Source organism: Gymnoscopelus microlampas (assembly GCF_963454915.1).
Source record: "Gymnoscopelus microlampas genome assembly, chromosome: 9".
NCBI lineage: Eukaryota > Metazoa > Chordata > Actinopteri > Myctophiformes > Myctophidae > Gymnoscopelus > Gymnoscopelus microlampas.
Window position 1 is genome coordinate 3,188,030 of NC_139946.1, and position 117,427 is coordinate 3,305,456.

The 117,427-nt window shown below is 43.1% G+C and overlaps 4 protein-coding genes across 10 annotated transcripts in view; 2 read left to right on the forward strand and 2 right to left on the reverse strand.

Moving 5' to 3' along the window:
- Positions 1-5,591: 5,591 nt before the first annotated feature.
- On the reverse strand, positions 5,592-94,633 carry suco (SUN domain containing ossification factor). 6 transcript variants are annotated; one of them, XM_084067256.1, is made up of 24 exons: positions 94,352-94,633; positions 57,117-57,231; positions 51,249-51,368; positions 50,281-50,678; positions 48,544-48,717; positions 47,843-48,023; positions 42,768-42,879; positions 41,604-41,731; positions 40,335-40,402; positions 39,536-39,643; positions 39,077-39,182; positions 33,288-33,308; positions 32,900-32,955; positions 28,053-28,144; positions 26,181-26,246; positions 25,045-25,128; positions 20,248-20,335; positions 17,090-18,514; positions 16,635-16,722; positions 16,319-16,423; positions 13,896-14,050; positions 13,060-13,148; positions 10,650-10,702; positions 5,592-9,538 (listed from the first exon to the last, which is right to left on the reverse strand). In XM_084067256.1, exons 1-24 carry the CDS (start codon positions 94,402-94,404, stop codon positions 8,930-8,932), a joined length of 4,494 nt encoding a protein of 1,497 aa, XP_083923382.1. In that variant the 5' UTR covers positions 94,405-94,633; the 3' UTR covers positions 5,592-8,929. The 6 variants fall into 6 exon arrangements, with proteins under 6 accessions (XP_083923382.1, XP_083923381.1, XP_083923384.1 ...); XM_084067255.1 differs by having other exon boundaries at positions 10,650-10,705; XM_084067258.1 differs by lacking the exon at positions 48,544-48,717 and having other exon boundaries at positions 10,650-10,705.
- Positions 94,634-96,706: 2,073 nt separating this feature from the next.
- On the forward strand, positions 96,707-103,472 carry tmed5 (transmembrane p24 trafficking protein 5). Its single transcript, XM_084067531.1, has 4 exons — positions 96,707-97,034; positions 98,370-98,467; positions 98,632-98,815; positions 100,118-103,472. Exons 1-4 carry the CDS (start codon positions 96,843-96,845, stop codon positions 100,334-100,336), a joined length of 693 nt encoding a protein of 230 aa, XP_083923657.1. The 5' UTR covers positions 96,707-96,842; the 3' UTR covers positions 100,337-103,472.
- A 1,239-nt stretch (positions 103,473-104,711) lies between these two features.
- Positions 104,712-107,188, forward strand: pigc (phosphatidylinositol glycan anchor biosynthesis, class C). The gene is made up of 2 exons (XM_084066304.1): positions 104,712-104,770; positions 105,654-107,188. Exon 2 carries the CDS (start codon positions 105,658-105,660, stop codon positions 106,543-106,545), a length of 888 nt encoding a protein of 295 aa, XP_083922430.1. The 5' UTR covers positions 104,712-104,770; positions 105,654-105,657; the 3' UTR covers positions 106,546-107,188.
- A 3,569-nt stretch (positions 107,189-110,757) lies between these two features.
- dnm3a (dynamin 3a) overlaps positions 110,758-117,427 on the reverse strand; it is a 41,040-nt gene continuing 34,370 nt past the window's right edge. For both annotated transcript variants that reach the window (XM_084065827.1, XM_084065826.1), the window contains 5 exons: positions 117,301-117,412; positions 115,436-115,600; positions 114,022-114,245; positions 113,136-113,336; positions 110,758-111,143 (listed from right to left, as the gene is read on the reverse strand). In XM_084065827.1, the coding sequence (XP_083921953.1) occupies positions 111,104-111,143; positions 113,136-113,336; positions 114,022-114,245; positions 115,436-115,600; positions 117,301-117,412 (742 nt within the window). In that variant the 3' untranslated portion in view covers positions 110,758-111,103. The remainder of the gene's footprint in view (positions 111,144-113,135; positions 113,337-114,021; positions 114,246-115,435; positions 115,601-117,300; positions 117,413-117,427) is intronic.

Here is a 117,427-nt window from a genome sequence, read left to right on the forward strand (position 1 = left end):
GTGTGTGTGTGTGTGTGTGTGTGTGTGTGTGTGTGTGTGTGTGTGTGTATTACTATACTTGCGAGGACCAAGTATAGTAGAATTTGAAGAAATTTACATTGTGAGGACCGTTTTCCTGGTCCTCACAAGACAAATGGTTGTTTTATAGTTAAAAAAAATTTTTTTAGAGATACGTTTACAATTAGAAAAACATTCAGGTTAGGATTAGACATTTAGGTGTTTTAGAGGTTAGCTTTAGGGATTGCAATTAGAGTTCAACATGATTTATACTTAGTTGCGCGCCAGTGTCATGCACCGAAAAATAGCTGATCTACAAGCTGTTGTGAGCTTGTAGATCTGCTGTTTTTCGGCTTTAGGCTTACGGTTAAAATGGCAATTATTATTTTTAAATGCCATTCATAACATGGCTGTCCTAAAGTGTTGATGTCCTCACAAGTATAGTAATACAAACGGGTGTGTGTGTGAGTGTAGTTTGTTCGAATAGGTAGATTAGACTTTGTCCCAGAGTGAGAGTTGTTTTCACAACTCGTTCTTTACACTGGCTCCCTGAATGACAAATAATTCATTTCAAAATACTACTGCTGTTTTATAAAGCACTGAATGGTTTAAAATACATCTCTGATCTTGTGCGATTTTATGAACCATGCACACATCTCAGGTCATCTGGGCAAGGTCTGCTTTCTGTCCCTAGAATCAGAACTAAATGTGGAGAAGCAGCGTTCCATTTCCATGCTCCACACATCAAGTCTGGAACAAACTCTCAGAAAACTGCAGGTCTGCCTAGATCTGTTTAAATCACAGCCTCAAACCTTTCTGTTTGCCACTACCTTTTATTGAGATGTCTTTGCGTATTCTTTTGCACTGTAACTTTACTGTTTTATTTTTCTATAAAATAACCATTCCCCTGGTGAAGACCAGGAAAATTATCCTCACAATGTCTATTTCTAAAATTCTATTCTATACTTGGACATTTCGCCCTCACAAGTATCTATATATATACACACAATTGGCTTAATTCCACACTTCCGCGTGTCCTGTTATCACTTCCTCTTTAAATTGTAGGTATGTTCTACCACAACACATGACACATTTTCAGACAGCAGGTTGCCACAACTTCCACCATGAATATAGGCTTTGTTGTCTTTGTTGTATGTTTTACCCCCTGTCCGTCCGTCCGTGTATCTGTCATTCTGTCTGTGTACAGCTAATCTCCGGCACCGTTGGCTTCCTCACAGCGAAACTGTGCACACACACTCCCTGGATGCCATAGCAGAACCTCTGCCCCAAATTTCTCACATGGGCCTTTTATAGCGCCACCAGGAGGCCGATTTGTGCAAAACACATTTTTTGACAGTACTCCTACAGATTTTGTCCAAAGATCCCGCAAATCGGTACACAGTATCTCTATAGTCATTAAACGAAACCACTCATTCAGATTTTTCATATTCCATCCTGATTGACTAAAAATGGCTTCCAAAGTTTGCAGGAGTGCTCCGTTTTGAAAAAAATGCCTCAAATCATGAACACAGCATGCAATTTCCTTGAAATTTTGCACACGTATTTCCACTATGCCGAGGAAGAAATGCCACTTGAAAATGTACAAATCAGCCTCATGGTGGCGCTATAACAGGCCGAATCGTGTTTTTACCTATAACTGCACCGATCGGTGTAAAACTTTGTAAGCGCACTCCTAGAGGTCAAAGAAAAACCCTTCCCCTGCATTTTTCACATGTGCCTTTTATAGCGCCACCAGGAGGCCGATTTATGTAAAACATATTTTTCTATATTACTCCTTCCGATTTTATCAAAATTTCACGTAAATCGGTACACATGATCTCTATAGTCATGTGATCAATACGGATGTGTTTGCTTTTTCATATTCCATGCTGATTGGCTAAGATTCACATCTAAAGTTTGCAGTAGTGGCTTGTTTTGAACAAAATGCCGCAAATCATGAACGCAGCATCCGATTGCGGTCAAACTTTGCACGCACATTCACACTATGTTGAGGAGCAAATGCCACCCTTTTAACATTGGCCTGTTATAGCGCCACCAGCAGGTCTAATTTAGCAAAACACATTTTTTGAACGAAATGCCTCAAATCATGAATGCAGCCTCCGATTGCCGTGCAAGACCTAAGAACAAATGGCACCCTTTTCACATTGGCCTATTATAGCGCCACCAGGAGGCCACTATAACCTACCTGACCTGGCGGAGACCTGTGCTCCGAGGAGCACTTTTTCTAGTTTCTTCTACTTTTAATTGTTCACTATACATTTGGCTCTTTGGGACATTTCTTCATATTTATGTTCTTTCAGCAATATTTCGGCTCAGTACGAACCACATTATATTTTTGCCATATTGGCCACCCCTATGAATAGTTATATCAGCATGCCCATATATGGGCAATTGGGCATACTGATGACATCAGGGATTTCCATATGGGAATAAAGGGATAAGGACTCACAGACATACAGATCTCCATATATGGGCATAATGGTCACATCAGCGGTGGCACGTAGGTGTCGAACTCGACGTGAGGGCCGCGTAGGCCCGAACTTCTAGTAGTAATACAAGTACGCACGCACGCATGCACAAGACACCAGGTTGTCCATAACGGAGATAAACCACAAAAATCTTTCCACTGTACATGTGGCCCTCAGCCTGACACAGGTTAATTAAAGTGGACAGTGATGTGTCAAGACCATAAAAATTATAAAAGAACCGACTACGCCACCTTTCTTAGGAGAGGTGTTGGTCCTCTGAACTAAAACTCTACAAAAATAGGCTAAAATATCAAACAGGCAGGCACAGGTTCGTGGGACAATAATAAGAGCACTGGCAAAGATTGAAGCAAGGCAGAGTGGAAGTTCAAAAGGTAAAACCAACTTTTATATTAAAAGACCCGGTAACAGCGGCTTAAAAAATGCCAAGAAAATACAATAAACCATAAAAACTACACTAAATTAAATCTAAAATACAACCGAACAATAAAACAAGCAGCAATGATGGAATGGTGAGTTGGACGGAAAATAGGAGACTCGTGTGTGGAGACACCACACACGCTCCTCTCTCTCTCTCTCTCTCTCTCTCTCTCTCTCTCTCTCTCTCTCTCTCTCTCTCTCTCAGGGGTGTAACGATACGTTTTAACAACGATTCGATACGTATCACGATACTTGGTTGTTGATACGATACATGAACGATACATGAACGATACAGGTTCAGTTCTGTTAGGTAGCCTGATAAGACACCAGCGTGTCCACACTGAAGAAAACCTTTCCACTGTAAACCGTGTGACAAGAGCTTTAAAGACCCAGGTCAACTGAAGACATACCAGCATATCCACACTGGAGAAAAACCCTTTCCACTGTAAATATATTGTGAAAAGAGTTTCAGTCTGCCTGAAGAAACACCAGGATCGACACTGGAGAAAACTCTTGTCACAATGTTAACAGTGCCACAAGAGTTTCAGTCAGTTACGTGCTTTGTAAAGACTCCAGTGACAAAATAAATGACCTCTCTGGGAGGATCAAATTAAACAGCTATATGTTGGCAGGGAGTTGGATGGACAAGCAAAAAATATGGATATTCTTTTTAGGGATCAAAATGATTAAATGAGCAGTTTGAACTCTTGAAGTTGAATCTCCTATCAGTAGTATGGTATGGTTTATTATGCTTAAAATGAATAAGGAATATGTGGCAATATGTGTCATTCACACACCCACGTCACAGGAAGAGCAAGGTTGTAGTTTGTATTAGCTTGAAATCCCCATCAATGTTGTCATTAGGCATGTTTCTGATTCTGATCATGATTGAAAATGGGTGATGTGCTCATTTAACTCCACTTGGTGGCGCTAGCGTGTTATTTACGCTACAGCAAAGAAGAAGCATTCATCTCTTAGTAGCTACAATAATTATGCCTTAGCTGCCAGCTACTCCAAGTCGATATATTATAACTCTAGTCTATGCTCCGGCTCCAAGTTGCCTACTGTTCAGGCCAGGATGCTTTTAAAAAACGCTCAAGTATACCATGGCGCACTAACAGCTTTGCAATGTCACTGTGTGGCATGGCCTCTTACCTGCACTGCTGCACCAGAGCGCCACTCTGTGGGGAAACAAACCTATATATATATATATATATATATATATATATATATATATATATATATATATATATTGTCTATTTAATATATAAATCCTTATATATATATATATATTGTCTATTTAATATATAAATCCTTATATATATATATATATATATATATATATATATATATATATATATATATATATATATATAAACTATAGACCCCTTAACAGACGACGTCATACTGGCTGCGTGCAGCCAGTATGCGCGCAACGAAACCCATTATATCAGGTCTCGTTAGGACGCGTCTCACTAGCCAACACACACAAGAGGGGGTTGAGGTGTGCTGAAACCAGTGCACCCCGAAACAGGTTGGGAATTGATTGCGTGAAACAATCACCTGTGCGTCCAGGCTCAATGTTAGTAAACAAATAATTGGTCTATTGGCAGATTATTAGCTAGCTCCATCAAAAAGAGTTCATGCAGTTGGTAAATGTATTCATCCTTTTGCTATAGGAAAATGTCATGACTTTCAGGGTATTCATTATAAAAATAGCCTAGAAAAAACAGACTTCATGTCAGGTAATGTAGCAGATTGGCAAGCCTACTGCTCACTAAGAAATAAAATAACTAAATTAAATAGACAAAATAAATAATATTTCTATCATTCTAAATTTGAGGAGTGTCATGGAGACAGTAAAACACGTTGGAGAGTACTTAATAGTGCTATGGGTAGAATGGCCAAAACACCTTCATTTATTGAACTGAATGGAGGATTCATTACTAAATCATCTGACATTGCAAACTACTTCAATAATTACTTCTTCAGTTAAGTGAACACACTAAGAAATCAAATGCTGCCATGAAATCAGCTCGAGGGCTTATGGGTGTAGGCACGGCTGGCGTCCCTGCAGATTCCCAGCACAGTACAGATAGTCTTAGGATCAGTCTGCTGTACTAGCAGCTCAATGATGGCTTGGCCGTGGGGTAGGCCTCAATCAGGTCCTGACACTGTGCAGTTGGAGAGGAAGGCAGCAGCTTACACATGCCTTCTCCAAAGTTAAGTCCAATAGCTACAACACTAGAATTATTTTAACAGTAAACAATGGAAAAGGGAAAACACATGGTCTTATGCACACCTGATCAGCTCAGAGACGGGTGCGTAGGCAGGGATCAGACGTCTAGAATACAATAAAATGACGCGCACAATAATTTGGTGCGTTACATGACAGTATTAACATGGGTCTTCAACCGTAACTGTATATAGGGGTCCTCACTATGAGATGACACCATTATTGTCTACTCACATTGTACAGCTATTCCTTAACCACATGAAACCTAGCATCCCTATTCTGGGGGAGAACATTCAGCAAAAACAGAAGATCAAGTACAGAGCCTAATGGGACTTATGTCAACTAAGTACAAAGTAGCTAAAGAGTAATCACAGGTAACATACAGTACTACGAACTGAGCATGCATACAAAATAAATGCAGACGAACAGAGTGAAAGACAACAAAAAGTTTTATTTAGAAATTCACAGTTTCTAATGGCACTACAGTTTTTTTGTAGTTACACTCACTCCTGCTCCAAAATACTGTGCAGCTCTTCCACAAGAGTAATCACAGAAAAGAGATGGAGAGAGAAGAAAGGAAAGGAAAGAAAAGGGAAGCTTGGAAAAGGTAGCACTTGACATACACGGTAAAATAGAAAAACAAAAAAGGCATGAGGAGTTATACAAAGTGCACACTGGGCTCCTAGGATTTCGCACCCAAGGACAGTTCTCCCTCTTCACCATGTTCATGGGAGAGGTCGAGTTTAAAAAGTAGTCTTTCTCTCAACACACAGACGACAACGTAAGAGCAATTAGGAAACACGCTCACATGCATACATGTTTGCACACTCAACGAGTTCATACACATTCAAAATAAAATAAAACAAAACAAAAACAGGTCATCTGCTGCTGGGTGTGGGGAACATACCGAATCACATTAATATATCGTGTTCCGCGATCACATTAAAATATCATGTTCCTCTGCGTTCCCTTTTTCCATAGACGATCGACTCGTGTCCGACTCCTCAGAAACCACAAACCTTCATTCAAGGTGGCGCAAACATGTACCAATAGACAAGCAACAAGCCACTGAAGTGATCCAAGTGAAAGTGAAGATACATTGATGAACAGTAAAATCAGCAAAGTGACTGGTGTGTGGTGGTCCAATAAAGCATGTCAATCTCTCAATGGGAAGTCAAGTGGTCAATGAAATGTGGGTTTTCACAGCCAGAGAACAGCAAGCAGTGGGCTCAGAGGTGACATAAATATGTAGAGAAGAGAAAGGGTGAATATGTAGAGAGGAAGAGGAAGTTAATATGTAAAGAGGAGAAAGAGGGACCTTGGAGGCCAGTCTTTGGGAGGTAATTGGGTTCTAAATGGGAGTGTGATTTATGTAAATTGCAGGTTTAGACCATCTCTTTGTCTCTCTCTAAGAGCCAGTTATTGAAGCCAATCCAACATACAGCCAGTCAGAAAACTAAACGAACGCACAACACTCAACTTTCTCATTAAAATCTGAAATACCCCTTTTCACATTTGCAACTCCTCATGCAGTTGTAAATCTTATTAAAATGACTTTTCTTTGTCAATTTATGTTTGACGAGGTAACGTTTATTATACAACACAGGTACGCCAACAGGCACATGACAAACGAGACAGAAATATTCTAACAAAAACCCAACTTTAGACCTTTATTTTTTTCATTACTTCCAAGTGTCTAAAAGTTGTAACACTTCAAAAGTAGCAGTCTCACAATCCTCCTCATTAGCTTCAGAAGTGTGGCTGGTCGTAAAGTAATATGCTATTATTTTGCCTTTTGTATAGCAGTTGCAGGACAAGTGACTGATACAGCATCCTGCCTGGCTGAAATGTCTGATTAAGATACACACCAAGTGAAGAGGTTAGTGTTCAACGGATTCACAGACTTGACTATCCAACCATTTTCTAGCAAACTGTCAAATAAATTAGAAACACATAAATATATTGACTACTGTGTGTGAACAAGCCACCAGGAGAACCATCCACAAGAACTATGTTGCAGTACTGGTGGTGTACTTTATCACTGGAAAGTACTTTATTGTGCAGTGTAATATGTTATGGACACACGGACACACACGCACACATTCCTGAGACACTGCAGGACTGGGTGACTGGGACACCAGGGTCTGTACTAGACAGCATACCAGAAAGATAAATCTGTATAGGCATTTAAATAAATAAATAGATAAATAAAATGGAATCTCAGGCCCCTCTGTCTGCAGGGTCCCAGATATGTGTGTGTGTGTGTGTGTGTGTGTGTGTGTGTGTGTGTGTGTGTGTGTGTGTGTGTGTGTGTGTGTGTGTGTGTGTGTGTGTGTGAGAGAGAGAGAGAATGTGTAAACATTAAGCAAGGCTGAATCGTGGCCTTTGAAGGCCACATTCTACCAGCAATCGGTTGTGTGCTGCAAATCCTTCCAACCACACAGACAACCATCATCTCAGAGCAAGGCTCATTTACACATATAAATACAATAACAGGAAAAGGTAGGGCTGGATTCAAGTCTGTTTATCCTGTTTTAACCTGACTCACAGTTACAATTTTCACCTTTCATAGCATGTGAAACCTTTCTTTCTTCACTAGGCGTGCATGAATGTGTTGTATCTACAGTATATGCATGAGTGCAAGTCGTTTGGGCCCAGCCCAGACGACTCCATAGAGGTCTGCCTGAAAAAAGGTGAGCATATCTTTGTAAACTAGAAGGATAATAAGACTGCTTCCATTTGACGTGCGAGGTGGGCTAAATGAACAAGAGACGCTAAACTGGACGCACACACACAAACACAATCATACTCCTTAAAACCCCCACAATTTCTTCATTCAGCTCTGCTGGCTGGCCTAGAGTAGACTGGCTGACAGAGAGATTGAAAGAGATCAAGTCTGGCGTATAGGAGAAGTTATCACTCTGGTCCCATACAAACGAAAACTGTAGTCGGGTTAGGGTTGTGACAGAATGAGTAAACGTGAAGAAATGAAGGACAGAAGAGAGGTTGGAGTAGAGACGCAATGTGTTCTGCTCCATTATAGCTCTGTCATATTGAAACAAGTCATCCATCGGAGCAGCTTCATACTGTACTTGTCCGGGTCCCTGAAGAAGCGAAAGGGACGAGAGATGGAGCTCTCCTCACCGTGCTCTGAACGGGACACGAGTCACTGTTTCGCCCCCCCCCCCCCCCCCCCCCGCCCCAAGCGGTGATGGAACGATGTGCTTGTCCAGTAGAAAACAGCTCATCCACACTACAGTGGGGTCATGTGATTTGTCTTGAGGTTCCACTCCCCACCATAGTGTCTGTGTGTCTCTCTCTCCAAATAAAAAAAGAAAAAAAAAGGGAGGGGGGGGGGGCAACAATCTTTCCAAAGTCTTGTTTTCATCACTAAAAGCTCTAGAACTCATAAAAAGGCACATGACCGTAAGGGACCTCTCATAGGAGAGGGTGTGTGTGTGAGTGTGTTCGTGTAAAGTTTTTCCAAGGATAAGTTTAGAAGGATGCTGAGCTAATGTCGCCGTGGCAACCGCTTCAGTTCTACGGCACACCTGGGTGCTCATGGGAAACGCGGTTCATGGAGATGCATCGGGGCCTCATCTCTTAACCGCTGCCCGAGAAAGTCTGCTTAGTCCGCGTTTAGGGGCGAGCATAAGCCTGTGTACATTAAGTGCCTGAATGGTGTTTAGAGTGGAAACACACGCCAGTGGTGTGTCACAGACACTGTGCGCGTGTGTGTGTGTGTGTGCACACGTGTGTGCGCACGTATTCAGACAGGTCCATTGACAGCCGTCACTCCTATGGTCGCGACACCGATCTCCTTGTTTCCCTTCATCAGCTGCTGCAGGCTGGGCAGGGAGCCCATGCCGTCCCCCCCTGCAGGCATGGAGGGGAACTGCAGCTCCACCTGCCGAGACTTCCGCCTCTTCACCGAGCGCTTCTCCTGGCGGGACTTGGCGGGCTGGGGGGAGGGGGCCGGGGGGAGGGGCAGGGGCAGGGCGTGGCCGTTGCAGAGGCCCGAGGAGGGGAAGACGGGGGAGGGAGGGGGCAGGCGGCTGGCGTACGAGGACTCCTCGGAGTGGGTGGACGAGGAGCAGCAGCTGCTGGTCTCCGACGGGAACTCCTTGGAGGAGCAGGAGGAGACCGACGACGACGACACCACCTCCACGGAGGCCTGGGGAGGCGGCGGGAGAGGCATGGGAAGCAGAGGGAGAGAAGGAGGAGGAGGGGGAGGGGGGGGAGGGGGCAACAGCAGGGGAGGACAGGGGTGGAAGCCGTTGCACTTGGGAGCGCCGTTGGCGAGCGGAGCGGAGGGGTCCGACGACTTCAGAAGCTCAACCTTGTTAATGTCCACCGACTTCGACTTGCCGCGTTTTTTCTACAGGAGGGGGGGGGGGGGACAGAGAGAGAACTGATCAATACAAAGGTGCAGAGAAGACTTTCACAAATATACAATATATATATATATGGTTTTGAGTGCTATTAACCACCTTTGTGCAAAACACTTAGTCATTACAATAAGTATAGTAGTACTGCACTATACAGTCAAATCAGTCAAATCCTGAGTGATAAATTAACCGTCAGGATTTTAGACAATACCATTAGATCGTTTCAGTGAAGATTAATAAGTCATTTTGTCTAAGATGAGGTCACACAAATGGGTCAGAGAAGGGTGGGAGAGAGTACAGTACAGAGGGAAATGATGGTAAAAGGAACACGCTGATATATATATATACATATTGCTAACGAGATGAACACGTGACCAATTTCATTACCAACCCTTCTCCTTCCCTGTGCTGTGCCGTGTGCCGTTTCAACACCACAGTATCAGCAAATAAGTGGTTCACAGGCTGTAACTGAATGTAGTGGGGCTGAGTCTCAACGCTAATAAGCAGCATCCTCTCCCTTGTGCACAACTGCTTAGATTAGTGGTTGTGGGTCCCAAGCTGACTGATAGTTAGGAACCAAAAGGACCCTTATGGGCTTTTAACTCAGAGTGTACAGTGTAATGGAACCAAATTCCCAAATGGGTCCATTTGGTTCCATTTGTACGTACACTCCCAGAGTTAAATTAACAATGATTATTACAGCGTATGTAGATTGGGGTCCCAGAGATGAGAAGGTGGCCTAATGCACATTAACCCATTAAAACCGGGAAAGGATCGATGTCATTTTAGATTTTTGCTTTGGCTATTCAAAAATAGAAGATATACAAGCCCACAGCGCTGATATAGAATTTTTTTTACCGATTTAGAATTTGTAGAATCGGCCTCAGGTCTTAAAGGTTTAACCTGTGGTTTGAACCACTGGCTTAGAGACACTGTATAGCTCACATAACTAAAGGGAGGAGATTCAGCCCACAGCATTGAGATACCTCCCTGCAGCCACTGACTGACTGACTGACTGACAGACGGACACCAGAACACACAGCACCTAAACGTCCATCGTGAGATGGGCCTAACAGCAGCAGGCTGGAATGGTCACTGTACCTTTTTCTCTGGAGAAAACCTTAGAGGTTCTACAATGTACAAGTCATCCGGACCTACTGAACAAGGGGAGAGAGGGGCCAGGTTATTGATGGAATGGTCAACAGGAACACATACATGTCACAAAGCATGAAACGACCTTGCAAGTAGTAGTAGTAGTATACATGTTCCTCCTGATTTATAGTTACGCACCGGTGTCTTGCAACGAAAATAGATAAGCTATTTTTTGGTGCGATACACAATGTGCAGTCAAGTATAAATCAAGCCTTAGTGTTTCCATAGCCTAATCTCAATATAATATAATGTAAAGTATAACAAGTCCCCGGATAAAGAACAACTGTGGAATTGTCTATGTTGGAATAGCTGATCTACAAGCATCGCGACAGGTCGTGAGCTTGTAGAGCTGCTATTTTTTTTTGTTTACAAATACAATATTTATTTTAAAAGAGGTAATTGCAACTGGTAACACCCTGGATTCAAAGCCTTGTGGGGAAACCAAATATTTCTGGCCAATCCCCCAAATGTTAATGGCCAGCATTAACATACTCTACCATACCGATTGGTTTTATTCATTAAAATACGCAGCTTTAAGTCTATACGCTTTTCACTGAACTTGAAAATGCAGTGGCTGTGTGCCTTGTTATTACTACTTGCAAATGTCTACCATTGGCCAGCCCGAAGCATTATTCTGTATTAATTCACTCCTCTAGCCTGCACACGGACACAAGCTGGCAATGACAAGCGTCTCAGCCAGTGTTGCCAGATTCTGCGAGAGAAACAAGCAAACAGGTCTAGGAAAACCAGCCCAAAAGAAGCGACCATGAGCCAAATGAGCACTTTAACATATGCATCAGCTATTTGAAAATAGCAGATCTACAAGCTCACAACGCGTTGCGATGCGACGCGTTGTGAGCTTGTAGATCGGCTATTTTCAAGTAAAATCTTGCGGGGAAATTATAATAAGCAGATCTGGCAACCCCGGGTCTCAGCCTCAAGGGCAAACACCCACGGCTTCAGGGAGAGCAAACCATAGGCAGAGTTTTAGGTTTCATGAGCGAAATGCTTCTATTATTTTTTTCAGAGTTTTGCAGCAGCCACTCCCCACTCCACACATGAGTCTCAAATATCACTTTCTGCAATGCCCACACCTTCAGCCACCGGGGATGGAACCATGAGTGGGAGGAGCAGCAGAGATAGAACCAGAGAGAGAGAGTGTGAGTGAGTGAGTGAGTGAGGGTGTGGGTGAGATAGTGGGTTAGAGGGTGGGTGAGTGAGTGAGTGAGTGGGTGAGTGAGAGAGGGGTATAGAGCAAGGGGTCTTCAACTGGGGGTCCGGGACCCCTAGGGGGTCCTCAAGAGTTACTACAGGGGGTCCGCCAAATCTTTGTGATATGATTTTTTTTTCTTTACATTAACCACTTGAACCCTAGCATCCCATTTCTGGAGGAGAACATCAGCCAAAAATAGCAGATCTACAAGCTCACAACGCCTCGCGCTGCGAGGCGTTGTGAGCTTGTAGTTCGGCTATTTTTGTTTCAAATCTTTTTTATTGTGAATCACAGGTTATGTTTATACATTTCTGTTCAGACATGGATAGCTTCCTTTTTTTAAACAAAAAACAAACAGACATAAACACAAAACAGACAGGTAACATGAAAAAAAAAATGAAAAAACTCAAACTTAAGCAAAAAACAACGGGACCCTCCCGCCTCCCTTCCCCCTCCCCAGAAGTGCTGCCCCAGATTACGTGCGAATAGTTCGGCTATTTTTGGCAAAGAGTTATAGGTGTAGAGGGGAAAAAAGCAGAAAACGTTTATCTGAAACACAATTTTATACAATATAGAGGGGGGTCCCTGCTTCTCTCAGCTAGGGGGTCCTTGGCCTGAAAACGTTGAAGACCCCTGGTATAGAGCAAAGAGAAAGGCTGAAGCCTAATCTATGCTTTATAATTGGTTGAAGGCCAGTGTCGTGTGCCAAAAAGAACAGATCTACAAGCCAACGCGCTGCATCGTAACACAAGTTGAGAGCTTGTAGATCTGCTATAAATCAGACATTATACTCCAATGCACGGCGGTATCACTCGCAGAAAAGAACTGATTTTCGAGCTCAAAATGCGATCGTGTCGTGTTATTTTCAGCAAATGACACCTTTGTGTAGTAGTATAAATTAGCCACCCGAGTGCCAGGCCAGCGTTGCAGTAGTGTGATGGAGGGGGGGGGGGGGGGGGGGTGGTGTTAAAATGTACTATGTCATTTATCTCAACTCTTTATGTGGCTTTGGCTCAATTGATAGTAGATGAGGGGGATAAACACAATAGACAGGAACTATATTCAGAAGGGGAGACAAGGGTGTGTGTGATTGTGTGTGTGTGTGTGTGTGTGTGTGTGGGCTACGCAATGCGGTAACATTCTTACCGTCTGTAGTGAAGTGAAAAGACTTGGAGCGAACAATGGGACAGAACTCCCTGCGCTTTAGACTCATATCGTCATAAGAAGAGAAGCACCTGAGAAAAAAAGACAAGAAGAGACGAAACACACACCCATTCATTAAGTGTCTTTAAAAAATAAAATAAAGTGTCAAGGTATTGTTTTCTATAAAAGCAAATGACAATATCAGCATTGACGGGCTCCATCACCGGGGGCAGGGTATTAAAAAACTGGGCGGAGCGGGTCATTACTCATGATAGAGGGGAACGGAGAGAGCAAAACAGCGATCTCCCAAATAACAGTCGACTCAGGGGAATGCCTAACACAGTGTTTCTGATTATAAGCAGCGGTGGGAAAAGTACTCAAATGTTTTACTTAAGTAAAAGTAACAATACTGCAAAAGAAGTACTCCGTTACAAGTAAAAGTCCAGAATTCAAAATGGACTTAATTTAATTAAGTACAAAAGTATTGGTATCAAAATGTACTTAAAGTACCAAAAGTAAAAGTACTAAAATGTTTGAAAATAGCCTAGGTATAAAATAGGGCTAAAGTAGTTGATGTATGTTTTATACTAAAATACTTTATATCTGCAAACTAGTAGGTAAAGTTTTTGAATAATTGTAGTGGAGTAAAAGAACAATATTTGCCTCTGAGATGTAGTGGAGTAGAAGTAAAAGTATAGACAATTGGAAATACTCCAATGAAGTAAAAGTACCTCAAACTTGTACTTAAGTACAGTTACTTTCCACCACTGATTATAAGTATCACACTTTATTTTTGCGTGCATCATCGTTGCATAGGTGTGTCTGCCATACATGCATACCTCTTGGGGCTGGGATAATAGTTGCTCTTGGGCAGGGCAGCAGGGACGGGCTGAGCGCTGGGAGTGGAGCTGCGACAACACTGCAGACACAGCAGCAGACCCAGAGACAGACACAGGACCAGGGACACCACCAGGTAGCTCTGCCGGTCTGACACCTGAATGAAGAAACGCAGAAAACACACACACACACACACACACACACACACACACACACACACACACACACACACACACAGCCAATTGAAACGTTATTATGCACTGTAGGCCTTGCTCACCGACGCCGTACTGGTGCAAAATGAGGTAGTCACAATTTCATACTCCATCAAGAAGCTGGGTGAATGCAACGAAGCCATTGTGATGCTTAACAAAGCCAATGCTCCACTGCGGGGGCGGAGGACATTCTTGGTATAAAAGGACGCCCAGACAGTCAGTGTGCAGAGGATGGATGCTCTGTTGCAGCTCAGCCCCGCCCCCATCACTGAATGGCTCAAATGTGCCCTGTCCGTTTCGCTAAGAAACGTGTTACGCCTCCCCCCTGGTCAGCTGGGGGGGGGGCGTCTGATGGAGGGGAAAGGAACTGGTTGGAATAACGTGTTCCTTTCCACGCGCTACCTACGTCCTACCGGGGAAACTCCCGCCCCCTGTCAGGTGATAAGAAGCGGCTTGCTTACGCTCATGCATTGAAGGAGGCATGAGCTCGGCTCTAGGCTGGCAGAGGGAGTGTAGCACCCAGGATTACTTAGACAATTGGCACTGGGTGAAAAAATGGGTTACAAAATCGTGGGATAAAGATTTTTTGTTTTTAAAGAAACGTGTCACGATATGGAAGTTGGACACTTGCGAAAAGCCATTCATGGATTCATTTTGATTGATTTTATGGAAGACATAATTGCTTGTTTGACCACTTCAAAATGCTCTCATCTTAAAATAATACCCGAAAATAGCCTAGCTACAAGCTCTCAATGAGTCTGGACGCATTGAGAGCTTGTAGATCGGCTATTTCCGCTGCGCAGCGTGATTCCATAGAAGACATGCTGATGGCCTCTATGGAATCCAAACGACTGAAATCAGTCGTGGCGACTGAGCACTTTAATCCATGGCCATTTCACCTGGTCTTGAACCCATTAAGACCTGAAACGCATCTGTGTCACTTTTTGATTTGAGCTAAAAAAGCATTATTTTAGACTTTAGCTACTCAAAAATAGCAGACATACGAGTGCCGCGCTACGAGATTGTAAATCTGCTATTTTTGAAAAATCATGAAAATCTGTGCAAATCTTTGAATATATATTGTTTTAAAGTGAACATTTTTGGGGGGTCCCTGGAACAACATATTGTGAGATTGGGGTCTGCGGCCAAATACATATAAGTTTGGGGGGGGTCCTTGAAATGGAAATGTTTGAGCACCACTGATATAGAATTCTGTTTTTTCAGAATACCGTTGGGATTTAGACGACATTTGTAGAATCGGCTTCAGGTCTTAATGGGTTAAAGCTGTTCAGTTCAGGGCAGGGGATCAGGAGAGCAATGCCTGACTCACACACACACACGCACGCACACACACGCATCACCCCCTCCTTACTCACCAGAACAAACTTGCCTGCAGTGTAAAACCACTCCAACAAGGCTCTCAACACCTTAGTGGCTGGCTGAGAACAGCAGGCTCTCTGAGTAAAAATACATTGTTCTTTTCATGTATCCTATGTATCCAAGGTTATCTATCAGCTTCACAGGTAGCAACGAGAGAGACTGCGGTATAAATATCTCCGGGGCTGAGTCAGAGCAGCTCGCTGTAGCGTATGTCAGTGTTGGGGCTTAACCCATTAAGACCTGAGACCGATTCTACAAAATGTCTTCTAAATTCCGTTTTTTTTTTTGTTGAAAAAACCTATGTTGCCGTCAGCGGTGTTCAAACTTTTTCATGTCAAGGACCCACGGAATGATATGTATTTGGCGGCGGACCCCCATCGCAAAATATTTTGTTCCAGGGACCCCCCAGAAGCAAAGATTTTTGTTACAAATGTTCGCCTTAAAAATACACATTCAAAGATTTGCACAAATTTTCATGGTTTAAAAAAAATAGCAGATCTACAAGCTCATAGCGCGGCACTCGGTGCCGCGCTATGAGCTTGTATATCTGCTATTTTTTGATAGCCAAAGAAATCTAAAAATGACACAGATGCGTTCCCGGTCTTAAAGGCTCAACACAGAAGCAAGGGCGCACAGCGGGATTTGTTTCGCTCCGTCTCAACTTGACATTGACATTCTATTGTTGATTACCAAACCATCATCATTCCCTTCTGAAAAAAAGGTAAATAAATACAGGCCTAAGTAAATAAATTAAAACAAAGTCCCTGCAGCTGGCCCCACTGTGGCGGTGCGGTGAGGTCAATGGCATGTGGTTTGTAGTGTGTGTATTGTACCTCTCTTTGCAGCTGGCTCATTGTTTCGGTGAGGTTGAGCATCAGCTTGGTCACGTTCTCCAGCTGACTCTGCAGAGCGTGAATGGAATCTGTCTGCCTCAGGTCCTGCGCGCGCACACACACACACACACACACACACACACACACACACACACACGCACACACACACGCACGCACGCACGCACGCACGCACGCACGCACGCACGCACGCACGCACACACACACACACCAAAGCATACTCGTTATCCAGCCATCATTCTATAATAAAATCTCCAGCTGATACAACTATGTGTGACTGTGTGTAGCTCTAACAAACCTGCTCCTCAGCTATACGGGAGGTGTTCTGCAGTTTAATGATGGTCTTGTTAAAAGCTCTCTGCATCTCCTCCATCTGCTTGCGGTACCTGAACCATACAAACACACACACACCCCTCCCATGAGATATACTGACTCACAAGCACCTGCACCTTAAAACACAGCTACAGAAGAACTGGTGACGTACTCGTCAGCACTTTAATACATGATTTTGAGTTTGAGATTATAAGATTATTTACATTATTCTTGTGTTCAGTAGTAGTGTATGTACTGTAGTATGACTAGAACATTCTTCAAGGAAAGTCTTTCTTTACTATAATGATGATTTGTTTTATTACTTATTATATCATTAATATAATGATACATTGTACTATTTTTTAAGTGCAAGCCTTAATCCTATGTGATTTGTCAAGTATTGTGCGATTTTCAACATGTGATTCCAGGGCTGTTGTTCACCTCTGGCTGAGTTCCTCCAGGTATCTGCTGGACAGGCTCATGTTCATCTCCAGGGCTTTGATCCTGTTGTTCAGCCTCATGAACACGCTCTCCTTCTGACTGGAGCCGTGCACAGCGCCGCCGTTCAGCAGCCCTCCGCCGTTCCCATTCATCCCCCCGCCGCCGCTATAGTCCCCGGCGTTCTGCAGCTCGGCATAGAAGTCCGTGGCGATCCGGTGGATATTCCCGTGGCCGTTCAGGAGGAGATCGTCCACCGAGTAATCCCCTCGATGATGGGGCTCTCCGGCGTGGGCGAGCTGGTCGCCCTGCTCCCCGTGGGCGTGGGACGCCTGGGGGCTGTGTCTCTGCGCCTCCCCGCCGTCCGAGGCCGACCTGACGGCGTCCGCGTGAGAGTCCGGCTGCGGGACGGCGGCCGCGGGCAGCTCGGTGGGAGGGGGGATCGAGTCCGTGGGCTTGGTGGCCATGGGGAGAGGCTGGACCGGCTGTTCCGTCACGGGAGGAACCGGGAGGTCCGGAGAGGCCGTCTCGGAGGCCGGAGGTTGGAGGGGAGAGCTGGGGCTGGGGGTCGGGGCGGCGGCGCTGCTGGCCTGCTGGGTCTCCGGCACGGGGAGCCCCGTGAAGGTGGGGTAGGGCTCGGGGTCCAGGGCCGCGTCCTTAATGGGAGGCGGGTCCTTCTCCTCCTGGGTGGGAGTGGGCCGAGTGACGGAGGCGTGGGAGAAGCTGTGAGCGGGGATGGAGGTGGTCCTGCTGGGCTCCAGCAGGATGGGGGGCGCGTTGGCGTCGGGGGCGCGGTGGTCGCCCGGGCGCTCGCTCTCGGCGTGCGCCTCCGCGGGGCGCTTGCCCTCGAGCTGACCATGGAGAGGCATCTCCGGCGGCGGGACGCTCTCCGTGAGCGGCAGCGCCTCCTGCTGGGTGGGGGTGGTGGTGGGGGCGGGGACGGGGAGCTGGGGAGGCGTGTGCGTGAGCACGGGGGTGGGCTGAGAGGGAGCGGTGGGGGGAGGGGCCTGAGCGTGCGCGCTCCTCCGCCGGAGGCTGCGCTGCCTCTCCCTGGCCAGCCGCGCCGAGCACCAGCGGTGCAGCAGCTCCGGCAGCGTGGCCATGCAGGACAGCGAGAGAGACGACAGGCCCGAGAGAGGACAGTGCACCTGGCTCTCCCGCCGTCTCCTCCTCGCCTCCCTCCTCACCTGCTCCTCCCGCTCCTCTTCCTCCTCCTGGTCGCCCTCCTCTTCTTCCTCCATCAGGGTGACCGTGGACTGCTTGGGCTCCTCCTCCTCCTCCTCGTCCTCCTCCACCAGGGTGACGATCTGTCTCTCCTCCGGCGAGTCGGATGAGGGCGGGGGTGCCTCAGGGGAGGAGGAGGAGGAGGAGGAGGAGACATCGGAGACCTCCTGGGAGACAGACTGTCCCGCCTCCGCTGTGGCCGATCTGAGGGAAGGAGGAGGGACACGATGGCTTTACATGTCGTCGTGGAGAACATTTTTTAACATTTTTGCTGCATTGGTTTGCTTGTGTCTTCTTTTAACCCATTAAGACCTGGAACTGTGTCATTTTTAGATTTGAGCTAAAAAGCATTATTTTACACTTTTCAAAAGTGCCGCGCTACGAGCTTGTATATCTGCTATTTTTGAAAAATCGTGAAAATGTGTGCAAATCTTGAATATATATATTTTTAAAGCGAACATTTTTTACTCAAATCTTTGCTTCTGGGGGGTCCCTGGAACAACATATTTTGATGGGGGTCCACGGCCAAATACATATCATTTTGGGGGTCCTTGACATGAAAAAGATTGAGCACCACTGATATAGAAACATACGTTTTTCAGAATACTGTTGAGATTTAGGAGACATGTAGAATCGGCTTCAGGTCTCAATGGGTTAAATCACTTTTATCAAAAGGCCTTTCCATAATGACATTTTAGGAAACAAAGTTGTATGCACACCTGATCGTCTCAGAGACGGGTGCGTAGGCAGGGATCAACGTAGAGAATAGAATAAAATGGACACCGTCTGCACTTGCACAATATGAACACTTTTTTTTTGTTCATAATGACGTTTTGAAATTCCCTTATTGGTCTGGTTTCACACTGCATTCTACATTTTTTGTACACGTTATTTCTTCAGTTTCATGTAAAGCACTTTGTTTTGATAAGCGCTCTGTAAATTAAGACTATCATGTTGTGTGCATGCTTGGAAGTGTTATCTTGTTTTGCATGAATGTGTTTCAAAAGCGACCTTGCAATGTTACGGAAGTCATATCACATTCAAAACAGATAACTGCATCAGAGTGTGTGTGTGTGTGTGTGTGTGTGAGAGACTACTTCTCACCCACAACACTAGAGGGAGCAGCCGTGATGTGGTACCACCCAAATGTACGACAAACATGGGAAAATGTACTACTGCTCTGCCACCACAATGTAGAATGCCCTGACACCATCCATTAAAGTATGTGTAACACTGGCTTCTTTCAAAATTGGCCTGAAAAAACATCTATCGGCGACTTTGAGTACTCGGAAAAGTGCTATATAAATTGTATGAATTATTATTATTATTATTATTATTATTATTATTATTATTATTATTATTATTATCATCATCATCATCATCATCATCAGGAGACAACAAGGGGAGTCAATTTTCCCATAAATCTTCCCATCGTACATATAGTGTTTGTATTTGTTGATGCACATTTTTTTTTATGATACGTTGATGAATTGAATGCAATGGACAACAATGTGTTGTGTTATCATTTTAGCCTTAAAGGAGTAGTTCACCCAAAAAATCACTTATTTTCTATCAATTACAAACCCCATGAAGCATTGAATTCATGGAGATTTTTTAGTCATTTGTCGCATTCCTAAGTCAATAATTTGATGACTACCGGTCTCTCCGGTATGAGACACAAAGTGTCTCCTTTGAGTCTCCTACCGGACACTTTAGCATCTTTCCGCCGGTAATCAAATTATTGGCTTAGGAAGCCGACAAAAACTAATAAATCTCCATGAATTCAATGCTTCATGGGGTGTGTAATTGATAGAAAATAAGTTATTTTTGGGGTGAACTACTCCTTTAATGTCTCACTGTACCACATGCTGTTTACATATCTGACTAATAAAGTATTCAATAAAAAAAATAAAAAAATGTGTTTGTGTGTGTCTTACATAGTGTCACCATCCAGTGTTGCTGTGGGTGTGAAAGGGACCTCTGGGCTTCCTGCCGTCTCATTCTGCACCCCTGTTGTCGCGTTGGCTAGAAGAAGTTACAAAAACACCAATTAGAGTCAGAGGAGGGCTGGTGATATAATGTTTAAAATTACACACACACACACACACACACACACACACAGTGGGCGTCTGGGTGGCGCAGCAGCAGGAGTAAAGTTCCTGCCCACCACTCTGGAGAGACTGACGTTCCATTCCTCCAAGGTGCATCAAGGCTTGGCCGTAGTGATGTGTCGTTCATGATCGATTTGATTAAAAGAACTAGTTCATTTGGGCGTGAACGAGCTTGTTCACTTTCTGAAGCTGTTACGTTCACTCGCGACGCAAAAAAAAACCTCCCGCGATGGCGTTTTACACACATTATAAAACATACATTAACCACTTTAGCCCCTATTTTATACCTAGGCTATTTGAAAATAGCACATCTACAAGCTCGCAACGTGTCGCATCGCGACGCGTTGTGAGCTTGTAGATCAGCTATTTTCAAATATGTTAGTACTTTTACTCAAGTAAATTTTGAACACTAGAAAATAGCGCTACTGAACGAGAACGTGAACGAATCATTTGAACGAACTACTTGGCCGGGAGGGTGTTATCTCCTGGGAGTGACAGGGAGTGACTCCTACAGGTGGGTCACCTGTAGGAGTAGTAGAGTAGTAGATAGCCGATCTACTAGCTCAAAACGCGTCGCACTGCGACGCGTTTTGAGCTAGTAGATCTGCTATTTTAGCTATTCTTGAATTGGAATCCTGATTTTTTTTTTGTGCTATTTTTGAATTGGAATCCTGAAAAGTAACATTTTTATTTAATTTCAAAAGCATTTAGTTATACTTATGCTAACTTTTTGAACCTAAATACAAATACAATGGACATAAAGTAATTAAAGCGGGTCATGTTTGCATGTTTGGAATTAGTAACAGCTGAAATCCATAATATATCAGTGTTCCCATATTAACCTGCAGGCCGCATTAAGTGAAGGTGGGGGCCGCATGTGGAACCTGGGCCCGCCAGTTGCCCATGTATGGTTTACACCCTCCCCAAGACCAAAGAGTAGGGGTCAGTAGTGACAGGGACTACTGTTTACATATGGGGGAAATTGGCATTAGGTATAATTTTTTGAGGGGGAGGGGGGTTTAAACAAATTACACACAGCACCACACAACTTGGCAACCAAGTTGTTTTTTATCAAGTCCTATGTGGCTGTTAAGAGTTTAAATAACAGCGAGGAACGCTCAGGGCCAGAGCTTTGTGGTTGCTGAACCATGTTTGGGAAAAGGCAGGAACAACAGTCAACCGGTCTAGTCCAGTTTAAGTCTACTCTCTTCCTCTCTCTCTACAGCTCTTTCTCTCTGTAGATAGAACTAGCTTACAGGGAACCAAGTTTGCACACTTTCATTCAAACGCATGTAAAACTCCCTTTAGTTCACAGGGAGAATAACCTGGGAAATCAATGCCAGTGGTGTTTAATTAAACCATTAAGACCTGGAACGCATCTGTGTCATTTTTTTATTTGAGCTAAAAAAAAACATTATTTTACACTTTAGCTATTCAAAAATAGCAGATATACAAGCTCATAGCGCGGCACCGAGTGCCGCGCTACGAGCTTGTAGATCTGCTATTTTTGAAAAATCGTGAAAATGTGAGCAAATCTTTGAATATATATCATTTTAAAGCGAACATTTAAATCAAATCTTTGGGTCTGGGGGTCCCTGGAATTAAATATTTTGAGATGGAGGTCCGTGGCCAAATTCATATAGTTTTGGGGGTCCTTGACATGAAAAAGTTTGAGCACCACTTATATAGAAATTCGGCTTCAGGTCTTTTTAAACCAACACGGGTGATTTTGCTGTGTAATTCTGAGTTATGGTGGTCTTCCACTACTATCGGGGTCAAGAGCGTCATTTTGACTCGACTCCCTTCGGGGTGAACAGGCAGAGAAGAGCGAGCTTTGCGTCATAAGCCTCCGTCGGTCTACATAACGACCCGGCTCCCGCTCCTCTGCCATGGAGCACAACAAAGAAAGACATTGTTCTGCGGAAATCTGATGGAGACCTCCTGCCGGCACACAAATAAACATCTGGACCCTCTACAAACACACACACAGTCACACATGCACAAGAGCCAACGATAATACTCAAGAATATACGTGTGCACACTGCGCACACACACACACACACACACACACACACACACACACACACACACACACACACACACACACACACACACACACACACACACACACACACACACACACACACACACACACACACACACACGAAGGCATACACACTGTATACATATGCTCACACTTGAGGGGAGAAAAAAAGAAAATGACCCAGTTTTAGAACCAAGCTAATTTAAACAAGATGTGGTTTCAAAACGCAGGGAGAGGAATGAACAAACTGTGGGCAAATGGAGGAGGGGAGTACAGTTACCCACCACGAAAGGGAGGTGGACCTTAATGCCTGATTTATAAAAAACAATTGCCGATCTACAAGCTCACGCACCACGCGACACGACTGCTATTTTCGGTAGCCAAAATCAACAGGGTTCCCAAGGACACATCCAAGGCATACATCTTTACATCATATCTATATATGGCCTGGGATCAAAGCTATCTGACTCAAGCTGACATGCATAAACAAGTGAATCATTGTTCAATGTGGGTGAACCAGTTATTTGCGTTTGACAGTTTCCGATGGTAGGGTGGAGAGCTACTGGCTGACAATGAGACTGAATGCTGTGGCTTGTTTGTCCTTATGAGAAACACCAGGGAGAGTCTCCCTCATACAGTAGCTTCTAGAGTTTCCTATAGGATCACAGACTTATTGTATGTACGGACGGTAAAACAACATTACGTTATTTGGAGCGTGCACAACAGTTTTTTTCCGCAATTGCAGGTTGAACTTCTGAAAACAGTACACTGTAAAGTACCTTCTGTGGTGCATGATGGAGGAGACAAGTAGGAGAGTGTAAAAGTGTGTGTACGTGCGCGTGCACGTTCAATTTCCGGACATGTTCCTGTTCCACATTACACAAAACTTCTCAATACTGGAAATCCGTCAGAGTTAAGAGGAAGCAGTCTTTTGGGTATGAGAAGATGAAGTTGTACCATATGCCAAGAGAACTTAGCCTGAGTTGAACAAAAAATGTACTGGCAATGTTTAACAGGATTTATAGCCAATATTTGCCAAGGCACACGCTCTTCCAAAAAAGCAGCTACTGGTGGTACATCATTAAAACAAGCAACAACACAAATCTGGTGCAGTGATGTTGATAGGTTTTCAATGTAGTGGGTCCTTGTCCCAGGGAAATTGAAAGAGTCCCCAATACAATTTGTGGGGTTCTTTTTTGGGGGGGCAAATTGTGGCGTTTAATTGTGTTTGAGTCACAGTCGAGGTGCTGAAATCAGCCATCAGTGAGCGGAGACAGTGTTTAAAGGGATATTTCACTTTCCAAAAAATAATTGGGTCATTTTATTGTCTACTCAGGCTTTTGGGAGCACCCAGGACAGTTTTTATGTTGCTTGATTCAGTATTTAGATATTTGATTTAATGTTATCAGACACGCCCCCTTCCTATACAAACCCATTGTAACTTCAAACTGATATTGTCCTTCTAATATGTGAGGAGACCGTGTTTTTTTAGCCTGGTTCCAGACAAATCTGCCATTGCAAAAAAAGAATTATTTGCCCTCGGCAGATTAGGTCTGGCCCCTCTCAATAGAGATTTTATTTCTCTCCCTCCAAAGTTGTGAGGGACCAATCAGAGCCCAGTATGGAAATATGCGGCGGGTTATCACCAGCGGCATTTTTTTAATTTGCCCCTCGGAAATGCAGGTTCCACACAGAGATTCCAGACTAATATCTACGCAGTGATATTAGTCTGGCCATGCCAGGCTAGTGTTTTTTCATTACTTCATTACTTTTTTCATTTATTTTTTATATTTTCTTTGGAAAATGAAAATAATTAAATACAATAAAAAAAATCACACCCAGTGTGAAGTGGGCAGTGTGTGGTCATCACAACATGACTCACTTAAAAAAAAGGATAAATGACTTTTTTTTAAGTCCATACTGCTGTTCATAGGGCTGCACATGTGTCATGTGTTTCGCTAGCCAATCACACTCCTAATTTGCAAAGTCAGCCAATCACATTACAGTTAGTGGTGATGACACTAGCTGTAATGTGATTGGCTGACTTTGCAAAAGTATCGATTTGCCTTAACAATGGAAGGGTTAGGGGTGTAGACTGCGTTGTAGACTATTGGCCAATCACGGTGCAGGATTGGTCAGTGTCCAAAACTCACTTATAGGGGGCGGTTACACCGCCCCAAAAAATAGCAATCAAAGAAACACGGCCCCTCACGTATTAGGAGGGCAGGATGAGTCACCAGAACCAAGGACGGGTGTTTTTGATTAATCTAACATGTTAAAAATGGATTTTGAAGTTACAATGGGTTTGTATAGGAAGGGGGCGCGTCTGATAAAATTAATATCAAATATCTAAATACTGAATCAAGCAACTTAAAAACTGTCCGGGGTGCTCACAAAAGCCTGAGTAGACGAATATATATCCCTTTAACTGTTTGACTGTCAACCAAGCAGGTTTAACAGACTATCAGGTGGCAGCTTGGAGCGTTTTGGTCTGGAGAGAGTGAAGTGCAGAAAGAAGAAAGGGTCAGAGGATGGAGCGAGGTAAAGGTAAACGTTTGAAGGAGACAGAGTATGACTACCTTCTCTGTGTTCTCCACCCTCCAGCTCTGGCTTGCCCCCCAGCACATTGGCAGCGATGTTGTTGACCATGTTCAAGATAGCATCTGCAGGAAGACAAAAAAAAACAAAAAACACAAACATTTGTTTCTAAGTATTTTGCAAGACAAGTGGTTCATGGAATGGGGCAGGCATCAGCTTGCATAAGAACAGCATTCTGCAAGCCGCGGTTATCAAGGTGGGGTCTGTGAGGGGCTGCCAGGGGGGTCCCCGGATAAATGGATGATAGTTAGGAACCAAATAGACCCTTGTGGGTTCTGTAACTCTGAAAGTGTACAAATGGATTCCATTTGTACACTCTCAAATCCAGCAACACTGAGGACGTTACAGTCTAGAGAAACATATCAAATGGGGATCCATGGCCTAATCCATATCAAATTGGGAGTCTTTGAAATTAACCAGGTTGAGACTTACCGTTCTGAAATGTCCTCCTCCCTGCCTTCTTTCCCTTACTTTTCATTTATTCTTCTAGGAACTTGCCTTTCCCCTGATTGCAGCTCTCTCCCTGCCCCCCCCCCCTTTCTCCTAGCCATGCTGAAGAAAAACCTGTCTGTCTCTGCAGCTCTGCTTACGTTCTTACAGCAGACCAAAAGTTATGTTTGACCCCTGTGAAGGTATGTGTGTGTGTGTGTGTGTGAGTGTGAGTGTGAGTGTGTGTGTGTGTGTGTGTGCGTGTGTGTACAACTAAATGTGTGGGCAACAAGGTTTCTAAGCCAATCACAGTACAACCTCTTCACCAACATTTGCCTCCCCTCTCCAAATCTGGAGGAGACACAGGGACCCTTGTGTGTGTGTGAGTGTGAGTGTGCGCGCGCGCGTGCGCGCGTGTATGTGTACACGTGTAATGCCATGTGGGAGGGAAAACAAACTGAGGGAACATTAAGCAGTTTTTGCCTCCAAGCAAATAACCGTCCTAACTCTGGCTTATCCACTGAATACATTAAGCAACAGTGTGATGATGCAAGGTGACACACCTGCGTCAGTGAAAACAATATTGCTTTGATGTGGCGTTGTTCACTCACACCCATTTATAAGTCTGTTTACCCGTTAGAAAAGGGGGGGGGGCGGGGTTATGGGGGCGTGTGTACTGTATACGTACTGGTGGCTGAGCCAAGCAGATTCTTAGAGGCCTTGTCCTCAGGTAGTTGGTAACCAGGTGGGTAGTCTACAGGAGGGAAGAAAACAAAGCCGCTAGTTAAGACTGTGGCACTATGTAATGCAGCACAACATGCACATTCAAGACTGGAACTTGGGGGAGATTTTAAGCACTGAAATGCCGTAAGGCCTGTTGTGGATTTAAGGGATTAATAAGCAAGTCAGTCATCATCAGCGAACACTGATCGAGTCATCTACAGCAGTGTTTCCCAAACAGTGGGTCAATTTGTATGGGTCGCGAGTAAATATCTCCTTTTTTCCATTTTTATTATTTCAAAAGATTACAGAAAAAACTTTATCAATTAACACATTGATTGCCAAGACATTAAACATAGTTTTCTATCCCCGTGCCGGCGTATAGGTAATTACCTCAATCCGATGATATTTGAAACGCTGTGTAAAAAAAAAAAACACGAAAAAAGGTTCCTGTGATAGGCGGAAGGATCTGTGTATCCATGGGAACGACAAGTTTCCAACCGCGATCTGCCATTTTGGAGCTTTGGTCCGCTGAAAACGGGTGGTTTTCAATGACAAAAAAAAAGAAACTAAGTTACAGCTGTTTTTCTGAAAATCCCATCATTGGGGCGGGTGGAAGTGACATTTTTCTTCTCTGAGAGACGATCGATCATTCCAAAGCTGTGTTAGGTCGCCCCTTGTGGAATTTTCCCCCAAAAAAGAAAGAACGCATATATTCGATCTAGGCAATCAAGTGATGGAATTGAAAGAACGCATATATTCGATCTAGGCAATGTGTTAAAAACAATTCCAACATTTTTCAAAAGTATTTCATGAAAAAAATCTAATAATTATTTCCATGAATAAATAAAAAAAAGAAACATTTAAGAAGTAGTGAAAATAGCAATGCAATGCTGCGCGAAGCGACGCGCCGTGAGCTTTTAGATTTTCAATTTTCACTAGTTTGGGTCCCGGGCAAACGTCTAATGCAGGGATGTCAAACATACGGCCCGCGGGCCGTATCAGGCCCGCTAACTAGTTTAATCCGGCCCGCGAGATGATTTTGCAAAGCATTAATTTTTTTTTTTGCCAAAAATGTTTTAATTGCTTTTTGGCCAAGTCTACACCTGCAAACACACGTAACTTCCACTTTCCTCGTCTTCTTCCTCGTCTTTTTATTGATATTGTCTGTGTTGGAGCGCCTCAGTGCGGCTGCAGAGTTCATGTGCAACCTCTTCCAGAGAGAGATAGAGACACTAGAAACTCTGCTGGAGACACAAAACAAACTGTGTAGACTTGGCCCTTTGAAATAAAATGTATTTTATAAACACATTTTTTGTCTTAACGTAATCGATTAATTAATCGGTAAGGCCTAACGGTAAACGGTTAATAAAATGTCTCCATTTGGCCATCCCTATTTGTGAAGTTTACATTTTCAGAATGTGCTTGTACTAACTAAGACTAAGTAACGTAAACAAAGAAAACTATTTGAAGTTGTTGTTATTGTTATTATTAGTTATTATGCCATGATTTTACCGATCCGGTAGGCCTACCGGTCCGGTACCGGTCCGGTACTGGTCCGGCCCTCTGGCCCTCTGGCCCTCCTCCATGTGGCCCCTGAGCTAAAATGAGTTTGCCATCCCTGGTCTAATGTCTCTTTTGGGAGTTTGGGAACCACTGATTTACAGAGCTTCCAATACTGGGTGTCTTTGTTGAACAGTGCAAAGAGAATGCTTGACGAATCCAGCACTCTCCTAGCTTGATCGTCAATGTCTGCCCTCATGAAACTATATTTTCATCAGATTATTGTCATTATCATTCCTGAAAATGTATTTTGACGCGGACAAAAACAGGGTCTTACCAAAGTCTTCATCCAGGTACTCCAGTGTCTCTGAGAGGTACTGGGAGTCTGCGATCTCCTCGTACTCCTCCACCATACTGGTGCCAAACACCCTGCACACATTAAAACATGCATTCACCGTTACCTCGTCATGCATACATGAAAGGTTCATGCATGATTCTCTCATCAGACGACATGGTGAGAACATTCAGGCACCATAGTCTACAGAAGAGCCGTACTGTAATAGTCAAAAGAATCCATCATTTTTTCACTGACGAAAACTAAATAAAAACTAAATAAAAACTAAGCTATGATGACTAAAACTAAGACTAAATATATTGACAATTTCGTCAACAAATAATAACTAGACAAAAATGTTAGTGAGAGACTAGTGGAGAAGAGATCCAGTAGAACTAAAAAACATTTTATGTATGGTTGCGCTCGGGTGTTGCGCTCTGAAAATAGCAGATCTACAAACTCGCGTCGCGCTGCGACGCGTTGTGAGCTTCTAGATCGGCTATTTACAGCATGCAACCAAGTGTAAAATCAGCCATTATGACGCCATCAAGGCACCGCCAAAATACATTTTAGTCGACTAAATCAACTGTAGATTTAGTCGACTATAATCTCATATCTACAAGCTTACAACGTATTGCATTGCGACACATTATGAATTTGTAGATTGAGAGTGGCTATTTTTGGTGAAGAAATTTGGTATTAAGGGATAAAAAGAGAGAGCCAAGTATAATACATAGACTGCTGGGAGACCCCTGACCACAAAGTAATTAAGGTTTAAGTCCAATCTGTGTTGTATGTAGACTGCAGAGTATATTAATACAATATAACTAGTACATCTGCGTTTGGTTGGAGGTGGACCCCTAGGAGGGTCCCCAAATGATTTTGGGGGGTCCCCAAAACAACGCAAAGCGTTGTGAGCTTGTAGATCTGCAATTTGCGGCAAATGTTCACATATTTGAACCGAGTCGAACTAAATGTTATGCGCCTCAACTCCTTGACAGGGTGGGGGGTCCCCAGTTCAAATATGATTATTTTGGGGGTCACGGCCTGAAACGGTTGAGAACCGCTGAACTAGTACACCCTGAGGCTCATGCAATATCTCCCTGACAGGGCGAGATGCCTTATTGTAAGAGTCGGTAGAAATCTGGTCTCTAGTGCAGGAGACCTGGGTTCGAATCACAGGGGAAGGACATGGAAGTTATGGATTGCAGCTTTGTAAATTAACACTGGGATTGTACTGTGTAGGAGAGGACATGTTAATGAGGTGAATACACTGTGTACTCCATTGCTATCTAAGGTAAATAAGACCCAGCCCACTGAGATAGAAGCTCAAGGCTCTCCATTCCACATTCCTCTTCATGTGAGCGTTCAGCAGGTCTTATCTATGTGAAAGGAACACCATAGTTCATATGCACATCCACATTCTGAACTATGACCTCCCTTTTACAACATTTAACCTATGCCCACCCCCTCTTTAGTCACAGAGGCACAGATAAGTCAGACTGTCATTGTTTGTCAACTTAATCTATTTCACGCTAACTTTTCTTTTGTTATCCTAATTTATACTGTTTTTTATTTTGTTTGTTTGTTTTTTAAAGGAGAATTCCGGTCATTTTAAGTGTTATGTTTGATGTGTGTCAAATCACTTACCAACGTAGAAATGAAAATCGCGTTACTCGACAGATCCCCCTGTCAACCCCCACCGTTGGCATGATACTCCTATCGTGGATAGCCCAAATTCGCCTATTTTAACAAATGCAAAGTCTGTTTTTTTGCTTCTAGTACTCATTGTTGAGTCCCATGATAATGTAACAGGCGCTAAAACTCCCGACAAGCTAACGGCTAATAACAGAACGAGCTAATGCTGGTTGCTGGTTTCTCTCCCGACCTGGCAACCTGGGGCTGCCATGCAGAGATAAGCAGCCCCAGCGTTAGCTCGTTCTGTTATTAGCCGTTAGCTTGTCGGGAGTTTTAGCGCCTGTTACGTTATCATGGGACTCCACAATGAGTACTAGGAGAAAAAAACAGACTTTACATTTGTTAAAATAGGCGAATTTGGGCTATCCACGATAGGAGTATCATGGCAACGGTGGGGGTTGACAGGGGGATCTGTCGAGTAACGCGATTTTCATTTCTACGTTGGTAAGTGATTTGACACACATCAAACATAACACTTAAAATGACCGGAATTCTCCTTTAACTTTGAATCTCTGTAACTTGTTTCATGTTTTGTCTGCAATCATGTTTTTAATGTGCTGCTGCCTGTCATGGCCAGGACACTCTTGTAAAATAAAGGTTAAATATGTGCAATGTGCACAAAATATCTAGCCCCCTACAGAGCCACGCCGTAAGAACAAATAGCCACCACTGATAGCCAATACAAAGCATTAATTTTCCCATGTATTGCTATCAGCTAACAAAGAACCTCTTCACTCTACGAAGGACCTGTTTACATACTGTGTAGGTACCGCTCAACAAACCACATCATCCATTATGTTTATTTTGTGTTCAAGATTTCTGGACGAGAGCCTAATCTGCAAGTTAGCCCGGAGCCCTGTGTTGCAACAGCGGCAGCAGCTTTAGATGGGGTCTTTTTTGTCTTTGTGTTGACCTAGAAACCCTAAATGCTCTGCGCGCGTATGCTTTCCATATGAGGAGCATTCCAGTCAACGCTGGCTGCGTTCCAGCCCAAAACCGCCAGAGGAATTACCACACAGAGCTGCAGGGGATGAATAGGAGTGACTGTATGTCAAAATGCTCCCTACGTGTGTAATCATGTAAAGTGATATCGTATACTAGTCTGTAGCAGTGCTTAGATAACTCTACTCCAGGCCGGCACAACTCTTAGATGGACAGAAGCATTCTGCAAGGATCACACTGATGCATGTCATCGCTGTCGGGCAGAAACCGCCTATCTCCATATTTTTACTTTTTGTGTTTTTTCGTAAATGAATGCCCTACTTGATCATACGACAGCGTCACACAAAAGAATCAAAAGTAGCAGATCTGCAAGCTGGAAATGCGGCGCGCTGAATCATGCAAAGTAACGGTTTTGGCCATTATGAGGTTTCCACTCGACGATATACAGACAGATAGATAAGAGATGAACAAAGAGACAGGCAGAATATAAAGACATGAACAGATACAGAAAGAGAGTAAAAGAAGGTGAGTTGAGCTAATCTAAAATTTCGCTTTGACATTTCACTAAAAGGGAACGAGAGCAGAGAATTCCCCAGCCAAGTAAAGCATGGCTCCGTTCCAGAGTGAACAAAGGTTTCCTGGAAAACCTATAGGCTATATAAGACTCCTCCCCCAGTGAGAGAGTCACACACACACACACACACACACACACACACACACACACACACACACACACACACACACACACACAGAGAGAGAGAGAGAGAGAGAAGTTCCAAGAATTACTGTACACTACAGTACAGTATGAACTAAGTTTTTTTTTTTAAAGGTCCTGAGACAAAGTACTCTAACAAAGTATTTGGACAAGTGTTTTATTTAAATAAAAGTGGATTCTGCATATGTAGATGAAGGAGTAGTAGTAGTAAAACAAATCTTATTTTCTATCAATTACACACCCCACAAAGCCTTGAATTCATGGAATTGGAATTCATGTTTTCGTTTTTGTTGCATTCCTAAGGCAATAATTTGATACCGGAGACATTAGCATCTTTCCGCCGGTCATCAAATTATTGGCTTAGGAATGCGACAAAAACTACAGAAATTCAAGGCTTCATGGGGTGTGTAATTGATAGAAAATATGATTTTTGGGGGGCTGAACTACTCCTTTAAGCCAGTGTGAAATCAAAGTCAAATGACTCCACGGTGAAAATGTGTTGTGTGACAGAGATATAAGCAGTGTGTTGTTTGGAATGTTTGGGTTCATGGTTCTGCTCTCTATTTTTAGAGCCCAGAATAACTGCCAAACTACCTTGAAAGAAAGATGCCTGTAGAAGACAATTTACCAGACACAAGGCCGGAACAAGTTACACAATGCAGCTCAAGGTCAGACCAAGGCTATTGGCTCTATGCACAGCAGCCATATTGGGAATGAATTGGGCTCCTTCCTTACTTCACAGGTGTTACCAATGATACTAATTAAGGCTCTGTTCCATTTAGTGTGGCATAGTGGTTGTCTTATTTTCAAGGACCCCCATAACTCTGAGAGTGTACAAATGGAACCAAATGGACCCGTAAGGGTCCATTTGGTTCCATTTGTACACTCTCAGAGTTACACACCCACCATAAGGGGCCATTTGGGAACCAAAATGGAGTGTTTCTAGTGAGCCAACATGCACATTATCAGCACCATGACCAGAATGGAACAGAGCCTTCATTAGTATCATTGGTAACACCTGTGAAGGAAGTAAGCAGAGGCCCAATTTCTTTCCAATATGGCTGCTGTGCATAGACCCTATTGCATAGTCCAAGCCAATCTAGATCCTACCAGGGGGTCCCCAGCTAAATTTGTAAATAAAGTATCACAATCATTTTTACCCCTTTAACCATATTTTATACTTTGGCTATTCAAAAATAGCAGATCTACAAGCTCATGGCGCTATGAGCTTGTAGATCTGCTATTTTAGAAAGATCGTGAACATTTTGTGCAAATCTTTGAATGCACATATATTTTTGTAGGGAACATTTGTAACTCAAATCTTTGCTTCATGGGGGGGTCCCTGGAACAAGATATTTTGAGATGGGGGTCGGCGGCCAAATACATGTAATTTTGGGGGTCCTTGACATGAAAAAGTTGAGGAACCACCGTTATAAATGACAGGAGTCAGGCCGAAAGGTGTAAAAATAGAAAATGGGTCCCTTGGCCGTCTTACCTGATGAGACTGAGGGGACAGAAGTGCTCCGATCCAAAGTGAGAGAGAAGCTCAACCTGCAAGGGGAACAAACAGCAACCAGTCAGGCATCATCCCCAGTTGTACAAGACACCAGTCCCAACAATAATAATTATTATTATTACTACTATTATACACCCATTCCAAAAACACAGTCCATCAAACGTGGGTTAAGTAATCGTGAAAATTGCCAAGCGTTTGACAACCTTAGTCTGTACTGTATGTGAGTGTGATAATGGATTACTCTACCACATGCATTACAGTATGTGTGCTGTGCCACCCAAAGCTCAATAAGCACTACATATATGCCCATTAAAGTGAACTTTAAACACACACATCATAACCCCTGACCGAGAGAGAAGGGCGCTACCTTTATGTACTTGATGAACATCTGATGTGAGAAGAGGGCAGGGGAGGGAGAAACAGAGAGGGGGGAAAAGAGAGAGAGAATCAGTAAAAAGGTTGATTCATGCCAACAAGCAAGTAAAGTACGTGCTCACAGTTTGTCAAAATGCTGTCTTTTCTTTTGAACTCATAAGACACTGCTGACTCCGTTCGTACTGTTAAAAGGTAGGGTACGTTTTACTTTGATTAAAATAAGTGTTAAATAGCTCTATATTCTGATAGTACTCATTGCTATAGAGTGTTTGTTCAGTAACAGGAGTCTCCATGTCTCTCCAGCTCTTTATTAAACAGAAAATGCAACAATTTTATCCAATCAGGATAGAGAACTCAGTCAGGATACAGATTAAACAAGTGAAATGTGAAGTGATGACACAAAGGAATAAGCAGACAAACTGTCTGGAACACTAAAAATTAAGCTGATGAATGGGTTCTCTCCCCCGACTGGCTGAAACATACCTGAAAATGTATTTTCTGTTTATTAAAAAGCTGGAGAGACAGGGAGAACACTGTTACTGAACAAACACTCTATAGCAATGATTACTATCAGAATATAGTGCTTTAACCTTTTAACAAAAAAACGTTTTACTTTAACCAAAACATATCACTTACCCTACCTTTAAGACTCTACAGGCAAGACACTACCATCAGTTAAAGGGGAATTTTGGACCACGGTTTTCTTATCTTTTCTAGGATGTTATGATATCCTTGGATGAATGGTACAGTAGAAAAAAATCATAACTCGATTTAGTGCAAGGCCTATTGGCTCGTGTTTTTAGCTGTGGCGGATCCGGGATGGAGTTATGAAAATGTTCTACTGTACCATTCATCCTAAGATATCATAACATCATAGAAACGGTAAGAAAACCGTGGTCCAAAATTCCCCTTTAAAGGTGCTTGGACACTGCATGGTTTAGGCCATCTTACGATACGATCATGACATGTCACACCGTGCCATGTGAAGAGGGTTCAAATCGTGGTTATCCACCTTGTCAGACGGTGCCAATTGAATTAAGGCTGAGATGAAAGTAGGCTACGACCTACATCAGCCGACGTATGCCGGGGCAATGTTTTACCTTGAGTAAATAAAAAAAAGAAAGGAGAGAAATTTGGACCCAGTCTCCACTTGGCAGGAGAGGACAATTTGGTTTCCAAAGGGAGCTGATGATATCAGGCCGTTTCTCTAGATAACTGTCTGCATGCAGACAATCAGATAGTAATTCTCCATGCTTTTTTAACACATGAAATCGATAACATTGCTGCAGTCATCTTTCTGATAAAAGCAGCACTTTCTGTGCAAACTATGAACTTTCCTGTATTTGTATGTGTTGGTAGCTGCTATAACAGACTAGCGTTACAACTATTGTTGTAGCAATGCCTCAACAATGCCAGAACTACATCACAGACTATTGCCAGGTCTAAAACCTTGTTATTTAGGAAGGCCTTTTCGTAAACCCTGCTTTTAACCTTCTATGATTGATTACATGTTTTAACTATACAGTATGTAGGACTGTGGGATTTCCTGTGAATGAAAAGTGCATCACAAATACAATTTATTATCATCATTACACAGAAAACAGCAGATCTACAAGCTCACCACGCATCACAGCGCATTGTGAGCTCACAGCTCGTAGATCTGCTATTTTCAGTGTGTGACCCCGGCATGCAACCAAGTAAAAATCAGGTTTATGACAGCATGGATTGTCTTGTAGACGGCCCATGCCGTCCTTGACCCTGTCATACCGAACAACCCAAAACGTCAAAATACAGCCAACTTCATAGTTTGTACAGAAAGTGCTATTTTATTGGTTTCATGTGTTAAAACCATTATCTGCATGTGCAGACAGTCTATGAAAGATTTTGCCACAATTTTGCTATGGAGATGGAAATCATAATCCGGGATGACACAAAATGGCCAATCTCGTGCAGTGTGTGGTCAGGTTTGAAAGAGGAGCACAAAAGACAGAAACACAGACACAAAGACAGACGGACAGGCAGGGACAGACGGACAAGTCAAGGACAGACATTGAGACATCAGAACAAGACATAACAGGTTTGCGTAGCTTTAGTTCTTTAGAGGCAACTAAAGTACGTGGTTAAACTCCGAGGCTTTAAAGGAGACACAACAGTTTATGTAATCAAGTTGTTTTCATGTTGTAACAGATCACACACTGAACCAAATCAACGGCCACGTACAACATCTAACACAATTACCACATCCAAGGGATTATTAACATTAGACTTTAAACACACAGCGAAGCAACAGCGAAGGGACGAATGAGAGAAGGAGGGGACAGTTGAATACGATTATTATCCTAATATTGTTTTGTTTCGGGGAACATTTCAATGTTCAAAGTGCGAAGATCCACGATTGGGCTGCCGTCCATCCTTAATCCTTACAGAACGCAGCTCTGTCAGAGACACGGCCGTACAAAACAAACACATTTCTGTGTCCAGGCAAAGGGAAATTAGAAAGGCAGCACATTACATGGATAACTTACCATGAAGTCATGAGCGGGCCCCCTGAGCTATGCAGAGACTAGAGTATGTGTGGGTGTGACAATGTGTTGACGGACTAAAATGCATGTGATGTGTAGGCCTTATACCAGGGGTCTTCAATGTTTTCAGGATAAGGACCCCCTAGCTGAGAGAGAGATGAAGCAGGGACCCCCTCTTTATTGTATAAAATTGTGTTTCAGATTTTTTTTTTTACTTGATATGCTCTTTTTTCCCCTCTACACTTATACCTCTTTGCCAAAAATAGCAGATCTACAAGCTCACAACGCCTCGCGCTGTGAGGCGTTGTGAGCTTGTAGATCTGCTATTTTTGGCTAAAGTTCTCCTCAGAAAAGGGATGCTAGGGTTCAAGTGGTTAATGTAAAAAAAAAAACAACATATTATCATACAAAGATTTGGCGGACCCTCTGTAGTAACTCTGAGGACCCCCTTGGGGTCCCGGACCCCCTGTTGAAGACCATTGCCTTATACTATAACACTAGGGGTGCACTGATGCAGGCGACACCCGCCCCCCTTTCTTTACCCCCGCCCCTCTGTACTTATAGTGTTTTGTATTTGTGATGATATTGAATGTTTTGGTGCTATTTTATATGTTGATGAATTGAATACCTAGGACCCCAATGCAAACAAGACCGCAAGGACTTTTTGGGTGTTATCCTTTAAGACTGTACTCGTGCTGTTTTGACATTTCTGTCTAATAAAAAATTCATTCAATCAATCAATGCAGATAATGGTCAATAACAGGCTAAATACTCACCGCTGATACCAATAATACATTCATACACATCTACTTTTTTCTTGAACGTATTCATTTAGCCAGTTATTTGGCCAGCATGTAGGTGATTTTGGAATATTTGAATACATACTGAGAAGCTTTCTGACACTTATTGCCTGTAAAAATAACGTACAACTTGTCAGAGGGATGCGTTGGCTGTTTAGATACCATAACCCGATGACATTGCATTGTAATTGGCAGGTTTGTTGTGAAACAGTATAGATTTAAGACAAAATGCTAAGACTAATATAAGTCTTAGCATTTATAAAAATAATTTATTTTAAATAATTTAATGTATTTATCCTACTATAATTCTAGTAACCTGACGGTGGGTGGGTGGGTGGATGGGGTCCTGGGTCTCCGATCAAACTGCGCATGCGTCGTTGTGTGCCAGGTTTCGCGAGAGAAACAAGCAGCGAGGTCTATGAAAACGAGGCCAAACCAAACGAACCCTATAACACCAACATTGGCCCTAAAGCGCTTACAATCGGCGGACATGGCAACACCGACGCCGACGCTACACCATAGACCCCGCCCACTCTCTGCTGTGGAAAGTAAACACTCCAGATTTGTTTCCCCACACACGATGCACATTAGCTCCATAAAGAACGGTTCTATGTCGTTCTCTTCCAGGATCGGGCGAACGTCCGCCAGGGCTCCGCTGTTTACCCTTTTGTATACATCGTATCCCAAAACTAATGGTAGATTCTAAACCGCACGGATGTTTAAGGTTTGGTCGCCTGCATAATATTTTAGGTCGCCAGCGAAACTACCCGTTTAAATCGCTTATTTAGTCAGCCTGTGGCCATGTTTCCCATTGTAGCCAAACCGGGAGCAGTAGTGGCAGCGGACGTAGGTTTTTTTTCCGGGTTGAATGGGAAACATGGCCACAGGTTTCGCGAGAGAAACAAGCAACGAGGTCTATGAAAACGAGGCCAAACCAAACGAACCTCATACCACCAACATGCAACCTGATAATAATGTCCAAAGCATGTCTGTGTATGTTTACATCCATTACTGTGTTGGCGTTAGTTGGGATTAATGTTTATTAGCCAAACCAAGTTCATATGAGCCGTTAGCGTGATGCTAAGCTAACGGACGTTTGGCGCTAGCATGCGGCTAACGCTAATGCTAACGTCGTCATCGTGACTTAATCAACAATGTAAACGTTTCATCAACACACTTTATGAACCTTACTGTGGTTAATATTATCAGTGCTACACAAGTAGTCCATTGAAAAGTATTATTTTGGTGTATTTTGTGTATTGTAACTTGGACACTGTAACTTAATGGTAGCTGGGGCGACGCGTTGTTGGCTCATGGTTCAGAATGCCTCATGGTAATACAATGTTTATTTTCCTGTATTTCCAGGTTTATGACCTGTGTCATCTATGACCTGTGTGTCATCTGTGTGTCCAGTACTTTGTACTGTGTTGGTTAAAAATAAAACTACAAAAAGACAAAACACGAGTTGTGACAAAAACGTGTGATTCTCTGATTAATGTTGTTAGTGGTGTAAAATGCCATCAAAAAATATACTCAAGCCTGCTGCAGGGCAACAGAAAATAGCAAGCCTATTTTGCTATTTTATATAGCAAATTTTTATATATATATATATATATATATATATATATATATATATATATATATATATATAGAACTATAACAACATAGTATTTATATATCCGTTTTTATATTTATATTTTGCTATATTAAAATAGCAAGCCTATATTGGTGCTATTTAATGTACTTATATACTGTTCTATGTTTGCATATAATTTGCAAATATTAAAGATTTGGAATTGTGTAGATTTCTTTCAGAGACATGTATGGACTGTTATATCTTGAACATTTATTCATTTCCACTTACCAGACACTTTTTTTATGGTAAAAATGAGCATACAAAGCAAAATACAGAATTCAGAAATATTAAAATGGAAAAAACAGAATTTGGGAAAAAAATAAAACGGATTTCATATAGACCCCTTAACAGACGACGTCACACTGGCTGCACGCAGCCAGTATGCGCGCAACGAAACCCATTATATCAGGTCTCGTTAGGACGCGTCTCACTAGCCAACACACACAAGAGGGGGTTGGGGTGTGCTGAAACCAGTGCACCCCGAAACAGGTTGGGAATTGATTGCGTGAAACAATCACCTGTGCGTCCAGGCTCAATGTTAGTAAACAAATAATTGGTCTATGGCTCTTGCCGCGACGGGAGCGACCGGGGGGGGGGGGGGGGGTTGCCACGACGGGACGCGCGCGGGGGAGAAACCGCGCGACAGGACGTGCATTAACCCCACGTTTGCAACGACTTTCGTCTGCGCCCTTCACCGGGTATGGTCTAGTAATTTATAAATAATTGAAATATTATGTATTTTCTTTTTTTTTGTTAGGCAATTAGACAGCCTACATGAATGTAGTGATCAATTACACAGAGGAACAGAGGAACAAGGCGCTACCTTCACATATTTGGCATAGAGCTGTTCGTCCAATGGGAAGCTCTGGACGGTCCGCTCGTCGCGGCCGTGGAATGTACCCAGCTTCACCCACTTATTGGTTGGATATCTGAGGGGAGGAGAAGGATGAAGGAACAATCAGATGTGTGTGGGGTTAGATAACGATGGAGAAGAAGTGACAGAGCCAGACAGAGAGGCCCGGTTGAGGTACAGCACCTGGTTGTGTGGAGTATTATAAGGAGTGAGGAGTGTGTTGCGTGTGTGTGTGTCTGTGTGTGTGTGCGTGTGCGTGTTATGTATCTCTCTCATAGCAGCAAGCACCAGAAAAAAGGTCTAATAGGACAAGCCCTTTGTGTCTTTATAGCGCACTTGTACCACTGTGTGTGTGTGTGTGTGTGTGTGTGTGTGTGTGTGTGTGTGTGTGTGTGTGTGTGTGTGCGCGCATGATGCATGTCAGTATACCTGTCACTGATTGACACCAGGAAGTCTTTAGGTGTGGATGAGAAGAGCTCAAAGTTGGCAATGTCCAGCTGCTTCACTTGAATAGGCTCACAGAGCTCTATGACAAACCTAGAGAGAGACAAAGACAGAGATAGAGAGACATGAATGGGTGGGTGGAAGTGCTCATGTTGGGAGATGGGGGGTGGGGGGTGGGGGGGCTGGGACAGGGCATCCTAGAAACCTACTTAGCTAATGTATATATAACATTAGTATGTTAACAATAGTGGTTCAAGTAATTCAGGTATAACAGGTACATGATGATACTAGCAGGCATGCAATGCTCATTTGGTATGTTCTTGCACTCTATTTCGATGACGTGACGCGCACGTCGCTTAACACCTACACTGCAAGTCACACAATGGACAATTGATATGCATCTAGGCTCATTCGCTAGGTGTGAGTCGGGAGCCTTTGAAAACTGTGTGCCTGCGTGTGCTCCTGGTCAAATAGGTTCCGGCACGGCGTGCAGGGCCGTCCAGTGAGCATTGCACCCCTGGATACTAGTTAGTTACCAGCACCAGGTACATATCATGTCAAGCTTTTCGCTTGAAATCCAAAACACATTCCTGGTGGTTTAAAAACAACATGCAAATATAAATGCCTTCGAGGCTCCTGTGAGAAGAACCCATGTGAGAAGAACTTGTCCTGTCAAAAGTCCCCCGGAGCGAGTGAGAAGCATGTTTTGCATCAGAGACACGCGCGGGCGGGCGGGGTGGGTGGGTGGGTGCCGCTGGTACATGTGCTCTAACGTGTGACTCACCAGATTTTGTTGCTGCAGGGATTCAGCATATAAAGATCCATGTTCTCCATTAGAATAGCTGAAGTACTCTGAAGAGACAGAGGGAGGGAGGGAGGGACGGAGAGAGTGATTGGCATAGAAAGGTATTTAGTATGGGTGGAATAAATTATATTTGGCACAACACCTTCAGGTTTATGACACAATACAGTATGTGAATATAACATCTTTTTGTTTAAACGTGGTTACATAATACCGTAATGCTGCTATGACAACTGAATTTCCCTTGCGGGATAAATAAAGGTCTATCTAACAGTCGCCTCAATTGTCATTTTCTTCCCACAGGGTAACACCATCATGTTTTGTGAGCTTGCACAGTTTGAATTCACTGTCACACATCACTGGAATTCAGGTTTTCTGCTATTTTTTGCCATGACATGTCAGCTGAATGAACTGATTAACCACGCTCAGGAAGGCCGTGGGCCCAAAGCGTCCGTGTTTGATATGCTACTGGAGTCATCATCAATAAGAGATCCTAAAAGGACTAAGTGAGTGCTGGAGTTCACAGGTGTTTATGACACAATAAATTATTGTGTCATAAACACCTTCTGGTTTATGACACAATACAGTATGTGAATATAACATCTTTTGGTTTAAACATGGTTACATCATTACCGTGATGCTGCTATGACAACTGAATTTCCCTTGCGGGATCAATAAAGGTCTAACTGAATAACAGTCGCCTGAATTGTCATTTTCTTCCCACAGGGTCACACCATCGTGTTTTGTGAGCCTAGCACAGTTTGAATTCACTGTAACACATCACTGGAATTCAGGTTTTCTGCTATTTTTTGCCATGGCATGTCAGCTCAATCAGCTGATTAACCACGCAGAGGAAGGCCGTGGGCCCAAAGCGTCCGTGTTTGATCTGCTACTGGGTCATCAATAAGAGATCCTAAAACGACTAAAAGTGAGTGCTGGTGTTAATTTTTAAGATAGTGTTTCCTGTCAGAGCCCTTCAACCGACAAATCTTAACTGTGAACCATTTAATTGACGAGTGCCATTTTTTAAAATGGTATGTAATTTACTGTTGTACCTTGGCTTCATTGTTAGCAGAGTGTATGTAATGTAATGTATTGTTGTACCGTGGCTTCATTGTTAGCAGAGAGTATGTAATGTAATGTATTGTTGTACCGTGGCTTCATTGTTAGCAGAGAGTATGTAATGTAATGTATTGTTGTACCTTGGCTTCATTGTTAGCAGAGCGTATGTAATGTAATGTATTGTTGTACCTTGGCTTCATTGTTAGCAGAGAGTATCTTTGCGCCACACTCCACGGAGGCGTAGTTATTCTTGAAGTTTTTCTGGACTTTCTTCACAGGGTGGGGGCTGCCATTGGTTGAGGTATGGAGAGACTGACCTAAATTAACACAAGAAATGGGGGGGGGGGGGGGGGGTGTATTAGGTTATGAACTAGGTCATGTAAAGACATGACCTAGCTTAAGACATCACCTTCCTTTAGGGTGAATAATACATGCAGGGCTTTATTACTGACGGCATCGCCTCTACCGTTCCCTCTACAGTACTGTAGGTATGTTGCCGTGTGTGTGTGTGCTGTGCTCTGTTTTACACAGAATGTATGTAGGTCATCTATGGGGAATGTCAAGGTAATGTTTGCCAATGTACTTGCTGTACCTTTAAGTCACAGTACTGATAAGATGTTCTTTAGAATGAAATGCGGTGGAGAAGCCACTCCTGTACTCCTGCCCCCCCCCCCCCCCCCCCCCCCCCCCCACACACAAACGTGGGATTTAAAAACCTGGTTCGTCTGCGATGGCATGTGACGTTGAGCCCATAAGTATGGTATAACTGAAACGTATTAATATTTGACAAAAAAAAGTTTTTTTTTTTCAGCCACTGTGCACACACAATGTAAATGTACAGTGAGTGTGCTAACATCACTCTGTTTGTGTGCAAATGAAGACGATTTGTTCTATGTTACAATGCGGTTTATTATATAGATATAGATAGACTGGCAGTGGCTGTGGCTCAGGAGGTAAAGGGCGATACCTTGCATGGTTGTGAATGTGTGCGTGTGTGTGTGGTTCACAGCTACACAGGCCCACTACACTACGTGTCCGTAACAGACAGTGAGTGTCCATGAAAGTAAGAGAAAGTGTGTATTCATGAATATAAGCAAGTGGTATGTTGGGTAACCTTTGAGTGTTCATGAGTGTTTGTGTCGCTACAACCCTTTGATCAGGAGCCATTAGAGGCAGTGAAAAGTGAACAATAGCTATGAGGTTACGCAACACACACACACACACACACCAACACACGCTCCACTGACCACACACACATACCACAGATGCAGAAACATTAAGAGGAAGAGTCGAGGAATCATTTTTGCGCACGCATGCATGTATCAAAGTGTGTGCAATGTACTGTACCCTTACTTTTTTCCTTCTCCACCTCCAAGACTTGCTTCTTCCACTCGTCAAAGGTTGGGATGTCCTCTTTACTGGGCACTGAGGGGTCTGCTTCCTTCCCCACGCTGGCATCCACTGCCTGCAGCACACACGCACGCACACACACACACACACACGCAAAACACGCACACTGGTTAGGATGCACTTAGTCTCGTGTAGCCAGACAACTATTCGACAATCTCCAAATGCTATAAAAGGTCTGGAACTACATCTCCCGAAATGGCAGGAAGCTGGCATCTGTTCGTCATTTCCGTTCACGAAAATATATTTAAAAAGATCTTTACCTTTTATTCTTTAATTTCCATTTCTGCTAAGCAGCAAGCTATATTCGTTGCTGTCCGGCAGAAACCAGCTAACTCAATTTTTCTGCTTTAGCATTTTTTTTTTATTGAACACCCTTTACGTCTGTGTGTTGATAAAAACAAATATTGAACCAATGAAAGGTATTAAAAAGCGCTTCTGACAAAAGCAGCTAACTCCATTGGATCCTCAAACTTTCTGCTAAACCAGCTGACTCCACCAAAGGGGGGTGGAGTTAGCTGGTCTTGCTGACTCCAGGCTCCACCCCCTTTTGACCTCCAAACTATTGTGAGCTTGGAGGTCCATTCAGCTGTTCTTATCAACGATGAACAAAACCTCCTAACTCCACTTTTTGTTTTGTTTTTGTCATTTCCTGAAAAATGAAACATTTTGGAGTTTCTGCCGGACAGCAGAGATATGCTTAGATGATTTTGATTTATATTAGGATACAGTTGCGGGACTGTAAAGCCGGATGCACTAGTCTTGGGCTGACTTAAATGCCCTCACCATGAATAATAGAATCAGCCTCCTAATAGGTTTATCTCTTGACGTTGCAGCTACAAAAGGGAGGACATTTAATCTAATATTACTAAATATGTGACTCATGTATGTTGTTACTACTATTCCTAGCTGCAGCGAGTCATGGAGGTAAATTGTTAACTCCTCACGCATGTCATGAGTCATGACCATCCACGTTAACACACATGTCTATGGTAGGGTTGTGAGTGAATAGATGACTGGACAGGAAAAACACTGTTTAAATACTGTTTAAGCGAGTTTGACACAATCTACTCTGCACACTGACATCAAGTTTGTGACATAAAAATAAATAAAATCCATCAATTGCAGCTCTTATTAATGGTGCTCTTTGGTGCTCAGAGCCTCTTCTTATTAACTCATTCAATGCCAATGACGTCTTTTGACGGCTGTTTTCAATTGGCCATTAGTGCCAATGACGTCTTTTGACGTCTCCTAAAAAATTTTTTTTTTTTTTCAAAATATATATATATTTTTTTTTTGGTTATTTTTTTTTATTTTTATCTCAAAGGAACTAGGAGAAAACGATTTTCAAAAACTTATTGCTCCATCCACTTCAATGTTAAAAAGGAAACGGAGAAAAAAAAAACATTTTTCCTACCATTGTAAACCCTGTATTTCTGAGTGTGCCATGCCACATTCAAACATCAAAAACAAATGTCAACGAGGTCACAATGACCTCGTTGAAATTTGTGAAACCACACCTGAAGTGACTCAGTGATTAGCAACCATCAGGGGATCAATCACACTGAAGACAAACACTCTGTGACCAATTGAAAAGGTAAAATAATAGCCTTTTCCATGGCACAGGGATCAACAGGCTTGAAAAAGCCTGGCACTGAATGAGTTAATGGTCTTTGGATTATTGCACTAGTTGGATATTTGGTTGGTTTGGTTATAAAACCTTGGAGGGAAAGTGCAGTAACGCTAGAGACAAATGCCATTCATAGCACACAGCCAGCAGCTAGTCTATGGCCTCTGCAGCATTGAGGTGTGTTGGCCTGTGAGTAATGTTTGGTTGGATTATATAAGCAACACTGACTAGACCCCAGGATGAACCGCTATGAGCCTGCAAAGCCACCAATACAGAAGGCTGCTAATGTGAACACAGAAAAAGTCAGACATACAGACAGAACAGACTGACTGGCCCGCTAATTTCAGCACTAACGTTGTCTAACAAGGAAATGTTCATAATCACACAACACTCACAGGCCCTCAGTGTTATACATGACACCGACCCCCCATTCCATTATTTCAGGAGATTGAAAGCAAGTAGAGTCTAGCTGAAACATTCATGAGACTGTTCTTTGGTAGTGTGCGTGCGTGTGTGTGCCTGTGTGCGAGAGAAAGAGATTATGTGGGTGTGCGTGCGTGCGTGCGTGCGTGCGTGCTTGCATGTAAAGTGGTTCATCTGAGCTAGCATCCCACACGCAAGGCTCTGCATCCCTCATTACACAAATACACTGCAGCGATCATCTCAGCTCAAAACCGCAACTACACTCTCTTTCTTCTGTCAGTCACTATTCTTAATTCACTGCCATATCATTAGCAATTTAATGTCCCAATAGAGCACCGAAGTCTGACGTAATTTACGCATTCTACCTGGGTCGCGTTTTTTCCCCCCCCATTCCCATAGACGTTTAATATTGCGTCAAATAAGAACTGTGTTCCAAAAATAAACAAATGATCCCGGCGGTTTGACTCATATGGATATGAAGCATCAACTGACGGTGAGAAAACGCTAATGTTACTTCCGCCAAATTAGTCAAAATTCGCCAGAAAACACCCAAATATGAGTGACTGACTATCATAAACGATACAGAGCCTCCTCCCTGACAATATCGCAGAGACAGTTTATTTATTTTTGGACCACAATTCTTATATGAGACGATTTGATACTTTACGACCCAGGGGATGAACGAGTGACGTCAGGACTTCTGTACTCTATAGATTATATAATATGTTTTTATTTTGAAGATTTCTTTAAAGGCATTCAACTCTCTCAGTGCCAAGCCCCGAGATATCCCAAGTTTTTTCTGAATGTTTGTAGGTTTTTTTTCTTTTCCCTATAACTTCACTGTTGTTGTTGTTTTTTTTCGTTCCGCCGAAACACGTGTTTCCAACGGCCTGTAGCGAAGGGGACACAAGCTCCCTCTGGAATGTTTGTCCACAAACCAGCAGTCAGGGACGATATTTGGCTGTACACACAGTGAATCGATCGATCAATATGGATCTAAACTTTTTATGACCACTTGAAAACCACTATAAACAGGGGTGCACATAACTGGTGCGCAGGTGCGCATGCGCACCCAAAATAAAAAATGCGCACCACATCAGGCGACGCGAGGCGCTTTTGCGCACCAACAGCTGGGACAGGAATTTCCAAGCTTTTATTTTTTAGCAAAACTAAAAAATAAAAGCCTGGAGATCGAGGCTAGGAATTTACTTCCTGAAGCCACACTCACACAATCACTCTAAAGCACCCGTCGGCCCCATGTACAGCCATTAGGCGGAGGGGTAGAGATATGACTCGCGTCGCCTCGCATCGCCTCGCATTGCCTGGCTGCGTGCACGCAGCCAGCAGCGGCTGTTAGAGGCACTCGTCACCGATGATGAACGCACCGTAATGGTGCAAAATATGCCGTGAACGTCCCAATCTGGCGGATAAAATCAGCGCAGCGGCACAGGGCACCAACCTTGGGGGCTTTATATAACAGCATGAGAAAAAAAAAACGGCGAAAATCGGCGGAATTTAGAAGCAGAGCGTCCTTTTTTTCTTCCCCCCGTTGACAAAACTGTCCGGCGGGCACCGTGCTGAACCCCCCCCCGTTGACAAAACTGTCCGGGCTGAACCCCCCCCCCCCCCCGTTGACAAAACGGGACGGGCGCCATGCGCACCAAGTTACATGTCCAGGTGCTCTTCTGCGTACCAGACCTAAAAAGTTATGTGCACCCCTGACTATAAACACGAAAATCGCTTGGCACTGGGTGAGTACATTATGAAAATAATCTGGCAGTCAAAGAGTTAAGATGGTACGAGATGTGACACAGATTTCAAGTGGGATTTGAGCCAATGGTGATTACATGTTGTCCATGTTAACAAGCTGAGCCATGAGCCTTCGTTTATGTTACTCAGCTTATATACGACACATGAATAAAATAGAATTCATTGTGTGTGTGTTTCATTGAGGTGTTCTTATATGTCAACATGGAGTTAACAGTACAGGTGTTGTCCATGCTGGCACACAGTAAATTCATTTGTAAATGTGATATATACCGAGGCTGGTCGCATGGATTAAAGCAAAATAAAATGTCACGGCTGAAAAATGTTGCGTTTTGTGAAACAGCATGAAAGGAGCACCCACACATCCACACACTAGCGCTGTGTTTCATAATCAATCATTAGCACAATATGTACAATTATGATGTTTTGGTAGCCATACAGCCAACCAGCTGAAGACATTGCAGATTGTGGCTTTAACCTATATGTATTTTCTCTTCTGTATTTAACTCTTTATGTGCTAATAAATACAATTTTCAAAAACAGCAACCTCAAACTCACTCTATTGCTAGTTTGACCACCTCTAAATAGAGGTGGTCTTCGCTTTAATCTTAAAATAAATAATAACCGAAAATAGGCAATCTACAAGCTTACAACGCGTCTCAGACGCATTGTAAATAGCCTATTTTCACTGTGTGACAGGCTTCCATAGAAGACATGCTGGCTTCTACGGAATCCAAATGAAAACTGAAATCAGTCGCGGCCACTGAGAACTTTAACCCTTTAAGACCTGAGGCCGATTCTACAAAAATGTCTTCTAAATCCTAATTTTGAAAAAACGTATGTTTCTATATCAGTGGTTCCCAAACTTTGTCATGTCAAGGACCCCCAAAATGATATGTATTTGGCCGCCGACCCCCCATCTCAAAATATTTTGTTCCAGGGACCCCCAGAAGCAAAGATTTGAGTTACAAATGTTCGCTTCAAAAATATATATATTCAAAGATTTGCACACATTTTCACTATTTTTCAAAAATAGCAGATCTACAAGCTCGTAGCGTGGCACTCGGTGCCGCGCTACGAGCTTGTAGATCTGCTATTTTTGAATAGCCCAAAGTGTGAAATAATGCTTTTTAGCTCAAATCTAAAAATGACACAGTTCCAGGTCTTAATGGGTTAACCCATGTGAGGTCGTCTGCTGTACCTGCTCATCTTGGTGTGGGTGGGAGGCGTTGCCCCCCTGGTCCAGATCTGAGAGCCCATGATGGGCCTGTTGTAGCTGCTCCTGGTCCACGGGACCCGGAGAAGAGGCCTGGTCGTCCACCTCAGGACCAGAACCGGGGAGCATTTCTGACGACTGGGTGTCTATGCCGACCACATCCACGCTACAGGGCAGAGAGAGAGAGAGAGAGAAGGGTTGTAGAGAGGGAGGGAGGGAGGGAGGGAGGGAGAGAGGGTAGAAAGGAGATGGAGAGGAGGAATAGAGGGTGATGGAAAGAAGAGAACAGTGAGGAAACATGACGATTTGGACACACACACACACACACACACACACACACACACACACACACACACACATATACCAAGAAGAAAGACAGCTCATTGTATTCACCTGACAATATCAGTTAGTCCTTGGTTGTGAGCGAGCAACTCGCCCGAAAAAGAAAAAAAAAACGAAAACAAAACAAATAATAAATAAAAAGCTGATAGGACAGGAGAGCAAGGCCAGCGGACGATGTCTGAGCGTAGTAGCAGAGGGAGGTGCGGCTTGTCGTTACCTTGATTTACCCATCTCTGTGTTCTGATTGGCTGCTGTGGGGTGGAGGCGGGGGGGGGGGGGGGGGGGGGGGGGGAGGCAGAGGGAGTGGGGGTGGGGTCGAGGGGGTGGGGGTGTCCACAACTCACCTGGGAAATGGGATGCCAAAGGGCGTGTTTTCACAGGTTGCCAGTTTGGGGGGAATGACCCCGCACTGTGAGACAGTGAGCTCGGCAGAGACAAAGCTGTCTACTTGGGGGGGTTGGTCTCCAGCACTGGCAACCTCTAGAGGAGGGGGGTCAGCACTGACAGCCCACACTGCACTGAGGGGAAAGAAAGGACATACTGCCGTTTACCACAGCTCCTCCCAGAGAGGAGGATGGAAGGGAGAGACAGAGAGAGAGAGAGAGAGAGGGAGAGAGAGAGAGAGAGAGAGAGAGAGAGGGACAAGGAAGGGCAAAACGTTTTAGGGCTTGAGATGGGAAAGACAGGGAAGGTGATTGAGACAAAAGGAAAGAGAGGTAGTCAGACGGGGGTCACGGTGGATAGAGAGTGAGGGAGTAACAACAAGGACAGAGGAGGTAGAAAAAGAGGGAGTTTGAGGGGGGGGGGGGGGGGGTGGACAGAATGGTAGGGAGGGGGCGAGGGTAAGAGAGACAGAGAGAGAGAGAGAGACTGAGAGACAGAGACACAGAGAGAGAGAGACAGAGAGAGAGAGACAGAGAGACAGAGAGACAGAGAGACAGAGAGACAGAGAGACAGAGAGAGAGAGAGAGAGAGAGAGGGTGGGGGGGTAGAGGGGATGTTGTAGAGGTGTCTGTCTGGTAGGGTAGCTGAAGAGCACGGCTTAAGCTGATGACTGAAATGTCCTGAAGACGACGGCCACGTTGAAAACGGATTCAAATGCAACCGCAGACGTCGTTGGTCTTCTCCAAACGTCAGGGAGGCATTTCGACTAACTTTTCCACCAAATAACCAGTGAGGGGTCCATGTGGGGTCCGAATAAGTAACCAATTCCACCAAGGGTGTTGTTGGGGGTGAAAGTCCACAAAGATCTTAAGATAAGGACGGTGCATGGGAAATCACCCATCCATGCAGAGAGACTCCACAATGTCCACGAGATGAGGACCAAGATAATCACACCTTGAAACTCTTGAGCCCAAACTCTTCCGTTTGAATTCAGGCATATATTTGCCGGTTAAACAGCCAAAAAATGTCAATCAAATAAACAACTGAAAGGGAATAAAAGTTAAGCAACAAAAGAAACAAACAAAAACTCAACAAACGCTAATCATGAAACCTAAAGTAAAACAGGCACATGAATGAATCATGCTTTGGGTTGAAGTTGGCTTTAACCATCATAAGAGGATCAGCATCATTCAATCATTTCAATAGGCTCTATGCACAGCCGCCATATTGGGAATGAATTGGGCCGCATCCTTACTTCCTTCACAGGTGTTACTAATTAAGGCTCTGTTCCATTTAGTGTAGCACAGTGGTTGTCTTATTTTCAAGGACCCCCATAACTCTGAGAGTGTACAAATGGAACCAAATGGATCCATACGGGTCCATTTGGTTCCATTTGTACACTCTCAGAGTTACACACCCACCATAAGGGGCCATTTTGGAACCAAAATGGAGTGTTTCTAGCGAGCCAACATGCACGATATCAGCACCCTGACCAGAATGGAACAGAGCCTTCATTAGTATCATTGGTAACACCTGTGAAGGAAGTAAGAAGAGGCCCAATGTCTTTCCAATATGGCTGCTGTGCATAGAGCCTATTGGCTGGAAGTGACCGTTATCTGCAGTTAAAGCCAACCTCTTCCAACAGCCCAGAGACCCTACCAGAGGGCCCTGGTTTCGGTAGTCCGAACGGAGCTTACCCTGTGTGGGCCGGCCTGCTACTGTGTGAGGTAGGTGTGTGTTGGTGCTCTTCTGGGTCTGGGAGCGTGGTCGAGCCCGGGATGGGTTGCGTGGGGGGTGGTGGGGCATCGCCGGGGAGCTCTGCTGGAGGTGGAGTAGTTGGGGGGTCTGTAGAGCCCTGGTCCTGGGCTGGAGGCGAGTCGGGGGCTGGGGCTGGGGTTTGAGTGGAGGTGGGGGTAGAGGAGGCTGGGGGTGCCTGGTCCTGGGTCTGGCCCTGGTCTTGGCTGTGGTTGTGGAGGTCCAGGTCAGTGTGGAGGTCTGGCTGGGGCTCTGGCTCAGCAGCAGCAGGTACATCTTCAGATTCTGGGTCAGATTGGACTTCCTCCTCCAACACCACAGCCTCTACTGGATTCACAGTCTGACACAAACACATGCATAACGGATCAAATTCATTCGTTATCCCTGATGATGTGGTATGCAGTCTTGATTTCGTCGACTAAAACTATGACGAAAAATGTTCGTCGACTACCGTTTTTCACTGATAAAAACTAAATAAAAACTAAGCTATGGTGACTAAAACTAAGACTAAATATATTGACAATTTCGTCAACAAATAAAAACTGGACTAAAATGTTAGAGAGAGACTAGTGGAGAAGAGATCCAGTAGAACTAAAAGACAAGTCATGATTTTATGGTTGGTTGTGCTAGGGTGTGCATGCTGAAAATAGCAGATCTGCTATTTTCAGCATGCAACCAAGTGTAAAATCAGGCATTACGACGCCATCAAGGCACCGACAAAATACATTTTTGTCGACTAAATCAATTGACGTCAAATTTTGTTGACTACAATCTTGATGATATTTAGTCAACTAAAACTAGACTAACAGTAAAACATCTCAGATGACTAAAATATGACTAAAACTAAATGGAATTTTATTCAAGAGACTATGACTAAAACTGAATAAAAATGTGTGTGTGTGTATATTACCTGTTCATTATTGTCTTGGTGTATGTGGTGTGCTGGCGGCTGCTCTACTAAGACAGCCGCCCCCTGCTTCTCCTGTCCCACGTCGTCCGCTATGTGTGATGATGCCCATTCTTCCGCCGCCTGGATGAAAGCACAATTTTACAAACCGTCAGACACGAGCACAATATATACCAGAACCACAGATACTTTCAAGAGTAACAAATAAATTACAGTAGGTCGAGTTTCTAGAAACCCAAGGTCGACTTTAATCCGAAGATAATAGGCGATTTAGTTTAACATTTAAATAACTGTTCAAAGGAGCAAGACGGTCCAGTTGGGTTAGAAGTCACACGATATGTAGTTTAACATTTAAAGAATATTTAGTTTAACATTTAAATAACTGTTCAAAGGAGCAGTTGGGTTAGAAGTCACGAGAGGAGATCAAGTACTTCAGGAAACACAAGAAGCCCACATACAGCGCACACCTCGACACAGATGCAGGGCATTGAGTTTGCATCTCAAGTTGTGAAATGGCCTCTTGTTGACTGATGGAGGGAAGAGACAAAGGCAGCGCTATTGTAACACTGACAGACTGACATGGCCCGTTCAATCACCCTGGAGCACCCGTTTGCTGCTGGTCCACAGACAATGAGCCCCCTTCATGTGTGCACACACACACACCTATGCATACACATACATATAGAGGGACCCCATTCATGTAAACTGAGGGGTCTAAACCCCAATTATTTCTAAGGCTACATCAACACTAATACGCTTTCATTTTAAAATGCTTTTTGCTACATTCATGACACTCCCCACCCGTCAAGTTCATCCATGTCATTCTTCTGCAGCTCGGCGTGTCATCCATCTAAAGCCGCGTTCACACTGGCATCTACAAAAGCTGCAAAACGACCAAGCGTCACCAGCTACACTGCTGCCGAGTCGCCTTTGAAGTGTTGCGCAACATACTCATTGACATCATCCAGCGTACGTTCCGACGGGTGGGTAAATAAAAGGAAAATATAAAGGCTTGGGTTGAAGAGAACAGGGAACTGGCTGACAGCAAGGAGGAATATTTGCCCCCCATTACAAGCAGGAATTGAAACACTTCCTATATCGGGTACACCGACGCGCTCCTCCAGGCTTTTATTTTTTTAGCAAAACGAAACAATAAAAGCCTGGAGATCGAGGCTATTGAAGCGCTGAAAAGAGTTGAGGCCAGCTCAACTTCTTTGTAGCGGGCGTCAAAAGCTGCAAATGTCGGCCACCAGTCTGTATCTTCATGTAACGTCCAGTGGAAAGAGTCTGCAAAATGCAGTCAAATATGTTGACATTAACCTCTCCAACATGGTACTGTCTGGTAGTGAGCTTGAATTGCATCCAGGGGTGTTGCCATTCATGTCTTGGCCTATGTGGTCTCATGCCTATCTGTTCTGAGCCACTATAGGGGATTAACCACCACTTAACTAAAGACGAGCTCTGGCCTAGTATCAGCTCCACCCTCCCTTCAAGGCCTTAATTTGCTTAGCTTGGGAACAGAGACCCATAGACGGGCTGAGGTGGCTATGTTTCCTGCGTCAGTCAGCCAGTAAGGCTGTGAAAAGCCCAGAGGAATGACTAGAGAGAGAGCAGGGAGAACTCCATGAACCGTGATCCCACAGAGCTGACTATGACCTACAGTATACTGCCACCGCCGGAATCACTCTCTGACGCTTTTTCTGGCTTGCCGTTGTAATTGTGTACATTAGCTCTGTGATTTTCTAATGTGTATGTTGTGTAAAAAAAAAAGAAGGTATTCTTGTGCTGGGGAGAACTGTCACAATTATTACATAATAGCCTAATCACAATTATTTGAGATAGTCGCAATTATTTTTGCATAATCGTTTCCATGTTGAAAAATGTTCATACATTTTCAACATTTTCCAAAAATAGTAGAAATAGCAGATCAACGAGCTTGTAGATCAGCTATTTCGGCTATATTTACATTTTTTGAAAGTATAAAATTATCAAATATGTGAGTAATTTATTTTTTTATATTTTGAGTACATCTGCCCTGTGCAATTTTTGATTACGAAGCATACAAGGCAAACAGAAATTAAGTTTTTATTCATATGTTCCAATGTTCAATATCAAAAACACAGTTACATTGTTAACTAAAATCGGACTTAATGGTCAACTTAAATGTTGTAATCGTGACAGCCCTAGTGCAGGGAATAATCCCTGGGATATCAGGCACATTTTATTAAAAATGGGCAAACATTTTAAACATTTTCTATTTGTCTGTCATAACAAAAATTACAGTATATAAGAGACAATTATAAGGAATTTCAGGAAAATTCGATTTTTGCCAACAGTGCACTACTCTACATGACAGCCTCTCTGATGTACATGTCAGACTTCACTCATTTTGGTCAGGCTCAATTACTGGAGATGATCAAAGGGAGAGAGAGAGAGACATGTGTCACTCACTACATGTGTTGGTTAGAGTTACAAAGACTTGTGTAACGTTCCACACACACACACACACACACACACACACCTCCCTCTGCTAACGGAGCAGCTTGCATGACCCCAAATGAATGAATGAATGAATACACACACACACACACACACACACACACACACACACACACACACACACACACACACACACACACACACACACACACACACACACTCTCTCTTCTGGGTCATCATGTCATGACCCTGACACCCGCCCCTTCAGTTATGCTACTCACATGTCACAGGCAACTGACACGGTGATGTTATGAAACCAGGTTGCACACATGTTGCATACATGTCGCATTGTTTGATGGGAAAAAGGTCATGCCATGATGGATATTAAACCCTTTTCATGTCAGACAAGTTGAATTGAGTCTACCCGTCACATTGTGTGATGAGAGTATGACCTATGCCAGCTGACGTATAGACGAATCCACAGACGCGCTGCCTGTAGCTGCCTGTAGGCGGCCATTGCTGCGGTGTCGCGTCTGCGGAGCGCTGACACTGCAGCAATGGCTGCGCGCCATACCAGGGAAACGTTTTACCTTGAGAAACAAGAGAACATTTGGACCCAGTCTTTGCTTGCCAGACGAGGTCAACATGGATTTTGTTGGTGTCGGGCCTCTTATCTCCATATATTGTAACTTTTTTTTTTTTCCATAAATTAACACCCTACTTGATCATACTACAGCGTCACTCATAAGTATCAAAAGTAGCAGATCTACAAGCTTGAAACGGGGCATGAAGCGACGCGTTTTGAGCCTGTAGATCTGCTACTTTTGAATTTGAATCCTGAACATTTTTGAACATTTGAGGTTTCCACCCGACAGACGATTTGCAATTCTCGACTGACAAAGTGACACAGCCCACTAGTAGCCACTGCTTGTTGCGCAGCAACTAGGGAAGCTGGGAAGGCAAGTCAACATTACCGGCTGCAAAACCAATTGAAAAATAGGTTGCTGGAAATTTGCGAATTGTGAAATTGTGAATCACGTTGACTATCGTCCCAGCACCAGCCACACTGCACGAAGATGGACCAAATTGCGGACACTGCCAGAACTTCTTACTTGACTTTATTTATTTGGGCGAGACAGTGCACATTGATGAACACAAGAGAGGTGTGATACATACACATGAGCACGTGTGTTAATACGGCGGATTTAGCGAAAGCTTCTTTCCATTCGTATTCCCCAAAGAGCCTACAACACCATGCATAGGCTTGTCTAGTGTGGTATGGTCCTTGACTACGGTATCAAGAAGACTCACCTCAAAACCAACTCACCTCAGAGGTAGGAATACTCACCCCGGAAGACTCACCTCAGAGGTAGGAATACTCACCCCCAAGATTTTCGGGGGGTAGGAACACTCACCCCATGACCTGAGAAAACTCACCTCGGAAGACTCACCTCAGAGGTAGGAATACTCACCCCAATGTTTAAAAAAAGGTAGATCTACCGGCTTGTGAGCTTTCCATTTTCACAGAATGCTTTCATAATGATGTTTAATCCATATCTGGATTAATCCATATCTGGATTAAATTCTTTCTTTGAAGGTATAGAATTAATAAAGTGCTTTAAATAGTGCTTTAAATACAAGGTAGATTTCATCAGAAAAGGTAAAAAGGTAGATCTACCGGCTTGTGAGCTTTCCATTTTCACAGAATGCTTTCATAATGTGAGCTTTCCATTTTCACAGAATGAATGAAAGGTAGATTTCATCAGAAAAGTGAACAAGGAATGCAAATAGCAAATAGCATGGTCATTTGCTATGTGTCTCCAGCTCCACACCTTGCCCCATCCACCTATTAGATATCAAACAATGAATCATTAAGTGGAATGGGATATTAGTGTTAAGTGGTCAACCCCCCTCCTCCCCTTCACTCCTGTGCCCCCATCAAACAAACAAGCAAACAAACAAAGGTAGGAACCCAGAGAAATGAACATTCCAATGTCAATGTATGTTGTTAAATTACATTTAGCTAATTAAAGTGCTTTAAATACAAGGTAGATTTCATCAGAAAAGTGAACATTCCAATGTGTATAATGCAAACAAATACTTACTTAACAAAGAAAAATGAAGAAAAACTCCAGTGAAGGTAAAACACAGGTATAATGTTTTGTTTTCTGTGTGAACACATTTGTGAGAAAAGCTTTTGGTAAGCATTATTGAACTTTAGTTACTTTAGTTACTATTAGATACACATTTCACTATTGTAAGCATTATTGAACTTTAGTTACTATTAGATATACATTTCACTATAGTAAGCATTATTGAACTTTAGTTACTATTAGATATACATTTTACTATTGTAAAACATGCATTAAACACTTTTCCCTATTTTTACCTAGGATATTTAGTTACCTACTACTTTGCTGGTATAAATGATAACAGCATAGAACATTGCATTGCACACATGCATTGTTTGAGAACTTTAGTTTTTAGAAATATTACTTTTGGTACATTTTGATGCCTTACTCTTTGTGTGTGTGTGTGTGTGTGTGTGTGTGTGTGTGTGTGTGTGTGTGTGTGTGTGTGTGTGTGTGTGTGTGTATTTTAAACACAAATATATCATTGAACAACATAATTTGGTAATTCTATACCTTCAAAAACAGAATTTAATCCAGTATGGATTAAACGTGTCTCATTATGAAAGCATTCTGTGAAAAAGGAAAGCTCACAAGCCGGTAGATGTGCCTTTTTTAAACATACAGACTTGGTGTAGAGGGGAAAGGTTAAACCCACCCACAAAACAAAAACTCACTGTACATTACACCATTGAGTTTTTCTGGGTGAGTTTTCCTACCCCCGGGGTGAGTGTTCCTACCCCCGGGGTGAGTGTTCCGAGGTGAGTTTTCTCAGGTCCTGAGGTGAGTTTACCCACCCCCCGGGGTGACTGTTCCTACCCCCGAGGTGAGTATTCCTTTTTCAGTTGAGGTGAGTTTGTCTTGAGGTGAGTCTTCTTGTATTCCTTGACCATACCACACTCAATGCTTTTACGACAAGCGCTTTTGCCATGACTGGAATTTCTTCTGGGGTGATACTAAGAAGGCCTATATCATACAATGTGTGGTCAACTACCAAATGTTAACAAGGCTGTGTGGGTTTGTATTAGGAATATATAAAGATTGTTTATAAGCTGGTGTTGACTGATATAATGAAGAATTACCTAAGGGCTCCTGGAGTGAGATGGCCAAATTGAATGGAGTCTATTATTACTTATTAATTACGCATATACACACAGACATAGAAGGCAAACAATGTTCCACCCACCCACAAACAATGTTCAACCCACCCACACCCACACACAGTCAGTACTATACATAAACCATACAGTGTGAATACAGGTGTGTGTACAGTACACACACACACACACACACACACACGTACCTTGTGCTGTGTGGATTCCTGCTCCTGGTTTTGGTCACGTGGGTCAACGTCCCCAGCAGACTGACCTGGACCAGAAGAGATCTGCTCTGAACAATGCACATGTTGACTGGGGTACCTGAAAAACACACAGAGAAGGGGGGACATTAGCACGGCACACACACACAGTTAATGAAAAGCACAATTGAAGCTGAAATGAGTGTGCGGGAGCACGCGCAGAATTCCCACAGCGTTAATTAATCTCCGAGGGTAAGAATCGTTAACGAAGCACGAGAGGAGGTGTGTTAGGGTGAATAACATCACAGAGGAGGTGTGTTAGGGTGAATAACATCACAGAGGGGGTGTGTTATCACAGAGGGGGTGTGTTATCACAGAGGGGGTGTGTTAGGGTGAATAACATCACAGAGGGGGTGTGTTATCACAGAGGGGGTGTGTTAGGGTGAATAACATCACAGAGGGGGTGTGTTCGGGTGAATAACATTAGAGGGGGTGTGTTAGGGTGAATAACATTAGAGGGGGTGTGTTAGGGTGAATAACATCACAGCTGGTGGGCGTGAGCCGAAGGTGAGTTAAAATGACATTGATAGATTTGGTTGTGTGGCAGAAACGCGACATTGTGAAACCCACTCTCCATCATGCTAGTTTGTGTGCCCTACTTCAACAACAATAACTAGAAACTAAAGCAGAAAGCCCTCCTCCCCTCAGACAGTACATTGACACTACTATGTGCCTCCCCAATGTATTCAGATCCACTCCTCACTGTGGGGGAGGATGGATGGCTGACAGTGACATGCAGTTCTCCAACACGTAGGAGAGATGCTGGAAGGATGAGCGTGTGTATGGGAGAAAAGAGACACTCCCCTTCTCCCCTGCTTGTTAACTTGTGTAAGACATCTGAGAAAGTCACAGATAGAGTAGTCTCACTAACCAGACTGTTGCCTCCCACAATAGGGTCTATGCACAGCAGCCATATTAGACAGAAATTGGGCCCCTTCCTTGCTTCCTTCACAGGTGTTACCAATGACACTAATGAAGGCTCTGTTCCATTTAGTGTAGCACAGTGGTTCTCAAACTTTTTAATTTCAAGGACCCCCATAACTCTGAGAGCGTACAAATGGAACCAAATGGACCCCGGAGGGTCCATTTGGTTCCATTTGTACGCTTTTTTTGTTCCATTTGTACGCTCTCATATTTCTAGTGAGCCAACATACACATTATCAGCACCCTGACTCTGTTTGACCAGAATGGAACAGAGCCTTCATTAGTATCATCGGTAACACCTGTAAAGGAAGTAAGAAGAGGCCCAATTTTTTCTGCAAAATGGCTGCAGTGCATAGAGCCTACTTTCCTATGCTTCCGTCATACGGTGCGGAGCACGGAAGCTCTGAAAATGATCAAGCGATAAAGCGGATGTGAAGCCTCCTTCCCCGCTTCCGTTTTGTCTTTACAGTCGCGCAAATTTGTCCTAATATAAAATCGATATCATCTAAGCATACATAGCTTGCTGCTAAGCAGAAATGGAAATTCAAAAATAAAATGTAAAGACATGTTTTAATATATTATCGTGAACGGAAATGACGAACAGATGCCAGCTTCCTGTCTCGACTTTTGGGAGGTGTAGTTCCAGACTCGATATAGCATTCGGAGATTGTGGAATACTTTGTCTGGCTACGCGTACCCGAGACTACAGAGAGAGAGAGAGACAGTGGGTGAGAGAAAGACAGAATGAAGAAGGCTGTAAGAGCAAAAATACGAATGAAACTACGTGCCACCCCTCACAAGGGAACCTAAACTTTTTTAAACTTGTTTATTCTGTTATTTCCGTTCCTCACACCTTCTGCCATGTGTCTCGCAGCTTAGTGGTGCTGCACTCTATTGTTGAACCGCTGCTAAAGCCTTCTGTAACTGCTGAGCCACTGTTCTTTCAGTCCAATGCCTGTGTGTGTGTGTGTGTGTGTGTGTGTGTGTGTGTGTGTGTGTGTGTGTGTGTGTGTGTGTGTGTGTGTGTGTGTGTGTGTGTGTGTGTGTGTGTGTGTGTGTGTGTGTGTGTGTGTGTGTGTGTGTGTGTGTGTGTGTGTGTGTGTGTGTGTGTGTGTGTGTGCACACATGTTCTGTAGACAGGTAGAAAGATTACTAGGGACTTTGTTCTAGATGAGAACAAAGCTGGCCCTGGGCTCATCTAGTGCTTGGCATTCAGAGGAGCATCACATGTGCGGTAAACATCAGTGCAGGTTTACCACACACTGATCATGTTGTCAAGGAAGCAGCGATTCAACTGCAGCGTGCCCAGTGTCAAATGTCCCATATGCGAGGAGGAGAGGCCTTTAGTACAAGCTACATTATATCTGTCAGACAATAGGGCTACTGTAACAATGTTTCCCACAAGCTTTGTAAACACAGAGCTATTTGTCCTGTACTATATATCTTTCTCTCCCCCCTCCCTGTTCAAATTTAGAAGTGCAAAAGCCTCTTGGAGAAAAGAAAAGAAACATCAACCACCATCAAGTCCTGTCCTGACATACATACAGTAGTAATAGCAAATTAACAAAGGTGTCCGCTGCTGCACTATGTAACTTTCCTCTTCTACCCCGGATTTGTTTCGGTTTCCTGCGCAAGTGCTGACATGTTGTACCATTGATTGAGCTAATAGAGCCTGCCTGCTTGTTCAGGGGATACATTGATTGACCTTCAGGTCAAAATTCATGTCAGATTGCTGTGTCTAGATGAGACATGACCTTGGCTTTGACACGATCTAAATGTCTCAATAGTAGAGCAGGGAGACCAAATACAACCACCCCAATTGTATAAGTTATATTGTATTAACAGTGTAAATTTAAAAGTGTAATTTACTCATTACGAAAGTTACAGTGCCACTTCAAATAAGTCCAAAATGTAGAAATTAGAGCAAACAGCCCATGCCCAAGGCTCTCTGAGTCTGAATAAAGTTCATAGACATTGTATCTATTACAATGAGACCTGAATTTGAAAACGCTACAGTGTGACCTTCACCTAAATACAGTAATGCAAAAACTAATTCATTAAGACAGAGAGGAGAGAGAGAGATGGAGAAATGGAGCAAAGGGGAGAGGAGACAAGGACAGGAGAGGGGGGGGGGGGGGGCGTCAGAGAGGAAGATAAGGAAACAGAACAGATTGAAATAGTGACACAAGAGGGAGGAGGTACTGTAGGCATAACTGGTTCTGTGTTTATCTTATCGTTGGGGGTAAAGGCTAGAATGACGTGGAGAAGGGAAAGGGGGTCTTCGGTGAGTGTGTGTGAGTGTGAGTGTGTGTGCGAGTGTAATCTGGTGGTAGGGGAGGGCAGAAGAACTGAAATAGATGTAAGGTTTTGTCTGAACTTGCCCAAATTGCCTCGACAGTGACACCCAGCATGTTTGCTTACTCACTAAATGCACTTTGACCTACTTTAGCTCAACCTTTAGCCCCATCCCTCAGTAGATAGCTTTAGGCACATTCAACCTGCCATCCCCAATCCCTATTTTAGGTACGTCAGGTGAAATTTGTAAAGTTCAAATATTTTCAGAGCTCACAGTGCCTCACGTTGTGCTATTTCTGCTGTGCGACACCATTGTACAATGAACTGAAGTATAAATTAGGGCAGCCCCATTAACCCATTAAAACCGGGAGAGCATCCGTGTCGTTTTCGTTGGCAATTCAAAAACAGCTGATTTTTGAAAAATCTTGAAAGAGTGAGAACTAGTGATTTAGAAGGCATTTGTAGAATCGTCCTCAGGTCTTGATGGGTTAAGTGGTATGTAAGTAGTTATTACACTCTGTCACTGGCAGATTGAGTTAAACAGAAAAGATCCAACTTGGAACAGAAAGGCCTCTTTGAGACACACACACACACACACACACACACACACACACACACACACACACTTAGAGCTGGTCAGAATAGGCCCACTGTATGCTTCTTTAGTTTAGTTAGTGTGAGCCAAGTGAGGCCAAGTCAGGATACTCAAACAAGTTTCTTATTCAGATGGATTTCTTATGGATTGCCCACTTCTTTAATGGCTCTCATGTAAACTTTACTGACCACGTGTTTAAATTTGCCTTTGGCCCCACCGTTGTACATTTAGATACAGAGTAGGTACAGTAAACACATGATTAAAACCCCACAAGACACAAATACACAATATAAGCCAACAGCGGTTTCAGGGCAACCTTTTTTGGGCATGTCATTCATTATAGGCAAAAATGTAAAAAACAAAATCTAAAAAAGCAGATCTACTAGCTCACAACGTGTTGCGATGCGACATGTTGCGAGCTTGTAAATCAGTTAACTTTGCGCGACACTATTATACGATGAAGTATACAGTAGGGCTTAAGTGGTTAATCAAAATTATCAATTTAGCCAAATGTATTCACAAACATGGGTAAACATTAGTTCTACTTCTCTGTGGAATGCCCTGACATCATCCATTAAAGGATGTGAATCACTGGCTTCTTTCAAAACTGTCCTGAAAACGAATGTGTCGGGAAACTACATGTGGAGATACTGTAGATCCCCTTTGAAATGAGGGGTCATACAGTACACTGCTGCCGATTTCCCTTTTTCTCCTCTGTAAATACAGCTATTTGTAGTTGTTGATGACCTGTATTAATGTGTTAATATTCTATGCTCTGAGTCTGTTGATGAATTGAATGCATAGGACCACAATGGAAACAACTCCTTTTTGTGTTATCCTTTTATCCCAAGTGTTTTACTGTACCTCCGTGTCGTTTGCATTCCATTCAAAACAATTTGTCGATAAATCAAATAAATTATATTCAAAAAACAAGTTTCTCAATTATTCAATTAATTGATCAAATAATCAAAACATAATCGATGATTGTAGCCCTATACAAAGCCAAAACAACACGCCTGAAGTACAGTAACAGCAGCTGAACAGCAGCTGTTGCCAGCGGCTGTCATCTCCAAAGACAGAGTAAGACCCGCATAGAGGCTGTGCCATACAGACGCCATGTGATCCTGAAACCTGAGCGTTTCACCTTGACTGGACACACATCACTGTCTGAACACAGCCTCACATATATATATGAACATGCATGTCAGCACCATGCTGATGATGGCCCCACTGACTATGCTAATGCACACACACACACACACACACACACACACACACACACACACACACACACACACACGTTAGCAGCAGCCTGTAAAGCGTGTTCCACAAGCAGTCTTTCCATACATTTTCTGTCAAAACAACTTCAACAGTGACACAAGTTAAAAGACAAGACTATACAAGACCACCTACTGTAACACTAGTGTTGATTTTGTCGACTAAAACTATGACGAAAAATGTTCGTCGGCTACCTTTTTACACTGACAAAAACTAAATAAAAACTAAATAAAAACTAAGCTATGATGATTAAAACTAAGACTAAATACTGTATTGACAATTTCGTCAACAAATAAAAACTAGACTAAAATGTTAGAGAGAGACTAGTGGAGAAGAGATCCAGTAGAACTAAAAGACAAGTCATTTTGTTTGGTTGCGCTAGGGTGTGCATGCTGTAAATAGTAGATCTACAAGCCCACAACGCGTCGCAGCACGACGCGTTGTGAGCTTGTAGATCGGCTATTTTCAGCATGCAACCAAGTGTAAAATCAGCCATTATGACGCCATCAAGGCACCACCAACATACATTTTAGTCGACTAAATCAACTGTAGATTTAGTCAAATATAATCTTATGATATTTAGTCGACTAAAACTAGACAAAAACTAAAACATTTCAGGTGACTAAAATATGACTAAAACTAAATGGAATTTGATACAAAAGACTATGACTAAAACTGAATAAAAAATGCTGTCAAAATCAACACTATGTAACTCATCATTAATTTATCACATCCCATTGGCTAGGGGGGTTCTCTGAAATAAATGTTGCAAATGGTACGGAATTGTGAGCGAATGGCTAATGAAGGAGATTGATTTCAACTCACTTCAAGGGAAAGGCTCCCTCAACTCGAGGACAGTCTGGAGAAGTTCATGAATATACTGGGTCTGGGTGCAGATTCGGATAATACGTGTAAAAAAGATACAATCCGCACTCTCTGTATAAGTTTAAGGAGTCTTTTTTAATAATGTTTATGGCGTTTCGGCACGCAGGCCTTCGTCAGTGTTAAGGGGGGCGCATGCTACCATTTTCGGTGATCACCCTCTCACCGCGGTGGTTTGAAAACTACAACGTGACGGCACTGAGCCGCGGTGATAAGCGACTCACCGCTCACCTCAACACATCTCTCTGTTTTTACTAACCAAAATCACCGGACTATGAGCGCCTATAGTATCCAAACCACCGTTTCGGTGGTCACAAACGGTGATAGGGTGACCACCTCATTTGGTAGCATGCAGGGGCCTTTAGTGACTTTGGGAGCTGTTGTTTGTGGGCAAGTCACTGTGTTCTCCGTCAAAACAAGCCTATCAGGGGGGGGTTATAGTGTGTCCTTGGCATTTGGGGTTCGCCTTTAACTTGTTGACCTCAACACCGGCCTGGTGGTATGCTGGCCGGCGGGTGGCGGGGCGCAATGCACACATCAGTGCTAACTATCTCATCTCAGTAGCACATGATCCAAGTATCCATCCCTGCTGATGTTGCAATGCGGGGCAAGTGCCCATATGCTTAACACCTTATAATATACACTCATAATACACATACACTGTCCATAGGGGCTGGACAGTGAGAGAGCGGGCTCCTCCACCGAGGGGAAACCCGAGAGCCAGGCACTGTACAGATATTTGAGGGAGGGGTGGTGGGGGGCGAGGTGTATAGTATGAACCATGGATACTGGCTAAACTTAGAGCCATAGCTTTGAACTATGTACCGTTTCAAATGTCATACAGTATATAGCATGAGGAAGAATGGGGTTTATATATGGTCATAGTGGTAGTGGACTAGTGGTGGTCGGGGGAGGGGGGGTCACTGGCCTAGGAACAGCAAACACTGGTCTCTGATCAGTTCCCATATCCAACATCTAACAGGACCTACAGTATATGGTCCTGCTATGTATGTACAGTATATAGAGTAGAGAAGGGGTCTTCAACAGGGGGTCCGGGACCCCTAAGGGCGGGGGTCCTCAGAGTTACTACAGTAGGGTCCGCCAAATCTTTGTGTGATGGGAAACATTAGCCAAAAATAGCAGTGTGGGCTTGTAGATCTGTTATTTTCGGAGAGTTGGTTGTAGAGGGGAAAAAAGAGAGTCAAGAGTCAAAGAGTCAAGTTGACTAAATATTGAGGGTTTAAAAGGTTAACTATCTGAAAACACAGGGTGGAAATAATTGGCATAACAACGTACTAAATAGGGAGGAAAACGGCGTAAATGTAATGTGATGAGACTGAGGGACGACCATGCAGGAGGCCCTTGCCAGAGGATGTTAGGCTGCATTCCTGGAACTCATGTAGGTTTAAAAGATGGTGGATCCGTGGAATAGCTCGGGGCCAGGCTTTGAAAATGGAAGTTCAAACAGAGGACCAGATCCTTTTCAAACAAACCTCATTTCAAACATTTTAAATAGGGAAAACCGATGCATAGACTACATTTGTATCAACTAAACTTAAAGGAATCAACATGCCACCTGAATGTGGAATCAATGTGTAATATTGCCACTACAAAAATAAGACAAGTCTCAGGCCTATATGGAGAATCTGAACAAAATCCATCTCAACTTGGTGTGAACCGAACTGAACCGATAAGCTAAGGACTTTTTCGGCTACTTTATATTTTTGGACTTTTGCCAATTCCAGATGGCCTTTTTAATACCAAGAGTTGTCATCATCTAACCTGCCGTGGTCAGACTAATACCCAATTCACTCTAGGATTATGGCTAGCCTGGAAACCAGGCAAATCTGCAAATTTGCACAGGAATCATCACTTGTAAACCCTGCTAAAAGACCAATGTGGAGAAAGTTGTTGTATCCCCTCTGCCAGCCTCCTTCAATGGCCCAGTGACACACAGTGTCCCTGTTGTCTCCCCTTCAATCTCTCAGAATATCTCACCACGCTTCACCCCTTCTTCTAGGTCAATCAGAGCTTCACATGAGGTTCCCAATTATTGGGCTCATATTCCTGATGCCCTGATTTGACATATATATTTATATATATACTCCCAGCGGTAAGCAGAGAGTTTTGTTTTGTTGACTTCAGCTGTTGTAGAATTAACACAACATTGAGGTCCCCATTCACTTGAGGTGCAGGAGTTATGGAGTGAAAATGGTTCTGGTCTTAATGGTTAACCCATTAAGACCGGGAACGCATCTGTGTCATTTTTCGATTTCTTTGGCTATTCAAAAATAGCAGATATACAGTACTGTAGATCTGCTGTTTTTGTGTAACTAAAATCTTTGCTTCTGGGGGATTCTACAAATGTCTTCTAAATCCTAACAGTTTTTTGAACAAAAACTTATGTTGCTATATATCAGTGGTTCTCAAACTTTTTCATGTCAAGGACCACCCAAAACGATATGTATTTGGCTGCGGACCCCCATCTCAACATATTTTGTTCCAGGGACCCCCCAGAAGCAAAGATTTTAGTTAAAAATGTTCGCTTAAAAATAAATAATATAATATATATAAGATTTGCACAATTTTTCACCATTTCTCAAAAATAGCAGATATACAAGCTCATAGCGCGGCACTCGGTGCCGCACTATGAGCTTGTATATCCAATCCCATGAATCCAGTTGAGAATAAAACATAGGCAAAATGTAGTAATATCAGGTCCATTGACTTATCAAACATGACCTGTAATCACAAATAGCAGTTCCATTAGAGTGACACAAGGTGATAAGAATGTGATAAGATTTGGCCAATGAATATGTGTGTGATAAGAGTGATAAGAGATTATTTCTGTGTTTAGGGCTACACAATTAACCAAGAAAAATAATGTGATTTTCACAACAAATTAATTTGATCAGTTGTCATCACCATGGCCATACCCTCATCTCCACACCATTACACAAAAGATAATACATTGTGCAACCCATGATCCATCTCCCCATCCATCAGGCTCAGAGGCACAATAAAATCCCTGAAGCCATTACATACCATTTGATGAAAATCTGCCAAAAATCATCATTATCAATAATCATGATTAATATTACTTATTATTAGGCAAAGAATAATCAGGATGATCATTTTAGCCATAAATGCAGTACTTAAGTAGTTGTAGTATTCAAATCCACTCAAACGTTACGTGACCAAAAGAAGACTTTGTTGAGTCTGTAAACTGTGTTTGTTGAGTCTGTTTAACAATGACAAATAACAATTCTATTAGAGAGACAACTGATAAGTATATGATGTCATTCAAGCAATCCAATGAACAGTTAAAGTAACAGCCTATGGTTACAGCATAGCGTATTAATGTAATCCACTGTTCTATCCAGGGTAAGTGCAATACCTGGAACATGTACAGTGTGTGCTTCCTACATTATACATAATTTAAAAAGGAGGCGCGAGTCTCAATTGAACTTCTGCATAAGTTTACAAAGGCCATCGTGAATATCCACCTCTTGCTGTATCTGCATCGGTCATCAATGAACACTCATTAAATCATGGTACAAAGTTTTATAGACTACCTGTGACGTCCTTTCAAGCGGAGGCCCCTAGGTCTACCTATCTATCTGTCAATGCACATTAATGAAACCCACTTTTTTCTTTCCGACTGTAAAGACATTACTAAGTAAAACTCCAGGCAGTGCCTGTTGTACAAACACTTGCACTGCTAGCTCTGCCCTGGAACAGCAACATACAGTAATAGTATATGACTGACATAAATAGGTCACATACTATAGGTGTTTGTGTATGTTTAAGTGCGTAGGTCACACAGAATAAACAGTGACTCCACCGAGAGCTGGAAGCTTCTATAACAATGACAGATAAAGCTCTCTAAAGCATGACTCATGCAAATGAACATCTAACTGCAGCCTGCTCAGTCACAAAGCCTTGTTCAAATGATAAGTATTCAAATGGTGATTCAATTAAGCGGTGGAGCGCAATAAAAGGCACGCAAACGCCTTGTTGTACTGTACTTGGGTGAGCTGCCTACATGGAACACAAAGCCACATCTTTGAAATGAAGTGAAACACAGATTGCCCAACCCCCCTGTGTGTGTGTGTGTGTGTGTGTGTGTGCACCCAGGAATGAATGGGCTAAACTTTAAAGAGCTGAGTGTTGACATTCCTTTTGGACGAAGAATAGGAAGAAGATGGGGTGGTGGTGGGGGTGGTGGGGCTGGTGGTGTTGGATGAGTGGGACGAAAGGAGCCATTTTGCGGGGTAGAAACTTGACCTAGTTCTTCTGAAAGTTATGCAACGCGCTGAGGGGGGATGTGAAGTAGAACCGCAGCGAAGAGGGACAGATGGAAGTTAAGATAATGTAGTAGAGAGCCGAGACCGAGCTCGATATAGACACTGATTTCAAAAAGTGAACGCATCATGTGAGGTATATGTTGATAAACAGGTCAGATAAACCCGTCTAATGAAGGAAATCGTCTCCGTCAGAGTGGAAAACCTCATATGTCCAAAAAGGCTACTTTTAAGGACTCAAATTAAAAAATAGCACAAGTAGCAGATCCACAAGCTCAAGCCTTCGAGCTTGTGGATCTGCTACCGTTGATGGATGCTTTTGTGCGACGCTGTAGTGTGACCAAGTAAGTATAGGGCGTTCATTTACGAAACAACACAAAAAGTTAGATAATGGAGATAGGAGGTTTCTGCCCGACAGCGTCGATATGCCTGAGGGCTTTACTAATGACTCAGCAGACAGCGTGTAATAGCCTTACAACTCCCCTTCTCTCGCTCCATCCATACATCCTTTCCCTTTCACTCACTCCCCCCATCTCTGCTTCCTGTCCCACTCAAGAAGCACATGTCGATTTGCTGGAAATTCTCTCTCTTTCTCCATCTTTCTCAGTCGTACATCCCACTTGAGATGCGAGCCCTGTATCCACTAAAACAGGGGTCTTCAACAGGGCGTCCGGGACCCCTAGGGGGTCCTCAGAGTTACTGCAGGGGGGCCACCAAATCTTTGCGTGATTGGATATTTTCCTTTTACATTAACCACTTGAACCCTATTATCCCTATTCAGAAGAGAACTTAAGCCGAAAATAGCAGATCTACAGAGCGAGGGCGTTGTGAGCTTGTAGATCTGCTATTTTTGGCAAAGAGGTTTGGTGTTGGTCTAAAAAAAAATCTATGAAAATACAATTTTATACAGTATGTAGTGGGGGGTCCCTGCTTCATCTCTCTTTCAGCTGAGCTAGGGGGTCCTTGGGCTGGAAACGTTGAAGACCCCTGCATTGAAATGTCAACAATAATAACTGGTGGTAGACGAGAACACATGGTATGGGTAACAGGCATACAAAAACTATTCTTTGCACTGTCCTGACTCGAACCCATTTTTGCATCAGAGCTTCACATAAGATGCAAGCCAATATCCCCCAGGGGATATTTCCTGTTGGTTTAAGGGGCCTTTCAGTGAGCAGGGAACCGGGAATGATGCTACTACTGTATCAACAGGAATGTACTGTACCAACGGACTGGTACCGCCGGACTCCGGCATGGTCCAGCCAGAGCTGGAGAGAGAAAACAGGATGAGAGGGGGCTTAAGATAAATACTATCAGCAGACATGACTGCCTGGATGGGAGAGAGATGGGCCTCTGATCTCATTTCATTGACAGGATGCTCTGCTGGCAGTGACACAGAGGTTTGTGCCCGCCCGAGGGTCCTTTCTGCCATGATGGACGGTGCATGTGACCATTTGTGCATCTGTCTTGAGTGTGTGTGTGTGCGTGTGTGCGTGTGTGCGTGTGTGTGTGTGTGTGTGTGTGTGTGTGTGTGTGTGTGTGTGTGTGTGTGTGTGTGTGTGTGTGTGTGCGCGCGCTTCAGTCTATCGTATGTGATTATTATTGTATGTATTATTGTGTTATTTTTCAGTCCAACACTGTACAGTCCGTGCATCTGTGAGCACGTACACACACATACAGTCTATATGCATGATGTGAACATTTGTGCGTCTTCCCAGGTGAGTCAAGAGGAGCATAATAAGGCTTTTCCTTTATGAATAATAATGCCGTCCTCCTGTCTCCCCTCCACACATCCAACATATGCGTGTGCTCCCTCACCAGCTCTACCCGTCACTTCCTTCTGGACGTTTGACTCTCATTTCAGGATCTCTTCATCCCTAACCCATTAAGACCTGAGGCGATTCTTACATTTTTTTTCTAAATCTAAACAGTTAAAAAAAAGAAAGAAAAAAAAGAATATTTTTTCAAAAATAGCAGATCTACAAGCTCATAGCGCGGCACTCGGTGCCGCGCTATGAGCTTGTAGATCTGCTATTTTTGAATAGCCAAAGAAATCGAAAGTGACACAGATGCGTTCCAGGTCTTAAAGGGTTAACCCATTCAATACGGGAACGCATACCGTATCCTCTTAGATTTTATTGCTATAACCATTATTTTGTACCTTGGGCTATTAAAAAATAGCAGATCTACAAGCTCATAGCGAGGCACCGAGTGCCGCGCTACGAGCTTGTAGATCTGTAATGTTTTAAGAAAAATCGCGAAGATTTGTGCAAATCTTTGAATATACAGTATTATGTTTTTTAAAGCGATTTTTTTTACTCAAATCTTTGCTTCTGGGGATTCTACAAATGTCTTCTAAATCCTAACAGTTTGTTTAGGTTTTTAACTTATTGCCTGAAATGATATGCATGTGTCCGCGGAAGCAAAGATTTGAGTGAAAAATGTATATACATATTCAAAGATTTGCACACATTTTCACAATGTTTTTCCAAAGATAGCAGATCTACAAGCCCATAGCGCGGCACTCGGTGCCGCGCTATGAGCTTGTAGATCAGCTATTTTTTTAACAGCCAAATAAATCTAAAGTGACACAGATGCGTTCCCGGATTGAATGGGTTAACATGTTCAAATCCTGATGTGAATCTGAAGATTTGCTGGATCCTGATTGGTCCGCAGTCACCTCCTTCATCCCTCTTTGTCTCTCTGTCCTTCAGAGTCCTTCATTAATACTTTTGTCACTGTACTGGATTAACCTGATTAATTAGGATTTCTCTACAGATCCCCTTCTCACACACACACACACACACACGTACCGACTGGGTCTTAACTTTAAGCACAATGCCACCATGCTTCCGTGGCAGCATTCAGATGTCATTACCTGTGAGTCGTGACAGAGAAGATTAGCCCTGGCCTACTTTCTATGACATGCCTCATGCACCCCCCCCCCCCACACACACACACACACACACACACACACACACACACACACACACACACACACTTTGCCTGCCCATGCACACTAAACACCTTAGTGTCCTTTAATTGAGTGTCAAAATGAACCATCTGCCGACTATGGCATCAGATCACTCTCATGGTCAGTGTGCCCAGCATACACTTTAACAGGTTCATTAGTTCCTACTTAAGCCCGACCGATGCCAAATATTTGGGTCCGATGCCGATTCCCAATGTTGTCCTAGACCATTTATCAACAAGCCACGGACCACCATTTGATGAGATTTAGACTCTCAGACCCCAAACTTAGAATATTTTGTTATCGTTGGATAATATTTTGTCCAAATAACAATTATTCTACATTCTCTAATTGTGTTAGACTTCTTGTAAATTAAGTAATGCAGATGCTTAACAATAATGTAACTCTTTGAGAGCGTAAAATGAAACCAAATGGACCCGTAAGGGTCCATTTGGTTTCATTTTACGCTCTCAAGAGTTAAAGATCTACTAAGGGTCCATTTGGTTACCAACTCTGCATCATTTAGCTGGGGACCACCTGGAACCCCCTCAAGGACCACTGGTGGTTCCCGGACCACTGGTTGAGAACCAATGTCCTAGACCAAAGATTACTGATGTTTTGACCAGTATTCTTACCACTGCCCTGATATCAAGATGAAGAGAAAAAGGTGAAGGACAGAAAGAGAGGGACAGAGAGAGAGAAAGCAGTTTCAGAGGATTTCAAAGAAGTGCTGGATGATGTCATCATCGTAGTGGGTAATCATGGTATATGTAGAAAGGTCCTGGCGGTATAATAAATACTGTACTGCTGTGACACAGATGGGAGTCTTGTGATGCCGTCTGTCGAACCACGGATTAAGACACTACAAGGCTGCAATGGCAGCGGATAAAAAAACGCAAGCAAGGGAAAACTTTCCCTTTCTGGGATGAGCCTCATCATGTGCCTAGAGTAAACACATACACACACATACGCGCACGCGCCAAGGCAGATGCCAAATAAATCCAGCTGTTCTCCCATAGCCACGTCCTAAGAATAAATCCTAACATTGGGCAGAGGATCCAGGTTGGACCAGAGCATTGCTTTCCCCTTAGAACAGCCAATCCAAGAGAGACGAGACAAACAGCCAGAAAAGGATATGCATAAGGAGAGAAAAAAAAAACAGTTAACCGATTAAGACCTGAAGCCGATTCTACAAATGTCTTCTAAATCCCAACAGTGTTCTGAAAAAGATTTATGTTTCTATATCAGTGGTGCTCAAACTTTTTCATGTTAAGGACCCCCAGTTATATTTATTTGGCCCGCCGACCCCCCCATCTCAAAATATTTTGTTCCATGGACCCCTAGAAGCAAAGATTCGAGTTAAAAATGTTCGCTTTAAAACAATATATATTCAAAGATTTGCACACATTTTCACGATTTTGCAAAAATAGCAGATCTACAAGCTCGTATCGCGGCACTCGGTGCCGCGCTACGAGCTTGTAGATCTGCTATTTTTGAATAGCCATGGTGTAAAATAATGCTTTTTAGCTCAAATCAAAAAGTGACACAGATGCGTTCCAGGTCTTAATGCTTTAAAGGGAGAGGATCATCCGGGGGGGGGGGGGGCGGGGGGGGGGGGCGCACGTGGGGCAGCCAGGGGTGGAGTGCAGGGCAAGGGCAGTGTGCCACGGCTCGACGCTCTTTGCCCATGAAAAAGTAGGGCAGCACATCGGTGAGGCAGACAAAAACATTCCGCCAGCGTGCTAGTCTAGAGAGGATGGATGGGGGTTGGGGGGACGGCAGCAGAGCCAAAAAGGCTAGCTGCACTATGTGTGTGTTATTTGCCTTGCACAGGGAGGCAGGGAATAACGTAGAGAAGGAGTATGTTCCAAAGCCTAACTGATCCTCCTCGTAATCCCCCTCATTGCTGCATCCTCTCCACAGTCAGGACACGGTTAATACATACTATTTTGAAATACATTACTCTAACACACATAATAATAATGAATTAACACATTAAGAACGGGAAAGCATCTATCATATTAGATTTTAACCATTATCTTATACTTTGGCTATTAAAAAAAAAACAGATATACTAGCTAAGGAGCTTGTAGATCTGCCATTTTTTGAAAAAAATCATGACAATTTGTGCAAATCTTTGAATACATATATTTTTTACGACATTTGTAACTCAAACTTTGCTTCTGGGGGCTTTGCAAATGTCTTCTAAATCCTAAGAGTTTTTTGAAAAAACTTATGTTGCCATTATCAGTGGTTCTCAAACCTTTTCATGTCAATGATACGTATTTGGACCCCCATCTTAAAACATGTTGTTCCAGGGACCCCCAGAAGCACAGATCGGAGTAAAACATGTTCGCATATATATTCAAAGATTTGCACACATTTTCCAAGATTTTTCCAAAAATAGCAGATCTACAAGCTCATAGCGCAGCACTCGGTGCAGCGCTATGAGCTTGTAGATCTGCTATTTTTGAATAGCCAAATAAATCTTAAAAATGACACAGATGCGCTCCCGGTCTTAATGGGTTAATGAGACGGTTATTTTAAGTGAACCAGACAGAATGAGAATACTCGATACTGCACTCTTTAAATGGCTGACACAGACTCGTTCAGCCTTGTTCAGCATGATGTTATCATGTGTACTGCTGTGGTAAGGTGTTAACATCTAAGTGGAGGAGAATTTAAACGGTGGCATCCTCTTTATCAGAACCTTTATCAATGTACCATCATTGTAAACACACTGGCACATGAGCTACGACCTATACTGCTTCCTGACTCTCACTGAGATCAGAGAAGAAGTTTGATTCCTGGGCCCGGCAGACCTTTGCTGCGTGGGCAATCCCCGACTCTCTCCCCACTTCCTGTCAATCTACACTGTTCTACTGAAATGAAGGCAGAAAAGCAAAAAAACAATCTTTAAAAAAAGAAGAAAAGCCTTCTTTTTATAAACTTGATTTTAAGGGTTCATATTTTATGCAAGTTATTTTCTTTGTCGATCAACTTTCCATTCTGTTCCATTTATTCAGTCTTATTTTCTTTTCATTAAAAGCCAATCAGAGTATAGTTGTGTTTTCACATAGAAGGGGCATGGGTGGAATTACCGGGGAAATATAAATGATGGCGGTCTTTCAACAGCAACATTGTCAAAACAATAACATCCAGTTGTCGTTTACATACAATGATACAAAACTGTAACATAGGTACTAGCCCATATAAGCTTACATTACACTGAAGGCACATACAGTACACAATATGCTATGTGCAACTTCACTTCACTGTAGCACAGAATGACAGCTTTTCAGAAGAACAGGCCAAAGTTGTTCACTGAGGCCATCTTCTGGGATGGATGTTTATTCTCTTGCATGGCCCGTGCAGAATGCAAAAGAATGCAAATTCGGAGTCCAACCATGGTGTGTGGTGTTAGAAAAGAACTAATCACACCAGGCTTCAGTTCATCACAGGCAGCTACACTAGATGAGCGCAAACTCAAGTTATGTCTTCAAAATGAGGAGGAATGAACAGTCAAGTCACACTTCAAAACATGTATATTTACATGTACAAACATGTTGTTTTTTTGGCCTTTGTTTGATTGTCTTAATCTTCCAGGATCTGTGTTTTGCAATTCCGGGCCGAGTGTGTGACGCACTCAGCTCACTCACTGCATAGATAGAGTTTACATTAGACCACCTCTCTGTGGTGCAGTTTGAATGAGTCGACACGCCTCACCCTGGAGCGAGCCTTCAACATCACACAGGCCGATTCACCAGGTGACACGCTCTCTGACTCATGTTCTGTGCACTTACTCACAGGAGCAATCACACACACACACACACACACACACACCTAAATGCAGGTCTAGATATCCGTGTGCTCCAGCTCCTGGTTCCTGTTGTTTTTCCACATTCAAAGACCAGAGGTGATGATGGCGTCACCAGCTAATCCCTGCTTGATTAATATCAGATCGGTTCCCACACCGAGAGAGGCAGGGGAGAATAGGCCTCTATGGTAACCGCTACATCTACACAGGCAGATCATTGACTGTACAAAATAAATCCCAGCTTAATACTGTGACACATTGGGCGCAGTCCCTCTTGTTTCATTTAGTGTTTTGATTGATTGATTGAATACTTTATAAGTCAGAAATGTAAACAGCACAAGTCCTGGGGACTTGTTTCCATTGTGGTCCTTGTGTCCTTCTTTTCTTGGATTTTTTGACACAATCACTGTCAACATTTAGATAATTCTAAAAGTAATCTCTTGAGATAATGTGGGGCGGCGTATGTAACTTTGAAATAGTGAGTTGGTTTACTCCCAACAGTACTTAAAGTGATACAAAATCAATAAAGATTTAAACACCAGATAGTGATGTAGAGAGATGATAGCAGAGACAACTTCACAACGAACATCAATATGGACTTTCACTTTGAAAAACTGTGACAAAACCTCGTCAGGAAAGCTTAAGGTTGAATGTCAAAATGATCGCCACGGATTTGCAGACGATTTTGGAAGATGAAGGCTTCACAAATTGAATGGCTTATTGTGTTATGACTTATTACCAGGACATGTGATATCGAGCCAGAAAACGGTATCTGCCAGAATGTACTTGTGAGGTTTTTGTAAACGTTTAGAAATTTGGGATTTTTAATTTGTAGCATCATTTGTCAGGACAGACACCTGTGCTTTTTTCTACTATTGGCTGTTTTTATGCTTATGATCAGGTTATCAAAGGTTATTTTTATTTTTGTATTTATTGTAAGGACATGAGCCTCAGCTATAGACCTAAACTATGCAAATGTACTGTGAATGGAAGTAGGTATAGCCCACATTCAGCCTTTGTTAATGTGACTGAGGAGACACGTGCAGTTTACCAGATCGTAGGACTACGGCTAAGAGGTGGTTAGTGGAAGGAGGACGCAGGGGACAACATGAAGAGCCTATTTCTGGAACTTACACAATCCCACCACATCTCTCCTCACGTCCCCTCTACCCCCTGGCTGCATGCTCTTGAACAGGACATTTGACAATGAGATGAGAATAAGTCAATATAACAAAAGGCATAGAGAGCTGCACCCCCTGAGAGTTTTCAACTTTTTCCAAGGATTTCAATGAATCTGGTTTAAAGCTCTATGGGATTATATTTCAAAATGAATGTTTCCAACTTGAGACCACACTCCCGGGTGATTATTCTTTAGCTGAACCGACGGTGAAATGTATCTAAAAATCTTTATCCTTCCCAGCGTTATATGAATTACATAGATACCGCCAGGGAAACACCCACACGACCTCAGTACGGTGGCGATTCGGTGTGTAAAGCCGTGACAGTGGGAAAACGGACCAGCAGCGCTCTCAGACTCAGGGATGAAAAGAGGCTTGGGAACAACGCCGGGCCCGGACCGCCGCCTCATTGAGAGAGGACCAACAGACCCATTCATGTGTGCTAATGACATTAGATAGAAAAGCCACTCGGCCAGCAGCGTTGTCTGCGGACTGGGACAGACACAGTTAGTGTGGCGTGTATATATACTGTATGCAGGAGTGTAGGGATGGTCTACATGTGCATTCTATGGGCAGAATGCATGCATCAGCAGACACGGGAGGGGAACAAAAACTCATAAAACATTCACGTCCACCTCAGTACAGAGTGTGCCGACGTAACTGATGGCACATTTTGCTGTAAACAGGCTAATGCACACTTGAGTGGCAGGCTACTGCACACATTAGTGGGTGCACTTAGCGCGCTACCAAGGAAACAAATCTACCGCAATGTTCCTCATGAAACTGGCCTAAGTACTATGATATGTATATAGGAGACAGGGCTTGGTGGCTTGACCACCATCGTGCCTTTTGAATGCCAGCTTCCTCAAAAGTCAAAACGTGGTGCAATTAGCTAATAGTACACAATGTTCTGAACAGCATGCGTCCTGCGACAGACCAGCATCCCACGTGCCCGTGTCAGTATGTCACATATGCACGGAAGCACTGTGTAGCAAAACAAAGGGGGAGAGGGACCCTGACAAAGAAGAAGAGAGCAGGGAGTGTAGAAGAGAAGAGAGGTTGGCTGTGCTAGAAAAAAGGTAAACATTCAAGAGAGCAGAGAGCAGCGAGTGAGACAGGGGGAGGGGAGGAAACAGAGCCTTTTCAGAAGGAGAGAGCAGGAATGGAGCCTTTCTCTGGGACAAGGAAGTCAAGAGCAAAGCCAAGTTAACCTTGGCATAATGTAACTTTCTCTTAAACTTTTAACTTAAATTGTAGGCTGGGGAATCTGTACAACTTCTGAAATTACATTTATATATCGGAAACAATTTCCTTAAACAATTTACAACCCAGGCTTCACAGCCATCAGTGTTGTGACTGTAGTTATGTTATTACTATGACTATTATGACTCGTAGCAATAATGCAACCTTGCGATAACTCTGGACATCTTAAAGCACAATATTTACAGCAGAGTTTTTTTCCGATACCAGCACTGGAAATACCTCTGCCTCTTTATCATTATATTATAAAAACGCTGGATCAGGTATCGATCGAAGTCTATGCAGGATCCAATATCTCTTAACTTATCATGTGATGATAGCGCATCAAGCTACAAAAGGCAAACAACACGTGCAGGGCTTGCAGAGTGTAATGTAAAGTTAGTCAGAGTAAGCGGAATGCAATTGTTAAAATGATATTCATTCTCTGTATGTAGTATGCATTTATGTTTTACAAAAGGTTTAACATGAGGCAGCTAAATGTACAGTCGTTCATTAATCACATGCACACACCCACCAGTAAACCTACATTACAGTGCTGCTGACAGAACACTTCACAGTCAGAAAAGCCAACAACAACCTCCTCCACCCATAAAAAAGCTATTCACCTGCACAGTAAACACTGTTATTTTGCATCCGACATCGCCTGAAGCTACTGGCTATAATTCAGCACTCACTCTCGGTCTCTTCAGGTAAACTTAAGTCCCAACCTCTGTTCAAAAAACTACCTCCACTTGATCACACACACACATCTGCTGGGACACTGACTGCACCAGAAAAAGGAAATAAAAGGCACTTTCAGAAAAACAAGACTGCAGTTATAGAGCAGAATACAGACTGCATGCGGACAAACGGTCCACATGCTTTTTAAGGAGTAAATTAATTCTGGATCTCCTGATGAATTGAATGACTGTGCATTTTTTTATAAACACAGAGTATCAACACAAAAATGGATGTCACCAAATAAACAACTAATTTGACTCTTATCCCGTCAGGCCAAATCAAGATGGTTTCCGCCCCTTCTTGCAACATTATCTTGAGGGCACAGAATGGCAGAGGGCAGCGTTTAGTAGTTAGTAATACAATGTCCATCCTTTTTCTTTTTATATATATATTTTTGGGGCTTTTTCTGCCTTTATTTGATAGAATACAAGGACAGGTAGTATTCAAGCTGACAGGACATGGGGAGAGAGAGATGGAGAGTGACAGGCAGCAAAAGGTCGTCGGGATCGGGATTCGAACCAGCGACATGCGGTGCCCGGACCGCTACGCCAGCCATCCGGGCCTACAATGAGCATCCTTGACCTATAGTCCGACCACCACAGCTCAAGCTTTCCGACCGTTTTTTTTCCCACGGGACCCGAGACACCACGGCGCAGGTGGCAAGAAGATATGAAAGGGTTTTGTGTTCACAGAAATGAGGACCTTTACCCCAAAAAGTACTGCTTGTTAAAGCATGGGGAATCAATCAGTATCTATCCGCTAGTCTATTTGCAGAAGGTTTTGTGAAAAATGCCTGTGTAGATATTATCTCCCTTTGGAGAATTGCCATGTCCTCTTCTGCCAAGTCAAGACTAGGTGTGAAGCTTTTTTTTTTTTAGGTCATAGTCTCGTCATGTGTGTCAATTCAACTCACACACTGTAACAAGCTGGATAATCACAATTGTACCTTTTTTTCCCCCATCGCACAGTGTGACTTGGTGGACTCAATTCAACTCACGCAGTCTGACAAGCTGGATAATCACAATTTAACCTTTTTCCCATCGCACAGTGTGACATTTAACCCTTTAAGACCTGGAACGCATCTGTCATTTTCTGATTTGAGATAAAAAGCTTCTTTTTTTTTTTACACAATTTGGCTATTGAAAAATAGCAGATCTACAAGCTCATAGGACGGCACGAGTGCCGCGCTATGAGCTTGTAGATCTGCTATTTTTGAAGAAACTAGAAAATGTGTGCAAATTGATATATTTATATTCTTTTAAAGCAAACATTTTTAACTCAAATATTTGCTTCTGGGGGGGGTCCCTGGAACAAAATATTTTGAGATGGGGGTCCACGGCCAAATACATATCATTTTGGGGGTCCTTGACATGAAAACTTTTGAGCACCACTGATATAGAAACATACGTTTTTTTTTTTTCAGAATACTGTTGGGATTTAGAAGACATTTGTAGAATCGGTCTTCAGGTCTTCAATGGGTTAATGAACGTGCAAGATGGCCACAATCGTGTAGTGTGCAAGCGCCTTTACTCAGGTTATGGGGGCTGTCAATAATATACTGTAGGTACAGGGCAGAGACAGCGAGCCAGACAGCCAGTCATTGGGATCAGTGTGCCTGACCGTCTCCATGGCCAGTGGGCAGGGACAATAGTGAGCTCAACAGTGCCAGTCCAGCTCTGTCTCTGTTGATTAAACCAACCAGAGATGCCAGCCTGCCTTGCAGCACTGAGCCCTGGTCTACTAAAATAACAGCACCACCACCACCACAACACCAATGGACCCACAAGGCTAAGCCTCTATCTTGTGTTAACAAGCCTGCAGAGGGACAGAAAGAGAGAGGCACTTTGTCACAGATGAATTTATAGTCGTTATAGTTTATAGGTTTACAAAGGCCTCACTCACACACATTGGCAGGTGATCTGACCAGTCGTTCACAGTCACACTAATGTCGCTCACACTCACACACACACACACACACACACACACACACACACACACACACACACACACACACACACACACACACACACACACACACACACACACACACACACACACACACAGTTTCATCTGGACCATTTTGATCCCAACAAAATGATTCAGGCCCCAAGAGGATTCACTGACAGACAGTCATTGAAATGTACAACGGTTCACTAAACAAGAGAGGGTACATTTTCAGGGTAGCTTTAGATAAACCCATAAGAGAACAGAGGAAACAAACAACAGGCATCATCACTAATAACTAGTCACCATTGGACAACGCTAGTAATTTGACATGTTGCGACTAAGTACTGTAACACCTTAGGAGTATACCTCTCCTTTCCTTATTTTACCAAAAACAATACTAGTAGAGAGGATATCAATTATTTGTTCAGTCATTCAGTGGCCAGTTTGTGTCAGGGTTATGAGATGACACCATGTAAGAGACTGGCAAAGCAAGAAAAAAAAAAGAGAGAAAGACCAGACCACAAAATTCTATAGAATAGGGAAGAGGGAAATATGATGTCTCTGCAGAGGAAATAATTGTTAGCAGTGTTTAGAAAACAAGCCAAAAGGACTTCCCCTCAGACACAAACTGGGCCATGGATACACTCCAACTCACACACTGTGTGTGTGTGTGTGTGTGTGTGTGTGTGTGTGTGTGTGTGTGTGTGTGTGTGTGTGTGTGTGTGTGTGTGTGTGTGTGTGTGTGTGTGTGTGTGTGTGTGTGTTTAATTCCATGTTTCTCTATGACAAATATATAATTTCCCTCGCAGGTAATATCCAAGTAGAGTACAGATCAGGTATTTTATATGCCGTTTAGACTGCGCCTTGATAGGCCTACATGTTGTTGGCTCACAGCTTGTGTGTTCTTAAATGAGTGTGAGTTTAGAGTACACACACATACACACACAGCACATAGTCAAACAATCTGTGCAGCTTACAGCCACAATGTGTGTTATAGACCACTAATGACTTTGTACTTCAACTTTACTATTCAGCACCACTGAGCCAACACCAGGACACTTGAATATCTGCAACTCGTGAATTAATATCACAGAATTAATGTGACATTATATCGCAGAATTAATGTGAATTCATGTGACATTCATCACATGAATTAATATCACAGACACCATATCTTTTAGACAGAATAAAAAGATCCGCAACACACATGCACACACACACACACACACACACACACACGCGCGCGTACACACTCACGCACGCACACGCCTCAAGGTAGGAATGCAAGTTGATGAATCTGCATGGCCCTGACTGGGACTGAAGTCAGAATGTGACGGTGAAATTAGCAAGAACCAGGCAAATAGAAGGTCTACCAAATACCAAAGATCCACAAAGGATTCTGGTTCTATTCTCTCTTTCACTGGCCATTTTGCTCTTACATATATATTACAGGTATATTGTGCTTTGTTGTACAACGGTGGAATGCAAAAATTGCTAGGCCATAACGTTTATAGTACAGACCGTGTCAGAGAACTGAGGGCAGTTTTACAAAGTGTATAAAATAATCGTTCAATAATCGTAAGCAGCAGAACAGTGAGAGAGACACAGAGGAATTGTGCAATGATGATGAGACAACAAACAAAGGCGGGACAAAAACACGTGTAGGGACACACTATGCCATAAATCACAGCAGACCTATGGAACCGCAGAGCCATAACAGCCAGAGAGCATAGATAGCTGGATGGTATGGATAGCTGAGAGGAAGTAAACAACTGGGGTGTTCTCTTTCCTGTAGGGTAGGGTGGGGGCTGCGCTCAGATCAATCTGTGCATGCTCCTTGTGATCGGACTAGTCAAAAAGGATTGGATAATAACCGACAGGGCTCTTTAGCCGTTCATTTCTACTGCCTTGCCAACCCCCCTATTCACTGCTGGAACAGTGAAACAGTGCGGGGGCCCCTCTCGCTTTCTTTGTCTCTACCCCTCTCTCCCATGATTAATCCTATAATATCCCAGTACAACTCCCAATATCAGAACTTCTGCTCATCAGAAGAAATCAGTGAGAACTGGACATTTGAATGACCACTGCTGCACATGGCGATGAGCACAAGAAAGCTGTGCTTATGCAATACCACTGCAAAATAGGAAGCATTTACGAGGGGGGCGTGACCAAGAGCTGCTTTAACTATGGGGGACCCTCTGCCTTTACAATGCCCTGCTTGACTGCACTGAATCAGAATCTGTCTGGTATGTTCATATACAAGGATTTTTACTTGTGCATTACTAATACATAGAAAGGGGGAACAAACATCTTCAGTTATAATCAAGGACACATACTGTATCAATGACATATTTACAGCCTTGGTTTGTTCACAAGAAAGTTTACTCTCCACGCGTGCACGCGCGCGTGCGTGCGTGAAATGTCAGCAGTATCTGATGCAAGGTCAAAGACCTGAAGCAACTTCAAAGTGGACTTGATTATATAACATATTTTACTAATTCCTCTTGCCTTCTTAATTGATTGGGATTCCTTCTTTGGCTTATGGCTTAAATAGACATTTGAGTGCTGCAAAACACAGCAGGATCATGAGGAGTGATTGCTCAATAGCCGAGGCTGTGCATTCGGAACATGATATAGGAGCAGGGGACATGGGAAGCTAGGCAGGCGGCAGGCCATATAGAGCAAGCTCATCCTAAACATCGGCCAGGAAAAGAAACAGGTTGGGCTGGGTGTTGTCTTACAGGATCACTGTCCATGTATGTGGGCGTACATACGGATCATATCCAAAAACAAACACAGTTGCCAAAAGTCAGTTACACATGCATCTGTCTAACAATACATCTCCTGTGATCAAAACAAAAAACTGCTGGCACAAATATATAATGCAATAATTAGGCAACTGGACAGAATTTCAATACACATGCCGGGTATTGAGGGAACAAATCACCGCAACATTCCAAACATAATGCTCAGAGAAATGTTCTGTTGTCATTGTCACGCTTGATTTATTATGAACCAGTAGTAAGAGAGAGTGATACAGTATCCTCAACTGAGACAGTGGCTGCTGCTGGCAGACAATCACAATCACATTATATCATAATTATTCTAACAAGAGTCTTCAAGTGGCTGACAGATTAATAAACCGTAGCAGAGGGACAGAATGCCCTAACAGGCCTCTTAGCTAGAACACCTGTCCAAATGCAGCAGCAATCACCATCAAGTGTCCAACAAGGAGCCACACCAAGTACCCCGGACAGAGAGAAGTTACAGTACAAGCAATTCACTATCTGGACTGAGAGAAGTATGTTGCAGAGAGAAAACGGCAGACTGTATTAGTGCCATGACACACTCTGGCAGGCATCTAGACAAAAAAAATACAATCTAATGGACTGGAAGATGTATGCATTGATGTGCCGTGACTGACCTGTCACTCTTGGTTCAATAAAACCCTAAAGTCCAGTTTATAGACGACATACACAGAAATTACCGTTCACATGCGCAAGGCATCTTTATTGACAAACAAGGGAGATTCCCTCTATACTATGTGAATAAAAGAACAGCAAATTAATGATATTAAAACAATACGACCTGATATATCACGAAGGCAATTCGCTCCACATCTAGGTCTGCATGCAAACAAGCGTTCGGTTGAGCGCTTGGAGAATTCTGAAGTCCTTATCTATTACATTCAGTATATCAACGCTGTGGCTGGCACGTTCGGCCTTCTAATTGGAGTACAGCTACTGTGCTCCACACTCTATAAAGTAAAGGTTGACGGCCCAAGGTTCCACAATGGACCATCAACCCCTCCTTGGGTACGAATTTAGTACCCACAACACCTAAATGTGAACAGTATTTTATAGTAATTACTTTATAGCATAACATATTGCATGTTTAAAAAATCAGGTCCCATTTTTTTCTTTTTTGAGTCATGTGAGCCGAGGAAAACCCTTTTCTTTGAAGGGGAAACTCTGAACTAAGCTGGGGCAGTCCCAAACCTACCATCTGGACATGAGCTCTTATTGGGGACAATTACAGTACATCATTTGCTTCCAACAAGTGTATAGCTAAACTTAGGTTCCCTCAGTGGGGCACTCCCACTGAGTTTTCCTTTACAAGCAACTGTTCTAAAGTGTGTAATATTATTTTTTTTTATTTTTCTTTGTGCATTTTGGTTTCTTCATTTTTTTTTTAAATTTTTTTTTTTTTTTCTTTGTGCATTTTGGTTTCTTCATTTTTTATTTTTTTTTGCATTGTGGTTTCTTCTTCTCCAATTCCTCCGGTTGAGGTGGTCACTTTTCCGAGCCCGGAGGAGGTTCCGACAGAGTCCAAGACTAGGCCCCCCCCCCCCGTATTATACACAGGGGCTCAAACCCCAAGCGCCAGTCAGATCCGTACCCTCCTTGAGGTCAAAAGTCGGGGCGTAGATATCGTGCAGGGGTGTTCTTCGTCAAGTTCAGCATGGGGGCCCAGGTGGCAATATAATGTTTATGTGGTGTGATTGTGAGAGTGTGTGTAGTTGTTGATTGGGGAGAGGGCCATATATTTATATACATACCCATGCATGGCAAGACATCACATAAGTATATATATATAAAAAAAATGTAAACCATATATCTATATAGATATCTATGCATGGCGATACATAACATAAATATTTATATATAAAAAAATGTAAAAATGTAAACCATATATCTATATAGATATCTATGCATGGCGATACATAACATAAATATTTATATATAAAAAAATGTAAACATACTATAACCCTCCTTGACCTGCCACCCGGCAGGGCACACAGCATAGGAATGTGCAGAGGCCAGGATGCCACCCTCCTTTACCTTGACAAAATGGAATCGGAAACACAACAAAACACCTTTCCTGTGCCTTTTGCACAGGTCAATTGACCTCATTCTCGGGCTGTACAAAATTGTACAATTCTCTTCTGCAACCAATGACCTGTTTCAGAGAAATGGAAGGTTAATGACAGCAGAAGTGTATAAGTCTCTCCTGCAAGCAGTCGACCTGCTTTAGAGAAATGGAAGGTTAACCACAACATAACCAACCTTAATCACACCTTGGTCAATCAGTGTTATCATGGCAATAGGAATAAAAGTTAGGTCAATGATCAGCAAAGTAATTGGATATATTTTGCGCCACAATCGATGATGTAAAGTATGACCTCTTTTGAAGATAGTGTAGGTTTCAGCCAGTCCACCGCAACTGGCAACAAACTGCAAAGCAAATGTCAGGCAATTATACTATACATTTGCTATCCACTCTGCAACCAACACCCGGCATGTTCTCATAATGTACCCCAAACGCACTGACCATTACCATACCAGGGAGATATTCTGAGCAGCACACACACACACACACACACACACACACACACACACACACACACACACATAGTTTCGCTTTCGGTTAAACACAACAAAATAGCATGACAGAAGCCAACACGTACACCACCCCGAAGTGTGCACCCTTCAGAGGCCATGGACCGTGCAGCTACTGTCTGTAGTCATAAATGTTCTGCCAAGCATCACCCAACGTGCTCGTGAGCCTCTCGACAACACAGCCTAACTCAAGTGCAACAGAAATCAACTACCTTTCAATTCACGTAACTAATTTAGATAAGCATTTCACTTAAGTCCTGCATACTTTTAGTTTAATTTTGAAACAACAAAAAAAATTGATTGTGGCATTCTATTTCACTACACATTCCAACAGTTTGTCACTTGTCACTGGACCTCCCTTAACAGGGTTGTTTTTTTCACTTATTACATTACTGAAGTAATCTCGGTCCATGACGTCTAATTAACACTGCCTCAGCTGTACTATTCACTTACTATAAATATGTTATAATTTAATCTTCTGACACTACCCACTAATCAAAGTTGGGATACATTTTTTGTCATATAGTTGTGTAATTTCATAACAGACCGAATTGTGTTATAGATAACGATACGGCCAAGCATTGATAGCTCTGGTGTGCGTGTCTCTATTGTCACTTATAAACATAAATCGTGTTGTGTCCTCTCCAGATCGATAGAAATGTATGTGTTTGCACATGTCGAGGCCATAACAACAGAGAGCAGGCAAGAGGTCAACCCCAGCTGCGTATATTCCACTGGCTGAAGAGACGAGAGGTCATGTGTCCGTGACCATAGAATAGTAGTGAACTGATGTAAAGTCTCTGAAACGTTCAAAGTCTGAGCAACCCAAGCTTCCCCAAGGCTGGATGTCTGTTCCCCATAGGTGGCATCAGAAGTGAGTTTCATACACGTATCAGCTTGTATCTATTGCTGGCCCTCTACGTCATGTCTAGAACGATGGTTTAAGTTTGTGGTGTTTCACTTGTAGCACATAGTACAGTTCCATGTTCCATCAGGTCATAGCTGGAAGTGAACCTCTGCCATTCATGTTGCAAGTTAGCGTCGAATGTGGAATCAATACATCTCTAACTTCTGTGAAGGTCCATTTTGGGAATATGGCACTTATATTAATGTGTGGAATGCCTACAGGCACTGTGTCTGTGGCACTTGAATGTAATTTGATAGTGCAGTCTGTGTGGCAAATCGGTGAAACGTGGCAAATGTGATGTCAGTAAGGCCTCTGTTCTGCTCTAGGCCTTCATGTGTGCGTGCTATCTGTGTTTGGTCTATAACAACCAATGTTTTATGATCACCGCACTCCAAAATGTCACTCTCCACTGTAAGTTAAGCAGCTTGGCCGTGCCAATGAAACAAGGAATTAAGAGTTCAATGTATAAGCGTTTTGGCTTTCTGCCCTCTTACATTCTTGAAATTATCCACTTCACTTAGTGGAAGCTATACTGTTTTCTTTATTTGTGCAGAATTTTCTGAAGAAACTAATTTATTTGAACGTCATATTTCTCTCCTCGCCTTTTTTTTTTTTCTTTTCTCAGAATAACTGACTCCAATCTTCTAATCTTACGGGTTACAGTCCCTAGTTAGCTGTTTCACCCAATCAAGAGCATCAACGTTGCCATGTGGAGGTACTCTCCTGCAAGCACAGGTCCAGCATTCTAAATTTGCAATGAGTCCTAAATATCCAAGGTTCCCAGTAATTATACTGGAGTAGATGTACAACATTGGCCTCTGAAATGTAGTCGAGTATAAGTAAAAGTATTGACAACTGGAACTACTCTAGTGCAGTACAAATGGAAAACCTCAAATGTACTCAAGTAGGACACTTGAGTAGATGTACTTTGTGACCTTCCAACACTGAGCCCCATGTGTTATCTTCCTTGTTTGCATTCCTAAATAGAACAAAATCACTAAACAAAAGTGCTCACGGAGCAGACCACACTCACTTACATGTACTTGGGTCAAAGTACCAAAAACAAACGCTGGTATCAGAGTGGAGTGAAAACCCACAGTTAGAAAAGTAAAATAAGCAGCCTGTCCCCGATCACAATTTCTCATACCTGACATGCACAATTTCCCCCTGAAAATAGCAGATCTACAAGCTCGAAGTGCGCCAGATGGAAGGGCTGGTGAGCTTGTAGATCGGCAATTTCCAAATGGCTGAGCTGTATGCATGGCTGCCTTTTGTAATTCATTGACTGTGTTCTCCTATTTTTTTTACTTTGAAAGTACTGGTCAACCTGCCGTTGGATAACTGCAGTATGTAAATTCTCAGGGGTACCTGCTTCAATATAACTCAAATATTTTAATTCAGGAAAAAAACAGTAGCAGGTGTCAAGGATGTACCTTACGTGAATGTGGGGTATTACTAAGTTTCTTTCTCTCTCTCACTCCCCCTGGAAAATATTCCCCTAGTGTCTCCTACGTCCTCAGGCCTTCACACCGTTCACTCAGAAGTAAATCACTGTGCTCCATTGAGTCAGACTCAAAATGGTACAAAGCCATGCACTTGTGAATGCACCATAGTAACCAGAATCAGAAGTCACTTAAGCAGAACTATATGATTTGTGTCCAACCCAATTACATATATGGACCCAGGAACGGCACGCGATCGAGGGGCATATATGAAATAAGTTGAACCACGGTCCTAATAAATAGAGTGGGTGCGCCTGTCATTCATACTCTCACAATTCCTAATGCATTCACCTCTAACACTTACCCCGAAGTGGGACACACATTCAGCTGCAGCAGTCACACGGTCAGTCACACTGGTCAGGCGTTCTACAGCAGCACACCTCCTGCTTACAGTCACTTAAGTCCTTCAGACCTCCCCACCGGGGTGCAGTCCCAGGCTAGACCCCTTTCCACTTGAGGTCTACACCCAGGTCACCCTGGATAGAGAGTTCAAGTCTCCTGCTTCCCGGCGTCTTCTTTTCAAAGCCCACCGATCACAGGAGCATCACTCGCTTACATGACTGTTGCACTACGGCGGTCGCTTTGAGCTTGTGATGGCCTGACTGTACATTGAGCCGGAAGCAGCGACCACACGTCTCCTGTCGGGGAGTACGCCATGGTTTTAATGCTTTTTGCGATCCGACCGGCGGGTGACCCAGTCGATAGCGATCCCTTACCCGTTGGCGTGGTTGGCGCCCCAGGCAGGAAACCGACGGTCTTGTCCTGGCCCCGCTTGGCTACGGGAACCAGAATATTAACCGTTTTCACCCGCCTTGCCTGTAACCGGTGAGTCTCGCAGCTCCCGTCCGGTTAGGTGTGGACTGTCATCCACGCACCATGTGCTGCCAACCCTAGGAGAGAGCGGCAGTCGGCACATCGACTAGACGGTTCCACAGCAGGATGTTGATTCATCCTTGACAGAACACGGGGGCCCTTCAGTCCTCTCCCCAGCACTATATGTTGTCTTTAACGTGCTCTGGGAGCCTTGCGACCCCGCTGCCGCCTGTTGTATCCAAGGGATTGGGGAGCCTACCCCCTAACCTCAGATACAAACATGTACACTTAACAATGACAGAAGGTATCTGTTCTTGACCAATTCCGCACCTTCAGCCTACACGTCTCTGACGTCAAAACATACATATAAAGACAAACTCCTTAAAAAACAAACAAACAAACAGGACTTACAGAGGCCTTCATTCATTCGGATGACATACATATAGGGACAACATACAAGACACACTGTAGTACCATTTAGGGGTCTTCCCTAGGCTGCAGGCCAGCCTTTCAACGTCAAAACACAGTGTATCGTTTTTGTCAAGACCGCACTGTCAGTCTAAGTGTTTAGTTTTTGTCAAGACTGCACTACCAGTCTAAACCTTCTCGGTCGGACGTTGAAGCACAGTGTATAGTTTTAGTTTTTGTCAAGACTGCACTGTCAGTCTAGACCTTTCGGTCATAGTGTATATATTTTTTTTTCAAGACTGCACTAATAGTCTAAACCGGTCGCAGTGTTCGTTTTTTTTCAAGACTGTCACTGTCAGTCTAGACCTTCTCGGTCGGACGTCGCTACATACAAGACACAGTGTATCGTTTTTGTCAAGACCGCACTGTCAGTCTAAGTGTTTAGTTTTTGTCAAGACTGCACTACCAGTCTAAACCTTTTCGGTCGGACGTCGGAACATACAAGACAAAACATACAAGACGAAACATACAAGATACATTTAGGCTAGGTGCTATCTTTTCCCATGAACCCGGCGTAGTTTGCGATTTAGAGAGCCGTGCAAAGGCAGCTAGTGTAGTGTCTCATAGAAGTACAGAATGGTGTCTATAGAAATATAGAATACAGAGAGACAATGTATTGTCTCAGTAAACTATAGGATCATAGAATACAGAGAGACAGATGCTGGGAGGGTCGACTCGGTCCACCCAGCCACTAACGGGACATCATGGGGTATAGGAAGTACAGAGCCTAAGTATTAATACACAAAGGTCATTCAATCTGCTGTTCAGTGGTGACTTCACATGCATGCAATCATATTTACACATTCACTTAACAATTGACCTAAATTTGGTATAATACAATTCACATATAGCACCGCGTGTACCCTTCCTGGGGCCCCAAGGAATTGTAGCACATAGTGTATGGGCGAATTGTTGTTTGGATCTTATGGATCCAGCGGTCGTCTGGACTGGACAGGGTCACGGTCGGGGTCACCAGCTGATGTGCCGTGACTGACCTGTCACTCTTGGTTCAATAAAACCCTAAAGTCCAGTTTATAGACGACATACACAGAAATTACCGTTCACATGCGCAAGGCATCTTTATTGACAAACAAGGGAGATTCCCTCTATACTATGTGAATAAAAGAACAGCAAATTAATGATATTAAAACAATACGACCTGATATATCACGAAGGCAATTCGCTCCACATCTAGGTCTGCATGCAAACAAGCGTTCGGTTGAGCGCTTGGAGAATTCTGAAGTCCTTATCTATTACATTCAGTATATCAACGCTGTGGCTGGCACGTTCGGCCTTCTAATTGGAGTACAGCTACTGTGCTCCACACTCTATAAAGTAAAGGTTGACGGCCCAAGGTTCCACAATGGACCATCAGCATGCATGTGGTAGATGGCAGACCTTTAACCCATTCAATCCGGGAACACATCTCTGTCATTTTAGGTGTCTTTGGCTATTCAAAAATGTCTCTTCTATAGGCCTCCCGGTCAACACTCTAAAACTGATGCAGAAACTCTCAGAGCCTGTACTGGAGGCAACAGCCCGATGAAGGTCAGAGCGATCAAAACGTTGTATCTGCATTCGACTATTTTGCTCCAAGTGAAGACAGTGTGCGGGACAACCCCTTGTTTTGCTCTTCTCAAGACCTTTCATTTTTGAAAGTCAACATGGGAATGTCCATGTTCACACAAACAAATCTTTGTAATGTTCTGCATCATCTTGTACAGCGCCTTTACCCAAAGCACTTTACAATGTGACAGACACACACACACACACACACACCTCATTGGGAGCAGTTAGTTAGTGGCTCAGTGCCCTGCTTTAGGACACTTCGACAAGAAGCCAGGTGGAGCTGTGGATCAAACCAGGGAACCTTCCGGTTCTTAGACGGCCGCTCTACTTCCAGAGCCACTGTCACACCCTTCACAGGTACACCCACACATTGTGCACGTGTCCAGACACTCAAAACAGTGTTTCTGATGTGAACAGGCCAGGCTTAATGTATACACAGTCAGAGCCCTGTTATTGGCTCTGTGACCAGTGGAACATTACCTACACAAACAGTACATACTGCCGTGCCCCCTGCAACATAAAGACCCAGCTGGTTACTGAGTGACCAGAGGAGCCTCGCTCTAACATATAGAGGACAAGAGTCCATGCTGCTATTTCTGAGCAGAGGTCGTCCGATTATGGATTTTTCAACACATTTTTCTCTCTCTCTCTCAAAGATTCTGATAATATCCATAATTAATGTACAGAAATCTGCAGGCTAAAAGTCAACTGATTCCTTTGCCTGTGCGCTCTTATTAACTATTTAAAGAGTAGTGCTTGAAATGTTTCTGCATTCAAAATACTTTTTCTATTACACAAGATAATTAGCATCCTCTTCAACAATGTGCATAGTATAGTTATCTATTTTGATACGATCAGCAGAATGCCCAGGGAAAGTGTTACCAGGTAACTCAAACATTCCTCTCTTGTTGCCAGGTGAATCATGACGACAGCCCCACGCTCCCTTGCCTCCAGCCCCCTTCTATAGGCCTCCCGGTCAACACTTTAAAACTGATGCAGAAACTCTCAGTGGAGATGGCTGCATTGATCCCCATGTTTCCTACACCTACAGTATCAGATCCTTCTGGGGAGGAGGTGTGAGAGAGTTGGCACCGGGGCGTGAGAAGGTTAACGGCACGCTAAAAATGACTTTACATTAGTAATGAAGTCTATGCATGTTTGTGCCTGGTCATTAGTTTGGCTGTGGGAAAGTGAAAACGTGTACCAGCATAGCAAACAACTGACCACTGTTCTCTACTCTCTGTCCGTCTGGCAACGGTGTAACCTTCTCATCATAGCAGTGAACAGTGATTGATGAAGCCGGTCTCACCACGACAGGGCCCAACAACGAAGAAGATTTCAGTAAAGCATTGATTTATAGTAAGTATACTAGTCACATAAGATTATTAGTTATTTCACTGAATGCAAACCGAAGTTGATTCAACTTCTCTAGCTACGCATGAATCTATATACGTTCACTTTTCTGGGACAGTGAGCAGTTCCTTTTTCTCCTGAATTTAGTCGTTATTCCAATGAATTCCTCCCCACACACATTTCTGTGTTGTGTCACTGCTGTTGCATCCTACTGACTCGCCTCACCTGCCAGCGAGGAGGAGCCCCCACCGAGAGGACATAGAGCCTTCGTACTACTCCTCCCGCCCAACACTCCCCGTGGACAGGTGCCGCCCCCAGCCCATAGGAGTACATGTAATGCCAATATCACCCTGAGCCTCCCCGCCCGGCTTCCCTCCCCTGAACACGGGCCAATTGTGTTGGCATAGACGCCAAACAAAGTACCACGGTGGATCCGAACCCACAACCTCTGTGGTGGTTCGGCAGGGACTTTACGACTGCGCCACCCGAGCACCTAGTTCCCTGTTCCTGCTTGGCTGCCATTCCATTACTGATGTCTTTGTGTATTCCCCTTCCTTGTTCAGACACAGACCAGGCACAGACGGCCTGTACTGCTGTGTGGAGGCACTTAACCCCTTAAATGCCCGCTTGGTTCAAGTTGGTTGACACAGAAACTCTGACCTATACTCATGCTAGGATGCAGAATGAAACAAAGCTGGCAAAAAAAGGAGGTTAATGCTACATTTTAAAATGCATAAATATGCAGGGCCCAACATTAACACCAGCCCAGCACTAATGCGGGTAAATATTTCATTTGGCATGTGTGTTTTACGCAAAACAAAATATCAGCATTGACGGTTCAGTATTTAAAAGAATATAGGCCTTGGTGGGTCATGGCATGGACACTTTTTTGCAATGCAATATCAGCATCTTTGGCTCAGCGTGAGTAAGATTTGGAACCAAATATCAGCGTTAGTGGGTCATACAGCACAGAAGTGAAGATCTGATGTTTTCATCAACATACCGGTAAAGCAAGTTAACTTTTAGACTTACGTTACTTAATTAACACATAAAACAATATCTCCATTGTAACGCTTCACTTCCTGGACATCTTGAAACTAAGGTACATTTAAACTCTATTTAGGGTTCTTTTTTGTTTAATTTAGACCCTCCCTTTACAATCTGCTCTGACCACTGTCTTTATTCCCACAGTAGTGTGTTTTTAAGCAGAGTAATGTATGATATGCATTTGCAACACAAACTGCAAGCTACAGAAAGTAGAACTGACACACTGTAAAAGCAAATAAATAACAGCTAGTACTGTAGGCTAAATTCCTGAAACTACACATTAAACTGTACATGTCCATATCTGCACAAATGTACAGGGTTTTCACCCAATTGACATGCAAGTAGCACATTGCCTTAGGATACATTCACGGCTAAGCCGTTCTGTCATCTGATCCAAAGAGGAAAATGTCAGCCTACTTTTGGATGATAATTTAGGGCAATCATTATTATTAAATATGTCAATCTTAGTATTCTAAAAAATACAGACTCCAGGTAGGAGTTGCCTGTCAAGAGCCATAAGCAGTTTGACATCCGGCTAACCACTTTAAAGCTGGTGTGCAATTCTCAATATTCTCAATAATTTCAGAAATCACAAAAATATCAGACCTCACCACGCATGCAACGTGTCGTGAGCTTGTAAATCAGCCATTTCCCCCTATTCCCTAGGTCTAGGGCAGGGGTCGACATTATAAATGGCCCTAAATGGCAATTGAAGCCCTTATTGAAGCCCTAAGGGCTTCAATTGCATTGATAAACTTCATCTAGCAGTCTACCAGAGTAGATCTTATCTCAATTGAAACCAATTTACATTTTGGCATAACATTCCAAGACCAACAACATCAGATTCTGCACTTTCCAGTTTTACGTATGGATGAAGACATCACTAACCTAATCCATGTCATAACTCATGATCTACTACATGATATGAATAAGCCATGTCATGACTCATGATTTACTACATGATATGAATATTGGAAAAAGAATAAAGCTGTGAAAAACTTTCAAAGTCTATATACCTGTAGTTAAAAATGAAGGGAAACTAAATCTGCCACTGATAGATGAATAATACACAGAAATGGTGATTTGCTGATAGCTTCAACCTGGAGAGGTAGCTGTAACTGAATCACTGAGCCGGAGAAAGTTAACACATTGCATGTCCTTTTTTTATTCCAGAGTCCTCACTAACTCTATTGTTATGTATGTCAGTGGCTCCTCTTATAGACTTAACAAATTCACGACCACTGACAGCTGTCACCTCTATGAACATGTAGGCATGCTGCTAGTGGAGAACAGGCAATAAGCTGGCCATTTCATGAAACCTATAGATGCATAGTATATTACAATACATGCGTTTACATCCAATAATATGTTTCCATTCAACATATTGCCTATTCCTGTAAAATTATAGCACCTTGACACATATTTTGCTTTAACTTCTACCTGTGAAGTGAGGGTTAGGTTCATATTTCCATACAATACATGTCAGCATACAAGCCAACATTCATTGTATGGATGGACACAAATTCAAAATACAGAATTTTGAGATAACAGAGGTTGCCAGTGAATATATTCAGTAGTTGGTATGATAAGCAACCGTTACAAAAGATATGGCCAAGAAGACAAGAGTTCATGTCAGCCATTCAATACCTACCTTTACTGTTCTTTGGTAAAGCCAGCAATGTTGACAACAACATCTGGCTGGTTACAGTAACTAACAAGTTAACGTTAAACAATGGGTTTTTGAGCGAGGCCAACCCGTTTAAATGACACACATCGATGTGTCCAAAGATGGAAACAACGCAAAAACGACATGACACAAAAAAAAACACACAGTGACAAAAACACTGCTTTAGGTGCTTTTAAAGAGTCATTTCAAACGTCAATGTTGTTGTCATAAACGTAGTGATGAAGATGAAGGGATGTAAAGATGTGATTTTTTTGTTGTATCTTACCAGCACAGGAGAGCTACAATGAGGCACACCAACACAACGCGCAACCTCTTCATTATCTTCCCGCGGGGACCAACATCCTCGCTTCTCTTTCTTCTCTTTCCTACTCTCTCGTTAGCCTTAAACAAACTGCCAACAAGCTTCTTTATGAGCGAAGGGCCTGAGATAATTACTAAAAATATGTTCAAACAGCGAGGGTGTGCCACTTTAACGGAAGAACGGCAGCGGAGGTGTTTTAAATTTCATTGTGCGGAAAACCCTCGCTGCCTCTCGTACTGCTCGGCCGCTTCTGTTCTGTGTGTGTGGATGGACGGCACACTGTTTGGCTAGCGTTAGCACGGCTCCTGCGTCGCGACCAATGGGATCAGGCCTGGAGATGAACCGACCAATGAGGTAGCCCTACGTCACCGATGTTTTCCATACATCGCAGCACCTGCGGAAAGCCCTGGTTCTGTTTTACTGCTCGGTGCTCGGATCCGGTCTAGAGCTAAAGCCTCGTTCCCCAGCCTTACTCATCTGCAAAGAGAAAAGTCTAATAATAATAATGATAATAATAATAATAATAATAATAATAATAATAATAATAATAATAATAATAATAATAATAATAATAATAATAACAATCATAATATTTTATTTTTGTAACGTACTATTTTTATTTATTATATTTGAACCAAATCTCAAAGTGCTACAAAGTAAGAACATTTTTTGGGAAAATAATTAAAAATAATAATAATAATAAAAATCGTGAAATGAATAAAATTCAGATCAATGGTCAACTACACAGCTAAGAAAAAGATCATTTTTAAATCACAAATGCCTACTGTATCCAGTAGTTAAAACACATATAGATGCTGCGTATCCGTATCCATTCCAGACCGGATGTGCAACTTGCAAAGCAAATTGGTTCCTAGTCTATCAATGTTGGAGAGCAGGATGCGTGACGTTTGGACGAAGCCCCGCCTCTTTACCTCTTGTTGTCTCGAGCTGAGCTGGAAGCTGAATGCTGGCAGAACGCGTCATCTATTTTACTGATAGAGGAAATCATTAAACTACTGCAATGATAACTAAATGTTGCTCAACTGACTGACTGATCGTAAATGACCAAATGTTTTCGCTACTGTTGAGTGTTGACACATGTCTTTCCTGTGATAATGATCAAATGATTTGATCAGCTGAGAAGCTGACAGGGATCGAAGGAAGGGAAGAACATTGTGTACTTTTTGGCTTTGACATTGAAATCACACCTCGAATCGTGATCATTGTCATGATTAAAGGCTTTTATCTGAGAAAAACACTGTCTGCTGCCTAAACCCAAATGCTTCCCAAATTATATGCTTCACAGAATTTGTATTTATGTATGACTGTCATACAAAGACATTATCACATTACATTAAAATTATAGTTCTATAATGATTCACAGAATGTGCATGTCTTCAATGTATGATTGTCATACATTATTACGTTACATTATTAAAATAATAGTTATATAATGGTCCCCATCTGTCATAACTCTAGGATGTTTCTTTGAAATAAATAATACCATAATGTAATATTTATATTGCTTATTTTGTCCAATAGTCTTTGATAACGTTAACAAAGTTGACATTATAATGTATTCTTTATTCTTGAAACCTCTTATTATAGATGTAATAAGGAATTATTTTAGATGCGTCTTGTCTTGAGCATGGCATTTGATTTGAGACAACACAACTCCATTTCCCAGGTTTCAATTCGAATAGGCGCCTGTAAAATCTGCCGTGATAGAAGTATTTTCAATCATTTAATACATAATAGACTAACATTATTCCAATAGAATGAACTGAAAATTCGGTTATTTTAAAAACAATTTCGTATTTTTGGAAATAGATTATTTAATGCAAATTATTAAGTTCTAAACGGGCGGGGTCTTTCTCGAATGGATGAGCTGTCCAACAGAAGTGAAGTAGTGTTGCCATGTCCGCTTATTATAAGCCACTTTGGGCTTCTTTTTCTGTAAAGTTGCTTGTAAATATTGGTAGTTGCGTCTGGTTGCGTTTTTTTGGGCTTGTTTCTAAAGTGTGGTTGACCATTTAGGGTTTCTTCCAAATATTTTAATTCATATCTAAATAAGAATTATTAATTAAACCAGTGGTTCATATTGTCATGAAAACGTGTTGTGCCCAGAGGAGCATTTGTGTTGTTAGAATGTTTAAAAAAATTAAAAAAAATCTAATTACTCCACATTTTATTTCATGAGTTTTCGATCTACTGTGAACTTGTAGATCGCCTAGTCGCTTCTTTCGGGTTTGTTTGTTTTCATAGACCCGGTTGCTTATTTGTCTCACACAATCTGGCAACGCTGAACAGAACTGAAGTTTTGACGAACACACACAACACACTCATATCTTCACCACAGCTACACGAGGAAAGCGATCGTCAAACCCCTTTTTGTCTGTTTTAATTCAACTCTCTCCTCTCTCTCCATCGCTAGAGACCCATCCAGTGTTCCACCATGCGGGTGGTCAGGGTGTTTCTAAGTGTACTGTCCCTGCTGATCGTAGCTCTTCTCCCGGAGAGATCCGTGGTCCTGGCCGCCTTCTCGCAGTCTCTGGACAGCGACTTCACTTTCACTTTACCCGCCGGTCGAAAGGAGTGCTTCTACCAGACCATGAAGAAAGACGCGTCCCTGGAGATAGAGTATCAGGTAAGATGTGTGAATGAGTAGTTCAAAATGATCATGTAAGATGTCTGAATGAACAGTCAAAATGATCAGGTAAGATGTGAATGAATAGTTCAAAATGATCAGGTAAGATGTGTCAATGAATAGTCAAAATAATCAGGTAAGATGAGAGTGAATAGTCAAAATGATCAGGTAAGATGTGAATGAATAGTCAAATGATCAGGTAAGATGTGAATGAATAGTTCAAATGATCAGGTAAGATGAGAGTGAATAGTCAAAATAATCAGGTAAGATGTGTGAATGAATAGTCAAAATGATCAGGTAAGATGTGAATGAATAGTCAAAATGATCAGGTAAGATGTGTGAATGAATAGTCAAAATGATCAGGTAAGATGTGAATGAATAGTCAAAATGATCAGGTAAGATGTAAATGAATAGTTCAAAATTATATCCCGCCACATAAGTATTACTACAGTATGAGAATGTAGTGTACAGTCTATAACAACAGCTACTGTATGTCTGTCAGCTCTGACAGTTCATAGCCTTGGATCAAGACTATCATAGATGTATATTATCGAGTCGGACTTTTACTTTTGTATCTGTGATATGCAAATGTCAAAGTCGATAAAATACATCTATGATTAGCCCCATTTAGTACCTCTCCCGAGGGTGAGGTTCCGATTGGAGCTAATCTATGATATGGTTTTGATCCAAGGCTAGACAATTCAATAAGAGTTAATGTTTCAGTATGTGCCTTTATATTCTTATTACTGGTTCATCTGTGCATATCCATTGACTTAGAAACTTTAAGAAACAGGTTATATTACCTGCTTCATTGCCCTCATTGATATAGAAACCTGTTTTGCCTGCCAGGGTGTAACTCATAACTCGTATCATGAATTGTGATATTGATGACGTATGAAAATACTCTATGAATGCCACGCTTGCCATTTGCCTGTACGGAATACTACTGGCCAGTAGTGGGGCATTCTAAGCATATTCTTTTCCCCAAATGTCATTGTTGTGTCTATATGAGGATGGACAAAATCAAGATACCCAGGCCTAACGCTTCAGGCAGGAAGCCTTTATCTGACTGTCTCCTCTCCTCCATAGGCTGTAGGCCTACTGGCTGTTATACAATGTTTTGTAATAAGCTATTGCAGCAATTCACCTCTTAGGACGCAACAGTGAAGAATGCTGGAAATCATGAAAGGCTGGTGCAGTACTCTTTTAACACGCTCTTTCATTTCTGTCACCCGTGTGTGCGCGCGTGTGTGTGTGTGTGTGTGTGTGTGTGTGTGTGTGTGTGTGTGTGTGCGCGTGCGTAAATGTACATGCATGTGCACATGATGTTCACAGGTTTTAGATGGTGCTGGGCTGGATGTAGATTTCTGGATTTCATCTCCCTCTGGTCACGTGCTGTACAACGACTACCGCAAATCAGACGGAGTACACACGTAAGTCACACACATCATCAGAGAGACTATACTTACACACACACACACACACACACACACACACACACACACACACACACACACACACACACACACACACACATTAATCAGACAGCCAGTCACATTCAGCCAAATCTCCCACCCACCCTGCGTTTTCCCTCCAGTGTTGAGACGGAGGATGGGGACTACATGTTCTGCTTTGACAACACGTTCAGCACGTTGTCAGAGAAGATCATCTTCTTTGAGCTGATCCTGGACAACATGGAGGCGGAGGGAGAGGACCCTGAGGACTGGAAAGAATATGTGCATGGGACAGACATGCTGGACATGAAGCTAGAGGACATCATGGTGAGCAGCCTAAGAAGGGGGATTTATACTTACTTGGTTGTGCAAACACGCACAACCAAGTCAAAATCAGGCAGTGGCATCATATTTATGGACCAAGCATTGGTCTCGATTAGGGATGCAACTTACGATAATGTGTTTAATAATCTATTGATTTGACAAAAAAAAACATGTTTCAATTACTCTATGTGAGTGATTTAGATTGATCATTTCACTCCTAGTCTTGACATTGTTGCTTGTCCTCTAAATGTCGTTGATCACATAAATCGACAGTACACCTCTGTGTTCTATCTTTATTCAAATAACTCTTCTGACTCAAGACTGTATCCCAAGTTGCAGGGGAATTGTTAGACCACATGCAGGCAAAGGAGAATGTTGTAAAAATAGACAATGTCATGAACTCTTACCCATTTGAGAGGATCATAGTGCCCTCCTTCGCTCCACCCCCACAAACAGACCTTATTTGTGTCAGATGTCACATGTGTAGTCCAGTGAACTGAACTGTGAGCAGGAAGTACATGAGGCAGACCTAGTAGGGAACGGCGAGTAAGGTGAGTCAGGGTCACTGTCCCTTAAAAAAAAAAGCCACTAAAAGGTCCCACATTCATGGCAGTTGTTTATTCAAAATGCGCTACATAAGAAGAGAATCAGTTATTTGACTAAAATGTAATTATACCACACTGAGTTATGACATTGCATTGCGATTGGTTGAGAGCCATTCTAATGAAATCTCCCAACAACAGCACTCTGAACACATCCATTTTATTTACCTTAATTTACCTGTGACCTTGCAAAGGCTGATGCCAGGCAATTGTTAGTAACAAAGTAGTGATTTCTTCATTTTCTAATTGTAAATATTAATAACTGATGTACTACCGATAATACACTTGAGGCTATTGGCCCTGGTGTTCTGATATTGTGGGCACAAGGCCGTAGACCACAGATCAGTACAGCACACTGCCAGTGCCTACATCTCATAGTTTAGCACTCTCACCTGTACTATTGATAAAACGAAGCACATTTTTCAGCAGAGGATGATGTGGTCTTCTAATGGAAGACAGAATACCTGATTCAGCAGCTTGCTTTGTCACGTCATGCCTGATTTATACTTAGTGCATCGTGTCACGCAACTTAAGCATAAATCAGGCGTCAGATCCGCCCTCAGGGAGACTTTGAAGTGTTTTCATCTGCCACTGCTTTGAATGTTTTACCGCTGGTTAGTTTTGTATAATGTGGGTGGCCACTCCCCTGTCTTAGCTCTGTATTCAAATCCACGTTGACCTCCCATTGTCTCCTCATTGTCAGGATACCATGAACAGCGTGAAGTCCCGCCTGGGGAAGAGTCTGCAGATCCAGACTGTCCTGCGAGCCTTTGAGGCTCGTGACCGGAACATCCAGGAGAGTAACTTTGACCGGGTCAACTGGTGGTCCATCACCAACCTGGTCGTCATGTTGCTGGTGTCTGCGACCCAGGTCTACCTGCTCCGCTCGCTGTTTGAAGACAAAAGTAAAACACGCACGTAACCCACCCCTGTCGATATGGGAAGAGACAGAAAAACAAAACTAACGCACTAGCCTACAAATCATGGGGGGGTGGGGGGGTATTTTTTACTGACCCGGGGGAGTCTCGGCTTGTGACTTTGACCACAAGGACCATAATGTGAACACGTACACACAAATGCACACGTAGAGAATTGGATGCTCATTGTCTAACTTTCTAACTAAGGTATAGAGAACGACGGACATTTTGAAGGTCCAAGGTCATCCCTTCTTTCTCTGGTCTGTTGATTCACTGGTGTTAGAGGGACAGTGGGAGACTCTGCCCTGGAGCAGGAACTAACAGTTGTCATTAGATGGCCACCATAGAAAAGGACGGAATGGATGGCCTCCCCAGGTGGAGGGCTGCACCAGCTGTCTGCAAGTCCTTACTAAAATCTAGTCATCATCACGTAAGTATGCTTTAAGTCAGAAGTCACACCACACTTAATAGAAACAGGTTGTGCCAGTCTTACTAGTTATTCCTGAGAACTTAGTTTTATACATTTGCAGAGCAACATATATATTAGACCTTTCTCATTTGTGAAAAGGTCGGGCTGTACATTTTCATTAGATTTGTGAGGGTGTTGATATTTCAGTGCTGCTGATGATGCTGCTGTACAGAAGACGGTTTGCCACTGAGGTCGTGCCGAGGTGATTCAAGCTTTAGCTATGACAATCACTATGTATGAGTGGTGCAACCCAAAGTAGTACATCACTAGTTTACAACTACTAGTTATTTCTTAGAACGTAGTAACAACATTATACATTTTTAATAACAGATTTAGAAATGACTGGTGAAATCCTGCCAAATCATTACCCTATTTGTAACCACACCAAACCTATATCTTAACTTAACCGTGCTAACCGTTACAGTGCCTATCCTTAAAGGGACATTTCACAGATTTTGAACCTAAATCCCATTGTTCTGATGTGAGATTATACAGTAGTGTGGGGAAAATACCCTATGTGTTCTAGGGCATTTACGATCTCCTCACATAAGATCACTAAATCTGTGAAATTCCCCTTTAGCTCAAGTTTATCATATTAAACCAACCCATGCCAAACATAGCTACATTTAAGCAAGTACAATCCATGCCTAAACCTAATATGGGGCTCCTTTTTAGAGTGGCCACCTAGTGGCGACCAGCCACAACCTCAATGCTACTACAGATTAAGAAACTAATTTTATAAATCTTCTTTGCTGCTGTACTTCCTCATAGAAAGTGATATAAGAAATGTATGGTATGAACATTTTTCTAACGGAGCCAAAAAATTACCAACAGGCCAGTGGCCTTATGATGCATGTTTTTATTGGCAGTGACACATAACCTAAGCTAGATGGTAGGTCTTTGCAGCTTTAGTCTTCCAGTCAAAGTGTGGGAGGAGTGACTCTTCTGTCTGTTGCTAGTTGTTACTATGACATTTACCATCATGTGCTATTGAGATGCCTTAGGTTTGAATTTAGTGATTGCGTGTGGCCTTCAAATGAGTCAAATTGCCAAGAAAACACGTTTTTATTCTAGTCACACACAGTAAAATCTTCAGTGTTAATTCATCCATTTCGTAACTCAGAGAGTGTACTCTCAGAGTTAAATGAACACTGAGGATTTTACTGTGCACGCTGCACAGTTATGCCCATGCAGACATGGCAGGTCTTCAGATAAGGGACCATGCTGTTAAAGCTGGAATAGGGGAAAGGGAAATGTGCCATCTCCAAATCTCTGCAAATACTGCCCTACTCTCCTCTGCCATGTTTCATGGGCTTCTGTTGGCTCAAATGGCGACCAGTTTACACCACATCCCAACTCTGGACTGCCCAGCCCCCAGCTGCTGAAAAGGGGGTGTCTGGTTACAGCCACCTTGCCTGTGGAGATGTTGTGCCTGCCTGCCTGTCTCTAGTAGTGACAGTAAATCTATTTTTCCATCTAACCGACAAATGGAAGCTCATTGCCATAACTACGCGGAGGCAAATACACATGCATGATTAATTTGCCGTGGCTTCTAATGCTATTTTTAAATGGCCATTTCTGGAGTATAGATTAACGTTTCCTCTGGTGATCGGGTTGGGTCGACACAAACATGCACAGTACCTTGGCTTTTAGAACAAAATGCATTTGTTGTTTTGATTTATCCTTTATACACTTTCACCTCTAGAGCATGGGTTCTTGTCTCTTTTTTTGTTATGTTTTTTTGCCTGCAACCCAAGATCCAGATCTATTTGTCAGTCTCTCCCTGATGTCCAGCCTAATGGCATGCTGAAGTTCCTGCTGTATGGAAACCTAACAGATAATTATGCAACCTGTGTGTGCCGACATCATTTAAAGATATCTGTTGTAGAGGTATTTCTCTGAATAGTTTCTGATACAGTATTAAGACACCACTCTGGTCTGTGATGGTGGCATTTGAAGTTTTTGTGCTTTTTCGTTTCTTTTTTATTGCGTTCAATAATTGTGTCATATTTAAAAACCCTGACTTGAAGCACCATGTCACCATCTTCTGATGAGATTTTGAGTTGCCCTGTACTGCGAAATGAAAAGCGCTCAATGCCTTCATTAGACAAGCTATGTCCTTCTTAGAACGCAAAATGCTGTTTGAACAAATATGTATTGTTGTATTTAGATTTTACAGTTTTGCAGTATATATCATATGTTGCACTGACTATTGTGTCCTTGCAGTAATAGACACAGCCACCACAAAAATGTGGCGGTGAGGAGGGGTTCACCCCCTTTTTTTTACCTGTCAAAAGTAGGCCATTTATTACCACCTATAAATTTGTTACTATTTTAAATGGTGTTTAATTCAAGCACTGTATGTTGAGATTCTGTATGTCTTATAATTTGATGGATTAATAATATGATTTATGTTCCCTTTAAAGTGCTTTACAGTTACCCCATTAATATAAAATGACATTCATACATAAAAAAGCCTGTGAGGATTATAAACTCTTAGTTTATTGGAATGTTTGAATCAAAAGCCATGTTGTATTGGGATTGGAAATATAACCGTCTTTCTAACTCAATGAATCAGTAATGAGAATAAACTCTGTTAATATATTCTATAAATTATCTTAAGTTATGCTGTCTACTTTTGAAATGTGAGCAAATTAAACAGTCATACCTTGTCTGTGTCCTGTTATGTTGTTCCTCTACTTGAATACCGAGAAGTGACTTGCTTTTGTCGCTTTGTTCTACTTGCCTGCTCTGTCCAGCCAAGCTGCATTGTCCACTGTTCTGTAGCAATCTGCAACTGAAGTCACAGATATGCTAATGACAATTCACAGTTCTAACAAACTGGTAATAATTTGGAACAGTGAGTTAATAGATTAAACTATAAATCAGGAATCCTATATTTTGCTGCAATTTGAGGATTATCATATGTGTTAGTCATTGTGAAGTATTGGAAGGATCATTCATGCCAAAATGTGCATGCCACGTCATTCCTTGAAGGAATCATCAGCATGGTGGTTGAACAGCAAGCGGTCCCTTAATGCTTAGTACTTTTAGAAGAGGGACATACGGACAGGGTCTACACAGTACACAGTACCACTGGGTAGTGGTTACTGTAGGGCATTGGTTCTCAAAGTGGGGTCCGGGGACCCCCAGGGGTCCTTGAGGGAGTTCCAGGGGGTCCCCAGCTAAATGATGGATAGTTAGGAACCAAATGGACCCTTATGGGTCTGTTACTCTAAAAGTGTACAAATGGAACCAAATGGACCCTAACGGGTCCATTTGATTCCATTTGTACACTCTCAGAGTTAAATTAACATTGATTTTACAATACAAATTGGGGTCCCAGAAATAGAAATGCCATTAAATGGGGGTCCGTAGCCTAATGCATGTCAAATTGGGGGTCCTTGAAATTAAAATGGTTGAGAATCAGGTGGTCCCCAGCTAAATGGAGAGTTGGTAACCAAATGGACCCTTATAGATCTTTAACTCTTGAGAGCGTAAAATGAAATCATTTTACGCTCTCAAGAGTTAAATTATTGTTAACCATCTGCATTACTTAATCTATAAGAAGTCTACACAATTAGAGAATGTAGAAGAATTGTTATCTTGATCAACGTTTGCCTGTTGTCTCTCCTAATGGTACCAACATCAATATAACATGGAATTGTGGACAAAATCTTATCCAACGATAACAAAACATTCTACGTTTTGGGTCTGAGAGTCTAAATCTCATCAAATAGTGGTTCCATGGCTCAAATGCCCAATAAATAATGTACCTTGATGAAAAGGGTTGAAAACCAACCACTGATCTATTCTATGGATTATGGAGTGTTATCCAATAATGAGTCAACAGGGGGCGCTGCTTTCACATTCATGGTTAATTCCCCACAACAAATGCCTCATTTCCGGGATGGATCAACACTTGTATCGAAGAGGATGAGCTTGTGGTAACAACAACCCGATTTATCAGGTAAATAAAAAGCCTTTTGAGGGCTGTTTACGTCTTTAAGGAGCTGCTACGTTAAACTATGTATAGTTATTCTGTCGTGAATGAATAGCATTATGTTGTCACTAGTGATTGTACTTTTAGCATTAGCCTGGTAGCACTGATCATGATCTCTGATGAATGGAGCTGTGTGTCACTTCTGTGTCTTCATAAACGTGTCCTTAACTTAGAACCTCTGTTTTTATATGAAGTGTTTTCCTCTTCTTTATGGTGAAGTGACAGATCACAGCCAGGAAGATCATACTATTAGCTGCTAGCCTATAGTATGACTAGTCAGTCAGGTTTCAAGGCTAATAAACAGTGGTGGAAAAAGTACTCGCATTTAGTAGTAAAAGTATCAATAATTAGTCATGTAAGAGTAATGTAGAAATACTCTTTTACAAGTAAAAGTCTGGAATTAAAAGTTGACTTAGTTGACTAGTAAAAGTACAAAAGTATTGGTATCAAAATGCACTTAAAGTACCAAAAATAGATGGTACTCATAATGCAGAATGTGCCATTTCACAAGTTTTTAAATGTATCAAAATAGCAGATCTACAAGCTCACCAATCGCGACGCATTGTGAGCTTGTAGATCGGCTATTTTCAAATGGCCGAAATGTATATAGGGCTGAAGTGGTTAATGTATGTTAAGTGCTGTACTTGAGTACATGTACTTAGTTACTTTACACCACTTGCTAATAAAGTTGTTTCCCTCAGTATGCCCAAATATGGAGATGACTGACGTCACAGTATAACGTCACAGACTGGCCTCCCAAGTACTAAAACAAATGAACATCCTCTATGGATGTTAAGTACATATTTAAACGCTTTATTTAAAGCATTCTATCCCGTGTGTCTGCGGTCAGGGAGATGGGAGCGGACAGTACCCCGGGTCCGGACGTGCCCTGGCGGAAGGTCCTGTGGGAGCGCCAGCCGTTCCCGGACAACTACGTGGACCAGCGCTTCCTGGAGGAGCTCCGGAGGAACGTGGGCATCCGGCAGTACCGCTACTGGGCCGTGGTCAGAGAGGCGGGCCTGGTGGGACAGCAGCTCTCCTGCGTGGCCATCTTCCTCACCCTCTGGCTCTACATGGAGCGGGCCCTGCTGACCCCCGAGGCCCTGCTGCTGAGCAGCCTGCTCTGCGCCCTGCTGGGCTACGGCCTGTACCAAGGCCTGGGCCCGCCGGGGGAAGGCTCCGGCGGCGAGCCCCGCACGCACCTGGCCGACCTGCTGAGCGCCACCATCTTCCTCTCCTTCACCTTCGGCTTCTCTCCGGTGCTCAAGACGCTGACGGAGTCGGTGAGCACGGACACGGTGTACGCCATGTCGGCCGTCATGCTCCTGGCGCACCTGGTGTCGTTCCCGTACGCCCGACCCTCGCCCCCGGGCAGCCTGTCGCTGAACGCCGCTCTCTTCTCCTCCGTGTGCCTGGCGTCCAGGCTGCCCGGCGCCCTGCACACCTTCGCCATGCTCAGCTGCGCGCTGGTGGTGTTCGCCCTGTGGCCCTGCCTCCTGCACAGGATCAAGGAGCACGCCCCGGGACAGTTCGCCTGGGTGTGCGTGGCGGTGTGTCTCGGCGGCGTGGGGGGCCTGGGGTTCAAGTGGCTCGGGGGAGCGGTGCTCCTGGCCGTGGCCCTCGGGAGCGTCACCCTGCTCTGTCCCCTGCTGCTGGTCAGGCTACAGAGACACAAGGACAACATCCACGGGCCCTGGGACGAGGCTGAGATCCGGGAGGACCTCAGACACTTTCTACACTGACGGATAACCTTCGTTTAACCACTTAAAGCCCTGTTTTATACTTTAGGCTATTCAAAAGTTGCCGATCGACACTGTATGCTTACAACGCATCGCATCACGACGCGCTGTGATCTTGTAGATCTGCTATTGTCCCAACATGGGGACGGCGGGCGTAATGGGAATTGCTGAATTTATAACATAGAATGCCACTATTTTTGTTAACATTGTTCTATAGGAATGAAACTATGTGATGTTTACCTTTTTGGGGCTGCCCGATGTTGGGCACGAATGATGTCATCGGCTAGCTAGACTCTTTGCGAGTCAGCCAAGCCATCTATAACAAAGTGAATGGCGCCGGAACCGGGCTGAGACCTTGCCCGTATACTGGGTCATACATCACATAGATACGTCACAGATTACTGGCCACATGAAGTCCATGATCCACACAGTCTTGTTTTACTGTTAGAGCTGCTGCTCTTGTTCGTGTGGCATTGACCTCAAACCTTTTATGGAACTTGTCAACAAATGTGTTGTGCTGCTTATGTAACTTTTTAAGGTTTTTAATCATGTGAGAACCTCGAGGATGGGTTGTCAGCTTGACACTGAACAAGGGCTCTAATTGTGTTGCAAGAATGTGTTAGGCTAAATACTGAAGATGGGATTTTTACTTTCCGTTGTCAAGATTTTGTTTGTTTTGGGTTTGTCTTTGTTTTTAAATTTTCCCTTTTTATCTCCCCATTTAGTCGTTAGCAAAATTCCCTGTTTTCCTCCTCACGTTAAGGATATGCAGAGGTCCGTTCATTAGGCACTGGGAATGCATTGAAATCAATGAGAGGGTGGACAAGCTTATGAATAAACACTATCTTTGAATTTTTGCTTTTCTGTTGAACGCTTTTTTGTTTCCTTTGTTAAATAATCGATGAGAAAAAGAAGACACATCGCACTGTGATTGCACTTTGTTTTCTGGTTTCTATTGTTATTCCATGTGCACACTAAATAATTGTATTGCGGTATCTAAAGAGCATTGGGCTGTACGTTCTGGCAGATTCGTCAGGTTTCCAGGCTAGACAGCCCAGTCAGAAGTTTGCTCCGTGCTCTTAAGATACACACAGCAAATTTGGATTATATAGTGTGTAGCACATCGAGAAACGAGAGATCAGAAAACGTGTGATGTCTTTTATTTTCCTGGACCGATTATCTGACAAAGGTCCCAATCATTAAAAATAGTGTTTATTCTTAAACTGGTCCAGCCGGCTCTCATTGACTTCAATGCATTCCATTGAACTTCCGTCTTCCAGTGCGTCTATCGCTATGGTGTAGACTAGAGCATACATGGGCTGGCCCGGGGGCCACATGCGGCCCCCACCTTCACTTAATGCGGCCCGCAGGTTACTATTCAGAATACTGATGTATTATTTATTTCAGCTGTTACAATTCCAAACATGCAAACATGACCCGCTTTAATTACTTCTATTATTATCTATATTAGTAGCTTAATGACTAGTATGAAAATTCTATTGTCTTTTTATGCCCAATGTATTTGTATTTAAGTTCAAAAAGTTAACAAGTATAATTAAATGCATTTGAAATGAAATAAAAATGTTACTTTTCAGGATTCCAATTCAAAAATGGCAAAAGAAAAATCAGGATTCCAATTAAAAAATAGCACATCTACAAGCTCAAAACGTGTCGCGGCGCGACGCGTTTTGAGCTTGTAGATCGGCTATTTTTGCTACTTTTGTGTGACATAGAATGCCGATTTCCTTGCCTCATGTGTAGTCCCTTTTCACTGCTGACCCCTACAGTTGGTCATGTGGGAGGGTGTGGACAACCATGTGTCTCCTCAATCCTCATACACATGAATTCGCCAACTGCTTCGTTTCATCTGATCGTCGTTTCACCAGAGGACCTGACACTATTCCTCTCAGTTCCACACCCAGCTGACCAACCTGTAGGAGTCATTACAGTGACTGACAGAGAGAGCCCTCCCCGCCAGGGTTCGGTTGAGTGCCCTGACACACACCGGATGCATCGCGATTGATTCAAACTATAAGAGCTTTACCCCTGTGTGCCACCTGGATGCCCCTGATGTCAGGTTTAATGGGTTTTCTGCAATAAAAACATGTTTTTGTATTAGACTTTTAATGTCCCTGGTGTGGGTTGGATCATGAACAAAATGTGGTTAATCACAAATAAAGTTTACCTACATTAAAACATGTGATTTGAGTATCATAATTTTGTGAACGGCTAGATACTTTTTAAATGAGTAATGCTAATGCCATAGTGGATAGTGGCAACTAACGGCTCTCCATATGAAAGGATCTCTGGACCCGTGATAGAAACTATAATACAGATCTTTGAGATTCCATGCCGTTTCATGATCATTCATGAGCAATTTCACTTTGACCCATTGGTGTTGACCCACTGTTGTGCCACAAGTGATCACTATAAAGGACTGAACAGGATTCGTGGAGATGGCTGAACAGGAGACATAATAGGCGGTAGAGGGAGAGATGAAGAATGATGCCACAACAGAGGGAAAAAAGATGGTACTTTATCTTAAAATATACATTTGAGGGCAACTTTAGCTGTGTTTTTGGCATTAGAATATTATACACTGTTTTCTTTGACTGATACTTTAACTTGCACAATGCAAAACATAATATAATAATATATGCCTAAGACAAGATTTTGAATATATGAACATTCAGACCATTGTCAGTAAGTGTACAGGACATTCACTGACAATGTTCTGATGTTCATATATTATGTATATAATTTATACGTGACAACACCCAACACTGATGTGCGTAACTTCACCAGAAGTTTATCTTACCAGTATTGGAAACATTGCTATAATAACATATAATATAATAATAAATAAACAAGACCCAGATTTAGGTCTATGTGTCTGAGTCACTCTGCAATTGTTGCTGTATGGGGACCTAGTCTGCAATCTGTGCTGACAAATCATTTAAGGTTGTAGAGGTATTTCTCATCATTTGTTTCTAATACGGTATTAAGTCTCTACTCTGGCCCGCAACAAGGCATTTGATGTTTTTTCTGTGGTTCTCTTTATTGAGTTCAACAAATGTGTCATACTGTAGTTAAAACCCTGACTTGTCTTAAAGCACCATTTCGCCATCTTGTGGTGAGAATTGGACTTTGTGCTGAGAAACAAAACGTGAAAATGTTGAATATTTAGATTTGAGAGTTTTGCAGTATATAGGTCTACTGTTGTACTGACTATTGCAGGGGTTCCCAAACTGTTCCATGCCAAGGACCCCAAATAGGCATAGCCTCTGAGTCTGGCTATATATCGCAAAAAAAGTGAGGGGGGGAAAAGCTGATCGACAAGCTTAAAATCCTCCTCACACAAAATCCTAATAAGATCTGCTATTTTCTTTCTTTTTTTGTATTTAATACATGTATTTTAGGTTTTGAATAATGTTTTCTTTCAATATTGTAATTTATTCACATTACCAATTGCCCCCCTGGTGCACCCTGGCAGCCCTTACTTTTCAAACCTGTGGACTATAACAATATTGGTTTTAATGTACGAAAAAGCGAACTACAATGATTGAGTTGCTGGTTCATTCCTCACTGAAGCTGTGTTTGGTCTCCTTGGCTACAAAATCAGCATGTAGGAAGCCCTGGTAGACCTGTGGTGCTGTCTGTGACAGAATGTTTCATGTCTGCTCTGAATAGTAGTGGCGTAGCCAGAACGCTAGTATAGGCTGGGCCTATAGGCGAGAGCGAGTGGGCACGCCAGCGCGCAAAAAAAATCTTTTTTTTTTGGCGGATATTTCCCCCCCCCGTTTTTTTGTTACTTTATTTCGGTTTTAGGGTTAGGGTGAGTTTAGGGTTATGTTATTGAGTTCTTATTTTTGCCTGATTTTACTGATTTATTATCAACAAATTCATTATAAAAAATAAATATATATTTTTTTGCAAATATGATTGGGTGGGCCAGCTTTCTATGTGGGTGGGCCGCAGCCCACCCAGGCCCACCCATGGCTACGCCCCTGCTGAATAGTACAACACCCTATCTTGTATAACAGGTGTGATCATAAGCAGTAAACCAGGGCATTGTGCTCTTGAAGGCTGAACATGCTCACTCACTCAGTGCCAATGTGAATGCCAAGAGAATAGAAACAAGGTCCATCTATTTGCATTAGTTGATTTTATCAACAAATAGATAATACAGACAGTACTTGCACATGACAAGGACAATGTTGGAAATTTGCTCAAAACTACAGCAGCAAATTTGTGAAAAAAAAGTCTGATTTTATCAGCTTTAAGTATACGACAAAATGACCCAAAAATAAATTTCTCAGATGACAACATGACTTGTAAAGAGGTTAAATATGAATACAGGACACACTGTCTGCTCTTACTCAGAGGCGTTATCTTAATTTGCGATATCGGCTTTGGCCCCCTGACTAACCAGACAAGGGCTCCCCAGTGGGCCAGAGAGGAGCCTGCAGCTGGATTCCATCCACATCATGCAGCTTCTTGGCCTCTCTGGGCGGTCAGATGGAGTGAGTATAGGTGGGTAATGGAGTTCAGAGTGGAGACATCAGTGTGGCTTTACAGCACGGCGATTTGGAGGTTGTCTCCTGAAAGAAAGGACTGCTGGTAAAATTGTATACAATAGAACAGAACAGGGTCCAACTAACACATAGTTGGCACATGCCAGCACAAACAGTACCGCATCACACCACTTGAAACAAGCCTCTTACACTCTAGGGCATACATGGGCAACTGCCGGCCCCCACCTTCACTTAATGCGGCCCGCAGGTTAATATCGGAATACTGATATATTATTGATTTCAGCTGTTACAATTCCAAACATGCAAACATGACCCGCTTTAATTACTTCAGTCTATATTAGTAGCTTAATGACTAGTATAACATTTTTGTTATGACCAACATGTCCAATGTATTTGTATTTAGGTTCAAAAGTTAACATAAGTATAACTAAATGCATGTGAAATTAAATAAAAATGTTACTTTTCAGGATTCCAATTCAAAAGTAGCAAAAAAAAATCAGCATTCCAATTCAAGAATAGCAAAAATAGCAGATCTACAAGCTCGACACGCGTTAAAGCTTGTAGATCGGCTATTTTTGCTACTTTTGTGTGACATAGAATGGTCGAAGTACGGCATTCATCTATGAAAAAAGTTGAAATACGGAGATAAAAGGATGTCTGCCCGACAGTATATGCAATGTGGCCCTCTGGAGTGAGTGTGGAAATATAGTGGCCCTCTACATCATCAAAGTTGCATCACCCCTGAGATAGAGACTGGGTGGTTGAGGGAACAATTGGTCGTTTGGGAGCGAGGGAATCAGAGAGAGAGAGAGAGTAAGTGGGCACAGAGAGGTGGGACTCGGCCTGAAATAAATCTGCTAGCAGGATTCACTCTCGTCTTCTGCTCACAGATTCTTATTCAAACCCACTAAATGTTTTACCCTGACCGTAGGCTACATGAAATCTAAACAGCCGTTTTGGTATTTCTGTTAGCTACGGTACGGACGGTGGTAGCCTTTGTCTGTCCCGACAGTCGACTGGAAAACTGTAGGAAGAAAGAGCTTTGTAATGAGAGTACAATGAGCTAGCTGTGACCCATAGGTACCTGGACAGTGTGTGTGTGCGCATGCACGCACGCACGCACGCACGCACGCACGCACGCACGCACGCACGCACGCACGCACGCACAGACGCACGCACGTACGCAAAATACGACAAGGGGTGTGAGACAAGGAGAGGAGAAGGTAGGGAGCGAGGGAGAGGCCAGAGAGAAAGGAGTCAGAGAAGGAAACACACACACACACACACACACACACACACACACACACACACACACACACAGAGAGAGAGAGAGAGAGAGAGAGAGAGACTGGGTGTAAGAGGGAGAGAGAGAGAGAGAGAGAGAGAGAGAGAGAGAGAGAGAGACTGGGTGTAAGAGGGAAAGGCCCTAAAGAACCGTTGGAGAGCACAGAGGAAATGAGGCAGAGAGAGAAAGGAGAGACGGGCCAAAAGCAGGGGAGGAACCGACGTGAAGAAAAATAAAAGAAAGCAGTGGAGGAGGGAAAGGGAAAAAGAAAGATATTGCATGAGGGAAAATGGGGGAAAGCAATAAAACAAATGCATGCGAGGAGGAGAAAGGAGGGAAGGGGGCGAAGGAGAGAGATGAAAAGTTAGGAGAAAGACAGAGCTCAGCCTGTTGTCTCTGGCTCCAGTAGAAAGCTGGACAGAAAGAGAAGGCCTGTCTACTGTGGCTGATGGGAAAGAGAATATGAGAAACACATTTTCCAGTAGACCCCCACCCAGCTCAAATAACACACTTTTCTCCCCCTATGCCTTCTGTAGCCCAACGTCTGCCGGTGTGTGTGTGCGTGTGTGTGTGTGTGTGTGTGTGTGTGTGTGTGTGTGTGTGTGTGCGTGTGCGTGTGTGTGTGGGCGCACATTATGTACGTCTGTGCGTGAGTAACGGAATGGGTGGAGAGAGAGGATAACAGAATGTAAAATGGCGGGGTTTATAACAGTGGACGACGTTGAGCACTGCAGCGGTTGATCCCAAAATGCGGTTGCATGCAGAGGTGGTACCTCGGCACGCCGGGCGGGGCACGGCCGTGTCGGCCGGCGGCGGCGGGCTGCCGGGGACCGTCGGCGCCAGCCGAGGGCGCGGCGGGGGGTCCGGAACGAACGGGCACAGCGGCCGCCGCGGGCACAAGCGGAGCGGTCGGGGCCAGGCCACGGGCCGTAGCTTTGGTGGGACCGGCTATGGGGCTGGGTGGAGTAGTGGACCTTAATGTAGAGAGAGAGAGAGAGAGAGAGAGAGAGAGAGAGAGAGAGAGAGAGAAGGGTTTGGATTCTGTGTGTCAGTGGTTTTTGAAGTGTCTCGCGAGATGTTTCCGAACAGGCTCGGGTACCAAGAGTCACTTTAACGATGAAATATGGTGTTAATTAAGATAAGGGATTCATTCAATGGAAAATTTGGGATCCGGCGGGAACCACTAAAGACCTGAATTCCCCTCAGTCTGTCTGTCTGTCTGTCTGTCTGTCTGTCTACCAGTGGTGGAAAAAGTACTAAAATGTGGAAAAGTCCAGAATTCAAAATGTACTTGAGTAAAAGTACCAAAGTATTGGTATCAAAATGTACTTAAAGTACCAAAAGTAGAAAGTACACATTATGCAGAATGTCCCATTTCACAAGTTTTCAAATGTATGTTTTGTAACAATAATCAAAGTAACTAGTAACTAAAGTTTTCAAATAATTGTAGTGGAGTAAAAGCACAATATTTGCCTCTGAGATGTAGTGGAGTAGAAGTAAAAGTACTGAAAATTGGAAACACTCCGGCAAAGTAACAAATACCTCAATATTGCACTTAAGTACAGTACTTGAGTAAATGTACTTAGTTACTTTTCACCACTGGGTGGGCGTTATAGGGCTTATAGGTAACCAAAGTTTTTTGTCTAACCGTCCCCCTACTTGCGGGCCTGTATCCACGAGGAGTCCACGGGCGGAGGCAGAGGGGTGGAGGAGGTGGATGTGGAGATGTCTCCTATGATGGAGAGCGCCTCCTTCAGGGCGGCGTGTGTGCGCAGCACCTCCTCCCTGCGCTGCCCCTGCTCCGGGGACTCATCCATCAGCTCTGTGCGTTCTGCTAGAGCGTAGAGCTGAGCCAGGAGCTCTGAACCAATGAACTCCTTCACCTACAGAGAGGGATTACACACAGAGTGACAGAGAGAGGGAGGGAGAGAGAGAGAAAGAGAGAGGGGAAAAGAGAAGGAGAGGGAGGGAGAGAGGGGGGGGCAAGAAAGAGAGAGTTGGGGAGTGAGGGAGAGGGAGAGGGAAAAGAGAGAGAGGGGGGGGCAAGAAAGGGAGAGAGAGAGAGAGAGAGAGAAGGAAAAAATGACAGAGAGAGACAGTCTAGAAGACGGTATTTCTCTTAAGCCGTTAAGACCCGGGGAACGCATCTGAACGCATTTTTAGATTTCTTTGGGCTATTCAAAAATAGCAGATCTACAAGCTCATAGCACGGCACAGAGTGTTTTTTTGAAGAAAAAAAAACATGAAAATGTGTGGAAATGTTTGAATATATGTTTTTTCAAAGCGAACATTTGTAACTCCAATCTTTGCTTCTGGGGATTCTACAAATATCTTCTAAATCCCAACTTAAAAAAATATATAATACGAATATTGCTATATATCAGTGGTTCTCAAACTTTTTCATGTGTGTATGTATGTATTTGGCCGCGGACCCCCAACTCAAAATTTTGTCCCAGGGACCCCCCCAGAAGCAAATATTTTGGTTACAAATGTAATATATTTTTTCAAAGATTTGCACACATTTTCAAGATTTTTCAAAAAATAGCCCAAAGAAATCCTACAATGACACACAGATGCGTTCCCGGTCTTAATGGGTTAAAGTGATATTTGACTTTGGTGCAGAATTTATATTCTTCCATGGTAATAGATTTAAGTGGATAGAATAAACACAGTCTTCTGTATGTGTACGTAACTTAAGTGGGCTGACTAAAACTGATATGAGATGTTCTTTTTCCTACGGTCTCTCTGTTTCTTACTTTCTTTATTTTTTCTCTTCTTTTTTTAAAGAATAATTTGACCTATTTGCAGTTATTGATCAATAGATATTTGAGACATGGAACACACGTGCCAAGGACCACGTTATTACAGAGGGTAACCAACAGCAGATGAAGTGACTTCACGTTGAAATATACAGAAAATAAAACTGGAGCAAAGATGACAAACCACTTTAAAGCGCAGAGATAGAGATAGATATAGGTATGTAGAGTTTTTAACTAAAGCAAAACAGAAAAAGGAAAACAAACAAATATAACATATTTTAGTCTGCCGTTCTTCTGGCAGTATAGCAACGTACATTGTTGATGATGAGGTGCATGATGATCTTTGGCATGAGGTCCCTGATGGTCTTGTAGATGATGTTCATGTAAGACTCCACCAGGTTACGGATGGTCTCCACCTGACGCTCCAACTGGGGGTCCGTGAAGTCGTCCGAAGAACCTCCACTCATCTCCCCGTCCACCTGAGAGAGAGAGAGGAAGACTAGAATGTGGCATAATACCGTTATATATGAATGATATCGTCTCTGTCGGGTGGAAACCCGAAACCTATCAATGCATTGAATGGGAGATTATCACGTTTTATCAGACCAATGAATGGGCGAGTAGGCGACATACCGACCTATACTGCGATTTATCAGACCATTCATTTAGTGTTATCAGGACCTACTGACCTACCGACGGAGAAGACTTAAAAAGTTCCGTTTCTGTTTCGGACCATGACGGAGGAGCGCAGTCTCAAAGCGAACTGGAACCACGTGAGGGACCACCGAGCGAGCTAAAGCGAGCGAGTTGCCGTCCCCAACGTTGCGACGTTCACTTGAGCGTACTCAGCGCCGTTGGAGTTATGTACCGATAGGCACAGAATGGTAAATCATGTTGTGGGGACTGCTCCGCCTCCGAGTAGGTCAGTAGCTCCTGATTACGCCCAATGAATGGTCTGATAAATCGCAGGTGGGTCAGTATGTCGCCTACTCTCCCATTCAATGGTCTGATAAAATGTGATAATCTCCCATTCAATGCATTGATAGCATTCGAAGTCGGTGATTATGTCCAAAACCGTTACTTTTCAGGATTCAAATTCAAAAACAGCAAAAGTAGCAGATCCACAAGCTCGAATCTGCTACTTTTGATGCTTTTATGTGACGCTGTAGGATGATCAAGTAGGCCGTTAATTTACGAAAGAAAACACAAAAAGTTAGAATATGGAGATAAGAGGTTTGTGCCCGACTGCAACGATAACATACAACATATCGTGCTGACTACGTCTTTGTTTTGCGGTTACACTGCGAACATGAAATTGCACATTACATGGTATAATGCTTCTGGTCTGAACTGATTGAGGATAAGCGTAATTTATACTTCATTGCAGAAAGGTGTCACTTGCAAAAAAAAAGAAGCGAGCTACAAGCTAACAACGCATCGCCATGCGACATGTTCTTTGCTTGTAGATCGTTTGGCAGCAGCACCGTGTTATAAGGCCTTTATCTCACGGGGCAGGTAGTGTCAGATCTTATGTCATCTGCTCTTCTACTTTGTGACTACTAGGAAGAAGTAGGGAGCAACTGGAGAGCAGGGGGAGGACGAGGAAGGAACACAAAAGGAGGGAGGTAAAGGAGGGAGTGGGGAGGAGGAGGAGGAGGAATAGAGGGGGTGGGTCAGGGACGAGGGACGAAGGAGGAGAACACTGTTGATTAGAAACAGACAACCACCGCATGCACACTCAATCACACACACACACACACACACACACACACACACACACACACACACACACACACACACACACACACACACACACACACACACACACACACACACACACACACACACACACACACACGCACACATGCACACGCACGCACACACACACACACGCACACACACACACACACAGACACAGTGACATCATAGGCCGAGAATGCAGAGCTGAGGAGCCAACGACAGAACGGGATTGAAGGGGTGGGGGACTCTCTTTCTCTTTCTCTCTCTCTTTCTAGCAGGGGAGCAGAGAGATGGGGAAGAGGCTCTAGACAGGGAGGGTGTGGGGTTAATGAAGGCTAAGCTTGCATTATTAGAGCATGTAAAGGTGAGGACAGGTGCAGGGTCCCCCACAGCGAGGGTCAGTATTGGGTTTAATTGGGGGTCACGGGGTAGTACTAACGGTGACTTTCTCGGGGTAGACTCCGGCCCGCAGCAGAGACGCCTTCCAGCTGTCCACCTCCTCCTGAGCGCCACAGGCCAACTCCAGGAACCTGTAGTCCTTATACACGTTCCTGCAATTCATTTCA

Coding starts and splice junctions, on each gene's coding strand:
- suco (XM_084067255.1), bottom strand. CDS start 94,404: ATGAAGAGGTTGCGCGTTGTGTTGGTGTGCCTCATTGTAGCTCTCCTG. Junction 42,880..47,842: donor ACCCACACCAAGATGAGCAG/GTACAGCAGACG, acceptor TGTGTGCTGCAG/GCAGTGGATGCCAGCGTGGG. Junction 16,424..16,634: donor CCCGTATAGCTGAGGAGCAG/GTTTGTTAGAGC, acceptor GTGCGCGCGCAG/GACCTGAGGCAGACAGATTC.
- tmed5 (XM_084067531.1), top strand. CDS start 96,843: ATGCGGGTGGTCAGGGTGTTTCTAAGTGTACTGTCCCTGCTGATCGTA. Junction 97,035..98,369: donor CCCTGGAGATAGAGTATCAG/GTAAGATGTGTG, acceptor TGATGTTCACAG/GTTTTAGATGGTGCTGGGCT. Junction 98,468..98,631: donor AAATCAGACGGAGTACACAC/GTAAGTCACACA, acceptor TTTTCCCTCCAG/TGTTGAGACGGAGGATGGGG.
- pigc (XM_084066304.1), top strand. CDS start 105,658: ATGGGAGCGGACAGTACCCCGGGTCCGGACGTGCCCTGGCGGAAGGTC.